Consider the following 144,179-nt stretch of genomic DNA (forward strand, 5'->3'; position numbering starts at 1 on the left):
TGGCCCCATGGTGGGCGCAAACTGTCGTGGAATAGTCACGTCAGATGTCCTCGTGAAAGGACTTAGTTGTGGAGCCATCGCAACTAGGAAGCTTGAAGGGGTTAAATCGGGACAAAGGACACGAGAGGGTTTATACTAGTTCGGCCCCTTACGGTGAAGGTAAGGCCTACGTCTAGTTGGGTTGGTATTGATGTTTCGATGACCAGGGAGCGAGACACGCTATGCCTGGTTCTCGATGAGTTGTTTCTTGCCCTAAGCCGCCAGCGGGTCGTCCCCTTATATACACGGGTGGATGCCCTGTGGCTTACAGAGTCCCGACCGGTTCATAAACAATGTCCGGCTCGGTGACTAGTTAAGTCTACCTTATGATACAAGTAATATCCTTACAACAGTTTACTACAACGGGCCTTGAGTCGCCAGCGGGCCTTAAGCCCATCTTGAACCGCTATCTTCATGCTTGGCCTTGGGCTTATCTCCGATGAGTCTCTTTGCGTAAACCGTCCCTTCCTGGGCGGCTTACACAAATAGCTATATTCCCAACAAGCTAGAAGAGGAACTCAAGGCTACATGCGGTGGATACGAGGAAGAGATTGCCGTACTACTAGAGAAGCATGAATACCTGAAGAGGAAGATGGGAATATCAATGGAGAATATCAAGCGAGCAACGGAGATCTGTTCCGAGGACTACATCATCCAGGATGACACCGACACGGATAGTGATGCTAATGATGACAGCGATGATGACTACGTTGATGAAGCTGGAGCAGATATCATGGAGTCTTCCTCTGATGAAAATTTCCAGATGACCACCATTGTAACTAGTAGTATTCCCTCCAAATAGTTAGCAATGATCGAGTTTGTAATCATAGGTTAGACCGATTGTGTAATCTTGTGTGCTATTGAATGAAGTGAATTGTTTGTGTTTGTCTCATTAGCATATGGGTAGTGAATTTACTCTTAGACCTCAACTCTATTCTGTTTTCTCACCCCTTCTAACCCATCAGATGCCTCCGAGACGTGACAAAGGATTTGCCTTCCCACCAAAGTTCACTTAGTTGATCCGGCAGTAGAATGCCCTGATGCAGATACTAGTTTAGAACCAGAACCAAGGCAACAACAACAATCCACCACCACCACCCCCTGTTGACCACGTAGCCCGCTTTCTAAGGTTGAATCTGCCAGTGTTCTCTAGTAGCACCGAGCCGATTGTTGCAGATGATTGGCTCCACAAGATTGGAAGAGAGCTAGCCACTACAGGATGCACAGATGCGGAGAGAGTGTGTTTTACCGTGCATCAGCTTGTTGGACCCGCAACATCTTGGTGGGAGAATTTCACCGCCACTTACCCCATTGACACTGTTACATGGGATCAATTTCAGCAGGCTTTCCGCAGTGCCCATGTTTCAGCAGGAGCTATGAGCATGAAGAAGCACGAGTTCCGCAACTTGCGCCAAGGAGGACGTACAGTGGGCCAGTATGTGGATGAGTTTAGCAAGTTAGCACGCTATGCCCCAAATGACGTAGCCACAGATGCCGCTAAGCAGGAGAAGTTTCTTGAGGGACTCAACGATGAGCTAAGCATGCAGTTGATGGTGGCAACATTAGACAACTACCAGGAGTTGGTAGACCGGGCTCTCATGATTGAAGGCAAGCAGCAACAGATTGATAATCGCAAGAAGAAGTATGGACAAGGGAGGTACACTTCAGGAGCTCAGTAGAAGCCCCGCTATTCCCGTACTCGGGAGGACATAACCACAACCATGGAGGCCATAACCATGGAGGACATACGCACAATGGAGCAAGTTCGCACAACCACAGTGGCCCTAAGAATGGCAATGGGAATGGAGGAAGCAGTAGCAAGAACCATTCCAACCCTTCAACACCAGCCAAGAGGGATCTGAGCCACATCACCTGTTTCAAGTGCCAGAAGACTAAACATTATGCCACTGAATGTCCTGAAGCAAAGAATGGAAATGGCAATGGAGGTTCTGCAAAGAAGCCCAACCCCTTCACCGAAGGTCAGGTGCACCATGTCAGCGTGGAGGAGATTGAGGATCAGCCCGACGCAGTTGTCGGTAAGTTTTTGATTAATGCATTTACCACACTTGTTCTTTTCGATACTGGTGCATCGCATTCATACATATCAAGAGGATTTGTGGATAAGTATAAATTGCCAACCGTAGCCCTTAACTCACCTATGTTAGTAAGTTCCCCAGGAGCGGAGTATATGGCTAGTAGGGGATGCTATCAGTTGCCACTAACCATAGGTAGACATGCTTTTCCCACCGACCTGATTGTTCTGGAGTCACAAGGATTGGATGTGATACTAGAAATGGATTGGCTATCCAAGTTTGAAGGAAACATCGACTGCGCCAGTAAATCAATTCTTCTCACCACCCCAGAAGGAAAGAGGATCAAGTATGTATCTCGGCATGCACCGAGGAGGACTCAGGTAAATTGCTTATCAGGAGTTGTACAGGAGGAAGTACCAGTGGTGAAGGATTACCCCGATGTATTTCCGGAAGAGTTACCAGGCATGCCACCGGATCGGGACATCGAGTTTTTGATTGAGCTATTTCCAGGCACCGGACCAATATCAAAGAGACCGTATCGGATGCCCACAAAGGATCTGGAGGAAATTAAGACACGGATAAAGGAGTTACTGGAGAAAGGTTACATTAGACCAAGTTCATCACCTTGGGGAGCCCCAGTGCTTCTAGTGGAGAAGAAGGATTGATCTTTGAGGATGGTTGTTGATTATCGTGCGCTGAATGAGGTGACGATCAAGAACAAATACCCTCTGCCGATGATCAATGGTTTGTTTGACCAGTTGCAAGGAGCTAAAGTTTTCTCCAAGATCGATCTTCGATCAGGTTATCACCAGTTGAAGATCCGAGAGCAGGATATACCTATGACAGCTTTTACCACAAGGTATGGGCTATATGAGTATACTATTATGTCATTTGGTCTGACTAACGCACCTGCCTATTTCATGAATATGATGAACAAGGTGTTTATGGAGTTTTTGGATAAGTTCGTCATGGTGTTCATTGATGATATATTGGTTTACTCGAAGAATGAAGAGGAGCATAAGGAGCATTTGCGTTTGGTTCTTGAGAAGCTCAGGGAACATCAGTTGTATGCCAAGTTTAGCAAATGTGAGTTTTGGTTAAAGGAAGTTGGATTTCTCGGACATGTTATATCCAGAGAAGGAATAGCAGTAGACCCTACCAAGGTTGCTTCTGTCACTAAGTGGTTGGCACCCACATCAGTTCGAGAGATCAGGAGTTTTCTTGGACTCACAGGATATTACCAAAGGTTTATTGAGAATTTCTCCAAGGTTGCAAAGCCCATGACGGAGTTATTCAAGAAGGACACCAAGTTTAAATGGACCAAGGAGTGTGAAGCTAGTTTTCAGGAGTTGAAGAAACGTTTGGTTACAGCCCTAGTGCTGATTCTCCCAGACCAACATAAGGATTACCAAGTATATTGCGACGCTTCACGTCGAGGACTTGGAGGTGTGCTTATGGAGGAAGGAAGAGTTGTTTCATATGCCTCAGGACAACTTCGACCTCATGAGTTGAATTATGCTACACATGATTTGGAGTTAGCAGCCGTAGTGCATGCACTGAAGACATGGAGGCATTTTCTCATCGGAAACCATTGTGATGTATACAAGGATCATAAGAGTTTGAAATACATCTTCATGCAGAAGGATTTGAACCTCATGCAAAGGAGATGGTTGGAGCTCATAAAGGATTATGATATGAAATTGCACTATCATCCCAGAAAGGCCAATGTAGTAGCAGATGCGTTGAGCCACAAGAGTTATGTTAACACGCTCATAACCGGAGGATTACCTAAGGAGTTAGCAGATGATCTTCGAGAGCTATGCTTGGAGATAGTTCCGAGAGGTTATGTTGCAGCATTGGAAATTCAGTCCACTCTCTTGGGTAAGATCGGAGAAGCCCAGAAGACTGGCGAGGAGATTGCCGTGATAAAGGAATGGATGAGTAAAGGAAAGGCTAAAGGATTTCGTGAGGATGAGCATGACACTTTATGGTTTGAGGATCGCATATATGTGCCTAACAATCCCGATATCAGGAAGTTGATTCTGCAGGAGGCACATGATTCGCCGTATTCGATTCACCGAGTCAACACAAAGATGTATCTAGATTTGAAGGAAAGTTTCTGGTGGACAAGAATGAAGAAGGATATTGCCGAGTATGTAGCAGTATGTGATGTATGTCAGAGAGTCAAGGCAGAGCATCAGAAGCCAGCTGGATTGCTACAGCCGTTGCCGATACCCGAATGGAAGTGGGATATGCTTGGCATGTATTTTATCACTGGATTACCCAGGACTCGTTCAGGCTATGACTCTATCTGGGTTGTAGTCGATCGTTTGACGAAAGTAGCTCATGTCATCCCGGTGAAGACAACATATACGAGTTCTAAGTTGGCAAAGATATACATGACCAGGATCGTATGTCTGCATGGAGTTCCGAGGACCATTGTATCAGATAGAGGAACCCAATTTAGTTCAAAGTTTTGGAATCAGTTGCATGAAACTTTGGGGACCAGGCAAGAGTTCAGTACAGCCTTTAATCCACAAATAGATTGACAGACCGAGAGAGTTAATCAGATTCTGGAGGACATGTTGAGAGCTTGTGCCCTAGATTATGGATCTAGTTGGGATGACAATTTTCCATATACAGAGTTCTCTTATAACAACAGTTATCAAGCCAGTTTGAAGATGGCCCCTTTCGAAGCTTTGTACGAAAGGAGGTGCAGGACACCATTATCGTGGGATGAAGTTGGAGATCGACAGTTGTTCGGACCAGAGTTAATCAAAGACTCATAAGAGAAGGTCAAGTTGATTCACGGCAGACTCAAGGTAGCCCAGTCCAGGCAGAAGAGTTATGCGGATACTAGACGCAAGGAGACAGTTTACGAAGTCGGAGACAGAGCATATCTTCGTGTGTCCCCACTTCGAGGAGTGAAACGTTTTGGATTCAAGGGAAAGCTAGCACCACGTTTTGTGGGACCATACAGAGTTTTGGAACGCATGGGAGAAGTTGCATACAAGCTGGAACTGCCAGAGGGATTGTCAGGAGTTCATGATGTGTTCCACGTTTCCTAGTTGAAGAAGTGCCACGCAGAGATGGCCGATATTCCTCTGAGAGATACAGTGCCACTGGAAGCAATTCAGTTAGACAGTGATTTGACCTATGAAGATAAGCCAGTCAAGGCTCGAGTTTTCCAGTCGAGTTACTCGCAGCAAGGTTATCAAGTTTTTCATAGTTCAGTGGAGCCACCATACCGAGGAGGAAGCCACTTGGGAGCGAGAAGAATATCTCTGCAGAGACCACCCAAACCTTTTTGCTAACCAACCCGAATCTCGAGGGCAAGATTCATCTTAAGGGGGGGTAGGTTTGTAACATCCCAATTTTCAATTTGGATGTTATACATAGATCATCATATGCATATCATATTTATTTCTGCATTTTGATGTGATCCTAGAAATCTTAAGCAACTCAAGGACCCAAGGAGATTGTTGAAGGTTTCACAAAATTCATATTTGAATTTATTTGAAATTTGAAGAAAGGATAAATTTGATTTTATTATTTTTCTCTTCAGTTATTTCTAATATTAAAAATATATGAGAGAAGATAATATGACTTCTTCAAACTAAGAGAAATATTGGAGAAAGAATTTTTAAATCAAATCATGAATTTATTGGTATTTTGTTTGCTATTTTATTTGAATTAGAAAAATACTACATTTTTGAAAATTGCATCTTAGTCCAGAAAACTGTTCATCTTGTCCTAAATATTAGGTTTGAATGGTGAAAATTGTTTCTGGAATTTTGGAATTTTTTTATATTTATTTAGGAATTTTCCTCGCGGTGAAATTGTTTTAAAAAAAGATTCCGGGCCACCGAACTGGGCCGAAGCCCAGCTGGACCAAGCCGCCGCCGCCTTCCCCGAGTCCGGCCAGGACACGGGAGGAGCCGTCGCCGCCCGGGACTCCGCCTCCCGAGGTTGAGCCCCCCCTTTATAAGCTGCACCCGGGGCCCCCCTGGACCCCGTCCGCCACCGCCTGTCGCCGCAACCCCGTTGCCCGAAGCCCGAAGCCCCATAGTCAGCGCCGCCGCCACTCGCCGCCGCCGCCACTGCCGCACGCCGCCGCCACTGCCCCACCACCCGCGCCGCCCCACGTTGCAGCTCCGCCGCCGCCGACGCCACCGCTCGCTGCCGCCGCCGCCGACCGGATTTGTTGATTAATCAATAAACCATTGTCGGATTTAGGGTTCCGGCAAAACCCTTGACGTTCAAACACTTGGGTGCGCATGAAGATTTCCCCCTACCAAATCTCGCCCTCAGCCTCGCCGCGACCTCTAAGCTTAGCTCGATGAACTCAAAACACAAGAGACACATGATTTATACTAGTTTGGGCCACCGTTGTGGTGTGATACCCTACTCCAGTGTGGTGGTGGTGAATTGCCTCTTGGGCTAATGATGAACAATACAAGGGAAGAACAGCCTCCTGAGGAAAGGTGTTCTTGTGCTTGGTGGGTGCGAGGATGAACTCAGTTCGTTCAGTCCTCTCTTGTCCCCTTTCTACTGTGGTGGCTAGTCCTATTTATAGAGGCCATGGTCCTCTCCCCAAATATTGAGCGGGAAGGGATCCAACAATGGCCAATTTGAAAGGGGACAGCTAGTACAAGCTATCCTGACTAAAGGTGGTCTTCACCTGTCAAAGGCGCTGGTGGTGACGCCATCTTGGGCTCCATGATGACCTTCATCCTGCCGTCCTGCTGGTCTTGGTCTTGTTGCACCAATATGGAAACATTTGCCTGACGCCTTGATACTTCGCGCCTGCGCTTGCCCCCTTAGCACCAAAGGGGAAACAAGGACACTGCGCGCGCTGGCGCCTGCCTGGCCTTGGTCGTCATGGATTGCGTCACGGGAACCTCACAAGGTACCCCTTGCCTTGATATCTCCGCCCCCTCGCGAGCCTGCCTGGTGAGGCCGTTCCTGAGGAGCCCTTGTGTCGTCCGCCTCGCGAGGCTTGGCCCCTCGCGAGGGTCTTGAGTGTTGGTTGACGAAGACGGGCCGTACTAGGCCACTGGTGGAGCCATGCCGCGGGCCATAGGTAGGCAAGTCTGGGGACCCCCGTTCTCAGAACGCCGACAGTAGCCCCCGGGCCCAAGGCGCGCTCGGACTTGGATTAGCGGCGAAGCCAAAGGGCAAGTGCGGAGCGCCGCGGGCCCCAACAGCCTGCGGCCTTGGTCGACATGTGGCGACTAATTGGACGTGGGCGTCTTCGCTTCCCCATGCTGCCTCGGCAACTGCCCGTCTGACAAAAGGTTGGCGCGGGCAAGGCTTGCCTTCATTGCTTTCCTTTGTCTTGCTCCAGATCCCCTTTCTCACTCCTTGCTTCCGAAATCTCCAAATCCGCTTCGATCCTTTCCCTTTCAGCGACCGATGGCGCCCCACAAGGTCAAGGTTGATGTGCCGCCAGCTTGGTACGAGCCGGGCCTGGACGCGCTCACTATCCCGGAGAAGAGTCTCGCTGCCACGCGCATGCTGACAGCAGGGGAGAGCAATGAAACGGGGAAGACCGATGAGGGAGTCCTGGATTAGGGGGTGTCCGGATAGCCGAACTATTACCTTTGGCCGGACTCCTGGACTATGAAGATACAAGATTGAAGACTTCGTCCCGTGTCCGGATGGGACTTTCCTTGGCGTGGAAGGCAAGCTTGGCGATACGGATATGTAGATCTCCTACCATTGTAACCGACTCTATGTAACCCTAACCCTCTTCGGTGCCTATATAAACCGGAGGGTTTTAGTCCGTAGGACGAACAACAATCATACCATAGGCTAGCTTCTAGGGTTTAGCCTCTCTGATCTCATGGTAGATCTACTCTTGTACTACCCATATCATCAATATTAATCAAGCAGGAGTAGGGTTTTACCTCCATCTAGAGGGCCCGAACCTGGGTAAAAACATCATGTCCCTTGTCTCCTGTTACCATCCGCCTAGACGCACAGTTCGGGACCCCCTACCCGAGATCCGCCGGTTTTGACACCGACATTGGTGCTTTCATTGAGAGTTCCTCTATGTCGTCATCTTTAGGCCCGATGGCTCCTCCGATCATCAACAACGATGCGGTCCAGGGTGAGACTTTTCTCCCCGGACAGATCTTCATATTCGGCGGCTTTGCACTGCGGGCCAATTCGCTTGGCCATCTGGAGCAGATTGAAAGCTACGCCCCTGGCCATCAGGTCAGATTTGGAAGTTTGAACTATACGGCTGACGTCCGCGGAGACTTGATCTTCGACGAGTTCGAGCCACAGCCAAGCGCGCCGCACTGTCACGATGGGCATGATCTAGCTCTGCCGCCGGACAGTGCCCTGGAGGCCGCACCAGTGTCCGCTCTGACCCTTAGCTCGGAGCCGACTGTGCCGATCGAGGATGGGTGGCTGGACACCGCCTCGGGGGCTGCTATCTCTATGGCGATTGAGCTAAACACCAACCCTGTCCTTTGCGAAGCTCGTGACTCCAAGGTGCCGGACTCCTCTCCGGACTCCGAACCTTCCGCGCCCCTACCAATCGAATCCGATTGGGCGCCGATCATGGAGTTCACTGCCGCGGACATCTTTCAGCACTCGCCCTTTGGCGACATCCTGAATTCGCTAAAGTCTCTCTCTTTATCAGGAGAGCCCTGGCCGGATTATGGTCAGGAAGGTTGGGATACGGACGACGAAGAAATTCAAAGCCCACCCACCACCCACTTCGTAGCCAATGTTGATGATTTAACTGACATGCTTGACTTCGACTCCGAAGACATCGACAGTATGGACAACGATGCAGGAGACGACCAAGAACCAGCGCCTACAGGGCACTGGAAGGCCACCTCATCATACGACATATACATGGTGGACATCCCAAAAGATGGGAATGGTGATGGAACAACGGAGGATGACCCCTCCAAGAAACAGCCTAAGCGCCGGCGTCAGTGGCGTCGCTCTAAATCCCGCCACAGCAAAAATGGTGATTCCGGCACAGGAGACAATAACACCCCGGACAGTGCCGAAGACAACCCCCTCCAGCAGGATTCAGCGCAGGAGGATGGAGAAGCCAGCCCTCATGAGAGAGCGGCAGACAGAGAGGTAGAGGACAATAATTACATGCCTCCCTCCGAAGACAAGGTAAGCCTTGATGACGACAAATTTGTCGCGCCTGAGGATCCCGTCGAACTGGAGTGTTTCAAACGCAGGCTTATGGCCACGGCAAGCAGCCTCAAGAAAAAGCAGCAACAACTTAGAGCTGAACAAGATTTGCTAGCCGACAGATGGACTAAAGTCCTGGCGGCCGAAGAGTACGAACTCGAACGCCCCTCCAAGAGCTACCCAAAACGCAGGCTGCTACCCTGATTAGAGGAGGAAGCACCTAAACCTACATCACCAGCGCATGATACGGCCGACCAGCCACCTCATGGCCGCGACAGAGAGGCCTCTCGGCCCTCGACTCAAGCCGCACCCCATCGCCGCTCAAAAAATACCAAGGCACGGGGAAATGCGCCAGACCTGCGAGATATATTGGAGGACAGGGCAAGGCAAACAAGATCGATCTACGGATCACGTGGGCGCCCCACTACACGTGACGATAACCGTCACGCCGGATATGGAAATTCCGGCCGGGCCAAACACAGTAGACAAAGCTCATTTGAGCTGCGTCGTGATATAGTCCAATACAGAGGCGCCACACACCCACTATGCTTCACAGATGAAGTGATGGATCATCAAATCCCTGAGGGTTTCAAACCCGTAAACATTGAATCATACGATGGCACAACAGATCCTGCGGTCTGGATCGAGGACTATCTCCTTCACATCCACATGGCCCGCGGTGATGACCTACACGCCATCAAATACCTCCCACTCAAGCTTAAAGGACCAGCTCGGCATTGGCTTAACAGCTTGCCAGCAGAGTCAATTGGTTGTTGGGAAGACCTAGAAGCCGCATTCCTCGACAATTTCCAGGGCACTTATGTGCGACCACCAGACGCCGATGACCTAAGCCACATAATTCAGCAGCCAGAGGAATCGGCCAGACAATTCTGGACACAATTCCTAACCAAGAAAAATCAAATCGTCGACTGTCCGGTTGCAGAGGCCCTTGCAGCCTTCAAACATAACATCTGCAGCGAGTGGCTTGCCCGGCACCTAGGACAGGAAAAGCCAAAATCCATGGCAGCCCTCACAACACTCATGACCCGCTTTTGCACGGGAGAGGACAGTCGGCTAGCTCGTAGTAACAACATGACCAAGAGCCCTGGTAATTCGGATACCAAGGACAGCAACGGCAGGTCGCGTCGCAACAAGCACAAGCGCCGCATTAATGGCGATAATGCTGAGGATACGGCAGTCAATGCCGGATTCAGAGGCTCTAAACTCGGTCAGCGGAAAAAGCCATTCAAAAGAAATACTCCAGGCCCGTCCAATTTGGACCGAATACTCGATCGCTCGTGCAGATACACGGCACCCCCGAAAAACCAGCCAACCACACCAACAGGGATTGTTGGGTGTTCAAGCAGGTAGGCAAGTTAAATGCCGAAAACAGTGAAAAGGGGCTGCATAGCGACGACGAGGAGGAGCCCCGGCCGCCGAACAATAGAGGACAGAAGGGCTTCCCCCTACAAGTGCGGACGGTGAACATGATATACGCAACCCACATACCCAAAAGGGAGCGGAAGCGTGCACTAAGGGATGTATATGCGATGGAGCCAGTCGCCCCAAAGTTCAATCCGTGGTCCTCCTACCCGATCACTTTTGATCGAAGGGACCACCCCACTAGCATCCGCCATGGCGGATTCGCCGCATTGGTTCTAGACCCAATCATTGACGGATTTCACCTCACTAGAGTCCTGATGGACGGCGGCAGCAGCCTGAACCTGCTTTATCAGGATACAGTGCACAAAATGGGCATAGACCCCTCAAGGATTAAACCCACAAAGACGACCTTCAAAGGCGTCATACCAGGTGTAGAGGCCAACTGTACAGGCTCAGTTACACTTGAAGTGGTCTTCGGATCCCCGGATAACTTCCGAAGCGAGGAGTTAATCTTTGACATAGTCCCGTTCCGCAGCGGCTATCACACACTGCTCGGACGAACCACATTTGCAAAGTTCAATGCGGTGCCGCACTACGCATACCTCAAGCTCAAGATGCCAGGCCCTCGAGGAGTCATTACGGTCAACGGAAACACCGAACGCTCTCTCCGAACGGAGGAGCATACGGCAGCCCTCGCGGCGGAAGTACAAAGCAGCCTCTCAAGGCAATTCTCGAGTCCGGCTATTAAACGTCCGGACACCGTCAAGCGCGCCCAGAGTAACCTACAACAAGACCGCCTGGCACGTCCCGAGCACGCGTAACAATGCGGCCCCAACCCCAGCCCTCGCGAAATTGCGAAACCAGTACTACGCGTACATAATTACGCTCTGGAAATACCATGGGCATATGGGGAGGGGCACGACCACGTCAGGCCTAGAATGCGGCTCAATCGCACCAGGGGCTCCCAATTGTGTCATTCTTTTTTCTCTTACTTTCAGGACTCCTTTCTCAAGAAGCTCTGTCCGGCAGTAGAATCACCGAACACACGATGGAACAGCCAGGGAAGCAGAAAGCTACGTCGAGTGTCCAGGTGGTCTCTATAACGATCAGTATACTTGTTTCACATATCATCCCACAGCTCGCCCCTGGAGGGGGACATGTCAAATAGTCCTGTCCATTGCTTATCGCACTATTTGTATCATTCTGCTTTTACCGCAGCCTTTTTGAATAAACAATACATAGCTTCTGCCTATTATTGCATTCCTTTTTATCTATATATGTTCACTTATGACATGTTGCACCCGTACACTTTGGTACGACCAAATACACCAGGGGCTTAAGTACCCCAAAATATGGTGTGATAAGTCCGAACGCTTCCACAAGTGCGGCACCCCAAACTTATAGCATTATATGCATCGGCTCTGAATCATGTCTTGGGTCAATAGTTGGGTTTGCCCGGCTCCCATGTTTTGGTACCTTACGTTCCGTTATATCGGCTAAGGTAGCGCTGGGAGAACCACTGCGATTGTGCCCCGGTTGAGCTGGGTTAAGCACCTCAGTGGAGAAAGCTAAAACTGACCATCATGATAGGGCGAGAGCCGATCGCTGTTCGAGAGGTTTTCGAGTCCCTAAAGACTTATGCCGCTTAGAGCGAGGAGTCCGCTTTGTCCGGCCCAGGCGTGGATAGCGCCCCGAACTCGGTCTTCCGAATACTAGGGGCTTCGCCGAAATTTAAAGTTATAGAATTCTATGGCTAAGTGAGAGTGTTCAAGCATTATAGTCTGGTTGCCTCGTTCGTTGCGTTGAGCGCCTCCCTCGAAGGACCCAAGAATGGAAAAAGAGCACTCAAGTTTATCCCGAACACCCCAGCACTCGTGGCATGGGGGCAGAAGCCGACGAATCGCCATCTCTCAAATTTAATAAACGTCCACACAGAAGGTAATATTTTAAATTCACAAGCATAGCTTAGCGCATATGAACAAGTTTTCAGCGTACAGGATAACAAATGCGAGTTTACTCAAAAATTACATCTTTGGAGCATTCACCCGCTATAAGGCGGGCACCCTTCAGGACGCCCTCATAATAAATCTCGGGCTTGCGATACTTCCTGCCCGGCGGTGGTCCGTCCGTCACAAGCTTCTCAGCATCCATCTTGCCCCAGTGCACTTTAGCACGGGCAAGGGCCCTACGGGCACCTTCAATGCAGACGGAGCGCTTGACGACTTCAATCCATGGACAGGCGTCCACCAGCCGCCTCACCAGCCCAAAGTAGCTCCCAGGCATGGCTTCCTTTGGCCACAGCCGAACTATGTGGCCCTTCATGGCCTGTTCGGCCACCTTATGGAGCTCGACCAGCTGCTTCAGCTGGTCGCTCAAGGGCACCGGGTGTCCGGCCTCAGCATACTGAGACCAGAACACCTTCTCCGTCGAGCTCCCCTCCTCGGCCCGGTAGAATGCGGCAGCATCGGACACACTGCAGGGCAGATTTGCGAATGCTCCTGGAGAGCTCCGGATTCGGGTAAGTAATAAGTAATTCACTTTCACGTGCTTGCTTTGCATAAATAATGTCTTACCCGCCGCTATCTTCTTCATTGCCTCAATTTCCTAGAGGGCTTTTTGGGCTTCGGCCTTAGCGGCTTTGGTGCTCTCAAGGGCCGAGGCGAGCTCGGACTCTCGAGTCTTTGAGTCACGCTCCAAACTCTCGTGTTTTTCCATGAGAGCCTGGAGCTCTTGCCGCACCTCCGCCACCCACGCCTCCTGCTTCTCTCGCTCGGTGCGCTCCGTGGCCGCATTGCTTTCGGCCTTGGACACCGCTTCCTTCAGGGTCGCCACCTCGTTCGTGGCCCCTGCAATACTCACGTTGTTCCTGTCATTTTTTGCAACCACATCTTTTATATACTTCCATAAGGTATTACTTACCTTCCTTGTCCTCGAGCTGCTTTTTGGCAAGGCCGAGCTCGTTCTCAGACCGCTCGAGGCTCTGCTTCAATGCATTGACCTCAACAGTCAGTGCGGCAGAGGTCAGCAGCGCAGCCTGCATTCCCATATTGACATACTTATGTTAGACTCATGCGTACATCTTTTTAGATCCTCAGTTCGGCTTTTCTTTCCGAACACCAAACTGAGCATCAGGGGCTATTGTCTATGCGATAATATTTTTACATATTTTAAATACATACCTCAAAGCCTGTTAGAAGGCTGGCACAGGCTTTAGTCAGCCCGCTCTTGGCGGACTGAACTTTCTGGATCACCACACTCATAACAATGCGGTGCTCCTCGTCGATGGAGGCGCCGTTAAGCGCCTCCAGCAAATTATTCGGTGCCTCCGGTTGGACGAACGTCACCGGTGTCGCAGTCTTGCCCTTCTTACGAAGGGGCCGCCTGCCGGACTCTGGAACCACTGGAGGTTGCAGTGCGGAGTCTGGCCCAGGGCCGGACTTAGAGCCCTTTGGGGTTTTATCCCCCTTGCGCCTGGAGTCCAGGAGGTTGCCTTGCGGCGCCTCCTGGACCACCTCCTCCTGGCTGGGCCCCTTTTGGGACCCTACCTCGGCGTCATCTACAGCGGAGGAGAGGAGGCAGCCGGAAGTGAGGTGCTATTCACGTCCGACGAATCCAGGGAGCCTCTTGTTGAAGTGTCGAGCTCGTCCTTGGGCGGGCTGCAGGGTTATATTCGGCGTTAGGAGATACTGTGCGACAAATGAAACACCATGAGTTATTCTGGTATCCGGACACTTATGATTTCGCCAAGGGCTTAGCCCTCGGTGGTCACTCCTTTTCGCCATCGTCGGCGTTGGTGGAGTAGTCCAGAGGGAGGGTCCTTCCCTTCTTGGACCCTCCGGCCTCCCCAGTTGGGGTGGCCTTCCTTTTCTTCTCTCCGCCGCTAGGGGAGAGGCCTCTTTTTCCTCCTCCTCGTCTTCGCGGGAGGAGTCCGCCTCGGAGTCATCGGATGATGAGTCCGACAACACCTGGCGCCGGGAACTCCTTCGAGTTCCCGTGGCCTTCTTCTTGGCCTTCTTCTCCGGCACCACGTGAGGTGCCGGAACCAGCAGCCCCGCCAATCGGGCGTCCGCTGGGTCTTCTGGCAAGGGAGCCGGACAGTTAACCTGCCCAGACGTCTCCTGCCAATCCTGTCAAAGGTAAGGGAGTTTAGATCCCGCATAGAGTCAAACTATGGGAAACGAGAGTCCCGTAAAGGGTTAAATAGCTTACCTCGCTGGCTTGATGCTGCGAGCTGAATCCATGATCTTCGGTAGCGAATGCGGGAGCCTCGGTGCCCTTGAACAACACCTTCCAGGCATCTTCGTACGTAGTGTCGAAGAGCCTGCTTAGGGTTTGGTGCTGTGCCGGATCAAACTCCCACAAGTTGAAGGCCCGTTGTTGGCATGGGAGGATCCGGCGGATGAGCATGACCTGGACTATGTTGACAAGCTTGAGCTTCTTGTTCACCAGGTTCTGGACGCAGGTCTGCAGTCCGGTCAGCTCTTCCGAATTACCCCACGTCAGGCCCGTCTCCTTCCAGGAGGTGAGCCGTGTAGGGAAGGCAGATTGGAATTCGGGGGCCGCCACCCATTTAGGGTCACGCGACTCAGTGATGTAGAACCACCCCGATTGCCATCCCTTTATGGTCTCCACGAAGGAGCCCTCGAGCCATAGGACGTTGGCCATCTTGCCCACCATGGCACCTCCGCACTCCGCTTGGCGGCCGCCCACTACCTTCGGCTTGACATTGAAGGTCTTCATGTTGGAAATATGCCCTAGAGGCAATAATAAAAGTATTATTATTATATTTCCTTGTTCATGATAATTGTCTTTTATTCATGCTATAACTGTATTATCCGGAAATCGTAATACATGTGTGAATACATAGACCACAATATGTCCCTAGTGAGCCTCTAGTTGACTAGCTCGTTGTGATCAACAAATAGTCATGGTTTCCTGGCTATGGACATTGGATGTCGTTGATAACAGGATCACATCATTAGGAGAATGATGTGATGGACAAGACCCAATCCTAAGACTAGCACAAAAGATCGTGTAGTTCATTTGCTAGAGCTTTGCCAATGTCAAGTATCTCTTCCTTCGACCATGAGAGCGTGTAACTCCTGGATACCGTAGGAGTGCTTTGGGTGTATCAAACGTCACAATGTAACTGGGTGACTATAAAGGTGCACTACATGTATCTCCGAAAGTATCTATTGTTTTATGCGGATCGAGACTGGGATTTGTCACTCCGTGTAAACGGAGAGGTATCTCTGGGCCCACTCGGTAGGACATCATCATATGCGCAATGTGACCAAGGAGTTGATCACGGGATGATGTGTTACGGAACGAGTAAAGTGACTTGCCGGTAACGAGATTGAACAAGGTATTGGATACCGACGATCGAATCTCGGGCAAGTAACATACCGATAGACAAAGGGAATTGAATACGGGATTGATTAAGTCCTTGACATCGTGGTTCATCCGATGAGATCATCGTGGAACATGTGGGAGCCATCATGGGTATCCAGATCCCGCTGTTGGTTATTGACCGGAGAACGTCTCGGTCATGTCTGCATGTCTCCCGAACCCGTAGGGTCTACACACTTAAGGTTCGATGACGCTAGGGTTATAAAGGAAGTTTGTATGTGGTTACCGAATGTTGTTCGGAGTCCCGGATGAGATCCCGGACGTCACGAGGAGTTCCGGAATGGTCCGGAGGTAAAGATTTATATATGGGAAGTCCTATTTTGGCCACCGGAAAATGTTCGGGATTTTTCGGTATTGTACCGGGAAGGTTCTAGAAGGTTCCGGAGTGGGGCCCACCTGCATGGGGGGACCCACATGAACGTGGGTAGTGGGGGCAAGGCCCCACACCCCTGGTCAAGGCGCACCAAGATCCCCCCTTAGAAGGAATAAGATCATATCCCGAAGGGATAAGATCAAGATCCCTAAAAAGGGGGGATAACAATCGGTGGGGAAGGAAATGATGGGATTTCTTTCCTCCCACCTTGGCCAACGCCCCAATGGACTTGGAGGGCAAGAAACCAGCCCCTCCACCCCTATATATAGTGGGGAGACGCATGGGAGCTACAGACGAAGTTCTGGCGCAGCCCTCCCCCTCTCCCAAGTCGTCCTCCTCTCCCGTGGTGCTTGGCGAAGCCCTGCTGGATTGCCACGCTCCTCCATCACCACCACACCATTGTGCTGCTGTTGGATGGAGTCTTCCTCAACCTCTCCCTCTCTCCTTGCTGGATCAAGGCGTGGGAGACGTCACCGGGCTGTACGTGTGTTGAACGCGGAGGTGCCGTGCGTTCGGCACTTGATCATCGATGATTTGAATCACGACGAGTACGACTCCTTCAACCCCGTTCTCTTGAATGCTTCCGCTTAGCGATCTACAAGGGTATGTAGATGCACTCTCCTTCTACTCGTAGCTGGTTTCTCCATAGATAGATCTTGGTGACACGTAGGAATTTTTTGAATTTCTGCTACGTCCCCCAACAGTGGCATCATGAGCTAGGTCTATTGCGTAAATTCTTTGCACGAGTAGATCACAAAGTAGTTGTGGGCGTTGATGTTGTTCAATATGCTTACCGTTACTAGTCCAATCTTGTTTCGACGGTATTGTGGGATGAAGCGGCCCGAACCGACCTTACACGTACTCTTACGTGAGACAGGTTCCACCGATTGACATGCACTTGGTGCATAAGGTGGCTAGCGGGTGCCAGTCTCTCCCACTTTAGTCGGAACGGATTCGATGAAAAGGGTCCTTATGAAGGGTAAATAGCAATTGGCATATCACGTTGTGGTTCTGTGTAGGTAAGAAACGTTCTTGCTAGAAACCCATAGCAGCCACGTAAAACATGCAAACAACAATTAGAGGACGTCTAACTTGTTTTTGCAGGGTATGCTATGTGATGTGATATGGCCAAGAGGAATGTGATGAATGATATGTGATGTATGAGATTGATCATGTTCTTGTAATAGGAATCACGACTTGCATGTCGATGAGTATGACAACCGGCAGGAGCCATAGGAGTTGTCTTTATTTATTGTATGACCTGCGTGTCATTGAAGAACGCCATGTAAATTACTTTACTTTATTGCTAAATGCGTTAGCCATAGAAGTAGAAGTAGTCGTTGGCGTGACAACCTCATGAAGACACGATGATGGAGATCATGATGATGGAGATCATGGTGTCATGCCGGTGACGATGATGATCATGGAGCCCCGAAGATGAAGATCAAAAGGAGCAAAATGATATTGGCCATATCATGTCACTATTTGATTGCATGTGATGTTTATCATGTTTATGCATCTTGTTTACTTAGGACGACGGTAGTAAATAAGATGATCCCTTACAAAATTTCAAGAAGTGTTCTCCCCTAACTGTGCACCGTTGCTACAGTTCGTCGCTTCTAAGCACCACGTGATGATCGGGTGTGATGGATTCTTACGTTCACATACAACGGGTGTAAGACAGTTTTACACAGCGAAAACACTTAGGGTTAACTTGACGAGCCTAGCATGTGCAGACATGGCCTCGGAACACGGAGACCGAAAGGTCGAGCATGAGTCGTATAGTAGATACGATCAACATGAAGATGTTCACCGATGATGACTAGTCCGTCTCACGTGATGATCGGACACGGCCTAGTTGACTCGGATCATGTGATCACTTAGATGACCAGAGGGATGTCTATCTAAGTGGGAGTTCATAAGGTGAACTTAATTATCCTGAACATAGTCAAAAGACCTTTTGCAAATTATGTCGTAGTTCACGCTATAGTTCTACTGTTTTAGTTATGTTCCTAGAGAAAATATAGTTGAAAGTTGACAGTAGCGATTATGCGGACACTAGAACGCTTATGTCCTTAATGCACTGCTTAGTGTGCTGAACCCCAAACGTCGTTTGTGGATTTTTCGAACATCGAACATACACGTTTTGATAACTACGTGATAGTTCAGTTAAATGGTTTAAGTAGAGGCACCAAAGACGTTTTCGAAACGTCGCAGAACATATGAGATGTTTCGAGGGCTGAAATTGGGATTTCAGGCTCGTGCCCACGTCAAGAGGTATGAGACCTCCGACAATTTTCTTAGCCTACAAACTAAGGGAGAAAAGCTCAATTGTTGAGCTTGTGCTCAGATTGTCTGAGTGCAACAATCACTTGAATCGAGTGGGAGTTGATCTTCCAAATGAGATAGTGATGTTTCTCCAAAGTCATTGCCACCAAGCTGCTAGAGCTTCGTGATGAACTATAACATATCAGGGATAGATATGGTGATCCTTGAAATATTCATGATGTTTGACACCGCGAAAGTAGAAATCAAGAAGGAGCATCAATTGTTGATGGTTGGTGAAACCACTAGTTTCAAGAAGGGCAAGGGAACAAAGGGATACTTCATGAAACGGCAATTCAGCTGCTGCTCAAGTGAAGAAACCCAAGGTTGAACCCAAACCCGAGACTAAGTGCTTCTGTAATAAGGGGAACAACCACTGGAGCAGCATTACCCTAGATACTTGGTAGATGAGAAGGCTGGCAAGGTCGATAGAAGTATATTGGATATACATTATGTTAATGTGTACTTTACTAGTACTCCTAGTAGCACCAGGGTATTGGATACCGGTTCGGTTGCTAAGTGTTAGTAACTCGAAATAAAAGCTACGGAATAAAAGGAGACTAGCTAAAGGTGAGCTGACGATATATGTTGGAAGTGTTTCCAAGGTTGATATGATCAAGCATCGCACGCTCCCTCTACCACCGAGATTGGTGTTTGCGTTGAGCATAGACATGATTGGATTATGTCTATCGCAATACGGTTATTCATTTAAGGAGAATAATGGTTACTCTATTTTTTGAATAATACCTTCAATGGTCTTGCACCTAAAGGAATGGTTTATTGAATCTCGGTCGTAGTGATACACATTTTCATGCCAAAAGATATAAGATAGTAATGATAGTACCACTTACTTGTGGCACTGCCATGTAAGTCATAATGGTATAAAACGCATGAAGAAGCTCCATGTTGATGGATCTTTGGACTCACTCGTTTTTGAAAAGTTTGAGACATGCGAACCATGTCTATTGGTGTATATGCATGAAGAAACTCCATGCAAATGGACCGTTCGGACTCACTTGATTTTGAATCACTTGAGATATGCAAATCATACCACATAGGCAAGATGACTGAAAAGCCTCGGTTTCAATAAGATGGAACAAGATAGCAACTTGTTGGAAGTAACACATTTTGATGTGTGCAGTCCAATAAATGCTGAGGCATGCAGTGAATATCGTTATGTTCTTACTTCACAGATGATTCGAGTAGATGTTGAGAATATTTACTTGATGAAACACAAGTCTGAATTATTGAATGGTTCAAGTAATTTCAGAGTGAAGTAGAAGATCATTGTGACAAGAGGATAAAATGTCTATGATACGATCATAGAGATGAATATCTGAGTTACGAGTTTTGGCACACAATTAAGACATTGTGGAAATTGTTTCATAATTAATACCGCCTGGAACACCATAGTGTGATGGTGTGTCCGAACATCATAGTTGCACCCTATTGGATATGGTGCGTACCATGATGTCTCTTATCGAATTACCACTATCGTTCATGGGTTAGGCATTAGAGACAACCACATTCACTTTAAATAGGGCACCACGTAATTCCGATGAGATGACACCGTATGAATTATGGTTTAGAGAAACCTAAGTTGTCGTTTCTTAAAGGTTTGGGGCTGCGACGCTTATGTGAAAAAGTTTCAGGATTAAGCTCGAACCCAAAGCGGATAAAATACATCTTCATAGGACACCCAAAACAGTTGGGTATACCTCCTAATTCAGATCCGAAAGCAATATGAATTGTTTCTAGAATCGGGTCCTTTCTCGAGGAAAGGTTTCTCTCGAAAGAGTTGAGTGGGAGGATGGTGGAGACTTGATGAGGTTATTGAACCGTCTCTTCAACTAGTGTGTGGCAGGGCACAGGAAGTTGTTCCTGTGGCACCTACACCAATTGAAGTGGAAGCTTATGATATTGATCATGAAACTTCGGATCAAGTCACTACCAAACCTCGTGGGATGACAAGGATGCGTACTACTTCAGAGTGGTACGTAATCCTGTCTTGGAAGTCATGTTGCTGGACAACAATGAACCTACGAGCTATGGAGAAGCGATGGTGGGCCCGGATTTCGATAAATGGCTCGAGGCCATAAAATCCGAGAACGGATCCATGGACTTTGGTGGACTTGCCCGATGATCGGCAAGCCATTAAGATAAATGGATCTTTAAGAAGAAGACGGACGTGGATGGTAATGTCACCGTCCATGAAGCTCGACTTGTGGCGAAAAGTTTTTCACAAGTTCAAGGAGTTGACTACGATGAGATTTTCTCATCCGTAGCGATGCTTAAAGTCCGTCGGATTCATGTTAGCATTAGCTGTATTTATGAAATCTGGCAGATGGATATCAAAACGAGTTTCCTTACCAGTTTTCGTGAGGAAAGGTTGTATGTAATACAATCAGAAAGTTTTTGTCGATCCTAAGGATGCTAAAAGGTATGCTAGCTCCAGCGATCCTTCTAAGGACTGGAGTGAGCATCTCGGAGTTGGAATGTATGCTTTGATGATGATCAAAGATTTTGGGTTTGTACAAAGTTTATGAGAAACTTGTATTTCCAAAGAAGTGAGTGGGAGCACTATAGAATTTCTGATGAATACATGTTGATCAGAAATGATGTAGAATTTCTGGAAAGCATATACGGTTATTTTGAAAGTGTTTTTCAATAGAAAGCCTGGATTAAGCTACTTGAACATTGAGCATCAAGATCTATAAGGATAGATCAAAATGCTTAATAATACTTTCAAATGAGCACATACCTTGACATGATCTTGAAGGTGTTCAAGATGGACCAGTCAAAGAAGGAGTTCTTGCCTGAGTTGTAAGGTACGAAGTTAAGACTTAAAGCTCGACCACGGCAGAATAGAGAGAAAGGACGAAGGTTGTCCCCTATGCTTAAGACATAGGCTCTTCAGTATGCTATGCTGTGTACCGCACCTAAAGTGTGCCTTGCCATGAGTCAGTCAAGGGGTACAAGAGTGATCCAAGAATGGCTCACAGGACAGTGGTCAAAGTTATCCTTAGTAACTAGTGGACTAAGGAATTTTCTCGATTATGGAGGTGGTAAAAGAGTTCGTCGTAAAGGTTACGTCGATGCAAGCTTAACACCTATCCGGATAGCTCTGAGTAGAGAGACCGGATACATATAATGGAGCAATAATTTAGAATAGCTCAAAGTAGAACAGTTATTTGGAATAGCTCCAAATAGAGCGTGGTAGCTGCATCTAGGAGATGACATAGAGATTTGTAAAGCACACACGGATCTGAAAGGTTCAGACCCATTGACTAAAACCTCTCTCACAAGCAACATGATCAAACATAAAACTCATTGAGTGTTAATCAGGACTACTGACTCTAGTAAACTCTTGGGTATTAGTCACATGGCGATGTGACCTGTGAGTGTTAATCACATGGCGATGTGAACTGGATTATTGACTCTAGTGCAAGTGGGAGACTGTTGGAAATATGCCCTAGAGGCAATAATAAAAGTATTATTATTATATTTCCTTGTTCATGATAATTGTCTTTCATTCATGCTATAACTGTATTATCCGGAAATCGTAATACACGTGTGAATACATAGACCACAATATGTCCCTAGTGAGCCTCTAGTTGACTAGCTCGTTGTGATCAACAGATAGTCATGGTTTCCTGGCTATGGACATTGGATGTCGTTGATAACGGGATCACATCATTAGGAGAATGATGTGATGGACAAGACCCAATCCTAAGACTAGCACAAAAGATCGTGTAGTTCATTTGCTAGAGCTTTGCCAATGTCAAGTATCTCTTCCTTCAACCATGAGAGCATGTAACTCCTGGATACCGTAGGAGTGCTTTGGGTGTATCAAACGTCACAACGTAACTGGGTGCCTATAAAGGTGCACTACAGGTATCTCCAAAAGTATCTATTGTTTTATGCGGATCGAGACTGGGATTTGTCACTCCGTGTAAACGGAGAGGTATCTCTGGGCCCACTCGGTAGGACATCATCATATGCGCAATGTGACCAAGGAGTTGATCACGGGATGATGTGTTACGGAACGAGTAAAGTGACTTGCCGGTAACGAGATTGAACAAGGTATTGGATACCGACGATCGAATCTCGGGCAAGTAACATACCGATAGACAAAGGGAATTGAATACGGGATTGATTAAGTCTTTGACATCGTGGTTCATCCGATGAGATCATCGTGGAACATGTGGGAGCCATCATGGGTATCCAGATCCCGCTGTTGGTTATTGACCGGAGAACGTCTCGGTCATGTCTGCATGTCTCCCGAACCCGTAGGGTCTACACACTTAAGGTTCGATGACGCTAGGGTTATAAAGGAAGTTTGTATGTGGTTACCGAATGTTGTTCGGAGTCCCGGATGAGATCCCGGACGTCACGAGGAGTTCCGGAATGGTCCGGAGGTAAAGATTTATATATGGGAAGTCCTATTTTGGCCACCGGAAAATGTTCGGGATTTTTCGGTATTGTACCGGGAAGGTTCTAGAAGGTTCCGGAGTGGGGCCCACCTGCATGGGGGGACCCACATGAACGTGGGTAGTGGGGGCAAGGCCCCACACCCCTGGTCAAGGCGCACCAAGATCCCCCCTTAGAAGGAATAAGATCATATCCCGAAGGGATAAGATCAAGATCCCTAAAAAGGGGGGATAACAATCGGTGGGGAAGGAAATGATGGGATTTCTTTCCTCCCACCTTGGCCAACGCCCCAATGGACTTGGAGGGCAAGAAACCAGCCCCTCCACCCCTATATATAGTGGGGAGACGCATGGGAGCTACAGACGAAGTTCTGGCGCAGCCCTCCCCCTCTCCCAAGTCGTCCTCCTCTCCCGTGGTGCTTGGCGAAGCCCTGCTGGATTGCCACGCTCCTCCATCACCACCACGCCGTTGTGCTGCTGTTGGATGGAGTCTTCCTCAACCTCTCCCTCTCTCCTTGCTAGATCAAGGCGTGGGAGACGTCACCGGGCTGTACGTGTGTTGAACGCGGAGGGGCCGTGCGTTCGGCACTTGATCATCGATGATTTGAATCACGACGAGTACGACTCCTTCAACCCCGTTCTCTTGAACGCTTCCGCTTAGCAATCTACAAGGGTATGTAGATGCACTCTCCTTCTACTCGTAGCTGGTTTCTCCATAGATAGATCTTGGTGACACGTAGGAAATTTTTTGAATTTCTGCTACGTTCCCCAACACTTCAGCCATAAGCCGAAGTGGTGCTGGATGAAAAGGAAGGCCTCGCACACGATGATGAACGCCGAGATGTTGAGGATGAAATTTGGGGCCAGATCGTGGAAATCCAGGCCATAGTAGAACATGAGCCCCCCGGACAAATGGGTGAAGTGGAAAACCTAGTCCGTGGAGGAAGTGGGTGAGGAACACCACCCTCTCATGGGTCCTGGGGGTGGGGATAAGCTGCCCCTTGTTGGGGAGCCGATGCGCGACGTTGCTGGACAAGTATCCAGCCTCCCGCAGCTTTTTGATGTGCCCCTCCGTGACGGAGGAGACCATCCACTTGCCTCCCGCTCCAGACATGGCTGGGGAAGGTTGAGGCGAGATGTGCGGACTTGGGCGCTGGAGCTCGAGTCCGCGGAAATGGATGAGCAAAGGAGGAAGAAGGCGTGTGTGAAAAAGTGGATCCTTATCCCCTTATATGGACGGACGAAGCTATGCGTCCCCATCAGCCTGGTAAAACTCGCTTATCTCCCAAGCGCCGTAATCAATGGCGCGGTTAGGTTACCCACACCCGTATTGATTAGAATCCCGGAATAAGGGGACACGATCTCTGCTTTGACAAGACGTGCCAAGGAAACCGCCTCGCTAAACGCGCTGAGGTGGGACAGTAAAAATGATTCGAATAAAGGCTTGGCCGTGGTGTGATGTCACGCCACGGAATACGTCAGCAGATTGAATTTGTGTAAATATTATTCTCTCTACGGTGGTATGTGGAACTTATTTTGCAGAGCCGGGCACTATCCTTGTGTTCAAAATCTTCTATGAAGTATTCGGAGGAGGAACCCGCCTTGCAATGCCGAAGACAATATGCACGCCGGACTCGTCGTCATTGAAGCTTGGTTCAGGGGCTACTGAGGGAGTCCTGGATTAGGGGGTGTCCGGATAGCCGAACTATCACCTTTGGCCGGACTCCTGGACTATAAAGATACAAGATTGAAGACTTCGTCCCGTGTCCGGATGGGACTTTCCTTGGCGTGGAAGGCAAGTTGGCGATACGGATATGTAGATCTCCTACCATTGTAACCGACTCTAAGTAACCCTAACCCTCTTCGGTGCCTATATAAACCGAAGGGTTTTAGTCCGTAGGATGAACAACAATCATACCATAGGCTAGCTTCTAGGGTTTAGCCTCTCTGATCTCGTGGTAGATCTACTCTTGTACTACCCATATCATCAATATTAATCAAGCAGGAGTAGGATTTTACCTCCATCGAGAGGGCCCGAACCTAGGTAAAAACATCGTGTCCCTTGTCTCCTGTTACCATTCGCCTAGACGCACAGTTCGGGACCCCCTACCCGAGATCCGCCTGTTTTGACACCGACAACCGAACTCCGGGCTGGCTCCGCCGTGCCGGAGGATCAAGGGAGCACTTTCTATCCCTTCTTCATGAGCACCGTCATCGCAGGCCTAGTTCCCCCTTCTCCGACTTCTTGTACGCCATCCTCCGCCATTACAGGTTGCAGGCCCTTCATCTCCATCCCAACTCCATTCTTCTCTTGTCGATTTTCGCCTACTAATGTGAGGGATATGTCGGGGTGATGCCTTCCGTGGCTCTGCTGCGCCACTTCTTCTTCCTCCGAAACAACGGTGACCACACCTCGTGGTGCACCAATTTCGTCGCGTACGGCAAGGCCAACGTGATTTTGAAGGCTGGGAAGAGGGTCCACGGCTTCCGGAGCAAGTGGGTCATGATGGATGCCAAGTGTGTCCACCCCCGGTTGGCGCTGCCAACGGAGATGCCCCAGTCTGACGAAGGGTGGTCTTGCATGAAGATCACTGATGATCGGGCGACGTTGGTGCTGGAGAGGATGAACGCCGACCTGACGCCGGGCAACACGAAGGCGGCGAAGCTGACGGGGGTTGCGCTCCTGAGGGAGTTGTTGATGCAGTGGGTGGAGCAACTTCAGGCGCGCTCGCGCCCCTTATGGATGCTTGGGGGTGCAGACAATAAGCTTCGCCTGAATCTGGTGGCTTTGACTGATGAGGAGCTGGCTGCAGCTATCCGCCTCTTGGTTGGGGATGACCAGGAGTATCCGTCGAGTGCCACTGTCCCCTTGTTCCTCCGCAAGGACAGGGCGCAGGTGGTGGCTGCTATGCCCACCTTTGATGGGCGCGGCCTGGTGCCGCCGGCACCCCTTGTGGTCGGGGGGCGACGGCGCCGGCGGACGTGTCTTCGGGTGACTCCCGCAGAGGAGGAGGAGAGGAGGAAGATGAGGAGCGTGACTCAGAGGCGACCCCCGAGGGGACGGGGAGACATCCCCCTTGCGCAAGGCTGACATCCTCCGCACCTTGCCAGACGACGCCACCCAAGAGAAGGAGGATCCGCCCGTGATCCCGACGAGGGGCAGGTCGGTGCTAATCTCCCAAGAGGCCGCTTCTGCCCGGACGCCGCCCGGAGCCGCTTCCAGCCCTTCTGCCGCACCTTCTTCTGCTCCTGGAGCCCTTGTGGCTGCGCCCCAGGCCGCGAGGCTCTCGGGCTTCAAGCTCAGCAAGAGGAAGGTGGACTACATCGCGGTAGACTAGTAAGTGTCCGTGCTCCATCTTGTTCTTGATTATGCTGTTGGTCCTTGACGTTCACCATCGATTGGCTAGGCTGCCGCCTGCGGGGAAGAAGAGGAAGGAGGACGCGGTGACACCGTCTGGGGCCGATCCATCTGCCTTGGCCGCACCTTCTTCTGTGGGGAGGCAAGGCGACGGCATTCACACCTCCCCTGCCCGGTCATCCTCGCGAGGCCCGGGAGGGCATCCTCGTGAAGAGTCAGCCCCCATGGCCCTGTTGGCTCCGGAGGTGCTGTTACCCGACGCTGCTGCTGAGGTACCCAAGGCTCAGGAGCCCCGAGTCTCCCAAGCCATGGCTACACTACTGCCTCCTCCTTCTGCTACGCCGCTGGTTCCAGGTCCTTCTGCCTCCCCCGATATCTTGGAACATGCCCTTTCCGATATGGCCCGGCTGCGAGAAGACCTCCAAGGCACCGACTCCCATCTGGTAGCCGGGTGTCTGGAGCTGGTTTCTGGCTGGCTTCACTCTGACGCCTCTGTCCGAGCGGTGCTAAGGCGGGTCGCGGCGGCCTCTGAGAAGGAGAAGCAGGCCGCCACCCAAGCCGCAGCCACTCACGAGGTGGCGCTGAAGGATGCTGCGGCCGCCCAGGACTGCTGCAGGGCACTGTAGGCTGAGCTAAAGGATTTGTGCGACAAGCGCGCCGAAGAATCTCATGACCGCCAGGCAGAGGAGGAGAGGATGAAGGCTCGGGAGGACGCCGTCAGGGGCTGTGACACCGAGCTAGTGTGGTCGGCGGAGGCGCAGGCCACTGAGCGCGGCCGGCTGGAAAAGTTGGAGCAGAAGGTGAGGGCGGAGAAGGCCGAACTTGACGCCAAGGCGAAAGTCCCGGCCGAGGACCGCGCGGCCTTCACACTCCTCGAGGAGAGGTCTCGCGTGGTGCTGAAGGCACTCTATGAGAAGGGCCTGGAGAAGCCGCTGACTACCGATGAGGACGGCCCCGCCCACCTGCTTCCTTACTTGGTCGAGGCGCTTGAAGAAGTCGTGAGCGGCATCGGCCCCATGGCAGAGGAAGAAGCTCGCGCCCTTTCTTCGGCTGCACTGACACGCGTCTTCAACCACCTCCACCTCCGCGACCCTGACGCCAATCTTGACGAGCTGCTGGAGCTTGTGGACGGTTTGAGTGCTACGCCGCTGCTGCTGAAGCCGTGAAGGGCCGGGTGGAGGCCTTATTGGAGAAGTTCCACGCCTTCGATCCTGCGCCCATGGCAGGCAGTGCTGCTGATCCTGTGGCCTCGGGTGGTGGGGCAGGTGAAGGTGACGCCACCATGGGAGTGGAGTCCCTGGCGGGCGACGGTGGTGTCCAAGGATGACTTACTTACGGCTTCTTTCCTGCTTAATTCCTGCAATGTGCACCATGCCTCGTGGAGGCGTTTAAACTTGCATCTGGTATTGTGATGACAATTATGGTTTGTAATATTTGCTTCGAGATTTTGCAGTTTTCTTCCTATTTGCTTTACGTTCTACGTCGGCAGGGCCCGGCCCCGCGCATATCTCAGCCGCCGCTGGCCCCGACCGGATCACCAGGACGGGACCAAGGAGTGAGGGGCTACGTGACCAGTTAGGCTCCTGAGTCGCGATGCTCAGGAGTCCCCCTTGACGCGCAAATAGCTTATAGGAAGGGAAAATAGGGGTAGATCTAGCATTCTACGTCAGCAGAGCCCGGCCCCGCGCATACCTCAACCGCCGTTGGCCCCGACCGGATCACCAGGACGGGACCAAGGAGTGAGGGGCTACGTGACCAGTTAGGCTCCTGAGTCGCGATGCTCAGGAGTCCCCCTTGACGTTCAAACGACCTTCATACCTTGGCTCCGCTCAGGAGGGGGGGTGGTGGTGCGATGACCAGGTTCGGAGGACTTGGCTAGGTGGCGTACGCTCGGGCTTGACCTGTGCCCAGCCCCCTCGCGCGACGCTCCCGAGGGGAGGTGTTGCGATGAGGCCAGACACTGAGCTCTGGGGCTCCCTGAGGTTGATACGGCCATGGGGCCGCCCTCAGTTGTTTATCACCATCGCGGAGCATAGTGCTTCCGTATGTGTACGGGCATAGCCGCTCCTCGGCAGTGTCATCGACCAGCATGGAACATGGTGCTTCCACTGGTGCTTGGGAGGGGGACTCCCTGCTACGGAGAGCCCCCAGGGCATGTACAGCCCCACCCTGACACGTGGCTTGCACGGCAGGGCTAGATGAGGTGTGTCTGCGCACTCGTGAGCCAGCGCCAGACTCACGAGGCCCTACCTCAAGGCGGGTTGCGCCTGGTCTTGGGTCTTTGACAACTGTGTGTTCCTGTAAGACGGTTAGGTATAAATGCTCTGCATCTTCATGTCCCGGCCCTCGAGCGAGCTCAGCCGCCACTGGTATGCCAGGTCGCGATCCCGTGGTCAAGGCCAGGGGGTGAGGGCTGGAGAGCCAGTAAGAGCTCCTGAGTTGCGATGCTCAGGAGCCCCCCTTTTAACACGCAAGCGAATTGCATGAGAGAGGGAGGGACCCGTGGTAGCGGGCAATCGAGCAGGTAATAATCACAAGTAGATTAGGCATGAAAGGCAACCAACTTAGGTAAATGCAGAATGGATACATGCCACTGGGTCAGACCCAATCGGCTTGGGGATGATGCAGCCCGAGGGGCGCCCCCCAGCAAGGTAAGCCAAAGACATAAAGAGAGATACACGCCGCAGGGACGGACCCACGCCGCCTGGGAATGATGTAGCCCTGAGGGCGCTCCCAGCTGAAATGAACTCGGGAGATGCCACCTTGTTCCGTTGTAGAGGGGGTGATGGGGCAGCTTAAGAAGCGCGGTGAAGGGGCCGACCCTCACGGGCTACCGTGGCCCTGAGCCTCAGGAGGCTCTGGGGGGCAGGTGGTTCTTTGAGGACAGTCTCCATCTCTGCTAGGATCGCGTGGTGCCTGGCCTCCTGAGCCACCAGGATGCTCCGTAGGTGACGCTGGTAGGTGGCAGCCGCGTTCGGCAGGACGAAAGGCATGCAAACATAGCTGTGTGGCGGACCCTCGCGGCGTCCCTCGCGCGAAGGCCAGAAGTGCTCCTGAGATGCGGCTCGGTTGAGCCCTGGCACGTCGATGCAGACGTGTAGCCCACCATCCTCGCCTGGATGGGGAGCCACGCCAGGCAAGCGGCAGTCGCCCCGCATGGCCCTCGCTTCCTGAAGCTCGTGCGTGGTCTTGGCAATGAACTCCTGAACGTTGGGCTTTCCATGCCCTATGTCTTCCTGAGGGAAACATGCCGCGAAGCACGCCTCAAAGTAGTGCCCGAGCGCCTCCCTCATGATGTTGGCGAGGTCTGAGGCCCTCCAAAAGAGAGCCTCCGAGCCCTGCCCGAGAAGGGCACCGGGCGCGCCTTCCTATGTGACGGAAGGAGCCCCCCCAAGCACGGGCGCTGATCCTGACATGGCACCACCTGAGGTGCCGACCTCTTGAGGCCCTATGCGGAGCGGTTGCTTCTTCTTATTGGGGATGGCCTCAGGAGGGTTCTCTCCCTTGCTATCCGGTTCTCGATTGCTGCATCTTGGAAGGCATGCTCGAGGGAGCACATCGCATCTCTCTCTTCGCAGGGGACCGTGATGATTCCGCCGCTTCCTGGCATCTTGAGGACGTTGTAGCCGTGGTGGGTCACTGCCATGAACTTAGCCAGGGATGGATACCTGAGGATGGCATTGTACGGTAGGTGGATGTGGGCGACGTCAAAGTCAATGAGCTCGATGCAGTAGTTGTCGTGCTGTCCGAAGGTGACAGGGAGGCGGACCTGCCCTATCGGGGTGGTGGAACCGTCGGTAACTCCTGAGAATGGCTTGGTGGGCTGAAGCTGACTGTATGGCACTTGAAGGTTGTCGAACATCTCAACAGACAGGACGTAAGCCCTGCGCCGCCATCGATGAGGGTCTTGGTGACTTGCACGTTACTAATGACGGGTGAACAGAGCATCGGGAGAACGCCAGCAGTAGCCGCACACTTGAGTTGCTCTGCCGAGCTGAAGGTGATGGCGCACTTGGACCACCTGAGCAGGCGCATGGCCTCGAGCCTGGGGAGGGCTGCGTTCACCTCGCGAGCAAACTGCTTGAAGATACGCTGAGAGGCTGGGGCCTGAGCTCCGCCCAAGATGCAAGCGATAGCACGTGGCTCCTGGAAGCCCCCAGCCCCCTTGTCCTGATGATGGTCGTCATTCCTTCTTGGTGGCGGTGGAAGTGGAGGAAGGCCTGCGTTCCCCTGGGGGCGGTCCTCGCGAGGCTGATCCCTCCAGGCGCCCTCGCGAGGCTGGTCCTGCCAGCGATCCTCACGAGATCGGTCATGCCACTCCTGGCGAGGGCCACAGTCGTTCCATCGTCCTCCGCCACGTCCTCCTCCTCGTCCGTAGCCCCTTTCGTTGCGCTCGGGGCGTCGACCAAAGCTTCCTTCTCGAACGGCCCTAAGCTCCTGGCTAACATTGGTGTTGTGGGTGTGGAGGTTGTGGTAGGCGCAGAACGGTCGGCTTCGCTGGGATGACTCCGGCTGGTCCCTGCTGCGCTTCGTGTCTGGTTCCGCCGTGAGCACGACCACTCCTTTGCGCTTCACGTCCTTGGCCTTGGTCTTCTTTTCTTCCGGGTCGACAGCTGGGAGCTCGAGGAGGGAGAGGCGTTCCTCCTCAGATCTTGCGCACTTGGTCGCCAGGTTGAACAGCTCTAGGGATGTGCACAACTCCTCGTGGATGGCGAGCTCCTCCTTCATCTTGATGTCATAGACGCCATCAGAGAACACTGAGATGATGGCCTCATCCGTCACCTTGGGGATCTTGAGGCGGACGCTGTTGAAGCGCTGAATGTATTTCTACAGGGTCTCCCCGGGCTGCTGCTTGATGCGGCGCAGGTCACTAGCGGCCGGAGGGTGGTCGCGAGTGCCCTGGAAGTTGGCGATGAAGCGGCCGCGCATCTCGTCCAAGGAGGAGATCAAGCCGGGAGACAGGTTCAGGAGCCACGAGAGGGTGATACATCTCCAACGTATCTATAATTTTTGATTTTTCCATGCTATTATATTACCCGTTTTGGATGTTTATGGGCTTTACTTTACACATTTATATCATTTTTGGGACTAACCTACTAACCAGAGGCCCAGCCCGTATTGCTGTTTTTTTGCCTATTTCAGTGTTTCGAAGAAAAGGAATATCAAACGGAGTCCAAACGGAATGAAACCTTCAGGAGCGTGATTTTTGGAACGAACGTGATCCAGAGGACTTGGAGTGCAAGTCAAGAAGCAGTCGAGGCGGCCACGAGGGTGGAGGGCGCCCCCCTACTAGGCGCGCCCCACTATCTCGTGGGCCCCTCATGCGTCCACCGACCTACTTCTTCCTCCTATATATACCCACGTACCCCGAGAACATCAGAATAAGTCACGAAGAACTATTTCCACCGCTGTAAGCTTCTATATCCGCGAGATCCCATCTTGGAGCCTTCGCCGGCGCTCCGTTGGAGGGGGAATCGACCACGGAGGGCTTCTACATCAACACCATAGCCCCTCCGATGAGTTGTGAGTAGTTTACCACAGACCTTCGGGTCCATAGTTATTAGCTAGATGGCTTCTTCTCTCTTTTTGGATCTCAATACCATGTTCTCCTCAATCTTATTGGAGATCTATTCGATGTAACTCTTTTTGCGGTGTGTTTGTCGAGATCCGATGAATTGTGGGTTTATGATCAAGTTTATCTATGAGAAATATTTGAATCTCATCTGAATTATTTTATGTATGATTAAGTTATCTTTGCATGTCTCTTCGAATTATCAATTTGGTTTGGCCTACGAGATTGATCTTTCTTGCAATGGGAGAAGTGCTTAGCTTTGGGTTCAATCTTACGGTGTCCTTTCCTAGTGACAGCAGGGGCAGCAAGGCACGTATTGTATTGTTGCCATCGAGGATAAAAGATGGGGTCTATATCATATTGCATGAGTTTATCCCTCTACATCATGTCATCTTTCTTAATGCGTTACTCTGTTCTTTATGAACTTAATACTCTAGATGCATGCTGGATAGTGGTCGATGTGTGGAGTAATAGTAGTAGATGCAGGCAGGAGTCGGTCTACTTGTCACGGACGTGATGCCTATATACATGATCATGCCTAGATTCTCATAATTATTCGCTTTTCTATCAATTGCTCGACAGTAATTTGTTCACCCATCGTAATACTTATGCTATCTTGAGAGAAGCCACTAGTGAAACCTATGGCCCCCGGGTCTATCTTTTATCTTATAAGCTTTCAATCTACTTTTATTTGCATCTTTACTTTTCCAATCTATATCATAAAAATACCAAAAATATTTATCTTATCATATTATCTCTATCAGATCTCACTTCCGCAAGTGGCCGTGAAGGGATTGACAACCCCTTTATTGCGTTGGTTGCGAGTTCTTTGTTTGTTTGTGTAGGTGCGTGGGACTTTTGAGGAGCCTCCTACTGGATTGATACCTTGGTTCTCAAAACCTGAGGGAAATACTTATGCTACTATTGCTCCATCATCCTTTCCTCTTCAAGGAAAACCAACGCAAGCTCAAGACGTAGCAAGAAGGATTTCTGGCGCCGTTGCCGGGGAGGTCTTCGCTCAAGTCAAGACATACCTAGTACCCATCACAAACTCATCTCCCTCGCATTTACATTATTTGCCATTTGCCTCTCGTTTTCCTCTCCCCCACTTCACCCTTGCCGTTTTATTCGCCCTCTCTTTCCCAATATCCTCTCTCTTTCGCTTGCCTTTTTGTTTGCTTGTGTGTTGGATTACTTGTCGCCATGGCGCAAGATAATACCAAATTGTGTGATTTCTCCAGTACCAATAATAATAATTTCCTTAGTACTCCGATTGCTACTCTTAATCATGTTGAGTCTTGTGAAATCAATACTGCTTTGCTGAATCTTGTTATGAAATATCAATTCACCGGCCATCCTAGTGAGGATGCCGCTACCCATCTAAACAACTTTGTTAATTTGTGTGATATGCAAAAGAAGAAAGATACGGATAGTGATATTGTTAACTTGAAGTTATTTCCGTTTTCACTTAGAGATCGTGCTAAAGTTTGGTTTTCGTCTTTGCCTAAGAATAGTATTGATTCATGGTACAAGTGCAAAGATGCTTTTATCTCTAAGTATTTTCCTCCCGCTAAGATCATCACTCTTAGGAACGATATTATGAATTTTAAACAACTTGATCATGAGCATGTTGCCCAATCTTGGGAAATAATGAAATTGATGATTCGCAATTGCCCTACTCATGGTTTGAATTTATGGATGATCATACAAAATTTTATGCCGGATTGAATTTTGCTTCTAGAAATCTTTTAGATTCGGCCGCGGGAGGCACGTTTATGGAAATCACCTTAGGAGAAGCTACAAAACTCCTTAATAATATTATGGCTAATTATTCTCAATGGCACACCGAAAGATCTACTAGTAAAAAAGTGCATGCTATAGAAGAAATTAATGTATTGAGTGGAAAGATGGATGAACTTATGAAGTTGTTTGCTACTAAGAATGCTCCTCTTGATCCTAATGATCTTCCTTTGTCTACTTTGATTGAGAATAATAATAAATCTATGGATGTGAACTTTGTTGGTAGGAATAGTTTTGGAAACAATGCTTATAGAGGAGACTTTAATCCTAGACCGTTCCCTAGTAATTCCTCTAATAATTATGGAAATTCCTACAATAATTCTTATGGTAATTTTAATAAGATACCCTCTAATTTTGAGAATAGTGTGAAAGAATTTATGACTCTCAAAAGAATTTTAATGCCTTGCTTGAAGAAAAGTTGCTCAAAGTTGATGATTTGGCTAGGAACGTTGATAGAATTTCGCCTGATGTTGATTCTTTGAAACTTAGATCTACTCCTACTAAGCATGATATCAATGAGTCTCTCAAAGCTATAAGAATTTCCATTGATGAGTGCAAAGAAAGAACCGCTAGATTGCGTGCTAAGAAAGATTGCTTCGTAAAGGCGTGTTCTTCTAGTTTCCATGAAAATAATGATGAAGATCTTAAAGTTATTGATGTGTCCCCTATTAGATCTTTGTTTTTCAATATGAATCTTAATAATGATGGGACTGGAGATGAGTCAAGTTTAGTTAAAAGGCGTCCCAATGATTTGGAGTTTGTAGATCTTGATGCTAAATTTGGTAAAAGTGGGACTGGAGAGGTCAAGACTTTAAATAGCATTGAACCCACTATCTTGGATTTCAAGGAATTTAATTATGATAATTGTTCTTTAGAAAGTTGTATTTCCTTGTTGCAATCCGTTGTGAATTCTCCTCATGCTTATAGTCAAAATAAAGCTTTTACCAAACATATTGTTGATGCCTTGATGCAATCTTATGATGAAAAACTTAATTTGGAAGTTTCTATACCTAGAAAACTTAATGATGAGTGGGAACCTACTATAAATATTAAAATTAAAGATCAAGAGTGTTATGCTTTGTGTGATTTGGGTGCTAGTGTTTCCACGATTCCGAAAACTTTATGTGATATTCTAGGTTTCCATGATCTTGATGATTGCTCTTTAAATTTGCACCCTGTGGATTCCACCATTAAAAAGCCAATGGGAAGGATCAATGATGTTCTCATTGTTGCAAATAGAAATTTGGTGCTCATCGATTTTATCGTTCTTGATATAGATTGTAATCTTTCTTGCCCTATTATTCTTGGTAGACCTTTCCTTAGAACGATTGGTGCGATTATTGATATGAAGGAAGGGAATATTAGATTCCAATTTCCATTAAGGAAAGGCATGGAGCACTTTCCAAGAAATAAAGTTAAATTACCTTATGAATCTATCATGCGGACTACTTATGAATTGAGTGCCAAAGATGGTACTACTTAGATCTATCCTCGCTTTTATGCCTAGCTGTAGCGCTAGTTGGGAGGCAACCCAGTTTTATTTGTGTTGTTTGTTTTTGTTTTTGTTTAGTAATAAATTTTTCATATACCTTCTGTTTAGATGTGTTTTTATGTTTTAATTAGTGTTTGTGCCAAGTAGAACCTATAGGATAACCTATGGTGATAGTTAATTTGATTCTGCTGAAAAACAGAAACTTTGCGCGCACAAAAATAATTTTAGTAATTGACAAAAACGTGCTTTTGCGTTGATTCTTTTTTCTATAGATCAATAGATAAATTTCCGAGGGATTCCTATTTTGGTAGGAGTTTTAGAGTTCCATAAGTATTCGAGGGTTTCAGATTGCTACAGACTGTTTTGTTTTTGACAGATTCTGTTTTTCGTGTGTTGTTTGCTTATTTTGATGTATCTATGGCTAGTATTAAGTGGTATGAACCATAGAGAACTTGGAATACAATAGGTTTAAAACCAATATAAATAAAGAATGATTTCATTACAGTACCTTATGTGGTGGTTTTGCTTTCTTTTACTAACGGAGCTTATGAGATTTCCTGTTGAGTTTTGTGTTGTGAAGTTTTCAAGTTTTGGGTAAAGATTTGATGGACTATAGAATAAGGAGTGGAAAAAGCCTAAGTTTGGGGATGCCCATGGCACCCCAAGATATTCAATAATAGCCAAAAGCCTAAGGTTGGGGATGCCCCCGGAAGGCATCCCCTCTTTCGTCTTCGTTTATCGGTAACTTTACTTGGAGCTATATTTTTATTCGCCACATGATATGTGTTTTGCTTGGAGCGTCTTGTATGATATTAGTATTTGATTTTTAGTTTACCACAATCATCCTTGCTGTACACACCTTTTGGGAGAAGCCCACTTGATTGGACTTTATTAGAATACTCTATGTGCTTCACTTATATATTTTGAGCTAGATAGTTTTTGCTCTAGTGCTTCACTTATATCTTTTAGAGCACGGCGGTGGCTTAATTTTGTAGAAATTGCTAGTCTCGCATGCTTCACTTATATTATTTTGAGAGTATTTTAGAAAAGCATGGTATTTGCTTTGGTTATAAAATTGGTCCTAGAATGGTGGGCATCCAAGTTGGGTATAATAAAAAGTATCATAGGAAGTGAATTGGATGCTATGATCTATTTGATACTTGATAATTGTTTTGAGATATGGAGGTAGTGATATTAAAGTCATGCTAGTTGGGTGATTATGAATTTAAAGAATGCTTGTGTTGAAGTTAGCAAGTCCCGTAGCATGCACGTATGGTTAAAGTTGTGTAACAAATTTGAAACATGAGGTGTTCTTAGGTTGTGCATCCTTATGAGTGGCGGTCGGGGACGAGCGATGGTCTTTTCCTACCAATCTATCCCTCTAGGAGCATGCGCATAGTGCTTGGTTTTTTATGACTTGTAGATTTTTGAAATAAGTATGTGAGTTCTTTTGACTAGTGTTGAGTCCATGGATTATACACACTCTTACCTTTCCATCATTGCTAGCCTCTTCGGTACCGTGCATTGCCCTTTCTCACCTTGAGAGTTAGTGCAAACTTTGCCGGTGCATCCAAACCCCGTGATACGATACGCTCTATCACACATAAACCTCCTTATATCTTCCTCAAAACAGCCACCATACCTACCTATTATGGCATTTCCATAGCCATTCCGAGATATATTTCCATGCAACTTTCCACCATTCCGTTCATGATCATGACACACATTATGATTGTCATATTGCCTTCCATGATCATGTAGTTGACATCGTATTTGTGGCAAAGCCACCATGCATAAATTTTCATACATGTCACTCTTGATTCATTGCCCATCCCGGTACACCGCCGGAGGCATTCATATAGAGTCATATCTTGTTCTAGTTTTGAGTTGTAATTCATGAGTTGTAAATAAATAGAAGTGTGATGATCATCATTATTAGAGCATTGTCCCTAAATAAAAAAAGTAAAGTCCAAAAAAAGAAAGGCCAAAGAAAAAAAAAGAAAAAAAAGAAAGGCCAAAAGAAAAAAGGAAAGGCCCAAAGAAAAAAAAGAACAAAAAGAAGAAAATAAAAATGAAAGGGGGAATGTTACTATCTCTTTTTCCACACTTGTGCTTCAAAGTAGCACCATGTTCTTCATATAGTGAGTATCATATGTTGTCACTTTCATATACTAGTGGGAATTTTTCATTATAGAACTTGGCCTATATATTCCTACGATGGGCTTCCTCAAAATGCCCTAGGTCTTTGTGATCAAGCAAGTTGGATGCACACCCACTAGTTTCTTTTGTTGAGCTTTCATACATTTATAGCTCTAGTGCATCCGTTGCATGGCAATCCCTACTCCTCATGTTGACATCAATTGATGGGCATCTCCATAGCCCGTTGATTATCCTTGTCAATGTGAGACTTTCTCCTTTTTTGTCTTCTCCACACAATCCCCATCATCATATTCTATTCCACCCATAGTGCTATATCCATGGCTCACGCTCATGTATTGCGTGAAAGTTGAAAAAGTTTGAGATTATTGAAGTACGAAATAATTGCTTGGCTTGTCATCGGGGGTGTATAATTTGGGAGCATTTTTGTGTGACGAAAATGAAGCATAGCCTAACTATATGATTTTGTAGGGATGAATTTTCTCTAGCCATGTTATTTTGTGAAGACATGATTGCTTTGATTAGTATGCTTGAAGTATTACTATTTCTTATTTCAATATGAACTTTTATTTTCAATCATTTTGATCTGGACATTCATGCCACAACAAAGAAAATTACATTGAGAATTATGCTAGGTAGCATTCCACATCAAAAATTCTGTTTTTATCATTTACCTACTCGAGAACGAGCAGGAATTAAGCTTGGGGATGCTTGATACGTCTCCAACGTATCTATAATTTTTGATTGTTTCATGCTATTATATTACCCGTTTTGGATGTTTATGGGCTTTACTTTACACATTTATAATCATTTTTGGGACTAACCTACTAACCGGAGGCCCAGCCCGTATTGCTGTTTTCTTGCCTATTTCAGTGTTTCGAAGAAAAGGAATATCAAACGGAGTCCAAACGGAATGAAACCTTCGGGAGCGTGATTTTTGGAACAAATGTGATCCAGAGGACTTGGAGTGCAAGTCAAGAAGCAGTCAAGGTGGCCACGAGGGTGGAGGGCGCGCCCCCCTACTGGGCGCGCCCCCTATCTCGTGGGCCCCTCGGGCGTCCACCGACCTATTTCTTCCTCCTATATATACCCACATACCCCGAGAACATCAGAACAAGTCACGAAGAACTATCTCCACCACCGTAACCTTCTGTATCCATGAGATCCCATATTGGAGCCTTCGCCGGCGCTCCTCCGGAGGGGGAATCGACCATGGAGGGCTTCTACATCAACACCATAGCCCCTCCGATGAGTTGTGAGTAGTTTACCACAGACCTCCGGGTCCATATTTATTAGCTAGATGGCTTCTTCTCTCTTTTTGGATCTCAATACCATGTTCTCCTCGATCTTCTTGGAGATCTATTTGATGTAACTCTTTTTGCGGTGTGTTTGTAAAGATTCGATGAATTGTGGGTTTATGATCAAGTTTATCTATGAGAAATATTTGAATCTCCTCTGAATTATTTTATTTATGATTAAGTTATCTTTGCAAGTCTCTTCGAATTATCAGTTTGGTTTGGCCTACTAGATTGATCTTTCTTGCAATGGGAGAAGTGCTTATCTTTGGGTTCAATCTTGCGGTGTCCTTTCCCAGTGATAGCAGGGGCAGCAGGGCACGTATTGTATTGTTGCCATCAAGTATAAAAAGATGGGGTTTATATCATATTGCATGAGTTTATCCCTCTACATCATGTCATATTTCTTAATGCATTACTCTGTTCTTTATGAACTTAATACTCTAGATGCATGCTGGATAGCGGTCGATGTGTGGAGTAATAGTAGTAGATGCAGGCAGGAGTCGGTCTACTTGTCACAGACGTGATGCCTATATACATGATCATGCCTAGATAATCTCATCATTATTCACTTTTCTATCAATTGCTCGACAGTAATTTGTTCACCCATCGTAATACTTATGCTATCTTGAGAGAAGCCACTAGTGAAACCTATGCCCCTCGGGTCTATCTTCTATCTTCTAAGCTTTCAATCTACTTTTATTTTCATCTTTACTTTTCCAATCTATATCATAAAAATACCAAAAATATTTATCTTATCATATTATCTCTATCAGATCTCACTTTCTGAAGTGGCCGTGAAGGGATTGACAACCCCTTAATTTGGTTGGTTGCAAGTTCTTTCTTTGTTTGTGTAGGTGCGTGGGACTTTTGAGGAGCCTCGTACTGGATTGATACCTTGGTTCTCAAAAACTGAGGGAAATACTTATGCTACTATTGCTACATCACCCTTTCCTCTTCAAGGCAAACCAACGCAAGCTCAAGACATAGCAGCGGGCACCATCCTTGAGTGCCATGGGAAACCAATTCGCCATGACTTTCTTGTCAATGATGGCTGCCTTGATGCTCAGCTCGTAGAGCTGCAAGGTCTCTGCGGGGTCGGGGGTGCCGTCATAGTGGGTAGGCAGGTCCAGCTTGAACTTGCCTGACCAGGCGACGCTACGCAGCTCGAACGTGAAGGCGCGGCAGCCTGCTGTGGTCATCGGGGCCCTTTCCTGACGCAAAGCTTGCCCTTGATGGTACCCGCGCACCACTGCCATAGGCAGTACGCGGTCTAGTCGCGCCGGTGCAGGGAGCACGGGGTTGCCTTCTTGAGGCCGAGGGGTTTCTTGACAGCTTTCTTCTTCTCGCGTGGGCGCCGGACGCGGCGGGTCACGCCCAGGAGCCGCGCGCCTTGGCGCCAGGGCGCCCTCTTGGGGCAGAGGTGGTGGAGGCGCTCCATGAGCCACGTCGTCCGTATCTGGCAGAGCGCGAGGCAACAAGAGGGACGACACGGGAGAGCCCCCTGCGGCGCTGACGAGCTCGGTGATGCGAGCGAGCCATTCCTCGTAGAGGTCGTCGACGGGGCGGTAACGCAGGAGCTCGCGCGCCATAAGCAGCACGGCCTGCGCGTTCGTGGGGGCGCAACGAGCATGGGACGATGAACCAGCTAGGGTTAGCGACGGAGTGGCAGTGCGGCTATCTCGCCGCACCGAGGGGTGCCACGAGGATGCTTGCTGCTCGTTCCCTGCCGGGCCGGTGGCGACATTGGCGGCAGGCAATGGAGAACGACGGGGAGGTCCACCTACATGAGCCGTCTGGGCGACGCGCACGGCGAGAGCGGACCGGCGCTCAGCATGGGCTCAGCAGGCGTCGGACATGGATGGGACGAAGCGATGGGATGAGGATACGCGGAAGGAAGACTTTGGCGCACCCCTACCTGGCGCGCCAAATGTCGGATTTAGGGTTCCGGCAAAACCCTTGAGGTTTGAACACAGGGGTGTGCATGAAGATTTCCCCCAACCAAATCTCGCCCCCAGCCTCGCCGCGATCTCTAAGGTTAGCTCGATGAACTCACAACACAAGAGACACAAGATTTATACTAGTTCAGGCCACCGTCGTGGTGTAATACCCTACTCCAGTGTGGTGGTGGTGGATTGCCTCTTGGGCTGATGATGAACAATACAAGGGAAGAACAGCCTCCTGAGGAGAGGTGTTCTTGTGCTTGGTGGGTGCGAGGATGAATTGAGTTTGTTCCGTCCTCTCTTGTCCCCTTTCTACTGTGGTGGCTAGTCCTATTTATAGAGGCCCTGGTCCTCTCCCCAAATATTGAGCGGGAAGGGATCCAACAACGGCCAATTTGAAAGGGAACAGCTAGTACAAGCTATCCTGACTAAAGGTGGTGTTCGCGTGTCAAAGGCGCTGGTGGTGACGCTGTCTTGGGCTCCATGATGACCTCCATGCTGCCGTCCTGCTGGTCTTGGTCTTGTTGCACCGATATGGAAACCTTTGCCTGATGCCTCGGTACTCCGCGCTTGCGCTTGCCCCCTTAGCACCAAAGGGGAAACGAGGACATTGCGTGCACTGGCGCCCGCCTGGTGCCCACCTGGCCTTGGTCATCATGGCTTGCATAACGAGAACCTCACGAGGTACCCCTTGCCTTGATCTCTCCGCCCCCTCGCGAGCCTGCCTGGTGAGGCCGCTCCTAAGGAGGCCTTGTGTCGTCTGCCTCGCGAGGCTTGGCCCCTCGCGAGGGTCTTGAGTGTTGGTTGACGAAGACGGGCCATACTGGGCCACTGGTGGAGCCACGCCGCGGGCCACAGGCAGGCAAGTCTGGGGAGCCCCGTTTAATTCCGGTTTATTTTCTTCAGTTCGATTTAGATCAGTTTTTCATTAGGGTTTTCTTATTTAACGAAAGTCCGTTCATTTGTTCGTTCGTTTTAACGAACAATGTTCATTAGATTGGTTCTGTTAGTGAACGTTCGCGTCGTAGGTTTTTCTTTTTAGTTTATTTTCTGGCCAAGGACCTATCCGCGAATAGTTTTCTCGCAATTTAGCCCCTGATCTTAAAATTAGCATAACTTTTTACTTCTTTATCCAAATTAGATGAAACCAGCGCCTAAATCTTTGTATCGTTCTGTTATTTCCAGTTAACCAACTTGAACATGAGTTTGGTACTGTAAAAATTGAGTTTAGTCCATATTAGTAAACGATCTTGTTTCATTCGTTTTTTGAGTTTTGTTTCTCCGTTTGAGTTGATTCTTTTTGCAAATCGTAGCTAATCACTTGTACCTACTGCTAAGGTATAATCCACATGATAATATTGCTGTTAGGTTTGACTTTTGTTAGTTTAAGCCGTTTGCTTGTTTCGTGTTTGATTTGGATCTTTTCTCGGTTTTCTCGTTGTTTTCGTTTGAGTGATTGCTTATGTATGCTACTGTTTGTCTATGCTAGATTACCCGGAGTGCGAAGTTGTTACTACAAATCCCTAGAGTTTGTAGATCGTCAGCAAGGCAAGTTCACACTTTGATCATATTTTTCAATACCCAGTTTTTTTGCTATGTATTAGTTTCACCCTTAAAGATTTGCATGAGTAGGATTGGGAATTGGCATTGCTATGTAGTTCATGAGGTAGGAACCTATGATCCTTGAAACACCCCGGGTTTATACGTTATGCTCATATATTGCTTAGCCATGCTTGTAGACGGGGATTGGTATGTGTGATTCATGCAAGTTGCGAGAGATAATAATTTTGGACAACATAAGGTGGCAACTTTAACACACATCTGGGTCGAATGGTTGGGGCACCCTGGAGAACCCAGTGGCTTGCCCGGGCACCTGGAGAAACCAGTGCTTGCCCAAGGGAATCTGGAGTACCCGTGTGATTATCCTACGGAATGCCACCCAGACTCAAAGGGATCATATGATATTTCATGTCTAGAAACTTCAGTGTTTAGCCACAAGCCATTATGGGCTCTGGCATAGTTGAGTAAGTTGTGTGAGCTCTTGAAGAGGTGGACTAGCAGATGTAGGGGGGTTGTAGCTGTACCGGTCCACCCGGAGTAGAGAGTAAATGCTTCAGAAAGACTGTGTCTCAGTCATCCCGTTCTCAAACACCAGCCAGTGCGAGGACTTCAAGGGAGGCGATCTAGTCTTGTGGGGAAAAGTGTGCAAACCTCTGTAGAGTGTATAAACTAATCATGGTTAGCCGTGTCCCCGGTTATGGATATCTTAAGTATCTAGTACTTGATTCTATTGATGTGATCTCATCGCGTTACTTTAATTAAGTTGGTTGGTTAATGATGATACTTTTAATTGGGATTTGAGTTGGGGTTACCTTCTCAAATAAAGGGAAACTTGGGAGTAGTTAAGTAAATTTATTCCTTTGTTGTAGGGAAAAAAATTAGCTTTATGCAAAACCATAAACTTATAGCCTCCACCAGCCAAATATTTCATGTAGATATAGTTCTTGCATTTCATTGCTTTACAATGTAACTCTGCCAGCATATTCAATGTGCTGACCTACATGGCTGCAACGTCTCATGTTGCAGACTACTCAGACGACGAATAAGGTGCAATAGGTCGTTGTTTTGCACTCAGCTATGCCGTTGGAGTTGATGGACTCATTTACCTTCGAAGCTTCCGTAGTTATTTAGTTTAGATGGCCTTCCGCCATGATATTTTTGTGTAATCATACTCTTTATGAGGACTCGATGTAATAAGTGTGTCATTGAAACTCTTTATAATTCCTCGAGTACTGTGCATGTCAGCATTACCGATCCAGGGATGACACTAATGCACAGAGACTTGACCGTTTGAGGTTTGGTCGCTACAGATAGTCCAGGAACAATACATTTATTGCAAAATAGGGCATAATTCCAAATAAAACAAATACTACAGAAGCAAAGTAGTAAATGAGTCCAACTCCACGAGCAAGGTTGAGTGTAGAACATCGGCCTATCGCACCTTAATCCTCATCGGATAAATCTGCAACGTGATAAGTTGCAGCCATATAGGTCAGTACATTGAATGTACTAGCAAGTCACATCATAAGTATAATGAACCTATTTGTACATGCAATTTGGCTGGTGGTAAGCTCTAAGTTTAGTTTTGCATGAAGCTAGTTTTTCGCTAGAATAGAAGATATTATTCTACTACTACAAAAATAGCACAGGATGAGTTAGGCAACCCCAACTCAATCCATTCCCAAAGTTTCATTTCAACCCAACTGATTTAATTAAGGGTGATGAAATCTCCCGGCATTACCACTACCAGATGCTCAAGTCGTCCTTAACTGGGGACACGGCTAATCGATTAGGTTGACAGTGTGCAGAGGTTGCACACTTTGCCCCACAAGACTCGACCACCTCCATGATCGGAAGATCGAGACATAGTCTTTCGAAAGCATTCCCTCTTAACCCACGAATAGGCCGGTACACCTACTCATTCTACATTTGCGCTAGCCCATCCCGAAAGAGGTCACACTAAATACTCAACTAAGCCAGAGCCCATATTGGCTTGTGGCTACACACCTAAGCTTCTAGACATGAAAATATGTTTGATTCCTTTGATCCTGAGCGGACAGACCACTAGTGGTGCACCACCATGGATTTCCCATGCATGCCCCACTGTACTTCGCCACCATTCAAACCAATTTCCGCCTAGGTAGTTCATTAATTATCTTAGATCCTGTTTACTACATTGTCACTCATACTTCATAATGATCACTCCCCAATCCACGTCTACTTTAGTGAAGCATTATAATGTAAAAATAGTGGCGACAATGCTGTAAGGTTCAGACCTACCTGAGTGAACTACTAGGTGTAAAGCATAGCCATCCGACCTAACTTCCTAGCATGCAATCCTACCGCAAAGGACTAAGTGCATAATAAAAACATAGGTAATGAAAACATGATCAAGATGTAACTTGCCTTGGTACTACTGGTTCGACTCTAGAGACTAATAGTATTCTGCTTCACACTCCGGACAATCTATCGCAAAGTAAATAAACATACATAAATTTAATCTGAGCTACGGTTTAGGAGATATGGCCAAATGAAGATTGAATTCAAATATGAATAACTTTCATATTTGAATCTGACAAAAGTTTACAAATATGATACGACTGGATAGATCTAATCATGGTGAAGAATTTGCTGCTGGTTTCATCTAATTTGGACTTACAGTTAAAAAGTTGTGGCTAATCTAAAACCAGGGACTAATCTGCAAATTATAGGTACTAAACAAAGAAAATAACTACGAATAGGTCCCTGGCCACGTCGCAGATTCCTACTGGTGCATACCCGTTCGCTTCGGTGCTTATAGAGCAAAAAGACGCTAAAATAGAAAAAGCTACCACGGCTAAATAAAAAAAACAAGATCGGTTTAACTAAACCGATCAGTTTACTAAAACCGCGGTTAACCGATCTAACCCAAATAAAAAAACTAAACTAAATGAATGGGAGGGGCGATCGTCTTACAGAAGCGACGATGAAGAACAGGGGACGACGGCGCTGGCGTTGAGCGGTGATGGGGCGGCGGCTACGGCGGTCCTCGGCAGTGGGGAAGAAAACAAAGGGGGCTGGCACGTTGAGGGTTCTCCGGTGGTGGAGGCGGCACACGTCGGGGTGGCTGGGACGGGCAGAGCAAAGGGGGGGGGGGTGGCCCGGTGCTCTGGAGAGGGCGCGGGTCATCAGGGCAGCATCTCCAACGAACCTAGGGCAAAAAGGAAAGTGTCAACAAGATGCGCCTCAGCGAGTTAAGAAGATTGACAGGAAAGTTGGTGGCCAGGGTGGCCTACTGGTGACGGAAAGGATGGCGAGATGCTCCGGCTCTGGAGAGATCCAGAGCGGCAGGGTCTCGGCTATGAGTGGCGAGAGGATGAGCGGATTGGCAGAACGAAGAGAGGGGAGCGAGGGGCTTTTATAGGCACGAGCAGTAGTGATAACCCACAAGTATAGGTGGTCACAATAGTTTTCAAGGGTAGAGTATTCAACGCAAATTTATAGATTCGACACAAGGGGAGCCAAAGAATATTTATAAGTATTAGCAGTTGAGTTTTCAATTCAACCACACATGGAGATTATGTCTACGAATTTTCCACATATTGTTCTTGCTAAGTTACTACTGCTGCTGTTACTGGTACACCTGCTACAAAATCATTGCTATCACTGTTACCGTTACTACTACTATTATCACTACTATCAAAACTATCATATTACTGTGCTACTGATCATATTGCTGCAGATATTGGATCAGTAGATTCGTTGGATGATATTCATCATATAACAGTCATAACCTAGGGCGATACAAAACTAGGTCTACTTCATAAATATAATGTAGGCATGTATTTTGTCAATAGTCATACGTGCTTATGGAAAGAACTTGTATGACTTGTCCTATCCTCCCTGTGGTAGCGGGGTCCATAAGGAAATTAAGGGATATTAAGGCCTCCTTTTAATAGAGAACTGGAACAAAGAATTAACACATAGTGAATACATTAACTCCTCAAACTACGGTCATCACCGGAAAGTATCCCGATTATTGTCACCCCGGGGTTTATGGATCATAACACATAATAGGTGATCTAGAACATAGATATAATGGTGAAAACATAAATGGTTCAGATATGAAATCATGGCACCCAGGCCCAAAGTGACAAGCAGTAAGCATGGCAAAATCATAACAACATCAATCTCAGAACATAATGGATACTAGGATCAAGCCCTAACAAAACTAAACTCGATTACATGATGAATCTCACCCAACTCCTCACCGACCAGCGAGCCTATGAAGAAATTACTCACTCCCGGTGGGCAGCATCATGGAATTGACGATGAAGGAGGGTTGGTGTCTATGAAGATCGAACATCCCCCTCTTCGGAGCCCCGAATGGACTCCAGATCTGGCCTCCCGATGAAGAACGGGAGGTGGCGGCGGCTCCGTATCGTGAAAGGCGATGAAACATCCTCCTCCATTTTTCTCCAAATATGGGTACTTATAGAGTCGGAATCAGGGTCTATGGGGCCACCAGGTGGGCACAACCCACCTGGGCACGCTTGGAGGGGGGCGCCCTGGTGGGTTATGCTCACCCAGGGGGCCCCTCCAGTGGTTCTTGGCTCCAGTATTTTTTATATATTCTGAAATAAATCTCCAAAAAGTTTCATTCCATTCCGAGAACTTTTATTTCTGCACAAAAACAACACCATGGTAGTTCTGCTGAAAACAGCATTAGTCTGGGTTAGTTTCATTCAAATCATGCAAATTGGAGTCCAAAACAAGAGGGAAAGCGTTAGGAAAAGTAGATACGATGGAGATGTATCAACTTCCCCAAGCTTAAACGTTTGCTTGTCCTCAAGCAATTTAGTTGATAAACTATAAGTGAAAGAGAAAAACTTTTACGAACTCTTTTGCTCTCTTTTACATAAATAAGGTTAAGTAGCACCCAGATTTTCAGCAAAGATTATGACTAACCATGTCAACAATAACTCTTAGAAATTATATTAACTCATATCAATTGCATAATCAACTAGTGAGCAATAATAAAATATCTCAAGTGAAAACACTTTGTCAAAACAACCATAATATAATATGACAATGGTGGTATCTCGCTAGCCCTTTCTGAGACCACAAAACATGAATGCAGAGCACCTCCAAAGTTCAAGCAGCAACTAAACATTGTAACTCATGGTAGAAAAGATCCACTCATGATGCATCCAACATTAATTATACACAATGCATGAGGATGACAATAGTGCTCTCAGATCTGGCGCTTATTTGAGAAGGTGATGACTCAACATAAAATTTAATAGATAGTCCCTTCGCAGAGGGAAGCAGGGATTTGCAGAGGTGCCAGAGCTCAAAGTTTTTAAAATAAGATACATGAAATTTTGGGAAATGCACCCTTCCTATTTACGTCATGACCGAAAGTTATCAATATCTTCCATGCTAAACACATTAGTGGTTGTTCCCAAGCGACAAAAGTAAAGGTTTACTCCCCCTCCACCAACAAACACATTCCATGGCTAGTACAATCCACGGGTACCGTCCATACCAACAACAATCCTGGGGGAGTTTTGTTTAATTATTTGCAATTTTTGATTTCGGGACTGGGAATCTCTATTACCGCCCCTCTCGTGCAAGGACGAGTGAATAAACACTCATCATGAGAATAACCCGCTTAGCATGGAAGATACCGACTACCCCCTGTCGCTCTATGAACAACCCAGGCACACAAAAACAAATGTTTATTTGAAGTTTTTAGAGGTGGCACATGCAAATTTACTTGGAACGGTAGGGTAATACCGCATATAGGTAGATATGGTGGACTCATCTGGAATAACTTCGATTTTAGGATTTTGATGCACAAGCAGTATTTCCGCTTAGTACAGGCGAAGGCTAGCAAGTAGGTTGAGAAGTGGCCAGCTAGAGAGCGAAAACGGTCATGGACATGCATTATGAATAATGAACATTGGATACTAGCATGAGTAGGATATGGGCACCATGAGCATAAATATCATGGAGGCTATGTTGGTTTTGATTCAATTACATGCGTGAACATGTGCCAAGTCAAGCCACTTGAAACAATCATAGGAGGATACCATATCATCATACTACATCACTATCATTTTAATGCAATGTTGACATTCAAGATAAATCATTATCCACTCCTAGCTACTTAAGCATGGCATGAGAAACTATAATGTCTAATTGTCATTGCAAACATGTTTGATCATAATATGCTGAATCACGGATACTTAAACATATTTACATAAACAGGACAAGTTGAGTTCATACCCATTTCTCTCTGCCACAGTCAATTCATCAAAGATCGTCATTATTGCCTTTCACTTGCATGACCAAATGATATGAAAATAATAATAGTGCAAGAGTGTTATTGATGTGGGCACAGATACCATAGATATTTCTACAAATATTACATGAGACATTTTTCAGGTAATTTCTATTGATAATTCTAAAATATTATATTTTATTATCAGGGCCAGAAATACTACACATTTTTGTGCTTTATGCAGAATTATTGGAAACACGTATATGCTACGTATTAAAAAGCAAGATTATACTGAAGATTTTGAGGCACACAAGCATGTAAATATTAGACTCCAATGCGTGTGGTCAAGCCAAGTAGAAGAAGCTCATGTACGTGCATCAAAGGGACCAGTACTAAGTCAATTATACGTGCATGTGCACACATGGGCTGGCCCAAGAGCATTACGTGCGTGTGCACGTACAGGCCAGCACATCCCAATACAAAGGCTGTTTCCTGATTGCTTTCGTCAACGACAAGAAATCCGAAGACAACATGAGACGTCTGCGGCCGTAGGCTTCTTTAATAAATAGCTAGTCTACGTTAGGGTTTAGGCTTTGGTTTTGTTTACAGAAGTTTAACTATATTGCTACTTTTATTTGTTTTCGCTCGTAGCGGTTAGTGCGACCGTCAAGACATCCTATCGAAACCCCATCTTGTGAGATTAATTCCATCTAGCATATTCGCAATTTTGAGATTGCTTGGCTATTATTTTCTTACATGTTCTTCGATTTGCTTGCAGGAAAGATCCTTTGTGGATATGTCGATCGCGCCGTTGGCTTGGTCGATAACGCCGTGGGGTTGATTCAGCGGTTGTTGTGGGTATCAGTCGTGTACGGTTCTCCCTGTACGGTTGGTAGCCGGATCGTCAGGGTCAAGTCCCACCAAAATCCTAATTATCTCTCTCTCATCGAAAGATCGGGCCCCAGTTCACATCAAGTGGTATCAGTTTTCAGGTTCATTGGTGAGAGATTTATAGTTTTATGAGTTTAGATCTTTTTCTGTCCTATAACCCACAAAAAACCAAAAAAAAACATTAGATTAGTTCATCTGCTGCACCTACCTTCTTAGCCTTTAGCAATTTTTGCATCTAGTTTTTGCCTTGTTGAATTTTTGGTTGCATTCATCCTACAGTTAGTGCTGGTCTAGATTAGTCCGAGAGAAAATCATCTACTAGATTGAACTTTGTTTTGTCCACCATATTTTTTCGCCGCAAGTTCGTTCATGATCTGGAAAGAGAAACATAAGACGAAAAAAATAGAGACGAAAAAATAGCAAAAAAAAAAAACAGAGACGAAAAGAAAAGAAAAAAAAGAGAAAAAAAGTGCATAGTTCAGGCCGGCAAGCATATGTTTTCAGCCGTTTTGTTCGGTTTGTTTTTCAGGACAAAGACTTCTGTACCTACGTGATCACCACTCCATATATCATCTATTTTTGAGCTTTTTATACACTGCGTTTATACTTCACTTATATATATCTATTTGGAGCTATCATATTTTCATCGGTTTTCACTCCCTTGATTCAGTATCTGGACTTAGATTGTTTTATCTCTTACTAGTCGACTGCCAGCACTAGTTAGGAGTTTGAGCAATTATTCAACTTGCATTGCTTTTTACTAAATTGTGCCACTAATATTGTGAGTTGAGAAGCCTTTGCCAAGCTACACTTTTTCTACCAATAAGTACAGGTTCCGGCTCTACTGATTCCTGGTTATTGCTTTATCCAATCTTCATCGGTAGTTTGAAGCCAACACCAACGTGCCGATCACCACCTGTTGCATTGGTAAGAACAAGTAAGAATTTGATACTAAGTTTGAGTGTGGGCGAATCCACCATATCCTGTTAGTTGATAGGGATTATACCGGGCCTCAGCGCGGATGTGAAAGTCACCAGCAAGCGTCTCGTCCAACTTGAGGGTGCTCAAATTATGGCCCAAGAGAGGCTCAAGGCCATTGAGGATGCACATGGTGTTGCGAACACACAGCTAAAGGACATCTTGTCACGTCTGGACGAATTACAGACTGCACCCCCGTAAACAACAACGTTGATCCTCGCAATGGCGCCGCTATTTCGCGCGCTCGGCGTGTACCCATGGGTCATTCACAACACCCAGCTACTGCCACTGATGCTGCCACCATAAACCAGCACCAACAAATTACTCCCCGCGTCACTAACGAACAATGGGACAATTACGAGGATTATTCTGGTGACACCGAGGTCGACCACCACAATGACCGTGCTCAGCAGCAACTGCGTTTCAACCGTCAAGGTATGGCACGAGGTCCACATAGGTATGACGTTCGAGAGTACGACCACTCAAGTGCTAAAATTAAATATACTATGCCTGCTTTCAATGGTAAATATAATCCAGATGTTTATCTTGACTGGGAACCTTCCGTTGAACAAAAATTTGCATGTCATGATATTCCTGAGAACCAAAGAGTTAGGGCAGCCACTAGTGAATTTACAAACTTTGCTTCTATGTGGTGGAGTGAATATTGTCGTATTAATGCGAATAATATACCTGCTACTTGGGATGCTTTAAAACGAGCTATGCAACAACGTTATGTTCCTTCATATTATGCTCGTGATAAGCTAAATGAATTGCGACGTTTAAAACAAGGTAGTAGTTCTGTAGAGGATTATTATCAATAATTGCAAATTGGGTTAGTACGATGTGGATTAGTTGAAACCGAAGATGTTATGATGACTAGATTTTTAGGTGGTTTGAATCATGATATTCAGGACATATTGGACTATAAGGAGTACAATTCTATTACTCGTTTGTTTCATTTTGCTTGTAAAGCTGAAAGGGAAGTACATGGACGACACAACAAGGGACGAGGTAATTTTTTTGCAGGTTGCTGCTCATCATGGACACCCTCGCCTATTTTCTGTCCACTACTGAGTCAGCACCATCTATCTTGAACAATGGTGCACACCCATCAAGTTCAAAATCAGCTCCACAATCATCCGAGGCTTCAAAAATAATTTCTCTAGCACCCACCACTTTGTCTGGACGCACAAGGGACATGAAGTGTCATATATGCAAAGGTGCCGGGCACTTAATGAAGGACTGCCCAAATAAAACGTACTTTCATTGTGCGAGAAGATGGTGAGTACTCCTCAGCTAGTGATTTGAATGACGATACATTTGCTATGCTTGCCACTCATAATGCAGGTGACACTAAGGAGCATGATACGGAGGAGATACATATTAATGCTGAGATGGCCGATCAGTACCCAAGCCTTGTAACCATGCGAGTACTTAGTGCCCAGGTGGGGCATGATGAGATGCCTCACCGCCATAATCTTTTTCAAACGAAGTTTGTTGTCAAAGGGCATTCCGTTTGTGTGATCATTGATGGTGGAAGCTATAATAATTTGGCGAGTATAGAGATGGTAGAGAAGCTTTCCCTCACCACTAAGAGATACCCCTATCCATATTACATCCAATGGTTCAACGACTGTGGTAAGTTGAAGGTAACGCATCGTGTGAGAGTCCATTTTACACTTGGTTCGTATCATGATTATGTTGACTGTGATGTCGTTCCTATGCAAGCATGTTATTTATTGTTAGGTCGACCTTGGCAATATGATAATAGTGTTGTCCATCATGGTAGAACAAATTCGTATATTCTCGTGTTTGAAGGAAAAACCATTAACTTGCTTCCCATGACCCCCGACGAAATAATAAATGATGAGAAAGCTAAATCATCGGATCGTACTACCCACACTATGCTTGCCATCAATTCTGAAAATTTTCCATTAAATGTCCCAACTTGTGCTCTGGATATACCGTGTCCCCAAATATTTAATTTGCATCCATATCATTCATATATAGATTCTGTGTGGGATAATTTTTTTCATGATATTCATAATGGCACTATTACAAAATTATCACACCCTCATGCGCTAATACCTTTGGAACGGACTATATGTGTTGCATTTATTTTTGCTTTGCTCTATGATGTGTTTCAGATAGATGAAAGCCAAGGACGACTTTGTTTTCAAGAAAGGGAGGATGATGTGGGCATAGATACCATAGATATTTCTACAAATATTACATGAGACATTTTTCAGGTAATTTCTATTGATAATTCTAAAATATTATATTTTATTATCAGGGGCAGAAATACTACACATTTTTTTGCTTTATGCAAAATTATTGGAAACACGTATATGCTACATACTAAAAAGCGAGATTATACTGATTAGTTTGAGCACACAAGCATGTATATATTAGACGCCAATGCGTGTGGTCAAGCCAAGTAGAATAAGCTCATGTACGTGCATCAAAGGGACCAGTACTAAGTCAATTATATGTGCTTGTGCGTGTCCACACATGGGCTGGCCCAAGAGCATTACGTGCATGTGCATGCGCAGGCCAGCACATCCCAATACGAAGGTTTTTTCCTGATTGCTTTGGTCAACGACAAGAAATCCGAAGACAACATGAGACGTCCGCGGCCGTACACTTCTTTAATAAATATCTAGTCTACGTTAGGGTTTAGGCTCGGGTTTTGTTTAAAGAAGTTTAGCTATATTGTTACTTTTATTTGTCTTCGCTCGTAGCAGCTAGTGCGACCGTCAAGACATCCTATCGGAACCCCATCTTGTGAGATTAATCCCGTCTAGCATATTCACAATTTTGTGATGGCTTGACTATTATTTTCTTGCATGTTCTTCGATTTGCTTGCAGGAAAATTCCTTCGTGGATAGGTCGATCGCGCCGTTGGCTCGGTCGATAACGCCGTGGCGTTGGTTTGGCGATTGCCGTGGATATCAGTCGTGTACGGTTCTCCCTGTACGGTTGATAGCCGGATCGTGAGGGTCAAGTCCCACCAAAATTGTAATTATCTCTCTCTCTCATCGAAAGATCGGGCCCCAGTTCACAGCAGTTGTGGACTAAGCTAGAATCGGCAAACATTTCATTCAAAAGGAGAAGACAAGGTAATATGGTCTCTTTATTAGATCAATATAAATGCATATGAGAGCCACTCAACATTTTCATCGTGGTCTTCTCCTTGGTATGTCTCAATATAAAGAAAAGAAATTTAGAGAAACACACTGAAATATTTTTGGAGTTTTTAGTCTTTCTTGAAGAAAGCAAAATTAAAGAAAGAAAAACAAAAAGAGAAAAACTATTTACACGGGAAAGCTCCCAACAAGTAAGAAGAAGAACAAGGAAATCTTTTTGGTTTTCTTTTTAATACTACAATTAACTAAACTAGAAAGAAAAACCGAAAATAAACAAGAGACATTTTTTGGATTTTCTCGAAGTCTTTTTTTGAACACACAAGAAGAAAGCGAGAAAATAAACCTAGCATGGATAATACAATGAAAAAGTGTGAACACCGACAACTCGAATAAAATGTGTGAGCATGAATATAATGTCGGTGGAAACACATAGTCCCCCAAGCTTGGGATTTTGGCCTAGCTTGGTAATCACCATCCGCGGCCTTCATAATAGTCAGAGTGGTAGCTCACAGAGGCTCTTGGTGCAACTACCTCAACCCGCCAAGCAGTCACGAACTCCGTGTTGTGCGCGAGGGCCACGCTCTCAGAAACATAACATCTTCTTTTGCTATCAAAATCAAAGAGAGCGGGCGCATGCAAATCAATACGCACAATGTCTTTCTTATTGAACCTCAGGTTATAAGTACAATCAGTGATTTTGCCCTTAAGGAACTTATGGCGCTTCATGGCCTCAAAGTCTAAGTACTGAGTAGGTAAGATGGGGTCATAAGGCAGAGGTGTAACACCCAACTCTTTAGCAAACCGAGAAGCATAAATCCCACCGTAAAATAACCATTACCGACGTTGTGCTGCAACCTACGTGCAATAATCGCTCCAATATTATAACTTTTAATTCCGGTCTGGGCAGTGTGTATAAGGTTCAAGTCAGGAGCACATAGTGTGCTACAATCTTGCTTCCCCATGATGCATTTGCCATTAAAGAGTGTAAAGTATTGAATGGATGGGAAATTAATACTTTTTATTCTACCTTGTGTCAGTCCTCTATCTTCACCGTAGCAAAGACTAGTCAAAAATGACTCATATTCAGATCTCGGTGGCTCGTCTAGCGATCCCCAGAATGGAATTTTACAAATGCCACAGAACACTTCTAGAGGCATGGTAAATGGACGATCATAAAGTTTAAACAAAATTCTAGACTCACGAGGATGAAAGTAAATGTTTCTGTGAGGCTAAGATGCTGGTTGCACTTATCTTCAATGTAGGTATCGAGATCGGTGTTTTGAACATATTGCCCAAATTCTTCTTTAATACCTTCTCACCATAAAATCTTTGCACAACCATAGGCAGGATTTGATAGTTGCATCCCATATTGAACTTGTGCTTGGTTCAATATAAGACCGACGCACCGATCCACTACTTGATGATGCCTCCAAAGACTTATTCTTCGAAGAACTCCTAAAGAATTGCATTTTTATTTGCGAACAATTTCTGAAAAAATTTGGGACTCAAAATTTTTACCGACAAAACTTCACAAGATTGATAGCAACTACTCATAAGGAGGCATATAGGCTATATTGAGCATTCAAACTACTTATAACTCTAAGAATTCAACATGCAAGCTCATCTACAACAGCACAAAGAGTAGCTAATTATTCAAAATATAATCCACTAGAGCGAAAAACTAATTGGAGCAATGGAGGAGTCACATACCAAGTAGCAATCCCCCAAAACAGTTTTTGGAAATGGAGCTTCGAGCAAAGAGATCAAAATTCACAGGTTTGAGAGCAAGAACACGAGAGAGAGAGAGAGAGAGAGCAATGGTGACTTTTTTGGAGGTAGGAGATGACATGGGCTAAATAGATAAGTGAGGGGGCCCACGTGGGGACCACAACCCACCAGGGTGTGCCTGGGGCTACTAGTGCGCCCAGGTGGGTTGTGCCCACCTGGTGCACCCCCCTCTGATGTTATTTGCATCAAAAATTCAGAAATATCCATAAAAGAAATCGTGTTAAATTTTCAGGGCAATCTCAGGACTTTTATTTTTGGGTCATTTTTTTGTTGGACAGGAAATCCAGAAAAACAGGATAAACATGGCATTTTATTTTATTTAACTAAGAAAAACAGAAAACAAAAGGTAAGGACAGAAGGTAGTGCCTACTAAATTCACCAACTTCATACCTCTAAAAAATGATCCATTAATAAGGTTGATCAAGTCTTATTAACAACCACCTTCGATTAGCATGAAACCGAAGAACTTTTGTAAAACGCTAAGTTACCTCAACGGGGATATGCATGTTTCCAACAATAAGTATATTTATTTTTGTTATTGGCAGTAGGTAGAGGTAATTGAAAACTTCCAATAGTGAGTGTCGGAGATTTTTCAATAACATTAATGCCATTCACTTGGAATTATTTCTCCGGAAAGTGCACCGTATGCTCATTACCATTGATATGAAAAGTGACCTTGATTTTATTGCAATAAATAACAGCCCTTGCAGTATTCAAAAAGGGTCTACCAAGGATAATCGACATGTTGTCGTCCTCAGGCATCTCAAGTATAACAATGTCTGTTAAGATAGTAACATTTGCAACAACAATGGGCACATCCTCACAAATACCGATAGGTATGGCAGTTGATTTATCAGCCATTTGCAAAGATATTTCAGTAGGTGTGATTTTATTCAAATCAAGTCTTTTATATAAGGAGAAAGGCATAACACTAACACCAGCTCCTAAATCACACAAAGCAGTTTTAACATAATTTCTTTTGATGGAGCAAGGTATAGTTGGTATTCCTGGATCTCCAAATTTTTTAGGTACTCCATCCTTAAAAGAGTAATTAGGAAGCATGGTGGAGATTTCAGCTTTCGGTATTTTTATCTTATTAGTGATGATGCCTTTCATGTATTTTGCATAAGGGGCCATCTTTAAAATATCAGTCAAGTGAGTGTGCAAAAAGACTAGCCTAAGCATTTCAGCAAAGCGTTCAAATTCTTCATCATCTTTCTTCTTAGTTGGTGTAGGTGGAAAGGGCATTGGTTTCTAAACCCATAGTTCTCTTTATTTACCATGTTTTCTAGCCACAAAGTCTTTTTTATCATATCTTTTATTTTTAGGTTGTGGGTTATCAAGATCAACAGCAGGTTCTATCTCAACATCATTATATGGTTGTTTCTCAACGTCTGGTTGAGTGTCTTCATGAACATCATCATTATCTTTTTCATTATCACTAGATGAATGTTCATTACCGGATTGAGTTTCAGCATCAGAGATAGAAATGTCATTATTATTATCAGGAGGTTTTTCTATTTCAAGATCACTAGAGGTATGCAGAGTCCTATCATTGTTCTTTTTCTTCTTATTTTTAGAAGGACTAGGTGCATTAGTGTTAATTCTTTGAGAGTCTTGTTCAGTTCTTTTACGGTGTCCCTCAGGATAAAGTGGTTCCTCAATCATTCTACCTCCTCTAGTTACTACTCTAATAGCATGGCCCTTCATATTATTATTCATTATCAAGCAATTCCTTTTGAGATTTAGCAACCTGTTCTATCTGAGTGTGAACCATAGAGGCATGTTTTCCTACACCTCTAACATCATTTGAGATTCTAAATAATAAGTCACTCAGATGAGCAATCATATCAGAGTTGTATGTCAATTGTTTCATAACATTTTCATTGAAGTGATCTTGTTTTCTAATGTAGTTATCAAACTCATAAAGGCATTGACTAGGATGCTTATTATAACGATTGTCATTGTCATTGAATTTTATTAAAGAATTTACCTCTACCACCTTAGGTGGTGGTGGTGTATCAAGCCCATGTATTTCTTCAATAGGAGGTAAATTTTTGACATCCTCAGCTTTAATACCTTTTTCTTTCATACTTTTCTTTGCCTCTTGCATATCTTCAGGACTGAGATATAAGATACCCCTCTTCATTGGAGTGGGTTTAAGCGGTGGTTCGGGAAGAGTCCAATCATCATAAGTTTTCGATATGTTATTCAATAATTCCTCAGCTTGTTCAACAGTTCGTTACCTGAAAACACAACCAGCACAACTATCTAGGAAGTCCCTAGAAGCATCAGTTAGTCCATTATAGAAGATATCAAGTATTTCATTTTTCTTAAGTGGATGATCAGGCAAAGCATTTAGCAATTGGAGAAGCCTCTCCCAAGCTTTGGGAGATTCTCTTCTTCAATTTGCACAAAGTTAAATATTTCCTATAAGGCGGCTTATTTCTTATGAGCAGAAAAATATTTTTCAAAGAAGTAACAAATCATATCCTAGGGACTACGCAGACAACCAGGAGCAAGAGTATTGTACCATATCTTAGCATCACCCTTTAATGAGAACATAAATATTTTTAGAATATAATAGTAGTGAATTTTATCATCATGAGCAAAAAGGATGGCAAGATCATTTCATTTGGTAAGCTGTGCCACAACAGTTTCAGTTTCATAGTGATGGAAAGAATCAGATTCAACCAAAGTAATTAACTCTGGGTCGACGGAGAATTCATAATCCTTATCATTAATTCAGATAGGTGAAGTAGCAAACTTAGGATCAAATTTCATTTTAGCATTCAAAGATTTTTCTTTCAGTTTGCTTAATAATTTCTTAAGATCATCTCTATCATTGCAGGCAAGAAAATCTCTAGTTGTCTGCTCATCCATAACATAACCTTCAGGTATCTTAGGTAATTCATATCTAGGAGAGCTAGTGCTATTAGGTGTTTCAAGATTTTCAGTTTCAAGTAGTTTATCAGTTTCAATAATTTCATCGGTTTCAGCATTCTCAACATCTTTAGCTCTAGCAATTGTTCAACAAGAAATTCATGTAGTGGCATATTTATTGGGGAACATTGCATGGAAACAAAAAAATTCCTACACTCACTAAGATCCAATCTAGGAGATGACCATCTATGAGAGGGGAGATTGGATTTACATACCCTTGTAGATCGCTAAGCGGAAGTGTTAAGAAATGCGGTTGATGTAGTCAAACGTCTTTGCGATCCAATCATGATCTGTCCCATGAACTCCCGATCCAAGTGCCGATCGGACGGCACCTCCGCATTCAACACACGCACGGCTTGATGATGCCTTCACCTCCTCAATCCAGCGAGTGATGGTGAAGTATGAAGGGAATATGCCCTAGAGGCAATAATAAAGTTATTATTTATTTCCTCATATCATGATAAATGTTTATTATTCATGCCAGAATAGTATTAACCGGAAACATAATACATGTGTGAATACATAGACAAACATAGTGTCACTAGTATGCCTCTACTTGACTAGCTCGTTGATCAAAGATGGTTGAGTTTCCTAGCCATAGACATGAGTTTTCATTTGATCAACGAGATCACATCATTAGGAGAATGATGTGATTGACTTGACCCATTCCGTTAGCTTAGCACTTGATCATTTAGTATGTTGCTATTGCTTTCTTCATGACTTATACATGTTCCTATGACTATGAGATTATGCAACTCCCGTTTACCGAGGAACACTTTGTGTGCTACCAAACGTCACAACGTACTGGGTGATTATAAAGGTGCTCTACAGGTGTCTTCGAAGGTACTTGTTGAGTTGGCGTATTTCGAGATTAGGATTTGTCACTCCGATTGTCGGAGAGGTATCTCTGGGCCCTCTCGGTAATGCACATCACTATAAGCCTTGCAAGCAATGTGACTAATGAGTTAGTTGCGGGATGATGCATTACATAACGAGTAAAGAGACTTGCCGGTAATGAGATTGAACTAGGTATTGAGATACCGATGATCGAATCTTGGGCAAGTAACATACCGATGACAAAGGGAACAACGTATGTTGTTATGCGGTTTGACCGATAAAGATCTTCGTAGAATATGTGGGAACCAATATGAGCATCCAGGTTCCGCTATTGGTTATTGATCGGAAACGTGTCTCGGTCATGTATACATAGTTCTCGAACCTGTAGGGTCCGCACGCTTAAAGTTTGGTGACGATCGGTATTACGAGTTTTTGTGTTTTGATGTACCGAAGGTAGTTTGGAGTCTCAGATATGATCACGGACATGACGAGGAGTCTCGAAATGGTCGAGACATAAAGATCGATATATTGGATGACTATGTTCGGACACCAGAAGTGTTTCGGGAGGTTTCGGACATTTACCAGAGTACCGGGGGGTTATCGGAACCCCCGGGGAGTATATTGGGCCTAATGGGCCTTAGTGGGAGAAGAGAAGGGGCGGCCAGGGCAGCCGCACGCCCCCTCCCCCTCTAGTCCGAATTGGACAAGGAGGGGGCTGCGCCCCCCTTTTTCCTTCTCCTCCTCTCTCCCTTCGTTCCCTTCTCCTACTCCAACAAGGAAAGGATGAGTCCTACTCCTGGTGGGAGTAGGACTCCCCCCTTGGCGCGCCCTCCTTGGCCGGCTGCCTCTCCCCCTTGCTCCGTTATATACGGGGGCAGGGGGCACCTCTAGACACACAAGTTGATCTGTTGATCTCTCCAAGTCGTGTGCGGTGCTCCCCTCCACCATATTCCACCTCGATCATATCGTAGCGGTGCTTAGGCGAAGCCCTCACTACAAAAAAAAAGACAGATCCATGACATTTTGGGCCGAACGGATTTTTTTCCTGTCATACATATAACACTTCTATGACGATAATTGTGACAAAACCCGGTATCATCATAGATGTGGTGGGCTCCTACTTCTATGACAAAAAATCGTGACAAAAAATGGGCTTTTCGTCCTGGGCGGGCCGGAGACGCAGCTGCATGACATTCTTTGGGCCGTCCATGAAGGAAAAAACCGTGGTAGAAGCGAGGGCGAGGAAAAATTCGAGGAGTTCCCGGTTACGGTGGGAGGTCGGGGGCCGAGCGATGCGCGTTTCTCTCGTACACGTACGCACGTGTGTGCGAGGCGTTGGCTCTAACTGAACCCGATCGAGGCGTTGGGCTCTAACTAAACCCGAGCAATTGCACTGCAGGCTATGCATTACTGAACCCGAGCGATCGATCGATGGCTGTTAACTGAACCCGATCGAGCGATTCCTTCGCTACTGCTGCTAACTGAAGCCGATCGATTGGATGAACAGTGAGCGTTCCGCGGGGGGGGGGGGGGGTGGATGAACAGTGAGTGGTGGCGTTGCCTCTAGATGAACAGGACCCCGTGGTGTGGAGGGCTGGATGAACATTAGACAGTGGAGGGGTGCCCGTGGAGGGGTGGTTGAACAGTAGCCGGTGGAGTAGTGCACGGTGGAGGCTGGATGAACAGGAGCCCGTGGAGGCTGGAGGAGGTCGACGGTAGCCCGTGGAGGCTGGAGGAGGTCGACGGTGGAGATGAACAGTAACGTTTTGCGGTATGCCACACCCCTCCCGATGAACAGGACCCCCGTTTCGACCGTAGCGCTCCAACACAAGTCTGTTTCGTCCGTTTTGCGGTATGCCACACCCTCCCGATCAACAGGACCCCCGTTTCGACGGTAGGAGGTCTGTTTCCTCTGTTTTGTGGTATGCCACACCCCTCCCGATCAACAGGACCCCCCATTTCGACCGTAGGAGGTCTATTTCCTCCGTTTTGCGGTACGCCACACCCCTCCCGATCAACAGGACCCCTATTTCGAATGTGGCCGGTCGAACACAAGGCCGTTTCCTCCGTTCTGTGGTACGCCAAGCCTCGTTTCCATCGCCTGTTCCGTCCAAGCCCTTCCGATGAACACGACCACACATTCCGTTCCGACCCAGCCGGTTGGCTCCCACGTGTTCCGTTGCCTCCCGATGAACACGACGCATTCTGTTGCCTCCCCATGAACACGACTCATTCCGTTGCCTCCCCATGAATAGGACAACAACGTTGTTTATCCGTTCCGACCCAGCCATGTACACGAGCCCTGGCCGTACGTATGCACGAGTAGGCGTTTGAGACCCCGCCCGTATGTACACATACGCGGCCATATTTTCTTTCTTGTACCCTGGCCGCTGTACGTATGTGTACATGCTACATGCCCGCCTCTACTACGACATGTGTGCGCCTCTACATCGACCAGTATATATGTACGTACACATTCGCGACCAGAATGACAATGGTACGAACGCTTCGACTAGGTGGGTCCCGACTGTCAGGCACTTCCTTGCGTGCGAAGATGTAGCTGGTGGGTCCCAGTAGTCAGGGGGCGAATCTTTTTTTGCCCGGACGCACTTCCTTGTGTGCGAAGGTGTAGCTGGTGGGTCCTAGTAGTCAGGGGGAAACGTATTTTTCGCAAAATACGGTGGCCCGTCCGGTGGGTCCCTGTTGTCAGGTGGAGGAATCATTATTTTCGGCATAATAAGGAGGCACTTCCTTGCTGCGGCCGTGGACCCAGCTGTCAGCCTCTCCACGTATTGTCCACGTCTGATGGAAGTTGTTCCTTGACCATGTTGACCACGCCGCGCCGAGAGCACCGGGGCAGTGGACGACGGCGAGGCCTAGGAAGGGGATGAAGCGGAGCCGGTGAAAACACGGCAGTGGATGCCCACGCGGAGAGGAGTATGAGGGTTCACTCGTTCAGCTGTGGTGTGAGGCTGCCGTCGCCGCAGGGACTGGCCAGCGGTGGGAATAGTAGGGGGCAGTGAGGCCTCCACGGCATCACAGTCGGCCACGGGAGGCAGGAGCAGGCGGCACGACTGGCGCTGCTTTGGGCGGCTGGAGCAAGAAGACCAGAGGTTGAAGAAGCACTACGGCCGTTGGATGGACATTGTATGGTCACTGGAGCTAGAATCGTTCATATTGACAAAGTTGACAAAGCCCTCTGTCCCCGTCAACTTAGTAGGCCCACAAGTCAGCCTCCCACCAAGGTGGGTCCCAGCTAGCAGGGGGAGTATTCATTTTTTTGTGCGTAATAAGGAGGCACTTCCGGTGGGTCCGAGCTGACAGCGGGGGGAATGTTTTTTCGTGAAATACGGTGGCCCGTACGGTCCCAGCAGTCAGGGGGGAAACATTTTTTTTCGCAAAATAAGGTGGCCCGTCCGGTGGGTCCCTGCTGTCAGGTGGAGGAATAATTATTTTGTGCGTAATAAGGAGGAACTTCCTTGCAGCCGCCGTGGACCCAGCTGTCAGCCTCTCCACGTACAGTACTCTTCCGATGGAAGTCGGTTGTTGACCACGTTAACCACGCCATGCCGAGAGCACCAGGGCGGTGGACGACGATGAGGCCTAGGAAGGGGATGACGCGGAGCCGGGGAAGACGCATAAGTGGAAGCCCGCGCGGAGAGGAGTACGAGGGTTCACTGGTTCGGCTGCGGTGTGAGGCTACCATCACCGCAGAATAACTGGGGGTGTGGGTGAGTGGAGGGATGGCCTGGCCAACGGTGGGAGTAGTATGGGGGCGGTGAGGCCTCCGCGGCAGCACAGCCGGCCACGGGAGGTAGGAGCAGGAGGCACGACCGGCGGTGCTTTGGGCGGCTGGAGCAAGAAGATCAGAGGTTGAAGAAGCACTACGGCCGTTGGATGGACATCGTACGGTCACTAAAGCTAGAATCGTTTATATTGACTAAGTTGACAAAGCCCTTGGTACGCTCCAACTTAGTAGGCCCATAGGTCAGCCTCCGAAATGGTGCGCCCCAGATGTCAGGGGAAGGAATCATTTTTTGGGCGGCCGAAGCTAAGAATATCCGAGATTGAAGAAGAAGCACGACATCCCTTGGATAGACATCCAACGGCCACTGCTGCTAGAACCGTGTGTTGACTATAATAAGTTGACAAAGCCATGCATATGCGTCAACTTTTTTTAGGGTACGCGTCACTTAGTAGGCCCACAAGTGTGTGGCAGAGAACTTATAGCCCATTTGCGTTTTGTAAGAATGTACAACCCATTTTTGAATTCTAATGGAATTTACAACAGCCCATTTACAGTTTGTTAAAAGTACAACCCATTTTCTAGCTAGGAAAACGATTAATAATTTCAACCAACCATTGAAGACAGAATTCAAAAAAATTTCCCACATTTTGATGGGATCCGAAATATTTTTATCCCGAAATTTCTAGTAAGATAAATATAAATTTGTATTACGTAAAAATCCAACGAAACATTGCGCGCGCAACAATGAAAATTTAAGATTTTCAAAATCCATAAATAATATTTTATAAACTAATTTCGTGTTTGGTGCATTTTTTTATAGTTACTGCCCAGTTTTTATAATTACATCCCATTTATTATTTTTTAAAGCCCATTTTCCTGTTAAGCCTAATGCATCCCTCCTAGGAAAGATTTGCAGCCCAGCGGGGCGGAGAATAACAAGTTGACCTTGCCTGGGTATTCCTCAAAAAACGTATAGCTGGGCTAGCCATTTTCATCTTGAAAAAATTAGTATCTGGGCTGGATATCTGGCCTGGGCTAGACGGGCCACAGCCCGCCCAGTTAATACCCTGCTCTCCTCTGAACAACAACGAAATCATCGCCAAGAAAAACTCTGCAGTGCTCACGCCTCAAAAACACAAATACTGCTCGAGCTGCTTGGTCCCAGCTGTCGGCCGCACCTTGTGCAATTCTCTCATTTATATTGACTACATAGGTTGACAATGGTGTGGGACCGTGATGTCAGGAAACCAGGAGAAAGCAAAAAAAATATAGTTGTACATAATAAGGAGGCACTTGCGTACGTACGGCTATGGCCCTAGTGGGTCCCTAGTGTCATCCAGTCAAAATAAAGTCATCTCCTGAATCCTCATGTTCGTTGACGATGTTAACAATGCTCGGCGCCACGGCGAGCGCAACAACTCGAAGGACAACGGAGAGGGCCTCGCGGGCCCTACGGATGGTCTGATACAGCGCCCGCTGCTCATTCAGGAAGCCAGGATCATCGGACACCTATGAGCACCTTCGAGAAACTGAGACGGCATGAAACGGTAAGGCCGCGCTTGGGAGCTCTGGTTTATTTCAAACCTGTATTAACATACAAGTGTAATTTACTCGTCATCGGAAACAACGCGTAAAATACAGGCGTAATGAAACCGAGGGCCCGAGGTCTGTAAGTAAAACCGGCGGGTTACGCGTGTAATTTGAGAGACCAGTGTATATTTTACGAGCACTGCTATATGGACGACATTACCAGACGATACATGCACGACGTGCGTATCATGCCATCCATGGGCAAGGCTGAAACAGCAGCTAACGCTGGATTAGCAATCGTCCGAGTGTCGTTCAGCGTTTTTATCGTGTGTGAAGTACTTCCGATATTTTACTAGTCGAAATCGACCAACCAAGCGCCTTCGCCCGAGACCATCTGCTTTTATTTACAAGCGTCAGTTTTACAAGCGGTTTTGGTTGGAAAACGACGATCCAATCACGGCCTAATATCATGAGTTGGTCGGAAGATCATATGGTTTCACGTCTAACCTACCCGACTTGTCGTATAGGCTATGAATGAAACATCAGACGATGAACTTCTTAAGCACGGAAACAACAGAAGAGGATGATCTTCTTAACAAGCAAATCACTGGCATTAGATCGACATGCAAAACAATACGAAGCATTATTCTCAGGAGGCACGGTGAACAGCTCGTGATGCCGCATGCCACAACATTCCAAGCTCAACTTTGCAATCAAACACAAGGCCTGGCATTACATAGACAATATTCAGAACAAACTCTTAACACAGGAATATCTCAGCAGAGTAACTATTTACTTCTAAACTGAACACAGGAATAGGAAAAAACACTCGACGCTGCTCACAGCAAGGGCGTCCCACTCAAAAATATCAAATGCATGTCTTCTGGCTAACATCAATGAGCAAATTTTGACAAGGTTTTCCAATTCCAATATATTAAACTAACGTCTTCTTGCTAACATCAATGATTAAACTTTGACAAGCTTTTCCCATTCAAAATATGTAATGCCTATGATCGTGGAGTCCTGTCGTAGCTTCTTGTACTTGTTTGGGCACTTTTTGCCCAGGGCACTCCACGTGTTGTTAAATTGCCAATGCTCTCTGCAGACTAGTCATGTCACCAGTGTCTAATAATACTCTGTAAAGCTTCTCGGTCATTCCTTCTGTAATGTAGCGCAAACAGTGACTGCTTCTTTCTGCAAAGTGGAACGACCAACTGGACCCAGTAATGCAGCAGTTTGCCTTGGACACATTGGCTCCTTTTGTGCAGTTCAACTAAAATCGAAGTCGGAATAAAACCGAGCTTTAATTTTGATATCCCTGTAAGCAACAATAGGTATAAGGGAAACAATTACTGAGAAATAACGGTTGATGACTTGTACTCCCAGAAGAAAAGCATCTACTGATCTACTTTATCTTAATGGGAAACAAAGCAGGAGAGTAGCAATTCTCCATCAGTGTGATTCATTCATATTGACTGAGACATTATCTTAACAATGCCTTGTTTCAACATGTATAAAGAACGACAAAGCAGAAAAGTACCATTCCTAAAACAATGCAACTGATTCATTTTAACAGAGACATTATCTTAACAATACCTTGGTTAAACATGTAGAAAGAACTACAAAGCAGGATAGTACCATTCCTAACAAGTGTTGCAGTTTTGAACTAAGATTCAGTAGTTAATTAATTCTGAGAGTGGCATTGCTTAATTTTACCAGCGGCATTAGATTAACGAAAAGCATAAACAGTTCCAGGGGAGAGTGGGCGCAACAACAGTATGTGCTTCCATCTACTTATAAAGGGGGTGATGCAGAGTTTGTTGTAACAAAGCAACAAGCATCATGTCTGGGTTGGTCCCATTTTTGTTCACTACTTAATGGGAAAAGACAGCAATACAATAGCTTCAATTCAACATTTATTTAAAACAGTACCAATACAAGTAGCACAACATCTCAAAGCACACTGCACAATCATGTGGATGAAGGCCTGTACTGACCTTTCATGAGACGACCATGATAAAATACGAATCTGCCAACACGAATAGGAAATCCAATCTCGTTTTGTGCAGTTGCACTGAAATCAAGCAAAGTGTTTCGCGTAGCGAAGCAAAATGTCGCAATAGCAACAAGTTGAATAGATATCCCTGTTTAAACAGAGGCAAAAAGGAATCAATTACTGGCTAATAAAGGAGGATGAAACATGCGGCCACAAAAATGGTAATCCCGCCAATCCCTAACAAGTGTTGCAGTTTTGAAATAAGATTCAGTAGTTAATTCTGAGAGTGGCATCAATTACTGGCTTATAAAGGGGGTGATGCTGAATTTGTTGTAACAAAGCAACAAGCATCATGTCTGGGTTGGTCCCATTTTTGTTCACTACTTAATGGGAAAAGACAGCAATACAATAGCTTCAATTCAACATTTATTTAAAACAGTACCAAAACAAGTAGCACAACATCTCAAAGCACACTGCACATCATGTGGATGAGACCAAGATTTGAAACAACTCGCCACGAAGACTGGAAACAAATCTCGATCTCCTTTTGTGCAGTTCCACCAAAATTAAGCAAAGTCACCGGTGTGACATTCAAGTTGAACTGCACAAAACACTCTTAAAACATAAGTGTTTCGAGTAGCGAAGCAAAATGTCGCAATAGCAACAAGTTGAATCGATACCCCTGTTTTAACAGAGGCAAAAAAGGAAACAATTACTTGCCGATAAAGGAGGATGAAACAAACGGTGACAGAAAGAAGCATCTAACTTATCTTGGATGGAAAACAAAGTAGGATAGTAGCATTTCTAAAACGGTTGCATTGATTCATATTAACAGAGACATTCTCTTGAAACAACATTCATTAGAAAATGTAATTTACTTTTAATAGTGGCATTGCTTCAATTTTCCGGCGGCATTCTTAGATTAACAACAGCAAAATAGTTGTATGGGACATGCCAGCACCATGTGCGTCCACACGTATAAATGGGTGATGCAGAGTATGTAGCCAAGCAGCATATATGCGTTGGTCCCATATTTGTTCTCTTTGAACCTTTTTCCTATGTGAGGGCAGCAAATCTAGTCCTGCATAAACTACCCGATCCCCCAGTTTCTTTCCTTTTTCAACGAAGAGATCGGTTCCTTATAGATGTGTGTACTGGGTTACCCCCCTTTTCCCTTTTCGACCAATAAAGCGGCTGGATAGCCAGTCTATACTACTTTCCGCCCCTCCTTTCCTCATTGAACCACGTCCTAGATTCTTGCTCCAGCCCACCGCACCCTTCTTTCCTCTTTGAACCAAGACCTAGATTCGACTACAGATCGAAAAAGATCCACATGCAGCTAGAGCAACGACGGTTTCAAAGAAACTTATACCTTAGGGTCGTCGGGATGTGGCAAGGTGTGCGGCAGGAGGCCGGATCTGCCCACACTACGTATGGCAGCGAGGAAGAAGGGGTCAATGTCCCTCCTGCACAGGCACTGGGTGAAAGAGAACATCGCAGCCGGCAATGGATTGCCTCCCTCGCCGAAGGCGATAGAGTGAACGCTACACCTCCTCCCCTTCCCGGTGCGACGGGATATGAACGCCTCCTTCACCAGCTGTGAGGGGGGAGAGAGAGACAAGAGGCCAACACGATCTTGTTTAGATCTGGTGAAGAGAGGGTGAGAGACTGTGAATATAGCAAACCATAGCGAATGAACGTTGAACCTCTAGCGTGTATACATATATGTAGTGCAGCGACAGAGTGGAGAGTGCAAACCCTAGCGAACCAGCGATGAGGCTCCAGCTTATATATATATACTACTGTAGTACGGACTGAGCTCTGGTGCCTTCACTGCACCTGCTTTTGGCCGTATGACATGTGAGCCAGCCACATTTTGGGCCCACCTGTCATAAACCCAAAGCCAGGTGCACTAAGTCAATGAAGTTGCGTCCATATAGTACTCTCGTGTATACGACTAATATATAGTGGAGTGGTTTTCTTATTCTCTCCATAACAATCGTTTTAAATTGTGTAAGTACGAAATGAAACTCTTTATTTAATGTACAGTGAAGAAAACTACTACTACTTCCGATGAACTAACGATCCACGCCCACGCGTCCTGGTCGCACTTCCTGTCCTTCACATGTGGTACACTACCCTCCCTTAAGTGAACAACCACACATGCGCCAAATTATCGGAAACGTGTGAGAGTGTGTACAAATAAAGAATTTTAATTTCAATTATCGGAAAGGTTTGAGAGTATTACAAAGTTTGACTTCAGTCAAATCTAATATGCGGAGTAAATAAAAATGGAGGGCAACTATGTCCATCCGGGTTTTTAGTCCACACCATTTTTTAAATCAAAGTTAATAGCTGGACAAATAAAATTACAGGGGAGCTGGAGACAAAGTTGTGAGAAGGCTTAGAAATCAATACAAAACTTATGCTCTTAGTACCAACGTCGATCCTTCTTCGAGGAAACATTTGGTTCATAGCCAATTGTGTGATAAAATTGCACCAACGTGAAAGACGACTGCGTCTCCAACGCAACCAAGGTGAACTGACGAAGGATATCATCTTTGTGCGTAACAAGCAAAGAGCACTGATGGAAGACAACTTGTTTTTCATTGAAAATCGATCAGCTTCACCAGCCGACGCAACCATGAGGCGCAACCATGAGCATCGATAGGTCATCGTGGTGATGCATCATCCATTTGGCATCAAGTTTGGGTGAGGCACCTATGAAGTTCGACAAATCCTCACTGTGGTCTGTTTCTTCTCAGTAATCAAGCTCGAGGAAGGAAGAACCACGTGGCAGAGGACAGTGAGGCGGAACAACAATGGCCATCCAATTTTGTGCAGTTCCACTAAAATTGAGGAAGACATGCCCGGGTATGGAGACACGCATCGCTGTTTCCAAAAATATAAAAAAGGGTTAGCAACGACATCTCAATTGTCAATAAGAATTAATGAAAAGTACACCAACAAACAGAAGCATCATAATTATCTTGATGGGAACTAAACCAGGATACCCGAGAAAAAAAGCATTTCTTCATTTAACCAGTGATAGTACTACCACCATATGGACAATGACCGCACAACCACCATGTACTTTTTGTCGAAACAACATGTATACCTCCACCTAGGCATAAATCAGGACAACTTTTCAAGTGGCATTTCCTCTATAATAGTACTAGTAGGTGATGTTGGACCAGCCGACGAACCCTAGCTACTATGCATGGGGAGCTGGGGAGTAGTTGCATAGAAGAAAACCCGCACGCAGCGACCTGGGGAGCTGGACCAGTACAAGAAGTTATACCTCAGGTGGGCGAGATGTCGTTTAGGCGGGATCTGCCCACACGACGGGAGGGAACAAGGGCACGGGGGATCTTCGTCTATGCCAACGCTGGCTCCAAGAGGATGGTGCGCATCGGTTTCCTCCGTCACCGACAGCGACAACGTCAACGCTGCACCTCCTTACCTCCCGCAGCGGACGGGATTCGGCCGGATCTGTGACCACCGGTGAGGAGAGAGATAGAGTGGACACTGTCATCTTGTTTTGATATGGAGAGGGTGAGAGAGCGAGACGCGAGAAACTCTATCAAACAAGAGGCTATAATGGAGTAAAAATTCTCTCCATAGCAGTGGTTTTAAATAGAATACGCACATTCCCAAAAAAAAGAAACGAAAACTAGCGGACACTTTTTTAAGGGTCTGTCTAGGACACATCTAGATGTGACATAGTTATGTCACATCTAAGTTGATGTCCACTCTGTTTGTGGTCTATTTTTTGTCCTAGTTTTTTTGTTTCTTGTTGCTACATTATATACTTGTGGGAGCTTAGATGTGATATAAATAACATCTAGATGTGAATTAGACAAACTGATTTTCTAACGTACCAAGAAAGAAAACTCGATCAAAAACACGCCCCCGCTTCTAGGTCGCGAGGGTCGTCGTGCACACACACATAGACATAGACATGCATATCCATGTTTACATAAAATTCCATTTCCATCTCCATCTCCAATCATATTTGTCCAACTGGCACATTATTTACGTTGTTAATTATATACGCAGCAATATTAACGTACATCTTCTCTTGTTTGCGGACGTCCGGACCGCTGCCACGGCCGGTCCTGACCAACCCGAACCCTCTTCATCACCCGCGCGTGCTTCCCGCCCGAAACGGTCAGTGCCGCATTCATGCCCGGCCAGATCGGACGCGACCTCTCACTGGCGCCGGCATTGAAGCGGCGCGCCGGCCGAGAGAGCGTCGCCCGCGCCGCTTCCGGGTGCACGCGGCTGCTCCGCGTTCAAAGGTCGCAATAGCCGGCTACAACATGCATGTAAAAAGTTCTTGGGAGTCCGTGCTACAGCTAGCTGTCCTCCCCCAACTCGTCAATCTCTTCCAGTAGTGCTAGTACTCCATGGCGCGATCCATCGACAAGCAGGCGGGAAAGTTATCGTATACTCGGTTTGCGGTGAGTGGCATGCCGAGCGACCGTGTGGGGTCGAGCCGTGGAGGAGGGTGAGACACGAACACGACAGACGTGATTTAAACGTTGGTTTTGCTCGATGGCGCGATCCAACGAAACGAAACGTTGGTTTCTCTCCGTTTCCATTTTTTCTCCGGAAAAACGGAAACTTTCCACTCCATTTTCATTCCTATTCCAAGGTTGCCCCGTTACAACATTCCATCAAATACAAAGGAAAACTAACACGCATGCTGATGCATCTCAATGATTCACAGATCATAGCCAATATTTACTTCACAACTAAAGAAAAAAGTTGTGAGAGCGTGTACGAAAGAAAAACTACTGATGGGGTCACTACGACTTAAACCCTAAACCCTAAACATGATTTAATTTCCTGGCCAGGTAGAACCTGTCGAAGGAAAGACGGCTGGCACCCTCGGATCATACGATGCTTTTGTGCAGTTCCACTAAAATCGACCTGAGCATCCCTGATGGCAAAGATATTGAAGAAGTGTGATTAGAATAATAGTACTGGCACTAGTTCATGAGACATAAACTCATCACAAGTAGAAGCCGGTAGAAGTAGAGAAAGATCGACATGGAGATGGAGCTACGGCAGTGGAGCAAGCCGGCTCCAAAAGGAAGATGGACTACCTGGGACGTCGGGCTGTAGCTAGAAGGGCGGTTGGGACGCGGCATCGGCCCATACCGCGGTGACCCCCGATTGGGACGCACCGACTGTGGGTTTTCTCCCTCGCCGATGTCGACCGCGTCTACGCAGAACATTGTTCCCTTCCCCCAGCTGCGGGATCAGGCCCGTCGTTCTATGCTTGTGAAGAGAGCAACCTAAGCAAGCAGGCTTGTAGCTTAGGCTCCTGCTAGTGTATATATAGTGGTTTTCTTTTTCTCTCCATATCAACCATTTTATATTGCGTACGTGTCATTCAAGAGTGAAATGATGGTTGCTTCTTCCGACTAACTTACTGTGTGATTTGACTGCTCCTTAGTGGCCCCTACACGTACTCCCCCTACGTGTATGCAACAGTCACACGTACACATGGACGCAAAAACGCGCGCGACGCCCTAATGCATGCATGTCCGAGCACACGACGGAACACACACGGTCACGCTCAAGTGCTCAACCTACACGTGCATGCACACACATACTCAGTCAGGGTGAGCTAGTGACCGTATAAACACCGGAAAATATATATATTGAGCGAATTGAGCATATTATGAAGTCCACTGATCGTATTTTTACAAATATACAGTGACAGACAGTGTATTTATCTCGTTTGAAATTAAGCCATATTAACCGGAGAGGAGGCAGTATGGACTAGCATTACTTTGTTGTGTCCCGTCAACTTGCCGAACGAGGAGAAGGTTGCAGGACGGGAGAAGCTTGCGCACGGTGGCTCACAGGACAAGGAGAAACTTTTGACTAATGCAAGCTCTCCCTCGCTCAGGCGGTGGACGTGCAACAGTTAATTCGGTGTCAGATTGCCAGAAGCATACACTATACTACTAGTGCTATTATTGTTCGACTTCCCGAATAGGCGAACAGCCAAGCGCAAAGTTTACTAGTACTAGTACTACTACTATAGTCTATAAAGGTATGTACTATACTAGTACTAGGAACCGGATGGAGGAGCGTCTGCACTCTTATTATAATTTTAAAATGTGATAAAAGCAATCTTCAACACATTTGGTTCTCTTCGAGGGTTCTCGCATGTGATAATGGAAGTTGATTGCATGGAACACTCGCCACAATTCTCGCTTAATTCTGGCTCATATCCTGTTACAAATAGTAGCGCTCGGTAATATTTCCTCTTTTTTTGTTATTCAGCATGTAAACAGGTCAGCAAACCTTGCGGCGCATCTTCGTGCGAACCGTGCTTGCTGCACTTTGAATGTGGCCGAGAGCTGGCTTGATGAAACACCTCGCTTCCTACTTCTTTTTTGCGGGGTACCTCGCTTCCTAGTGACCAGTGTCTTGGCTGATCGTCCTAAGAATGCTTATATATGAATAAAGCTCTCTCATTTACCCGCAAAAAAGATTAAGCCATATTAACCGGAAAGGAGGGAGTATGGACTAGCACTACTTTTTGGTGTGTCCCGTCAACTCGCAGAACGAGGAGAAGCTTGCAGGACAAGGTGAAGCTCGCTTACGCCTTTTGACTAATGCAACCTACCCTCGGTGGACATGCATCAGTCCATTCGGTGTCAGATTGTCAGAGGCATACACTGTAGTACCCAACATGCGGAGTACCATCATTGTTCGACTTCACGAAGAGGCGAAGAGCCAAGCGCAGTAGTACGAGTAGTACTACTACTAGAACCGCATGGTGGAGCGTCTGTACTCTTATTTTTTTATCTCTAATAAAGTACACGTTTATTCCGGAGAAGGGCGGAAAATGGCAGCCCAACATGTAATGAATGATATCGATCAACCAACCATGCTCGAATATATCTTGGCCTCCGTGCGAGCCCGTCTGTGTTCTCGCTCCTCGTCTCTCTCAAGGAACGGCGGGTTGGCTCTTTGCCGTCAATTGAGATCGGTTTGCTCACACTCCTGTCCCACATGTCAGTGATATGCCAAGAGGAGGTGCGTTGACCGACTGGCCATACGCGTACTTGGTTTTGCACCTTCATACTACTCCTCCCTCCGTCACAGTTTACAGGGCACGCTTCATTATGATGCATTTCTCTCAATGCATTTCCACCACCAGAGAGACTTTAGACGCATTTGGTTTAATGCTCAATTAATTAGGGCGTGGTAACCGCAATCAAGTCCACAATTTTCTCTCCATGTACTGTACTACTACGGAGTGGAGTAAGTGCATGCATGTGTGTACCCGGGGTGGAAGCACTGCATGCATGTGTGTACGCATTATTCCCTCTAGTAATAGATGCCGTGCTATAACTACCAATGCTATTTTTCAGGCCGATCGCTAGTCGCCTTGGTCCCACAATTTTTTTTTCTTTTTTCTGAAGTGCGCTCCATAAACAGTGACGGATGGAGTAGTATGAGCGGATTCAAAGAAGAGCGTATTGATGGTTGCTTCTTCCGAGCAACTTACAGTGGGAAAGGTGGGGCTTATGATTTGACTGCTCATTACTCACTATTAATGCGGCGCAACGACCGGGCTGAGTCTCCCATGCGGTTGTGCACTACCCCCTCGGTTCTTAAATATACTCCGGAGTATTTGTCTTTCTATAGATTTCAACAAGTGACTACTCAAATATTTGTCTTTTTAGAGATTTGAAATGGATTGGCACATACGGATGTATATAGACATATTTTAGAGTGTATATTCACTCATTTTGCTCCGTATGTAGTCACTTGTTGAAATCTCTAGATAGACGAATAGAATATTTAGGAACGGAGGGAGTACACATATGAAGCAAAATGAGTGAATCTACACTCTAAAATATGCCTGTTTGAAATTTGTAAAAAGACAAATATTTAGGAATGAAGGAGTATAATTTTGTGCATGGAACATGGACCCGGATGATGAAGAGGCTTCTGGCAATGCTATCAAGCTTCCATCATTTGTTTACATAATTGACGTACTATACAAATAAGTTTCCAGCGACATGAAAATGTACAATGGTGTAAGCTTTCAGCTTTTGTTTCGTGTGTCTTGCCATCGATGCTCTTTCGGAAACTATAAAAAACTAACTTCCTTGCTAATGCATGTCAATTATTAGCAGATCAGAGCTAATAATTACATCACAACTAAAGACAGATTGTGAGAAGGTGTTAAATCAAAAATGATCCATGCTTTCATTGGCAGCAACATCCCCCCAGCTCTGTCTAAATCAACAAGGCATGTTGGAAAAAAAGTAGCTATCTGGAGCATGCAACATTCCGATCATTTTGTGCAGTTCCACTAAAATAGAGTTGAGCGTCCCTGTTCCAAAGATATTAAGTGTGATTACGATAATAGAGGACTGCTGATGAAACAATAAACACACAAATAGAAGCCGGTCACCTTTGTAGTCTCTCTTAAGACTAACTAGTTGGAGAAGATTAGGCTCGGAGTTGGATGAGGAGGATAGAGCAAAACCAATCTCCCTTTGTGTAGTCGCACTGAAATGTAGAGATGTTGCCCATGTGACATTTTAGTACAACTGCACAAAACACTCTTAAGAAAAAAGTTATTTGTGCAGTTCATCAAAAGGTCGCAATAGCAACGAGGTGAAATGGATAACCCTGTTTGCAAAAAAGAGGTAGAAAGGAAACAATTACTGGCCAATAACAGTTGACGACACATGCGGCGAGAAAAAAGAAGCATATTCCTTGTCCTAAGGGAAGATAACAACACGGTTGTGTTTGTCTAAAACAGTGTGAGGACGAGAATGCAATATGGAAAGTACGACGGTCGAGCGACGTTTTGGGCAAAGAACTATGGAAGATCCACATGCAGCGACATGGGAAGACGGACAGTGGAGCAAGGCCGGAGGGGATATCTGGAGGTCGTCGGGATGTGACTGGGTGAGCGGCGGCGGGCGGAATCTGCGAGCAGGTGGCGTTGGCCCTGCCGCGCCGGAGCTTGGTCAGAGAGAACGACATGTACCGTAGATCGGGACGTGCTGCCTCGGCACTGTCGAACAGAGAAACGATGCACTTCCTCCCTTTCCCCCAACAGACAGGATGCGGCCAGATCAGTGACCAATGGTGAGAGAGAGAGGCCACCACACTCCCTTTCCCCCGGCGGACAGGATGCAGCCGGATCAGTGACCAACAGTGAGAGAGAGAGAGGCCACCGCAGCCTTGTGTGAGATACTCTGAAGAGCGACAAACCAGGCAGGCATGCTCCATTGTATATAGTGAGTGGACTACCTTTTTCTCCATAAAAATCGTTTTATATTCTGTGTACGTGCCATTGAGCGCTATAACTTTATTTTAAAATAACGTGGCAACGCGTCAAGTTGAACTTTGTTTCGTGCTCGCGCGGTACACGACCTCCCTAGGTAAACAACCGCTACAGGCGTTCAAATTAGCACATGGGCTACCATTTCGTAAAGAAATGAGCTCCACCATGTACCCGCACGGGTGTGGTTGGGCACGAAGCATGAGTACGTGCACGATGCACCTATTCTCCTCTTGTATACATACACCACCTACGTGGGGTTGTGTGTGAGAGATACAACCTAGAGAGATATAGTGTGTGGGTTCTTGAGAGTTTTTTTGGGGGGGGGTCAATCAAAAAATGTAACATATGCAATGTGTGTGAAATAGAGTCCTGGATATAACATATATATAGAGGGGGCGATCCACGAGAAGAGAGTGGAGGTATCATCGGCTTGAGGTGTCCATAGAATCAAAGAGATGGATGATGTGTGTGTGTGTGTGTGTGCGCGCGCGATCGATAAAGAGTGCTGAGGGAGTCCTGGATTAGGGGGTGTCCGGATAGCCGAACTATCACCGTTGGCCGAACTCCCAGACTATGAAGATACAAGATTGAAGACTTCGTCCCGTGTCCGGATGGGACTTTCCTTGGCGTGGAAGGCAAGCTTGGCAATACGGATATGTAGATCTCCTACCATTGTAACCGACTCTGTGTAACCCTAACCCTCTTTGGTGTCTATATAAACCGGAGGGTTTTAGTCCGTAGGACGAAGAACAATCATACCATAGGCTAGCTTCTAGGGTTTAGCCTCTCTGATCTCGTGGTAGATCTACTCTTGTACTACCCATATCATCAATATTAATCAAGCAGGAGTAGGGTTCTACCTCCACTGAGAGGGCTCGAACCTGGGTAAAAACATCGTGTCCCTTGTCTCCTGTTACCATCCGCCTAGACACACAGTTCGGGAACCCCTACCCGAGATCCGTCGGTTTTGACACCGACATTGGTGCTTTCATTGAGAGTTCCTCTGTGTTGTCACCTTTAGGCCCGATGGCTCCTTCGATCATCAACAACAACGCGGTCCAGGGTGAGACTTTTCTCCCCGGAAAGATCTTCGTATTCGGCGGCTTCGCGCTGCGGGCCAATTCACTTGGCCATCTGGAGCAGATCGAAGCTACGCCCCTGGCCATCAGGTCAGATTTGGGAGTTTGAACTACACGGCTGACATCCGCGGAGACTTGATCTTCGACGGATTCGATCCACAGCCAAGCGCGCCGCACTGTCTCGATGGGTATGATCTAGCTCTGCCGCCGAACAGCGTCCTGGAGGCCGCACCAGCGTCCACTCCGACCCTTAGCTCGGAGCTGACTTCGCCGATCGAGGACGAGTGGTTGGACACCGCCTCGGGGGCTACAATCTCTATGGCGATTAAGCCGAACACCATCCCTGTCCTTTGCAAAGCCCGTGACTCTGAGGTGCCGGACTCCTCTCCGGACTCCGAACCTCCCGCACCCCTGCCAATCAAATCCGATTGGGCGCCGGTTATGGAGTTCACTGCCACGGACATCTTTCAGCACTCGCCCTTTGGTGACATCCTGAATTTGCTAAAGTCTCTCACCTTATCAGGAGAGCCCTGGCCGGATTGTGGCCAGGAAGGTTGGGATGCGGACGATGAAGAAATTCAACGCCCACCCACCACCCATTTTGTAGCCACTGTCGATGATTTAACCGACATGCTCGACTTCGACTCTAAGACATCGACGGTATGGACGACGATGCAGGAGACATCCAAGAACCAGCGCCTACAGGGCACTGGAAGGCCACCTCATCATACGACATATACATGGTGGACACCCCAAAAGATGGGAATGTCAATGGAACAGCGGAGGATGACCCCTCCAAGAAACAACCGAAGCGCCGGCATCAGTGGCGCCGCTCTAAAACCCGACACAGCAAAAACGGTGATTCCGGCACGGGAGATAATAACACCCCGGACAGTGCCGAAGACAACCCCCTCCAGCAGGATTCAGCACAGGAGGAGGGAGAAGCCAGCCCTCATGATAGAGCGACAGACGGAGAGGTAGAGGACGATAATTATATGCCTCCCTCCGAAGATGAAGCAAGCCTCAACGACAACGAATTTGTCGTGCCCGAGGAACCCGTCGAACCAGAACGTTTCAAACGCATGCTTATGGCCACGGCAAGCAGCCTCAAGAAAAAGCAGCAGCAACTTAGAGCTGACCAAGACCTGCTAGCTGATAGATGGACCGAAGTCCTTGTAGCCGAAGAGTATAAACTCGATCGCCCCTCCAAGAGCTACCCAAAACGCAGGCTGCTACCCAATTAGAGGAGGAAGCACCCAAACCTACATCACCAGCGCATGACGCGGCCGACCGGCCACCTCGTGGCCGCGACAGAGAGGCCTCTTGGCCCTCCACTAAAGCCGCACCCCGGCGTCGCTCGAAAAGTACAAAGCCGCGGGGACACGCACCGGACTTGCGAGACATATTGGAGGATAAGGCAAGGCAAATAAGATCGATGTACAGATCGCGTGGGCGCTCCACAACACGTGATGACAACCGTCACGCCGGATACAGCAATTCCGGCTGGGCCGAACACAGTAGACAAAGCTCATTTGAGCTACGTCGTGATATAGCCCAATATAGAGGTGCCGCACACCCACTATGCTTCACAGACGAAGTAATGGATCATCAAATCCCTGAGGGTTTCAAACCCGTAAACATTGAATCATACGATGGCACAACAGATCCTGCGGTTTGGATCGAGGACTATCTCCTTCACATCCATATGGCCCGCGGTGATGATCTACACGCCATCAAATACCTCGCACTCAAGCTTAATGGACCAGCTCGGCATTGGGTCAACAGCCTGCCAGCAGAGTCGATTGGTTGTTGGGAAGACCTGGAAGCCGCGTTCCTTGATAACTTCCAAGGCACATATGTGCGACCACCAGACGCAGATGACCTAAGCCACATAATTCAGCAGCCAGACGAATCGGCCAGACAATTCTGGACACGGTTCTTAACCAAGAAAAATCAAATTGTTGACTGTCTGGATGTAGAGGCCCTTGCAGCCTTCAAACATAACATTCGCGACGAGTGGCTTGCCCGAAACCTAGGACAGGAAAAGCCGAAATCCATGGCAGCCCTCACATCACTCATGACCCGCTTCTGCACGGGAGAGGACAGCTGGCTAGCTCGCAGTAATAACCTGACCAAAAACCCTGGTAGTTCGGATACCAAGGGCAGCAATGGCAGGTCGCGTCGCAACAAGCACAAGCGCCGCATTAACAGCGATAATACTGAAGATACGGCAGTCAACACCGGATTCAGAGGCTCCAAACCCGGTCAGCGGAAGAAGCCGTTCAAAAGAAATACTCAGGGCCCGTCCAATTTGGACCGCATACTTGATCGCTTATGCCAGATACATGGCACCCCTGAAAAACCAGCCAACCACACCTACAGGGATTGTTGGGTATTCAAGCAGGAAGGCAAGTTAAGTGCCGACCACAACGACAAGGGGCTACATAGCGATGACGAGGAGGATCCCTGGCCGCCGAACAATAGAGGACAGAAGGGCTTTCCCCCACAAGTGCGGACGGTGAACATGATATACGCAACCCACATACCCAAAAAGGAGCAGAAGCGTGCACTAAGGTACGTATACGCGATGGAGCCAGTCGCCCCAAAGTTCAACCCATGGTCCTCCTGCCCGATCACCTCTGATCGAAGGGACCACCCCACTAGCATCCGCCACAGTGGATTCGCCGCATTGGTTCTTGACCCAATCACCGACGGATTTCACCTCACTAGAGTCCTAATGGATGGCGGGAGCATCCTGAACCAGCTTTACCAGGATACAGTGCGCAAAATGGGCATAGATCCCTCAAGGATTAAACCCACAAAAATGACCTTTAAAGGCGTCATACCAGGTGTAGAGGCCAATTGTACAGGCTCAATTACACTTGAAGTGGTCTTCGGATCCCCGGATAACTTCCGAAGCGAGGAATTAATCTTCGACATAGTCCCGTTCCGCAGCGGCTACCACGCACTGCTCGGACAAACCGCATTTGCAAAGTTCAATGCGATGCCGCACTACGCATACCTCAAGCTCAAGATGCCAGGCCCTCAAGGAGTAATCACGGTCAATGGAAACACCGAACGCTCCCTCCAGACGGAGGAGCACACGGCAGCCCTCGCGGCGGAAGTACAAAGCAGCCTATTAAGGCAATTCTCGAGTCCGACTACTAAATGTCCGGACACCGTCAAGCGCGCCCGGAGTAACCTACAACAAGACCGTCTGGCACGTTCCGAGCATGCGTAGCAATGCGGCCCCAACCCCAGCCCTCGCGAAATCGCGAGACCAGTACCACACGTACATAACTACGCTCTGGAGATACCATGGGCATAGGGGAAGGGGCACAACCACGGCATGCCTAGAATGCGGCTCAACCGCACAAGGGGCTCCCAATGGTGCCTTCCTTTTTTTTTCTCTTCTTATTCATAGGACTCCGTTTTCCAGAAGCCCTGACTGGCAGTAGAAATGCCGAACTCACGATGCAACAACCAGGGAAGCAGAAAAACTACGTCGAGTGTCCAGGTGGTCTCTATCACGAGCAGTATACCTGTTTTACATACCATCCCATAGCTTACCCCTGGAGGGGGACATGTTAAATAGTCCCATCCCTTGCTTATCGCAGTATTTGTATCGTTCTGCTTTTATAATAAACAATACATAGCTTCTGCTCATTATTGCTTTTCCTTTTTCCTTATAAATGTTCATCTATGACATGTTGCACCTATACAATCCGGTACGGATAATACACCAGGGGCTTAAGTACCCCAAAACATGGTGTGATAAGTCCGAACACTTTCACAAGTGCGGCACTCCGAACTTATAGCATTATATGAATCAGCTCCGAATCATGTCTTGGGTCAATAGTTGGGTTTTCCCGGCTCCCATGTTTTGGTACCTTACGTTCCGCTATATCGGCTAAGGTAGCGCTGGGAGAACCACTGCGATTGTGCCCCGGTTGAGCTGGTTTGAGCACCTCAGTGGAGAAAGCTAAAACTGACCATCATGATAGGGCGAGAGCCGGTCGCTGTTCCAGAGGTTTTTCGGGTCCCTAAAGACTCATGCCGCTTAGAGCGAGGAGTCGGCATTGTTCGGCCAAAGGCATGGATAGCGCCCCGAATTCGGTCTTCCGAATACCCGGGGCTTCGCCAAAATTTTAAATTATAGAATTCTATGGCTAAGTGAGAGTGTTCAAGCATTATAGTCCGGTTGCCTCGTTCGTTGTGTTGAACGCCTCCCTCCAAAGGACCCAAGAATGGGAACAAGAGCGCTCAAGTTTATCCCGAACACCCCAGCACTCGTGGCATGGGGGCTGAAGCCAACGACTCACCATCTCTCAAATTTGATAAACGGCCGCACAGAAGGTAATATTTTAAATTAACAAGCGTTGCTTAGCGCATATGAACAAAGTTTTCAGCATACAGGATAACAAATGCGAGTCTACTCAAAAATTACATCTTTAGAGCATTCATCCGCTATAATGCGGGCACCCTTCAGGACGCCCTTATAATACATCTCGAGCTTGCGATACTTCTTGCCCGACGGCGGCGGGTCCGTTACAAGCTTCTCAGCGTCCATCTTGGCCCATTGCACTTTAGCATGGGCAAGGGCCCGACGGGCACCTTCAATGCAGGCGGAGTGCTTGATGACCTCAATCCATGGACAGACGTCCACCAGCCGCCGCACCAGACCGAAGTAACTCCCAGGCACGGCTTCCTTAGGCCATAGCCGAACTATGAGGCCCTTCATGGCCTGTTCGACCGCCTTTGGAGCTCGACCAGCTGCTTCAGCTGGTCGCTCAGGGGCACTGGATGTCCGGCCTCAGCATATTGAGACCAGAACACCTTTTCCGTCGAGCTCCCCTCCTCGGCTCGGTAGAACGCGACAGCATCAGACACACTACGGGGCAGACCGGCGAACGCTCCTGGAGAGCTCCGGATCCAGGTAAGTAACAGATAATTCACTTTTATATGCTTGCTTTGCACAAAGAATGCCTTACCCGCCGCTATCTTCTTCATCGCCTTGATCTCCTGGAGGTCCTTCTGGGCTTCGGCCTTAGCAGCTTTGGCACTCTCAAGAGCCAAGGCAAGCTCGGACTCTCGAGTCTTCGAGTCACGCTCCAAACCCTCGTGTTTTTCCACGAGAGCCTGGAGCTCTTGCCGCACCTCTGCCACCCGCGCCTCCTGCTTCTCTCGCTCGGTGTGCTCCAAGGCCGCACTGTTTTCGGCCTTGGACACCGCTTCCTTCAAGGTCGCCACCTCGTTCATGGCACTTGCAATACCAATGTTATTCCTGTCATTTTTTGCAACCAAATCCTTTTTTATAAGGTATTGCTTTAATGAGGTATTACTTACCTTCCTTGTCCTCGAGCTGCTTCTTGGCAAGGCCGAGCTCGTTCTCGGACTGCTCGAGGCTCTGCTTCTATGCATTGACCTCCGCAATTAGCGCGGCAGAGGTCAGAAGCACATCCTGCATTCCCATATTGACTCCTGCGTATATCTTTTTAGATCCTCAGCTTGGCTTTTCTTTCCGAACACCAAACTGAGCATCAGGGGCTACTGTCTATGCAGTAATATTCTTACATATCTTAAAAACTTACCTCAAAGCCTGTTAGAAGGCTGGTACAGGCTTCAGTCAGCCCGCTCTTGGTGGACTGAACTTTCTGGATCACCGCACTCATAATAGTGCGGTGCTCCTCGTCGATGGAGGCGCCGTTAAGCGCCTCCAGCAGATTATCCGGCGCCTCCAGTTGGACGGAGGCCACCGGCGTCGCAGTCTCGCCCTTCTTGCGAAGGGGCTGCCTGCCGGACTCCAGAACCACTGAAGGTTCCGGTACGGAGTCCGGCACAGGGCCGGACTTAGAGCCCTCTGGGGTTTTACCCCCTTTGCGCCCAGAATCCGGGAGGTCGCCTTGTGGCGCCTCCAGGACCACCTCCTCCTGGTTGGGCCCCTTTTGGGACTCCATCGCGGTGTCTTCTGCGTCGCGAGGGGAGGAGGCCGTTGGAAGAGAAGTGTTGTTCACATCCGACGAACCCAGCGAGCCACTCGACGAAGCAGGAAGCTCATCCTTGGGCGGGATACATGGTTGTATTCGGCGTTAGAAGGCATTATGCGACAAATAAAAAATCATGAACTATTCTGGAACCCGGACACTTACGATCTCGCCAGGGGCTTGGCCCTCAAAGGCCACTCCTCTTCGCCGCCGTCGGTGTTGGCAGAGTAGTCCGGAGGGAGGGTCCTTCCCTTCTTGCACCCTCCGGCCTCCCCAGTGGGGGAGGCCTTCCTTTTCTTCTCTCCCCCCGTTGGGGGAGAGGCCTCTTTCTTCTCCTCCTCTCCTTCGCGGGAGGAGTCCGCCTTAGAGTCATCGGACGATGAGTCCGATAACACCTGACGCCGGGAACTCTTTCAAGTTCCCGTGGCCTTCTTCTTGGCCTTCTTCTCCGGCACCACGTGGGGTGCCGGAACCAGCAGCCCCGCTAAGCGAGCGTCCGCTGGGTCTTCTGGCAAAGGAGCCGGACAGTTAGCCTGCTCAGCTTTCTTCAGCCAGTCCTGTCAAAGGTGAGGGAGTTCAGATCCCGCATAGTATCAAACTATGAAAAAGTGTCCTATAAAGGATAAAATAGCTTACCTCATCGGCTTTACGCCGTGAGCTGAATCCGCGATCTTCGGTAGCGGATGCAGGAGCCTCGGCGCCCTTGAACAACACCTTCCAAGCATCTTCGTACGTAGTGTCAAAGAGCCTGCTCAAGGTTTGGTGCTGTGCCGGATCAAACTCCCACAATTTGAAAGCACGTTGTTGGCACGGGAGGATCCGGCGTATGAGGATGACCTGGACCACGCTGACAAGCTTGAGATTCTTGTTCACCAGCTTTTGGACGCAGGCTTGGAGTCCGGTCAGCTCTTCCGAATTTCCCCATGTTAGGCCCGTCTCTTTCCAGGAGGTAAGCCGTGTGGGGAAACCAGATCGGAATTTGGGGGCCGCCGCCCATTTGGGGTCTCGCGGCTCGGTGATGTAGAACCACCCCGATTACCACCCCTTTATTGTCTCCACAAAGGAGCCCTCGAGCCATAGGACGTTGGCCATCCGGCCCGCCATGGCACCTCCGCACTCCGCTTGGCGGCCGCCCACTACCTTCGGCTTGACATTAAAAATCTTCAGCCATAAGCCGAAGTGGGGCTGGATGCAGAGGAAGGCCTCGAACACGACGATGAACACCGAGATGTTGAGGATGAAATTCAGGGCCAGATCGTGGAAATCTAGGCCATAGTAGAACATGAGCCCACGGACAAATGGGTGAAGTGGAAAACCTAGTCCGCGGAGGAAGTGGGTGAGGAACACCACCCTCTCATGGGGCCTTGGGGTAGGAAGGAGCTGCCCCTTGTCGGGGAGCCGATGTGCAATGTCGCTGGACAAGTATCCGACCTTCTGCAGCTTTTTGACTTGTTCCTCCGTTACGGAGGAAACCATCCACTTGCCTCCCGCTCCGGACATGGCTGGGGAAGGTTGAGGCGGGATGTATGGACTTGGGCGCTGGAGCTCTAGTGCGCGGAAATGGATAAGAAAAGGAGGAAGAAGGCGTAGGTAAAAAGGTGGATCCTTATCCCCTTATATGGACGGACGAAACTATGCGTCCCCACCAGCCTGATAAAACTCGCTTATCTCCCAAGCGCCGTAATCAATGGCGCGGTTGGGTTACCCACACCCGTATTGATGAGAATCCCGGAATAAGGGGACACGATCTCTGCTTTGACAAGACGTGCCAAAGAAACGGCCTCGCTAAACGCGCTGAGGTGGGACAGTAAAGACAATTCCAGTAAAGGCTTGGCCATGATGTGACGTCACGCCACAAAATACGTCAGCAGATTAAATTTGTGTAAGGATTATTCTCTCTGCAGTGGTATGTGGAACTTATTTTGCAGAGCCGGACACTATCCTTGTAATGCCGAAGACAATATGCGCGCCGGACTGGTCGTCATTGAAGCCTGGTTCAGGGGCTACTGAGGGAGTTCTGGATTAGGGGGTGTCCGGATAGCTGAACTATCACCGTTGGCCGGACTCCTAGACTATGAAGATACAAGATTGAAGACTTCGTCCCGTGTCCGGATGGGACTTTCCTTGGCGTGGAAGGCAAGCTTGGCAATACGGATATGTAGATCTCCTACCATTGTAACCGACTCTGTGTAACCCTAACCCTTTCCGGTGTCTATATAAACCGGAGGGTTTTAGTCCGTAGGACGAAGAACAATCATACCATAGGCTAGCTTCTAGGCTTTAGCCTCTCTGATCTCGTGGTAGATCTACTCTTGTACTACCCATATCATCAATATTAATCAAGCAAGAGTAGGGTTTTACCTCCATTGAGAGGGCCCGAACCTGGGTAAAAACATCGTGTCCCTTGTCTCCTGTTACCATCCGCCTAGACGCACAGTTCGGGAACCCCTACCTGAGATCCGCCGGTTTTGACACCAACAAGTGCCATCGAATTTGTGTGTGCCCACGTCAAAGATATAGAGTGGCTGGCCTACTGGAATGTGAGAGGGGACATTTGTAGTTTGTCTCTGTGGCATGGATACCTACTTGCAGCGCTCGACTGTCGGTGTGTGGTGGGGGAAGAGGGAGGCCCAATTAACTATAGAGGTACAATGGCTGGTATATCTGTGGAGGAGGAGAGAGGCCTACCTCATGTATTAAGGAGATCGATCTGCCTCATGTATTGAGGGAGATCGATCGGCATCCATGCATATGTGCAGAAGAGGAATAAGGTTGGGAGAGACAGAGCTAGAGTGTTGGAGGGGGTGGTAGTGGAGTTGCTTCTAACAAATGGTGGGATAGGCTTGCTAGACAAACGGAGGGCACGCCCGCAACATTAATAAGAGAGGAGATGGCTGCTTATTGTCTGTGCACGTGCATGTGAGAGACGGGTCAGGAGGCATGCACGAATGATGAGGGGGGACGCTGTGGCTGTGGTAAGCAGACGTAACTACATAGGAAGATCAATCGCCCTTTGTTAGAGAAAGGAGAGAGATAACTTGTGAGGTACATCGATCGATGGGGGGGGTAGTTAAAGTCGATCTAGGTATATGTTGGGAGATCGATCGGTATACATGCATGTGTGTGTTAGAAGCAAATGAGGCACGAGGAGAAGGACAGAGATAGAGGGATGCATCTAGGAGGTGGTACGAGAGGCATACTATATCGAGGGGGAAGGAGTGTGCGAGTACGAGAACAATGAAAAGAGTGGTGGGAGTGAGGCATGGACGGTGACAAGAGAAGAGGGGAAGCTTGTATTTTTGCTAGGCACACCTGGCTAGAGAGGCATATCGATCGATGTGTGCCGTAAAGAAGGAGCTGGGGGCCTACACACACCGTGGGTGAACGACCTAAAGTGAAAATACGAATTTGCGCGATGGAGCTAGAGAATGCTGAGGGAGGGTGAGAGGGATGCGGCCGTGTGCATGCACAAGAGAAAGTTAGCGCTAGGTACAAAGATAAGAGGGTTATGTGGGTGTAAAAGACGAATAGAGATCATATATACTTCATTATAAAAAGAAAATTCGGATATTTGAAGAATTTATCATAGTGTTTTAAACCGACGCTTGTGTGAATATATATAACAGTGATACACATGGTGTGGTTATGAACATGTTATACTACATTTAATGTATTTTATCTCTACTCTTATAAAAAACGGAGTTGTTGATGATGATGTGCCTGCCATCCTGCATTATAGGCCGTCCGATTTATATCTGGCGGATAGCAAGGAAACTATGATGGTTGAAGTTGGCAACAATCATGATTGTAGATTCTTATTGAAATAGAGAAACGAATTCAAATTTAGTTCGAGTTGTAGTGGTAGTATAGACATTTGGAATGCACTAAAATGTTGGTATGAGTAGGTTACATGCATTATACAGCAAGCGAAAAAAATTAATCGGACATAACATGGATTCATACTCCCTCCTTCCATCTATATAGGGCGTAATGAGATTTTTAAGACCGCCTTTGACTATTGACAAGATTAATAGTACATGACATGCACAATGTGAAAATTATATCATGGAAAGAACCTTTCACAAACGAATTTAACGGTGTGCTTTCTGTAAGTTGCATGTCATATATCATTGCTCTAATATTTGGTCAAAGTTAGCATCAAAAACGCATTAGGCCCTATATAGATGGAAGGAGGGAGTAGCTTTGAATAGCATTTGTATAGTAAAACGGGGCAAGACTCTCTCTTTGTGTGGTGTGAATAGTTTTATTTTTTTCGTTTTCTTTTTGGTTGAGGGAAGTGCGAATTGATTTGGTACGTACAAGTACAATATTACTACACATTAGGCTTGTCCCTAAAATTCAACCCGCGTCTTGTTATATCCCGAAAATTCAGATATCGTGCTCCCAAAACGGGCGCCTTCACAACCCACGCCTTGCTATCCCGAAATTACAACGCATGCGAAAACTCCCTCCAGCTGCCAAATCCCGACGCGCGAAATCCCCCTTCTAACCCTGAGCCGAAAGGGTCGCTAGTTCAAATCGGTGGGGGGTACTTTTGTAACACACCCTACATTTCGGACAAGCGCGTCCCTAAGTCATGCTTCACCCCCTCCCATCGCCCCCTTTTCGCCGTTCCAAATCTCAGGCCGCCATAACCTCTCCGCTCTAGCCGCGAAACCCCAGCCTCCTCCGTCCGCCACGTCACCGCTGCCCAGCCGGAGCCTCTTCCCTGATGACGTCGTCCACCACAACAGCTCGACGTCACTCATCCACCTCCCCGGATGAGGATCCGTCGTCCATCTCGCTGTCCCGCTGGTTCAGCCGCCCCGTCCTCCACCTCCAAGGAGATGCTCCGACGATCGCCTCGTCTATCGCGGCTGCTCCATCCCCATAGCGCCGCCTTAACCTGCTCCACCGGAAGCACAGCATCCTCACTGACTCCTCGGACGAAGACAAGGCCTCCTCAGCGCCACCAAAGAGGTTGTACACTCATCACATCGCACCTTCTCCTTAACTCGACCTCCCGGCACCAACGGTGCTCCATCCCGCACCCCCATGGAGCGGCTACCTTGAAGCCGGCGCCGCGGGCGACATCTCTACGGCGGCTCTCCCCCAGTGCAAGGCCCCTTCGGTGGCGGCGTCCATACCAGCCGGATCTGCTGCTGCTGCTCTGGCTCTCGCTCGCTCGCTCGTGCTGCAGCTGCTACTTTGGCTCTCGCTTGATCGCTCGCTCGCCCAGCTGCTGCTGCTCTCCCCCTCGCTCGTGCTGTTGCTCTGCTCCGATTAAGCCACACTTCAGTCGACTGAATTGACTTTTGGGTCAGTCGATTTTCAGGGGTTGAGGGGGCTCGTCGGAGATAAGGAAGAAGCACCTGCAGTGGGGATGGGGGCTCCCTGGAGAGTTACCCCACTATCTATCTTAGGGTTCAGGGTGGGGGGGCTAGAGGGCTGGCCGGGGCGGCGGTGGTGAGTTGTTTCGGGGCAGCGAGGCGGTGCTGGGGCCGGCGGTTCGGCTGGTGTTGGCTGGCGGCTCAGGGGGGTGCAGGTTGAAGATGAACTGCAGGCCCTCCCTAAACTACATGTCAAGTGCCTCTATGCTACCATTGCGTTCAGTTTCGACAGTAGCATTCAGATTCCACAGTAAATTTCAGTTTCGACAGTTAAGTTCAAAGTCAATAGTTTTTACCTCATCCATTGTAGTCAGGTGGTGTTTGGTGATGTTAATTTTACATCCATTTTACATCATCTATTGGAGATGATATTAGAATCCCACTTGAGATTGACGTTGTCTATCTTGTGCTTCTTCAGCCTTGACGTCTTACGGCTCACCGGAGCTGCTCAAACGACAGAACAATCCATCACAACAGAGCAGTGCCCTGGACGCCGTCTACAGATTCCTCAGATCTTCCTCCACACCTCCGACAGCCACCTCTACCTCAACTGCTTCAGCGACCAACCCAATGATGCTGAGGTCGACATGGCTACGGCAAAGAGGTTGTACACTTGTTGCATCACTTATTACTATACATTCACGTCGATCCATTAGGGCTATTTTGGTTCAACGGAAAAACGTCGATCCACTGGTTGTTACCATCACTCTAAATTTCTGCATGCTCTCCTTACATAATCTCACCATACTTTTTTCGTATGCATGTCAGATATTGTACATAGTCATGATGAACATGTAGAGAAAAAGAGAAGAGTTTTGCGCGGCAATACAATGTCATGCAGACATCGCTCCATGGTGGGTTCAATGGCAAACCCTCCCCACCCCTCTCCAGATTGTAATCCAGAGGAAGATATCTGTTCTGAGGCGGATTCAGACGCCGTTGACCACTCCTATTTACCCCCAAGGTGTTTGCTCTACCTTGGCATGATGATGTTAGTCATATCATGCATATGTTGCCTTGTAGTGCCTACTTTTGACATCATATATGTCATCTGCTTAGTTTAGACATGTTCTGTAATGCCACCCGTTTAGTTTCTATATCATATATGGGAATTATGCAGTCTCATGTCTTTTAGCCAGCCATAATATATGTGAAATGTGCAATGCCATCCTGTTTAACCAGGCATCATATATTTGAATGATATCTTGCCCATCCTTTTCTTCATTACATTTCCATTTGTCGACAATGTTTGTACATTAAACTACTCTTCCTGTGAATCGGCTATTTGGGTGGGAGATGGAAAAATCTGGAGTGAAAACAAGGCCTTCAGAGCAGACAGTGCTACCTGTTGAAGCAGATCTCTTGTTGGGTCCCGATAGCTCCTCAAAGATGAATTCAGAGGCAGATGACCAGGCCTTCAAGGCACGGTTATACTGCTCATATCATGCATACGGTGTCTTGCATTGTATAGTCTAGACATCATATACACAATAATCAACACCATGTTCTTAGTTTAGACATCATATCGAATGCCCTCTGTTTAGCATATAAATCACATATGTGAATTAAATGATGCGATTCTGATTACTTAGATAACATGTAGGTGAATTATGTCATGCGATCCTGTTTAGTTATTCATCATATCTTTGAATTATGTTATGCTATGCTATCCAGTTTAGATAGACATCATATATGTGAAATTATGTCATGCTATCCGTTTTAGTTAAACAATATACATGCCAACTATTTCATGCCCTCTTTTTTCCAAACTATCTATTGCATCTGTCTCTCATACAATGTCTGTACATTCAACTATGTTTCCTGTTTATCAGCCATTTGAATTGGAGCGGGTGATGCTAGTATATAGCGGACTAAAAACACAGTCTTCAAATAAAACAGTGCTACCTCTTGGTGGAGATAGCACCCCGGTTGTACATGCACAAGAGCCAGCCCTACCACACATAACCCAAACTCTCGCAGATTGTACCCCTACTGTGATGGACAGAGAACCAGCTTCACCCAATCTAACCCCAACCCCAGCCGATAGTAACCCAGTTCCTATTGACACAGCACCATCTCCACCATAGAGCTCCCAAACAAGATCAGTTAGTAAGGCACCTCCAGTGCCCAAAGGGCCAGTACTATCACGGCGAACCCCAACTCCACCAGTTAGTACGCCTATTCCTGTGGAGGAAGCACAACCAGCTAGTCGTAGTTTAGCATCTATCGCATTTGATGTTGTTAAATCGTATGTGCGTATCTTCCCATCTTGGAAACATTATACTGAAGATGAAGGAAAATGCCAGCTGCAGGTGTTTGTCCAGGAGTTATGTGTAAGTAATGTTATTCATGGCAATTAATTTGCTTCATCCCATACATCCTACCTCCATGATGGTTATAATACATCAAATTTTCCCATTTTTCTCTATAGAGAAGGACCGATTTGGAAACTCAGGATGAGGTAACCTGTGCTAATACCTCTGCTATCTTCAAGAATGCTTGGTGGAAGTATCAGAATTACCTGAAGAAAACGTACTTCACCGGCAAAGAAACTCATCAAATTCCCTTACGTTCTCCTGAGACACATTTACTGGACGATGACTGGGAACGCCCTGTTCTGTACTGGTCCCGAACCAAGAATGTGGTAAGGTCTATGAGCTCATTTTCTATTTTAAGTATTATATTCTTGCATCTTACTGTACTCTGTTCACATAGAACAAGTGCCTAAACCTGAAGAACAAATGTTCTAATTTAAGATTCCATTGCTATCATAGTTCAAAAAAGCGCTAGGCGTTAATTGTGCGTTTTGCCACCGCCTTGCGCTTTACTGACCAAAGCGTATGCTTATGCATAGTTATGCACAGATTAAGCGTAGTTATGTGCAATGCATTTTGCCAACGCCTAGAGCCTAGGTGAGGGAGTCCTGGACTAGGGGGTGTCCGAATAGCCGAACTATCATCATCGTCCGGACTCCAAGACTATGAAGATACAAGATTGAAGACTTCGTCCCGTGTCCGGATGGGACTTTCCTTGGCGTGGAAGGAAAGCTTGGCGATACGGATATGTAGATCTCCTACCATTGTAACCGACTCTTTGTAACCCTAGCCCTCTCCGGTGTCTATATAAACCGGATGGTTTTAGTCCGTAGGACAACAACAATAACAACAATCATACCATAGGCTAGCTTCTAGGGTTTAGCCTCCTTGATCTCGTGGTAGATCTACTCTTGTAATACATACATCATCAATATCAATCAAGCAGGACGTAGGGTTTTACCTCCATCAAGAGGGCCCAAACCTGGGTAAAACATCGTGTCCCTTGTCTCCTGTTACCATCCGCCTAGACGCACAGTTCGGGACCCCCTACCCGAGATCCGCCTGTTTTGACACCGACATTGGTGCTTTCATTGAGAGTTCCTCTGTGTCGTCACCTATAGGCTCGATGGCTCCTTCGATCATCAACAACGACGAGGTCCAGGGTGAGACTTTTCTCCCCGGACAGATCTTCGTATTCGGCAGCTTTGCACTGCGGGCCAATTCGTCTGGCCATCTGGAGCAGATCGAAAGCTACGCCCCTGGCCGTTTGGTCAGATTTGGAAGTCTTAACTTCATGGCTGACATCCGCGGAGACTTGATCTTCAATGGATTCGAGCCACAGCCGAGCGCGCCGCACTGTCACGATGGGCATGATTTAGCTCTGCTACCGGACAGTGCCCTGGAGGCCGCACACGAGTCCGCTCCGACCCTCGATTTGGAGCCGGCTGCGCAGATCGAGGATGGGTGGTTAGACACCGCCTCGAGGGCTGCAACCTCTACGGCGATAGAGCCGAATACTGACTTTGTCCCTTCTGAAGCTCGTGACTCCAAGGTGTCGGACTCCTTGCCGGACTCCGAACCTCTCACGCCCCCTCCAATCGAATCCGATTGGGCGCCGATTATGGAGTTCACCGCTGCGGACATCTTTCAGCACTCACCTTTCGGCGACATCCTGAGTTCGCTAAAGTATCTCTCGTTATCAGGAGAGCCCTGGCCGGACTGCGGTCAGGACGGTTGGGATGCGGACGACGAAGAAATTCAAGACCCACCCACCACCCACTTAGTAGCCGCTATCGACGATCTAACCGACATGCTAGACTTCGACTCCGAAGACATCAACGGTATGGACGACGATGCCGGAGACGACCAAGAACCAGCGCCTACTGGGCACTGGAAAGCCACCTCGTCATACGACATATACATGGTGGATATCCCAAAGGATGGGAATGGCGAAGGAACAACGGAGGAAGACCCCTCCAAGTAACAGCCCAAGCGCCGGCGTCAGCGACGCCGCTCTAAATCCGGCCACAGCAAGAATGGCGATTCCGGCACCGGAGACAATAATACCCCAGACAGTGCCGAAGACAACCCCCTCCAGCAAGATTCAGCGTAGGAGGACGGAGATGCCAGCCCTCATGAGAGAGCGGCGGACGAAGAGGTAGAGGACGATAATTACATGCCTCCCTCCGGAGACGAGGCAAGCCTCGACGACGACGAATTTGTCATGCCCGAGGATCCCGTCGAACAAGAGCGTTTTAAACGCAGGCTTATGGCCACGGCAAACAGCCTCAAGAAAAAGCAGCAACAGCTTAGAGCTGATCAGGATCTGCTAGCCGACAGATGGACTGAAGTCCTTGCGGCCGAAGAGCATGAGCTCGAACGCCCCTCCAAAAGCTACCCCAAACGCAAGTTGCTCCCCCGATTAGGGGAGGAGGCATATAAACCCGCATCACCAGAGCACAATACGGCCGACCGGCCACCTCGTGCCCGCGACAGAGAGGCCTCTAGGACCTCCACTAGAACCGTACCCCGGCATCGCTCGAAAAGCACAAGGCCACAGGGGAATGCTCCAGACTTGTGAGATATATTGGAGGATAAAGCAAGACAATCAAGATCGATCTACGGATCGCGTGGGCGCCCCATGATACGTGACGACAACCGTCGCGCCGGACACAGTAAGTCTGGCCGGGCCGAGCACAATAGACAAAGCTCGTTGGAGCTTCGTCGCGATATAGCCCAATACAGAGGCGCCGCACACCCACTATGCTTCACAGATGAACTAATGGATCATCAAATCCCCGAAGGGTTTAAACCCGTGAATATTGAATCCTATGATGGCACAACAGACCCCATGGTTTGGATCGAAGACTATCTCCTTCATATCCACATGGCCCGCGGTGACGATCTTCACGCCATCAAATACCTCCCACTCAAGCTTAAAGGACCAGCTCGGCATTGGCTTAACAGCTTGCCAGCAGAATCAATTGGATGTTGGGAGGACCTGGAAGCCGCATTCCTTGATAACTTCCAGGGCACGTATGTGCGACCACCAGACGCTGACGACCTAAGCCACATAATTCAGCAGCCAGACGAATCGGCCAGACAATTCTGGACACGGTTCTTAACTAAGAAAAATCAAATCGTCGACTGTCCGGATGCGGAGGCCCTCGCGGCCTTCAAACATAACATCCGCGACGAGTGGCTTGCCCGGCACCTGGGACAGGAAAAGCCGAAATCCATGGCAGCCCTCACATCACTCATGACCCGCTTTTGCGCGGGAGAGGACAGCTGGCTAGCCCGCAGCAACAACCTCAGCAAAAATTCTGGCAGTCCGGATACCAAGGACCGCAATGGCAGGTCGCGTCGCAACAAGAACAAACGCCGCATTAACGGCGACAATAATGAGGATACGGCAGTCAACGCCGGATTCAGAGGCTCCAAACCCGGTCAGCGGAAGAAGCCATTCAAAAGAACTACTACGGGTCCGTCCAATTTGGACCGAATACTCGATCGCTCGTGCCAGATACACGGCACCCCCGAAAAGCCAGCCAACCACACCAACAGGGACTGTTGGGTATTCAAGCAGGCAGGCAAGCTAATTGCCGAAAACAATGGCAAGGGGCTGCATAGCGATGACGAAGAAGAGACCCGACCGCCGAACAATAGAGGACAGAAGGGTTTTCCCCCACAAGTGCGGACGGTGAATATGATATACGCAACCCACATACCCAAGAGGGAGCGGAAGCGTGCACTCAGGGACGTATACGCGATGGAGCCAGTCGCCCCGAAGTTCAACCCATGGTCCTCCTGCCCGATCACTTTTGATCGAAGGGACCACCCCACCAGCATCCGCCACGGCGGATTCGCCGCATTGGTTTTAGACCCAATCGTCGATGGATTTCACCTCACCAGAGTCCTGATGGACGGCGGCAGCAGCCTGAACCTGCTTTATCAGGACACAGTGTGCAAGATGGGCATAGATCCCTCAAGGATTAAACCCACAAAGACGACCTTCAAAGGCGTCATACCAGGTGTAGAGGCCAATTGTACGGGCTCAGTCACACTGGAAGTGGTCTTCGGATCCCCGGATAACTTCCGAAGCGAGGAGTTAATCTTCGACATAGTTCCGTTCCACAGCGGCTATCATGCTCTGCTCGGACGAACCGCGTTTGCAAAGTTCAACGCGGTGCCGCACTACGCATACCTCAAGCTCAAGATGCCAGGCCCTCGAGGAGTCATCACGGTCAACGGAAACACCGAACGCTCCCTCCGAACGGAGGAACATACAGCGGCTCTCGCGGCAGAAGTACAATGCAGCCTCTTAAGGCAATTCTCGAGTCCGGCCGTTAAGTGACCGGACATGGCTAAACGCGCCCGGAGTAACCTACAACAAGACCACCTGGCACGTTCCGAGCACGCGTAGCAATGCGGCCCCAACCCCAGCCCTTGCAAGACCGCAAGACTGGTCCTTTGCGTACATCATTACGCTCTGGAGATACCATGGGCATAGGGGAAGGGGCACGACCATGACAGGCCCAGAATGCGGCTCAACCACATCAGGGGCTCCCAAGTGTGTCATTTCTTTTTTTTCCTTTTTCTTTCTCACCCACAGGACTCCGTTCACCAGAGGCCCTGTCCGGCGGTAGACCGGCCGAACTCACGATGCAACAGCCAGGGAAGGAGAAAGGCTACGACGAATATCCAGGTGGTCTCCATTATGAGCACTAAATCTATTTTATACACCATTCCGCAGCCTACCCCTGGAGCGGGACACGTTTAATAGTCCCATCCCTTGCTTATCGCACTATTTGTATCGTCCTGCATTCATGGCAGTATTTCTTGAATAAACAATGCAGCACCTTTTTGCTTTTAATTGCATTCTTTCTTATACATATGTTCATTTATGACATGCCGCATCCGTACACTTTGGTACGGCTAAATACACCAGGGGCTTAAGTTCCCCACATTATGGTGTGATAAGTCCGAACACTTTCACAAGTGCGGCACCCCGAACTTATAGCATTATATGCATCGGCTCCGAATCATGTCTTGGGTCAATAGTTGGGTTTGCCCGGCTCCCATGTTTTGGTACCTTACGTTCCGTTCTATCGGCTAAGGTAGCACTGGGAGAACCACTGCGATTGCGCCCCGGTTGAGCTGGGCGAGCGCCTCAGTGGAGAAAGCTAAAACTGACCGACATGATGAGGCGAGAGCCGGTCGCTGTTCGAGAGGTTTTTTCGAGTCCCTAAAGACTTATGCCGCTTAGAGCGAGGAACCGGCTTTGTCCGGCCCAGGCGTGGATAGCGCCCCGAATTCGGCCTTCCGAACACTAGGGGCTTCGCCGAAATTTAAAATTATAGAATTCTATGGCTAAGTGAGAGTGTTCAAGCATTATAAGTCCGGTTGCCTAGTTCGTTGTGTTGAGCGCCTCCCTAGATGGACCCAAATATGGGAACAAGAGTGCTCAAATTTATCCCGAACACCCCAGCACTCGTGGCATGGGGGCTGAAGCCGACGACTTGCCATCTCTCAGATTTGATAAACAGCCGCACAGAAGGTAATATTTTAAATCAACAAGCGTTGCTTAGCGCATATGAACAAAGTTTTCAGCGCACAGGATAACAAAATGCGAGTCTACTCAAATATTACATTATTGGAGCACTCACCCGCAATAGTGCGGGCACCCTTCAGGACACTCTTGTAATACATCTCGGGCGTGCGATACTCCTTGCCCGGCGGTGGCGCGTCCGTCACAAGCTTCTCAGCATCCATCTTGCCCCAGTGCACCTTAGCACAGGCAAGGGCCCGACGGGCACCTTCAATACAGGAGGATCGCTTGATGACCTCAACCCATGGACAAGCATCCACCAGCCGCCGCACCAGGCCGAAGTAGCTCCCAGGCATGGCCTCATTGGGCCACAGCCGAACTATGAGGCCCTTCATGGCCTGTTCGGCCACCTTGTGGAGCTCGACCAGCTGCTTCAGCTGGTCGCTAAGGGGCACCGGATGTCCGGCCTCAGCATACTGAGACCAGAAGACCTTCTCCGTCGAGCTCCCCTCCTCGGCCCTGTAGAAAGCGGCAGCATCGGACACGCTGCGGGGCAGATCTGCGAACGCTCCTGGAGAGCTCCGAATTCGGGTAAGTAACAGGTAATTCACATTCACATGCTTGCTTTGCATGAAAAATGCCTTACCCGCCGCTATTTTCTTCAATGCCTCGATCTCCTGAAGGGCCTTGTGGGCTTCGGCCTTAGCGGCTTTGGCATTCTCAAGAGCCGATGCATGCTCGCACTCTCGAGTCTTCGAGTCGTGCTCCAAACTCTCATGCTTTTCCATGAGAGCCTAGAGCTCTTGCTGTACCTCCGCCACCCGCGCCTCCTGCTTCTCTCGCCCAGCACGCTCCACGGCCGCATTACGTTCGGCCGCGGACACCGCCTCCTTCAAGGTCGCCACCTCGTTCGTGGCCCCTGAAGTACCCACGTTATCCTTGTCATTTATCTTGCAACCAAATCCTTTTCTGTAAGGTACAACTTTAATAAGGTGTTACTCACCTTCCTTGTCCTCGAGCTGCTTCTTGGCACGGCCAAGCTCGTTCTCGGACCGCTCGAGGCTTTGCTTCAAAGCATTGACCTCCACAATCAATGCGGCAGAGGTCAGCAGCGCAGCCTGCAATCCCATATTGACATATTTATTAAGACTCCTGCGTATATCTTTTTAGATCCTCAGTCCGGCTTTTCTTTCCGAACACCGAACCGAGCATCAGGGGCTACTGTCTATGCGGTACTATTTTACATATATTAATATTCTTACCTCAAAGCCTGATAGAAGGCTGCTGCAGGCTTCGGTCAGCCCGCTTTTGGCGAGCTGGACCTTCTGAATCACCGCACTCATGACAGTGCGGTGCTCCTCCTCGATGGAAGCGCCGTTGAGCGCCTCCAGCAAGTTATCCGGCGCCTCCGGTTGGACGGAGGCCGCCGGCGCCACGGTCTTGCCCTTCTTACGAAGGGGCCGCCCGCCGGACTCCGGAACCACTGCAGGTTCCGGTGCGGAGTCCGGCACGAAGTCCGGGAGGTCGCCCTGTGGCACCTCCGGGTCCTCCTCCTCCGGGTGGGTCCCTCTCTGGGATCCCACCTCGGCGTCGTCAGCGTCACGGGGAGAGGAGGCGGTTGGAAGTGAAGTACTGTTCACATCCGACGAGCCCAAGGACCCGCTCGACGAAGCGGGAAGATCGTCCTTGGGCGGACTGCAGGGTTGTATGCGGCGTTAGAAAGACACCAAGTGGCAAAAAGAAAAATCATGAAGTCATTCGGGAGTCCGGATACTTACGATCTCGCCAGGGGCTTGGCCCTTGGAGGCCAATCCTCGTCGTCGTCACCGGCGTTGGCGGAACAGTCCGGGGGAAGAGTCCTTCCCTTCTTGGACCCTTCGGCCTCCCTCGCTGGGGAGGCCTTCCTTTTCTTCCCTCCCCCCGCTGGGGGAGAGGCCTTTTTCTTCTCCTCCTCGTCCTCGGGGGAGGAGTCCGCCTCGGAGTCATCGGACACCTGAAAACGGGAACTCTTTCGAGTGCCCGTAGCCTCCTTCTTGGCCTTCTTCTCCGGCACCACATGGGGTGCCGGAACCAGCAGCCCCGCTAAACGGGCATCCACTGGGTCTTCTGGCAAGGGGCCGGACAGTTAGTCTGCTCGGCCTTCTCCAGCCAGTCCTGTCAAAGGAGAGGGAGTTTAGATCCCGCATAGAGTCAAACTATGAAAAACAAGTGTCCCGTAAAGGGTAGAATCGCTTACCTCGCTAGCCTGGCGCTGCGAGCGGAATCCGCGATCTTCGGTAGCGGATGCGGGAGCTTCGGCGCCCTTAAACAGCACCTTCCAGGCATCTTCGTACCTAGTGTCGAAGAGCCCGCTCAAGGTTCGGTGCTGAGCCGGATCGAACTTCCACAATTTAAAGGCCCGTTGTTGGCACGGGAGGATCCGGCGGATGAGCATGACCTGGACTACGTTGACAAGCTTGAGCTTCTTGTCCACCAGCTTCTGGATGCAGGCTTGGAGTCCGGTCAGCTCCTCCGAATCGCCCCAAGTCAGGCCACTCTCTTTCCAAGAGGTGAGCCGTGTGGGGATGCCAGATCTGAATTCGGGGGCCGCTGCCCATTTAGGGTCACGCGGCTCGGTGATGTAGAACCACCCCGATTGCCACCCCTTGATGGTTTCCACGAAGGCGCCCTCGAGCCAAGTGACGTTGGGTATCCTGCCCACCATGGCGCCTCCGCACTCCGCTTGACTCCCCTTCACAACCTTCGGCTTGACATTGAAGGTCTTGAGCCACAAGCCGAAGTGGGGCTGGATGCAGAGGAAGGCCTCGCACACGACGATAAACGCCGAGATGTTGAGGATAAAATTCGGGGCCAGATCATGGAAATCCAGGCCGTAGTAGAACATGAGCCCCCGGACAAAGGGGTGAAGTGGGAAGCCCAGTCCGCGGAGGAAATGGGTAAGGAATACTACCCTCTCATGGGGCCTGGGGGTGGGGATGGGCTGCCCCTCGTCGGGGAGCCGGTGCGCGATGTCGCTGGACAGATATCCGGCGCCGCGCAGCTTCTTGATGTGCCCCTCCGTAACGGAGGAGGCCATCCACTTGCCTCCCGCTCCGGACATAGTTGGAGGAGGTTGAGGTGAGATGTGCGAACTTGGGCGCTGGAGCTCGAGTGCGCGGAGATGGATAAGCAAAGGAGGAAGAAGGCGTAGGTAAAAAGGTGGATCCTTATCCCCTTATATATGGGCGGACGAAACTATGCGTCCCCACCGGCCTGGTAAAACTCGCTTTTCTCCCAAGCGCCGCAATCAATGGCGCGGTTGGGTTACCCACGTCCGTATTGATGAGAATCCCGGAATAAGGGGAACACGATCTCTGCTTCGACAAGACGTGCCAAGGAAACCGCTTCGCTAAACGCGCTGAGGCGGTATAATAAAAACGATTCAAGTAAAGGCTTGGTTGTGGTGTGACGTCACGCCACGAAATACGTCAGCAGATTGAACTTGTGTAAATATTATTCTCTCTACGGTGGAATGTGGAATTTATTTTGCAGAGCCGGACACTATCCTGGTGTTCACAATCTTCTACAAACTATTCGGAGAAGGAACCCGCCTTGCAATGCCAAAGACAATATGCACGCTGGACTCGTCGTCATTGAAGCCTGGTTCAGGGGCTACTGAGGGAGTCTTGGACTAGGGGGTGTCCGGATAGCCAAACTATCATCATCGGCCGGACTCCAAGACTATGAAGATACAAGATTGAAGACTTCGTCCCGTGTCCGGATGGGACTTTCCTTGGCGTGGAAGGCAAGCTTGGCGATACGGATATGTAGATCTCCTACCATTGTAACCGACTCTGTGTAACCCTAGCCCTCTCCGGTGTCTATATAAACAGGATGGTTTTAGTCCATAAAACAACAACAATAACAACAATCATACCATAGGCTAGCTTCTAGGGTTTAGCCTCCTTGATCTCGTGGTAGATCTACTCTTGTAATACCCACATCATCAATATAAATCAAGCAGGACATAGGGTTTTACCTCCATCAAGAGGGCCCGAACCTGGGTAAAACATCGTGTCCCTTGTCTCCTGTTACCATCCGCCTAGACGCACAGTTCGGGACCCCCTACCCGAGATCCGCCGGTTTTGACACCGACACTAGGCGCGCTTAAGCACTCTCTTAGGCGCGCCTTTTTTAACTATGATTGCTTTGCTCTTGTATCACTGTATTTACTCATACAAACTTATTTTTAAATTGAAGGATCCAATCGAAACTCCAATGGCACAGTAGGTATGTTCACGCATGTTTCTTTAACATGTTTGTTGTTATCAATAGCTCTGTTGATTTCAATTTCAATTGTGTATACAGTTGACTTTCATATCATGCACATTACTAGCATCACAGCAGAGCCAATAGTGTTGTTGTACATGTGGACCCGTGGTACCCATCTGAAATCTTGTTGTGCCGTGTAGTTTCCCACGCTTTGTATTCTTTCACTTCTGCTTTGTGTTGAACTGATATGATTTGAACCGTGTCTCTATTTTGATTTGGCAAGACATGCAGTGCCTAAGGATGGCAATTTTATCCATGGACATGGATATCCATGGACATGGATATCCATGGATATCCGACCCGAATGGATAGGGTTTGGATATGCTTTTGTGTCCATGGGCGGCACCCGAACCCGACCCGATTGTTCGTGGGTAGGGCATGAATATAATCTTGTACCCATGGATATACCCAAACCCGACCCGATAGAATGACTTAATGGGAAAAAATCTGCTACCCCTGCCCCATGTTCACATCTCCCATGGCAATTTTACACTTTTTTATCTAAACCATGCATAAGAAATTACATCGTAACTTTTATTAGTTGACAATCAATCCCCTCCGAAACATACTCCAACACCCCTTCCCTTATTTTTATGTCCTTCTTAAATGACTCGTCATACTCATCTATTAGAAAAATACTAAATGATCTTAGGTTGTTACTGGATGTTGATTTACCACATGTGAAGCCTAGCCTGCCACGAGGTGAAGAATGGAAGAGTTTATGTTAATATTGTGTTAAGTCTTATTTATATGTCCCGAGAGGACCCAATGGATACCCATTGGATATGGATATCCATCGGATTTGGACATGGACATAATTTTTCACCCATGGATTTTTTCATGGGCGGGCAAAGACTATCTTCATGGATATGGATATGGATTTGATATTGTTCAACCCGATCCAAACCCGACCCATTGCCATCCTTAGCAGTGACCATAGGACATAGATATATGTTTGTTTGATGCATTTATTATGTACTAGTACTTGGCAATAGAAGACTTGGTAGTTTAATCCTTTCCACCTTACTAATGAACTGGTTCACCGAAATGAGTTTCATATACTAGTACATGCTAAACTTGTTATGTGTTTGCTTGTTTCTTCTTTTAGAATGCTGACAGAATATTGGGGAAGAGTGCCTTATTAAGCAATGGTAAAGGAAGTAATGCAGATAAGGTTCAGGATAGTGACACATCCTTTTTGGTCTCCAACAAAGCTGATAAAACAGCTAAGGAAGACTATCTTGAAGACAATGAGGCGACCCCAAAGTCCTGTCTTGGTTTAGTGTTCGAGTTACAGGCCACTATGGTTTGCACAAGCTATTCAAACTCACTGTCTGAATCAGTTCGGTTTCTTGAGTCTCAACTACAAGCTGAAAGACATCGATCAGTTGTGCTATGACAAGAAGTGGAAGGACTGCGGAAGTCCCTGGAGCATTCAGACGCATACTTTCTGGTGCAACAACAAGCGTTGGAGGATTTTAGCGCCAAACAGGACAAAGCTAATCAGCTTGCTAAGCTTATTGCCAGCATGGTGGATACCCAGAATAACGTTTCTTGAGCTCTTCTGAAGTTGTTTTAGTTATGCTCTTGTTTTGCTGCCGCGTTTATTTGCACTGGTGGCCAATTTTGACGGCCAATGTATGTAATGTGCTGCTTTGTTCCCTATATTTGCACTCGTGGTGAACTTTGATGCCCAGTGGATGTAATATGTGTAATAGCGGTAATAGGCTAGCGTTAATTGCTTGCTTATTTATTTCCTTATTGTCTTGTTTAGTTGTTTGCTTGTAGTCACTGCAGTTCTTTTTCTGTGTTTTTCTAGTGGCCACAATAGCCTATTTTTGGTAACTAGGCCAAAATAATCATGGCAACACATGGACTGTTGTAACCATGGGCCTCCTACAGGCCGTATGATCCATGGACCTTCTTCCGGCCGTAGGATCCATTGGCCTTCTATACGGCTATAGGATCCATTGGCCTTCTATACGGGCCTTAGGGTCCATGGGCCTTCTACGGGCCGTAGGGTCCATGGGCCTTCTATGGGCCGTACGATCCATGGGCCTTCTACGGGCCGTAGGGTCCATGGGCCTTCTATGGGACGTACGATCCATGGGCCTTCTACGGGCCGTACTATCCATGGGCCTCGTACGGTCCATAGGATCGATGGGCCTTCTACAGGGCGTATCATCATTTTGCCAATCATGGGCCATACTATTCATGGACCATAACGAGCCGTTAATAGGCCGTATTTGATAACTCTATGAAAGCAACCCAACGGGTTTTTTTGACATGAAAACGGCCCAACGTATTAATGGTCCACAAATGGGCCGACTATAACGACGGGCTGAATTTGGCCCACAGGCAGAAAATGACAATAGCAGGCCGTATGTAACCGAAGGCTGCAAATGAGCCCAAGAATCAATGGGCCCTGAGAAGGCCGAAAAATAACTTGGGCTGGAAATGGCCCAATGGAATAACGGGCCATTAATGGGTATGAAGTGATACACTATTCATTATGGGCCAGTTTCACCACGGGCCGTTAATGAGCCAAGAGTTACAAAGGGCCTCATATGGACCGAAAGAAGTCTTGGGCCACACATGGGCCGGAAGTTAAAATGGGCTAGAATCATATTGGACAACCCAGATGACGCTAATGGGCCTAATTCGGATAGGGCGTAACGGGCCCTGGTTTAGCGGGCTGTAAATGGGCTATATGCGAACAGGCCGTTAACAGGCTTTCTGTGGACCGGCCCGCCACCTTTTGACCAAGTCAAACGGGCCAGCCTTTTCATGGGAATGGGCTTCTATTGGGTCGTGCCACATGACGCCGTATCATAGGCGCCTTCGGTCCAATGAGCGGATGACATCTGTCCCAACGGTGAGCCGACATGTGTTTCCTCCAGCCAATGATGATTTTACACGTGGAAAATCCCCATTGGTCGGGGCTGTTAACGGGTTATCGGATCCAAAACCCGACCCGATAGCTTAACGGCATTCCGTTACGGTGGATGCCACGTGTCGGTCACCCTTGACGAAAGCACTTCTGTGACGCGCGATTTATCGTCATGGAAGTGGACACTTCCGTGATGATAATTTTGGTAATGTCATGGAACACTTCTACGACAGCACATGTATGACTATCTTGATTCTGTCATAAAATCGTCATGGATGTACATGCATGACAAAAACGCGACCTACTGTGGAAAACACGTATCATCACGGAAGTGTATTTTTTTTGTAGTGCCTGCGTCAGTAGCAACACCATCACCATCATCATGCCGTCGTGCTGACGAAACTCTCTTGTGAAGCTCTGCTGGATCGGAGTTCACGGGACGTCATCGAGCTGAACGTGTGCTGAACTCGGAGGTGCCGTATGTTCAGTAGTTGGATCGACCGGATCATGAAGACGTACAACTACATCAACAATGTTGTGCTAACGCTTCCTATTTTGGTCTACGAGGGTACGTGGACAACACTCTCCCCTCTCATTGCTATGCATCACCATGATCTTGCGTGTGCGTAGGATTTTTTTTGAAATTACTATGTTCTCCAATAGTGGCATCCGAGCCAGGTTTATGCATAGATGTTGTATGCACGAGTAGAACACAAGTGAGTTGTGGGCGATACAAGTCATACTGCTTACCAGCATGTCATACTTTGGTTCAGCGGTATTGTTGGATGAAGCGGCCCGGACCGACATTACGCGTATGCTTATGCGAGACTGGTTCTACCGACGTGCTTTGCACATAGGTGGCTGGCGGTTGTCAGTTTCTCCAACTTTAGTTGAACCGAGTGTGGCTACGCCCGGTCCTTGAGAAGGTTAAAACAGCACTAACTTGACAAAATATCGTTATGGTTTTGATGCGTAGGTAAGAACGGTTCTTGCTCAGCCCGTAGCAACGACATAAAAGTTATAACAACAAAGCAGAGGACGTCTAACTTGTTTTTGCAGGGCATGTTGTGATGTGATATGGTCAAGACATGATGCTAAATTTTATTGTATGAGATGATCATGTTTTGTAACAGAGTTATCGGCAACTGGCAGGAGCCATATGGTTGTCGCTTTATTATATGCAATGCAATCGCCCTGTAATTGCTTTACTTTATCACTAAGCGGTAGCGATAGTCGTAGAAGCAATAGTTGGGGAGACGACAACAATGCTATGATGGAGATCAAGGTGTCGCGCCGGTGATGATGGTGATCATGACGATGCTTCGGAGATGGAGATCACAAGCACAAGATGATGATGGCCATATCATATCACTTATATTGATTGCATGTGATGTTTATCCTTTATGCATCTTATTTTTCTTTGATTGACGGTAGCATTATAAGATGATCTCTCACTAAATTTCAAGATAAAAGTGTCCTCCCTGAGTATGCATCATTGCCAAAGTTCGTCGTGCCGAGATACCACGTGATGATCGGGTGTGATAAGCTCTACGTTCATCTACAACGGGTGCAAGCCAGTTTTGCACACGCAGAATACTCGGGTTAAACTTGACGAGCCTAGCATATGCAGATATGGCCTCGGAACACTGAGACCGAAAGGTCGAGTGTGAATCATATTGTAGATATGATCAACATAGTTATGTTCACCATTGAAAGCTACTCCATTTCACGTGATGATCGATTATGGTTTAGTTGATTTGGATCACGTGATCACTTAGATGATTAGAGAGATATCTATCTAAGTGGGAGTTCTTAAGTAATATGATTAATTGAACTTAAATTTATGATGAACTTAGTACATGATAGTATTTTGCTTGTCTATGTTGTTGTAGATAGATGGCCCGTACTGTTGTTCCGTTGAATTTTAATGCGTTCCTTGAGAAAGCAAAGTTGAAAGATGATGGTAGCAATTACACGGACTAGGTCCATAACTTGAGGATTATCCTCATTGCTGCACAGAAGAGTTACATCCTGGAAGCACCGCTAGGTTTACCACTTGCGCCAGCAACTGCAGACATTGTGAATGCCTGGTAGTTGCGTGTTGATGACTACTCGATAGTTCATTGTGCCATGCTTTATGGCTTAGAACCGGGACTTCAACGACGTTTTGAACGTCATGGAGCATATGAGATGTTCCAGGAGTTGAAGTTCATATTTCAAGCAAATGCCCGGATTGAGAGAAATGAAGTCCCCAATAAGTTCTACAGCTGCAAGATGGAGGAGAATAGTTCTGTCAGTGAACATATACTCAAAATGTCTGGGTATTGCAATCACTTGATTCAACTGGATGATAGTATCATTGACAGAATTCTTCAATCACTGCCACAAGCTACAAAAGCTTCGTGATGAACTATAATATGCAAGGGATGAACAAGACAATTCCCGAGCTCTTCGCAATGCTAAAGGCTGCGGAGGTAGAAATCAAGAAGGAGCATCAAGTGTTGATGGTCAACAAGACCACCAGTTTCAAGAAAAAGGGTAAAGGGAAGAAGAAGGGGAACTTCAAGAAGAACGACAAACAAGTTGCTTCTCAAGAGAAGAAACCCAAGTTTGGATCGAAGCCTGAGACTGAGTGCTTCTACTACAAGCAAACTGGTCACTGGAAGCGGAACTGCCCTAAGTATTTGGCGGATAAGAAGGATGGCAAGGTGAACAAAGGTATATGTGATATACATGTTATTGATGTGTACCTTACCAGAGCTCGCAGTAGCACCTGGGTACTTGATACTGGTTCTGTTGCTAAGATTTGCAACTCGAAACAGGGACTACGGATTAAGTGAAGACTGGCTAAGGACTAGGTGACGATGCGCGTGGGAAATGGTTCCAAAGTCGATGTGATTGCCGTCGGCATGCTACCTCTACATCTACCTTCGGGATTAGTTTTAGACCTAAATAATTGTTATTTGGTGCCAGCGTTGAGCATGAACATTATATCTGGATCTTGTTTGATGCGAGACGGTTATTCATTTAAATCTGAGAATAATGGTTGTTCTATTTATATGAGTAATATCTTTTATGGTCATGCACCCTTGAAGAGTGGTGTATTTTTGTTGAATCTCGATAGTAGTGATACACATATTCATAATTTTGAAGCCAAAAGATGCAGAGTTGATAATGATAGTGCAACTTATTTGTGGCACTGCCGTTTGGGTCATATTGGTGTAAAGCGCATGAAGAAACTCCATACTGATGGACTTTTGGAATCACTTGATTATGAATCACTTGGTACTTGCGAACCATGCCTTATGGGCAAGATGACTAAAACGCCGTTCTCCGAAACAATGGAGCGAGCAACAGATTTATTGGAAATCATACATACTGATGTATATGGTCTGATGAATATTGAGGCTCGCGGCGGGTATCATTATTTTCTCACCTTCACAGATGATTTGAGCAGATATGGGTATATCTACTTAATGAAACATAAGTCTGAAACATTTGAAAGTTCAAAGAATTTCAGAGTGAAGTGGAAAATCATCATAACAAGAAAATAAAGTTTCTACGATCTGATTGTGGAGGAGAATATTTAAGTTATGAGTTTGGTCTACATTTGAAACAATGCGGAATAGTTTCGCAACTCACGCCACCCGGAACACCACAACGTAATGGTGTGTCCGAACGTCGTAATCGTACTTTACTAGATATGGTGCGATCTATGATGTCTCGTACTGATTTACCGCTATCATTTCGGGGTGATGCTTTAGAGACGGCTACATTCACATTAAATAGGGCACCATCGAAATCCGTTGAGACGACGCCTTATGAACTATGGTTTGGCAAGAAACCAAAGTTGTCGTTTCTTAAAGTTTGGGGCTGCGATGCTTATGTGAAAAAGCTTCAACCTTATAAGCTCGAACCCAAATCGGAGAAATGTGTCTTCATAGGATACCCAAAGGAAACTGTTGGGTACACCTTCTATCACAGATCCGAAGGCAAGACATTCGTTGCTAAGAATGGATCCTTTCTAGAGAAGGAGTTTCTCTCGAAAGAAGTGAGTGGGAGGAAAGTAGAACTTGATGAGGTAACTATACCTACTCCCTTATTGGAAAGTAGTTCATCACAGAAACTGGTTCCTGTGACGCCTACACCAATTAGTGAGGAAGCTAATGATATTGATCATGAAACTTCAGATCAAGTTACTACCAAACCTCGTAGGTCAACCAGAGTAAGATCCGCACCAGAGTGGTACGGTAATCCTATTCTGGAGGTCATGTTACTTGACCATGGCGAACATACGAACTATGAGGAAGCGATGATGAGCCCAGATTCCGCAAAATGGCTTGAGGCCATGAAACCTGAGATGGGATCCATGTATGAGAACAAAGTATGGACTTTGGTTGACTTGCCCGATGATCGGCAAGCCATCGAGAATAAATGGATCTTTAAGAAGAAGACTGACGCTGATGGTAATGTTACTGTCTACAAAGCTCGACTTGTTGCGAAAGGTTTTACACAAGTTCTAGGGTTTGACTACGATGAGACTTTCTCACCCGTAGTGATGCTTAAGTCTGTCCGAATCATGTTAGCAATTGTCGCATTTTATGATTATGAAATTTGGCAAATGGATGTCAAAACTGCATTCCTGAATGGATTCCTGGAAGAAGAGTTGTATATGATGCAACCAGAAGGTTTTGTCGATCCGAAAGGTGCTAACAAAGTGTGCAAGCTCCAGTGATCCATTTATGGACTGGTGCAAGCCTCTCGGAGTTGGAATAAACACTTTGATAGTGTGATCACAACATATGGTTTTATACAGACTTTTGGAGAAGCCTATATTTACAAGAAAGTGAGTGGGAGCTCTGTAGCATTTCTAATATTATATGTGGATGACATATTGTTGATTGGAAATGATATAGAATTTCTAGATAGCATAAAAGGATACTTGAATAAAAGTTTTTCAATGAAAGACCTCGGTGAAGCTGCTTATATATTTGGGCATCAAGATCTGTAGAGATAGATCAAGACGCTTAATTGGACGTTCACAAAGCACATACCTTGATAAAGTTTTGAAAAAGTTCAAAATGGATCAAGCAAAGAAAGGGTTCTTACCTGTATTACAAGGTGTAAAGTTGAGTCAGACTCAATGCCCGAACACTGCAGAAGATAGAGAAAAAAATGAAAGATGTTCCATATGCTTCAGCCATAGGCTCTATCATGTATGCAATGCTGTGTACCAGACCTGATGTGTGCCTTGCTATTAGTTTAGCAGGGAGGTACCAAAGTAATCCAGGAGTGGATCACTGGCAGCGGTCAAGAACATAGTGAAGTACCTGAAATGGACTAAGGATATGTTTCTCGTTTACGGAGGTGACAAAGAGCTAGTCATAAATGGTTACGTCGATGCAAGCTTTGACACTGATCCGGACGATTCTAAATCGCAAACCGGATACGTGTTTATATTGAACGGTGGAGCTGTCAGTTGGTGCAGTTCTAAACAAAGTGTTGTGGCGGGATCTACGTGTGAAGCAGAGTACATAGCTGCTTCGGAAGCAGCAAATGAAGGAGTCCGGATGAAGAAGTTCATATCCGATCTCGGTGTCATACCTAGTGCATCGGGTCCAATGAAAATCTTTTGAGACAATACTGGTGCAATTGCCTTGGCAAAGGAATCCAGATTTCACAAGAGAACCAAGCACATCAAGAGACGCTTCAATTCCATCCGAGACCAAGTCCAGGTGGGAGACATAGAGATTTGTAAGATACATACGGATTTGAATGTTGCAGACCCGTTGACTAAGCCTCTTCCACAAGCAAAACATGATCAGCACAAAGACTTCATGGGTGTTAGAATCATAACTGTGTAATCTATATTATTGACTCTAGTGCAAGTGGGAGACTGAAGGAAATATGCCCTAGAGGCAATAATAAAGTTATTATCTATTTCCTCATATCATGATAAATGTTTATTATTCATGCTAGAATTTTGTTAAACGGAAACATAATACATGTGTGACATTATACATAGATAAACATAGTGTCACTAGTATGCCTCTACTTGACTAGCTCGTTGATCAAAGATGGTTGAGTTTCCTAGCCATAGACATGAGTTGTCATTTGATCAATGGGATCACATCATGTGACGCCCCCGATTCAATCGTACACTAATCATGCACGCAAACGTGTACGATCAAGATCAGGGACTCACGAGAAGATATCACAACACAACTCTAAAAGTAAAATAAGTCATACAAGCATCATATTACAAGCCAGGGGCCTCGAGGGCTCGCATACAAGTTCTCGAACATAAACGAGTCAGCGGAAGCAACAATATCTGAGTACAAACATAAGTTAAATAAGTTGCCATAAGAAGGCTAGCACAAACTGGGATACAGGTTGAAAGAGGCGCAGGCCTCCTACCTGGAATCGTCCTAAACTACTCCTGGTCATCGTCAGCAGCTTGCACGTAGTAGTAGGCACCTCCAGTGTAGTAGGAGTTGTCATCGACGGTGGCATCTGGCTCCTGGGATCCAACGTCTGGTTGCGGCATCCAAGAAGAAGAGGGAAAAGGGGGAGCAAAGCAAGCGTGAGTACTCATCCAAAGTACTCGCAAGCAAGGATCTACACTACATATGCATGTGTATATGTGTAAAGAGGCAATATCGGTGGACTGAACTGCAGAATGCCAGAATAAGAGGGGGATAGCTAGTCCTATCGAAGACTACACTTCTGGCAACCTCCATCTTGCAGCATGTAGAAGAGAGTAGATTGAAGTCCTCCAAGTAGCATCGCATAGCATAATCCTACCCGGCGATCCTCCCCTCGTCGCCCTGTGGGAAAGCTATCACCGGGTTGTTTGTGGAACTTGCCTGGGTGTGTTTTATTAAGTATCCGGTTCTAGTTGTCATAAGGTCAAGGTATAACTCCGGGTCGTCCTTTTACCGAGGGACACGGCTATTCGAATAGATCAACTTCCCTGCAGGAGTGCACCACATAGCCCAACACGCTCGATCCCCTTTGGCCGGACACACTTTCCTGGGTCATGCCCGGCCTCGGAAGATCAACACGTCGCAGCCCCACCTAGGCACAACAGAGAGGTCAGCACGCCAGTCTGAATCCTATGCGTGCAGGGGTCTGGGCCCATCGCCCATTGCACACCTGCACGTTCCGTGGGCGGTCGGAAGCAGACCTAGCCCCCTTAATACAAGAGCAGGCTTACGGTCGAATCCGGCGCGCGCCGCTTAGTCGTTGATGTCAAGAAGGCTTTGGCTGATACCACAATGTCGAGTGCCCATAACTGTTCCCACGTAGTTGGTTAGTTAGTATAGGCCAGTGGCCAGACTCAGATCAAATACCAAGATCTCGTTAAGCGCGTTATTATGAAGTATCCGCAAACGCCGACCAAGGCCAGGCCCACCTCTTGCCTAGGTGGTCTCAACCTTCCCTGTCGCTCCGCCTCAAAGTAACAGTCGGGGGCCGTCGGGAACCCAGGCCCACCTCTACCGGGATGGAGCCACCTGTCCTTTCAGCCCCCATATCCGAATCACTTGCGGGTACTCAATGAGCCGACCAGACTTTAGTCACCTTCTGTATAGTATGTATATATGTATAGTATATACCCGTGATCACCTCCCGAGTGATCACGGACCGATAGTATAGCAAGGCAGACTGACAAGAATGTAGGGCCACTAATGGTAAACTAGCATCCTATACTAAGCATTTAGGATTGCAGGTAAGGTATCAACAGATGTAGCAACAATGACAGGCTATGCAACAGAATAGGATTAATCAAAACAGTAACATGCTACACTACTCTAATGCAAGTAGTAGAGGGAAGAATAGGCGATATCTGGTGATCGGGAGGGGGGCTTGCCTGGTTGCTCTGGCAAGAAGGAGGGGTCGTCAACACCGTAGTCGTACTGGGTAGCAGAAGCGTCGGTCTCAAGTGTCTAACAAGAGAAGTGGGGGAAGAAACAATAAATATAATGCAAACATAAACATGACGATGCACGACATGACAACGAGGCGGCAGAGAACACCAGCAGGCGAGCAGTGGTAGGAAGTGGGGGAGGCACAACGATGCGGGGGCGTGCGCGCGTGACACAGCAGCACGGCGCAGGCACGGGTCCGTGTGCGTGCGGACGGCGCGTGCACGGGAAGAGGGAGCAACGAGGGAGAGGGCGCAGACGGCTCATTCGGGGCACGGCCTCGCGCGTAGAGGCGCGTCCAAGGGCGCGGCCGGCATAGGCAGAGGAAGGCAAGGGCGCGGCGAGTGTAGGACGAGACGTGGGTCGCCGACGACAAATGGGGAGAAGGGGAGAGGGAGGCTGTGGCCTCACCGGTGATGTAGGGCACGGGGCAGCGGGGCTCGTGGAGGGGGTCGGGGACAACGGTGCCGGAGAGGAAGCAGTCCGGCGGGGGAGGTCTGGCGAGGTGGCTCCAACGACTGGCGGTGTTCTGGGCAGCAGCGGCTGGCGAAGGGCGGGCGCGGGGCGGCGAGATCGGGGCCGATCCCGATCCAAATCGAGCAGGGAGTGAGATGAGCGAGAGAGGCGGAGGGCATCGGGGATCAATCCCGATCCGGGAGGGAGAGTGTGGACGCGAGTGGGGGGAGTGGGGGTGTCAGTGCCTAGGGTTTCGGCACCAGGGGGTTAAGGGAGTGAGGGGGGTCGGCCGGTTGGGCCAGGCGCCCGGTCGGCTAGGCCGTGGCCCAGGAGGGCGCGGCGGGGGGGGGGGGGTTACCTTGTTTTCTTTTGATTTGTTTTATTTTTTGTTTTGCCTTTTTCTTTTTATTTATATTACCTTTTTCTGTTTTAGTTTTGTTTTCTATTAATTTAAGTTTTAGTAAAATATACACGTAGCATCTAAATTAGTATTTCAACTTAGTCCATAGTCACAAAAAGTCTAGTCCTCAAATAAATTAGTTTGACATTTTATTAATTAAAAAGGTATTTAAATAATTGTTTTTATGGCTGTTTTGTTCATCTTATAGTATTTAAACATTTTATAAAGGTGTGGCTTCCTCACCATAATTACCTATGCAATATTTGGTTCATTCCGAACATTTTAGTTTTAATATTTGAAAACTTTTATTGTTTGCTTGATTTTGAATTTGAATTCAAACCGGTTTCGAACTAACGGGAAATTAGCAACAGTAATCGTGGTGACGTGGCATCATTAGCAAAGGTTTACTGTAGCTTGATTATCCGGGCATCACAATTCTCCTCCACTACAAGAAATCTCATCCCGAGTTTTAAGCGATGGAGTAAGGGGGGAAGGTGCCGGTAGCGAAAAACCTAATGAGTCTTCTCGGTCTTGGCTGCCCTTTCGAAGAGGTTGATCCCTTTCGTTGATGTCTTCATTTCTCTGCTTCAAGTCACCATGATCAAGTCGTCATCCTTTCTTCGGGATCTCCATCGTCCCACGAACGCGACCAAAGGGAAAAACTCCGGAAGAACGCATCTCCACAAAGCTGGGCATCTGACGGTGAACTCAATGGGAAATACACAAGGCACCCCACGAGTTGTATTTTAGTGAATTTGTTGAGTGCAATATAGGATGGTACCAAAGTTTCAAACGAGTAGGCAATCATTCGATGACTAGACAGAAGCTGGAATGGGGGTTTGAACAACAAGAATAACATGGTATTTGATTCCAGGATGAATAATGGTATAGCATTTAGCTCGTGAATCACATAAGAAGCCAGGGGCAAATGATACATTAGAATCCGGGTTGTAAAGAAGAGTCAGGTTTCGATCCAGTGGACCTGTGGGTTATGGGCCCACCATGTGGGTTTAAAAGTAGAAAGGGTGGTGACATCTTGCACAGCCGCAACAGGGAGGCATGTCTGTGAATAGCTTGTCAGCTATGCCGGCAGCAATGTAGGTACCAAGGACGGGGAACGAAGAGAGCAATTTTCCTGCTTGTTGAACAATGCGAACCAATTGGCAAAGTTATCACCCATCGGTGGTTACCGAAATGTCATCAACAATAGTAACAGGATCTTACAGACAGAATGGTACAACAAGGTGCCTATGTAAGCAAGGAATTATCTCTGCTTAGTTAAGTCAGATTTGGAAAAGGTTAAACAAAAGAATGGAAAGGAAAACATGATTATTAGATTAAACAAAACAATGGAAAGGAAAAATGTGATTGCACACAATTATTGGGAGTATATCCTTCCCATGTACAAGCAAAACATGGCATACAGGGTAGGAGAGGAAGTACCCAACCATTCAGATAAGGGAAAGGATTAATCAAGATGTTACCCATACAATGGTGTTTGGGTAACTGACCAAGAAACATTTAGTATCGGGCCTCCAATGTTCTTGTTGAAGAGCGGGGTATCATAGCCATGCTTCGAGGTAGCAATGATATGGTGTTTCAATCAAGGGCCAGACTTTGGATACGCAAATGATTCATCAGGAGCAACTTATAAAATAAGTCCTACAATTTCCTCCAGGAAGAAAGGTTATCCTTGCAAAAGAAATTATAATGATAGGTCCTCCAGCCAGGGTGCTAGGCATGACATCATATTACCGGGTCATCAAAGGACCAACATCATAACTCCTGGAAAGTTATCCCAACCATCATATCTAACCGAGATTCAGATCCGATTGGTGTCATGATACCTCAGACTCAAGATGTCCGAGAAGAAAAGGTGCAACACAAATTGATGAAATGACATTGCAAGATTCTTGGGAAATGAACTATGGGAGCAGGTTCCTGAAACAATAGTTCGTCATTAAACCAAGGAGGGGATGAGGAGGTGGCTGATGGGCTCAGCGACAATTCATCGAGAATTCCAAACGGATGGATTTCCACAATAATGTGAAAAAGAAGATGACACTTGTCAATTCAAATGATATAATGTTGTATGCTCGAGGAAAACATACACCATCAATCATTAGTTGAAAGGTGTGCCCGAAATATGACCTTAGGCAACAAGATAAATGTTAGAGTGACGATTCAATAACCAACAATCTAAGAACAAACTGTCGATTGTTAACTTCAAAGCAATAGGGTTGCCAGAAGTACAGAACTCAAACAGCAGCGTTAGCATATTGGTATCCTGGTTAAAAACAACATGGGGACCAAGGAAGAATGGTGATGGTGAGAAGTATCATCATATCGAGAATTTCTAAGAGGTGGAGCAATCCCCACAACATTCTCGACAGAAAAGACAGTAATAGTTCAAGGCAGAACACAACACTAGCTGGAGAGCAAGTTGAATTCATAATGTGGACAAGTTCGCGATGAAAGGAAGTCAAGGGTGTTTTGATGATAATAAAAATCATTGAGGGCAAGGAGGGTATTTCTCATCATGAACACAGTTGACATATTGGAAGAAGTCAAAGTGTTGAAGGTGATCCGACACATTTCCCGGGAGGTTTAGAGAGGATGCAATCAAACAACAACGGCAACAAGCAAGGGAATGACGAAGTGGCAAGTTATAGGATCAATATATAAGATGCAAGCTCGAAGCCAAAGTTGTCTTTCAAGACAAGCAACATGATGTTGAAAGCTCAACGTAAGTCATGCTCACATACTGAAGAATTTGTGCACCAAAGAAGGACGAGGTAGCATAGTCAAAGAAAGCAAGACCAGGATGCAGCCGATAGTCTAGGAATGACCAGATTGAGTTCAGAATTTCCTAGTAAAAATACTAGGGGTATTTGATTTGTAGTGCAGAATAATTTCACTAGTCGGTGTCCTTGGTTGACAAAAACCCAGAACCCGTAGAGTGATTACTACAAGGAAAGACATTACTTCGACAAAGTTAGTAAGATGTAGTGCAATGGCAAGACATCTTCGAGATACCGGGGGTAATACTCAAAGATAGAACATGATAGAAGTAGAACCGGGTCATTGACCTATGATATTAGATACTTCAACCTTGCCAAAAATAGATGAGGCACTCTAATGAATTCCCACCAGGTATATTAGATCAGGTCAGCATGGTCGGAACAAGGAATCAATTTCAAGAATACCGAAAGAATCATACAGCTGGATAATCATTTTGCAAGAAGCTTCCGAGACGGTCTACATCATTTTCATGGGCATGAACACAAAGTTCAAGGTCGACTCCCACTTCTTTAATGCATATCATTTCATTCACCTCTCGCTTTGATAAAACTGTAGTGTTGGAATTATATCTGGTAGAACACCAGAAGAGTATGACTCGTGAAAACTTTCCGGTCCTCATGGATTAGGGGAAGGCATAGGTTCAACCTATCGGGCATCTTAGTAACATATACCACAAGTTTCAAAAGTAAACACACAAGCTCAAAAGCAGAGCATGGTTTACCAAGTAGAGGATATAATTTACCAAAGGCACTGTGTATCAGGGGAAGAACTCACAGGGTGATTGAATATGACGGACACTGTCGGATAGCAATCCAACAATGGATCGGGCGACCCACTACGGAGTGGATATGAGTATCGGTACTCACTCAGAGGAAGAAAGAATGCAGAGGCATCAGATTCAAGAATCACCTAATTAGTCTGATGCTTAAATAGAAAGAAATTATGGTTTTCCAAATGAAGGATCAGAAGCAGACGCTCTGATCAAGGATGATAAGTTGAAAACACTTAGTTGGACAAGCAATAAAGGTTTAAATTGCTGAGAACGAACTCATGTCCGGAATGACGTCTGAGTCAGAAAGATAATTTTAAAAAGGATAACCTGATGAATGCGTGCATGCGCACATATTGAATCGATAGGCTCAAAATGACTAAGACAAGGGATGTTATCGAGGACTACTAGTCATATGGAATTAACCATAATGCAAGCAAGCAAGAATTTCAAGAATAACAGGCTGCAGAGGATTTTTGAAAGATCGAAAAGTATTCCGAAGAATTTTGTGAGACACATGAATAATTGAGAAGAACGGATCCTCGATAAATGTGAGGAAAAAACCGTAAGGGTTTTCATGCGAAATAAAAGTGCAAGACAGTAAACTCAAAGGATTCTCGGGACAACGAAGAATAGGTTGAGGCATCTTGTAATAACAAGAGCGACGAGAAATGATCATGAGAATGACAAGCACATGCAGATATCAATAGGGATATATCGGTGGCAGTGAATTGCAAAGGCGATGAGCACAGGGGTCTCGGGAAAATACCGAGGGATATCCTCAGAATCTTCTGACGAAGCAGGTGATCTTCCATAAAGAGGGCTCTCCAGGAGAAATAGTTACGAGAACCTAGAGTTAGAGTTAGCAAAATCATTTAACCCAAATAGAAGAGAGATCAGAGTCCCAGAGTATAGGCCGAGGAGTAAAAGATCCTAATACCACCCAATGGCGACGTGGGCCCGTAAGCCGCACAACCAAGTTAGTAAAAACTTTTTCAATTACTAGACTCAACTTCGGCCATGGAGTTTGGAAGGGGGATTCCTACAGGCAGTCGGCTCTGATACCAACTTGTGATGCCCCCGATTCAATCGTACACTAATCATGCATGCAAACGTGTGCGATCAAGATCACGGACTCACGAGAAGATATCACAACACAACTCTAAAAGTAAAATAAGTCATACAAGCATCATATTACAAGCCAGGGGCCTCGAGGGCTCGAATACAAGTGCTCGAACATAAACGAGTCGGCGGAAGCTACAATTTCTGAGTACAGAAATAAGTTAAACAAATTTCCATAAGATGGCTAGCAAAAACTGGGATACATATTGAAAGAGGCGCATGCCTCCTGCGTGGGATCCTCCTAAACTACTCCTGGTCATCGTCAGCGGCCTGCACGTAGTAGTAGGCACCTCCAGTGTAGTAGGATTTGTCATCGACGGTGGCATCTGGCTCCCGGGCTCCAACGTCTGGTTGCGGCATCCAAGAAGAAGAGGGAAAAGGGGGAGCAAAGGAACCGTGAGTACTCATCCAAAGTACTCACAAGCAAGTATCTACACTACATATGCATGGGTATATGTGTAAAGAGGCAATATCGGTGGACTGAACTGCAGAATGCCAGAATAAGAGGGGGTAGCTAGTCCTATCGAAGACTATGCTTCTGGCAGCCTCCATCTTGCAACATGTAGAAGAGAGTCGATTGAAGTCCTCCAAGTAGCATCGCATAGCATAATCCTACCCGGCGATCCTCCCCTCGTCGCCCTGTGGGAAAGCGATCACCGGGTTGTCTGTGGAACTTGCCTGGGTATGTTTCATTAATTATCCGGTTCTAGTTGTCATAAGGTCAAGGTACAACTCCGGGTCATCCTTTTATCGAGGGACACAGCTATTCGAATAGATCAACTTCCCTGCAGGGGTGCACCACATAACCCAACACGCTCAATCCCCTTTGGCCGAACACAGTTTCCTGGGTCATGCCCGGCCTCGGAAGATCAACACGTCGCAGCCCCACCTAGGCACAACAGAGAGGTCAGCACACCGGTCTAAATCCTATGCGCGCAGGGGTCTGGGCCCATCGCCCATTGCACACATGCATGTTGCATGGGCGGCCGGAAGCAGACCTAGCCCCCTTATACAAGAGTAGGCTTACGGTCCAATTCGACGCACGCCTCTCAGTCACTGACGTCAAGAAGGCTTCGGCTGATACGATGACATCGAGTGCCCATAACTATTCCCGCATAGTTGGTTAGTGCGTATAGGCCAGTGGCCAGACTCAGATCAAATACCAAGATCTCGTTAAGCATGTTATTATGAAGTAACCGCGAACGCCCACCAAGGCTAGACCCACCTCTCGCCTAGGTGGTCTTAACCTGCCCTGTTGCTCCGCCTCAAAGTAACAGTTGGGGGCCGTCTGGAACCCAGGCCCACCTCTACCGGGATGGAACCACTTGTCCTTTCAGCCCCCATATCCGAATCACTTGCGGGTACTCAACGAGCCGACCCGACTTTAGTCACCATCTGTATAGTATGTATATATGTATAGTATATACTCATGATCACCTCCCGAGTGATCATGGCCCGATAGTATAGCAAGGCAGACTGACAAGAATTTAGGGCCACTAATGGTAAACTAGCATCCTATACTAAGCATTTAGGAATGCAGGTAAGGTGTCAACAGATGTACCAACAATGGCAGGCTATGCAACAGAATAGGATTAATCAAAACAGTAACATGCTACACTCCTCTAATGCAAGTAGTAGAGGGAAGAATAGGCAATATCTGGTGATCAGGGGGGGCCTTGCCTGGTTGCTCTGGCAAGAAGGAGGGGTCATCAACACCGTAGTCATACTAGGTAGCAGCGGCATCGGTCTCGTTGTCTAACGAGAGAAGTGGGGGAAGAAACAATAAATATAATGCAAAAATAAACATGATGATGCACGACATGACAACGAGCGGTGCTAGGTGTGCCCTAATGCGGCAGTAGGTGGTACCGGTAAAAGGGGGAAACATCCAGGAAAGTATCCCCGGTGTTTCGCGTTTTTGGACAGATGAACCGGAGGTGAAATGTTGCAGGTTCGCTATGCTAGGGACGCGTGGCAGGCGGATTCATCTCGTCGTTCTGAGCAACTTTCATGTACAAAGTTTTTCCATCTGAGCTACGGTTTATTTTATATTAATTTTAAAAGATTTAATTATTTTTAGAATTTACTTATTTATTTTAAATCAACATTATCCAGAATAGTGTATGTTGACGTCATCATGACGACAACAGTCAACAGGGCATTGACTGGGTCAAACTGACGTGCGGATCCCACCTGTCATACTCTGTTTAGGTTAATTAGGATTTAGCTAATCTAATTACTGTTTAATTAAACTAACTAGTTCATTAGATTAATTAAATATGATTAATTAACTTAATTAATTCACTAATTAATTATTAATTGTATTAATTCATTTTTTTATTTTCTTTTTTTAAACGTTCTGGGGCTGGGCCCCGGATGTCATTGGGCTAGGGCCTTAGCGGGCGCGCGGGGTTACGGGCGCGGGCGCAGCCCCGCATGGCCGACAGGGGTGCACCCGACTCGGGCAAGCCCAGGCACTGGGACTCGGGCGAGGCCATCGGCTCTGTCACCGGCTCCCACGGCACCGGTCAGCAGAGGCGGCGGAGAACACCGGCAGGCGAGTAGTGGTAGGCGGCAGGGGAGGCGTGGTGATGCGGGGGCGTGCGCGCGGCACGGCAGCACGACGCAGGAACGGGTTCCGTGTGCGTGCAGACGGCGCGTGCACGGGACGAGGGAGCAATGATGGATTTGGCGCGGGCGGCTCGTTCAGGGCGCGGCCTCACGCGCAGAGGCGTGCCCAAGGGCGCGGCCGACACATGCAGAGGAAGGCAAGGGCGCGACGAGTGCAAGACGAGATGCGAGTCGCCGGCGACAGATGGGGAGAAGGGGAGAGGGAGGCCGTGGCTTCACCGGTGATGTAGGGCATGGGGCAGCGAGGCTCGTGGAGGGGGTCGGGGACGACGCTGCCGGAGAGGAAGCAGTCCGGCGAGGGAGGTCTGACGAGGTGGCTCCAATGATGGGTGGCGTTCCGGGCAGTAGCGGATGGCGAAGGGCGGGTGCAGGGCGTCGGGGTGATAGGATCAGGGCCGATCCCGATCCAGATCGAGCAGGGAGAGAGACGAGGGAGCGAGGTGGAGGGCGTCGGGGATCGATCCCGATCCAGCAGGGGATCGTGGGGGAGGGAGAGTGGGGGCGCGAGTGGGGGGAGTGGAGGTGTTGGTGCCTAGGGTTTCGGCACCAGGGGGTTAAGGGAGTGAGGGGGGCGGGCGGTTGGGCCAGCTGGGCCGGCCGGCTAGGCCGTGGCCCAGGAGGGGGGTTTCCTTGTTTTCTTTTGATTTGTTTTATTTTTTGTTTTGCCTTTTTCTATTTATTTATATTACCTTTTTTCTGTTTTAGTTTTGTTTCCTATTAATTTAAGTTTTAGTAAAATATACACGTAGCATCTAAATTAGTATTTCAACTTAGTCCATAGTCACAAAAAGTCCAGTCCTCAAATAAATTAGTTTGACATTTTATTAATTAAAAAGGTATTTAAATAATTGTTTTTACTACTGTTTTATTCATCTTATAGTATTTAAACATTTTGTAAAGGTGTGGCTTCCCCACCATAATTACCTATGCAATATTTGGTTCATTCTGAACATTTTAGTTTTAATATTTGAAAACTTTTATTGTTTGCTTGATTTTGAATTTTAATTCAAACCGGTTTCGAACTAACGGGAGATTAGCAACAGTAATCAAGGTGACGTGGCATCATTAGCAGAGGTTTACTGTAGCTTGATTATCCGCCGTCACACATCATTAGGAGAATGATGTGATTGACTTGACCCATTCCATTAGCTTAGCACTTGATCGTTTAGTATGTTGCTATTACTTTCTTCATGACTTATATATGTTCCTATGACTATGAGATTATGCAACTCCCGTTTACCGGAGGAACACTTTGTGTGCTACCAAATGTCACAACGTAATTGGGTGATTATAAAGGTGCTCTACAGGTGTCTCCGAAGGTACTTGTTGAGTTGGCGTATTTCGAGATTAGTATTTGTCACTCCGATTGTCGGAGAGGTATCTTTGGGCCCTCTTGGTAATGCACATCACTATAAGCCTTGCAAGCAATGTGACTAATGAGTTAGTTGCATGATGATGCATTACATAACGAGTAAAGAGACTTGCCGGTGACGAGATTGAACTAGGTATTGAGATACCGACGATCGAATCTCGGGCAAGTAACATACCGATGACAAAGGGAAAAATGTATGTTGTTATGCGGTTTGACCGATAAAGATCTTCGTAGAATATGTGGGAACCAATATGAGAATCCAGGTTCCGCTATTGGTTATTGACCAGAAATGTGTCTTGGTCATGTATACATAATTCTCGAACCCGTAGGGTCCACACGCTTAAAGTTTGGTGACGATCGGTATTATGAGTTTTTGTGTTTTGATGCACCAAAGGTAGTTCGGAGTCTCGGATATGATCACGGACATGACAAGGAGTCTCAAAATGGTCGAGACATAAAGATCGATATATTGGATGACTATGTTCGGACACCGTAAGTGTTTCGGGAGGTTTCGGACATTTACCGGAGTACCTAGTGGTTATCGGAACCCCTCGGGGAGTATATTGGGCCTAATGGGCCTTAGTGGGAGAAGAGGAGGGGCGGCCAGGGCAGCCGCTCTCCTCCTCCTCCTCTAGTCCGAATTGGACAAGGAGGGGGCGGCGCCCCCCCTTTTCCTTCTCCTCCTCTCTCCCTTCCTTCCCTTCTCCTACTCCAACAAGGAAAGGAGGAGTCCTACTCCCGGTGGGAGTAGGACTCCCCCCCTTGGCGCACCCTCCTTGGCCGGCCGCCTCTCCCCCCTTGCTCCTTTATATACGGGGCAGGGTGCACCTCTAGACACACAAGTTGATCTGTTGATCTCTCCCAGCCGTGTGTGGTGCCCCCTCCATCGTATTCCACCTCGGTCATATCATAGTGGTGCTTAGGTGAAGCCCTGCGTCGGTAGCAACATCATCACCGTCATCACGCCATCGTGCTGACGAAACTCTCTCATGAAGCTCTGCTGGATCGGAGTCCGCGGCACGTCATCGAGCTGAACGTGTGCTGAACTCGGAGGTGTTGTACATTCAGTACTTGGATCGGTCGGATCGTGAAGATGTACGACTACATCAACCGTGTTGTGCTAACGCTTCCGCTTTCGGTCTACGAGGGTACGTGGACAACACTCTCCCCTCTTGTTGCTATGCATCACCATGATCTTGCGTGTGCGTAGGATTTTTTTTGAAATTACTATGTTCCCCAACAAAGTAGTAGCTCGAGTCCTCTGGCAGCACAATGGCATGGTGGCGGTGGTGGTGGAAGAATCTCAGCAGAGCTTTGCTAAGCGCTACAGAGAGGAAGATGGATGCGAGGGAGAGGAGAAGCAGCGCCGTGGCACGAATAGATCTGTATATGGGTGTGCCTGCCCTCTCTCTTCCTCTCTATATATAGATGGGAGGAGGGGGTGGCGCCCTTAGGGTTTCCCCTGGGGGGGGGGGGGCTACCATGGCAGATGGGATCTCCCCTAGGAAAACCCTAGGGTGACTTGCCCCCCAAGCCAGGTGGAGGCTTGCCTCCTGCTACGTCTTGAGCTTGTGTTGGTTTTCCTTGAAGAGGAAAGGGTGATGCAGAAAAGTAGTGCAAGTATTTCCCTCAGTTTTTTAGAACCAAGGTATCAATCTAGTAGGAGGATCCTCAAAAGTCCCACGCACCTACACAAACAAACAAGAACATCGCAACCAACGCAATAAAGGGGTTGTCAATCCCTTCACGTCCACTTGCGAAAGTGAGATCTGATAGAGATAATGAGATAAGATAAATATTTTTGGTATTTTTATGATATAGATTGGAAAATAAAAGATGCAAATAAAAGTAGATCAAAAACTTATATGATAAAAGATAGACCCGGGGGCCATAGGTTTCACTAGTGGCTTCTCCCAAGATAGCATAAGTATTACGGTGGGTGAACAAATTACAGTCGAGCAATTGATAGAAAAGCGCATAGTTATGAGATTATCTAGGCATGATCATATATATAGGCATCACATCCGTGACAAGTAGATCGAAACGATTCTGCGTCTACTACTATTACTCCACACATCGACCAACTCCTGTCTGCATCTAGAGTATTAAGTTCATGAAGAACAGAGTAACGCATTAAGAAAGATGACATGATGTAGAGGGATAAACTCATGCAATATGACATAAACTCCATCCTTTTATCCTCGATGGCAACAATACAATACGTGCCTTGCTGCCCCTGCTGTCACTGGGAAAGGACGCCGCAAGATTGAACCCAAAGCTAAGCACTTCTCCCATTGCAAGAAAGATCAATCTAGTAGGCCAAACCAAACAGATAATTCGAAGAGACTTGCAAAGATAACTTAATCACACATAAAAGAATTCAGAGGAGATTCAAATATTTCTCATAGATAAACTTGATCATAAACCCACAATTCATCGGATCTCGACAAACACACCGCAAAAAGAGTTACATCGAATAGATCTCCAAGAAGATAGAGGAGAACTTTGTATTGAGATTAAAAGACAGAGAAGAAGCCTCTAGCTAATAACTATGGACCCGAAGGTCTGTGGTAAAGTACTCACAACTCATCAGAGAGGCCTTGGAGATGATGTAGAGGCCCTCCATGGTCGATTCCCCCTCCGGCGGAGCACCGACGAAGGCTCTAAGATGGGATCTCACGGATACAGAAGGTTGCGGTGGTGGAATTAGGTTTTCGTGGTGCTCCTCGATGGTTTCAGGGTACGGGAGTATATATAGGAGGAAGAAGTAGGTCGGTTGATGCTCGAGGGGCCCACGAGGGTGGGGGCGCGCCCACCCCCAGGGGGTGCATCGGGCACCCTCTTGGCCGCCTCGTTTGTTGCTTGACGTCCACTCCAAGTCTCCTGGTTTGCATTTGTTCCAAAAAGATCGCTCCCGAAGGTTTCATCCCGTTTGGAATCCGTTTGATATTCCTTTTCTTCGGAACACTGAAATAGGAAAAAAACAGCAATTCGGGCTGGACCTCCGGTTAGTAGGTTAGTCCGAAAAATGACATAGAAGTGTACAGTAAATCCCATAAACATCCAAAACAGGTAATATAATAGGATGGAACAATCAAAAATTATAGATACATTGGAGACGTATCAAGCATACCCAAGCTTAATTCCTGCTCGTCCTCGAGTAGGTAAATGATAAAAAAATAATTTTTGATGTGGAATGCTACCTAGCATAATTCTCAATGTAATTTTCTTTATTGTGGCATGAATGTTCAGATCCAAATGATTCAAAATAAAAGTTCATATTGACATAAGAAATAATAATACTTCAAGCATACTAACAAGGCAATCATGTCTTCTCAAAATAACATGGCTAAAGAGAGCTATCCCTACAAAATCATATAGTCTGGCTATGCTCTATCTTCATCACACAAAGTATTTAATCATGCACAACCCCGATGACAAGCCAATAATTGTTTCGTACTTTACTAATCTCAAACTTTTTCAACTTTCACGCAATACATGAGCGTGAGCCATGGACATAGCACTATATGTGGAATAGAATGGTGGTTGTGGAGAAGACAAAAAAGGGAGAAGATAGTCTCACATCAACTAGGCGTATCAAGGGGCTATGGAGATGCCCATTAATAGATATCAATGTGAGTGAGTAGGGATTGCCATGCAACAGATGCACTAGAGCTATAAATGTGTGAAAGCTCAATAAAAGAAACTAAGTGGGTGTGCATCCAACTTGCTTGCTCATGAAGACCTAGGGCATTTTGACGAAGCCCGTCATTGGAATATAGAAGCCAAGTTCTATAATAAAAAATTCCCACTAGTACATGAAAGTTACAACATAGGAGACTCTCTATCATGAAGGTCATGGTGCTACTTTGAAGCACAAGTGTGGTAAACAGGATAGTAACATTGTCCCTTCTCTCTTTTTCTCTCATTTTTTATTTGGCCTTTCTTTTTTTAATTGGCCTTTCTCTTTTTTTGTAAAGTTCGAAGTCTCATCCCGACTTGTCGGGGAATCATAGTGTCCATCATCCTTTCCTCACTTGGGACAATGCTCTAATAATGAAGATCATGACACTTTTATTTACTTACAACTCAAGATTACAACTCGATACTTAGAACAAGATATGACTCTATATGAATGCCTCCGGCAGTGTACCGAGATATGCAATGAATCAAGAGTGACATGTATGTAAGAATTATGAAGGTGGCCTTGCCACAAATACGATGTCAACTACATGATCATGCAAAAGCAATATGACAATGATGATGTGTGTCATAATAACAGAACAGTGGAAAGTTGCATGGCAATATATCTCGGAATGGCTATGGAAATGGCATAATAGGTAGGTATGGTGGCTGTTTTGAGGAAGGTATAAGGTGGGTGTATGGTATCGGCGAAAGTTGCGCGGCACAAGAGAGGCTAGCATTGTGGAAGGCTGAGAGTGCGTATAATCCATGGACTCAACATTAGTTATATAGAACTCATATACTTATTGCAAAAATCTACAAGCCATTGAAAACAAAGTAGTACGTGCATGCTCCTAGGGGGATAGATTGGTAGGAAAAGACCATCGCTCGTCCCCGACAGCCACTCATAAGGAAGACAATCAATAAATAAATTATGCTCCAACTTCATCACAAAGCGGTTCACCATACGTGCATGCTACGGGAATCACAAACTTCAGCACAAGTATTCTTTAAATTCATAATTACCCCACTAGCACGACTCTAATATCACCATCCTCATATCTCAAAACAATTATCAAGCATCAAATTGATCATAGCATCCAATTCACTTTCTATGATAGTTTTTATTATACCCAACTTGGATGACCATCATTCTAGGACCAATTTTATAACCATAGAAAATACCATGCTGTTATCTCTAAAAATAATATAAGTGAAGCATGAGAGATCAACAATTTCTACAAAATCAAGCCACCGCCGTGCTCTAAAAGAAATAAGTGAAACACATAGAGCAAAACTATCTAGCTCAAAAGATATAAGTGAAGCACATAGAGTATTCTAATAAATTCAAATCAAATGGGTCTATCCCAAAAGGTGTGTACAGAAAGGATGATTGTGGTAATCTAAAAAGCAAAGACTAATATCATACAAGACGCTCCAAGCAAAACACATATCATGTGGCGAATAAAAATATAGCTCCAAGTAAAATTACCGATAGACGAAGACGAAAGAGGGGATGCCTTCCGGGGCATCCCCAAGCTTATGCTTTTGGTTATCCTTGAATATCTTGGGGTGCCATGGGAATCCCCAAGATTAGGCTCTTGCCACTCTTTATTCGATAGTACATCAAATCTTTACCCAAAACTTGAAAACTTCACAACACAAAACTCAACAGGAAATCTCATAAGCTCCGTTAGTGCAAGAAAGAAAAACCACCACATAAGTTACTGTAGTGAACTCATTATTTATTTATATTGGTGTTAAACCTAATTTATTACAACTTATCTATGGTTCATACCCCCCCCCAATACTAGCCATAAATGCATCAAAATAAGCAAACAACACACGAAAAACAGAATCTGTCAAAAACAGAACAGTCTGTAGCAATCTGTAACTCTAGAATACTTATGGAACTCTAAAACTCCTACCAAAATAGGAAGTCCTGGTAAATTTGTCTATTGATCTACATCAAAAGGAATAAACACAAAATCACGTTTCTGTGAATTACTAAAATTAGTTTCGTGTGTGCAAAGTTTCTGTTTTTCAGCAGAATCAAATTAACTATCACCATCGATTATCCTATAGGTTCTACTTGGCACAAACACTAATTAAAACATAAAACCACATCTAAACATAAGATAGATGAAAATTTTATTACTAAACAGAAGCAAAAAGCAAGAAACAAAAATAAAATTGGGTTTCCTCCCAACTAGCACTATCGTTTAACGCCCCTAGCTAGGCATACAAGCGAGGATAGATCTAAGTAGTGCCATCTTTGGCATTCAATTCATAAGTAGCTCACATGATAGATTCATAAGGTAATTTAAATTTATTTCTAGGGAAGTGTTCCATGCCTTTCCTTAATGGAAATTGGAATCTAATATTCCCTTCCTTCGTATCAATAATTACACCAATCATTCTACGGAAAGGTCTACCAAGAATAATAGGACATGAAAGATTGCAATCTATATCTAGAACGATAAAGTCTACGGGCACATAATTCCTATTTGCAACAATAAGAACATCATTGATCCTTCCCATAGGTTTCTTAATGGTGGAATCCACAAGGTGCAAATTTAAAGAGCAATCATCAAAATCATGGAAACCTAGCACATCACATAAAGTTTTTGGAATCGTGGAAACACTGGCACCAAAATCACACAAAGCATAGCATTCATGATCTTTAATTTTAATTTTTATAGTAGGTTCCCACTCATCATAAAGTTTTCTAGGTATAGAAACTTCCAACTTAAGTTTTTCCTCATAAGATTGCATCAAGGCATCAACGATATGTTTGGTAAAAGCTTTATTTTGACTATAAGCATGAGGAGAATTCAACACGGATTGCAACAAGGAAATACAATCTATTAAAAAACAATTATCATAATTAAATTCCTTGAAATCCAAGATAGTGGGTTCAATGCTATTTAAAGTCTTGACCTCTCCAATCCCACTTTTACCAAATCATTGGGAAGCCTTTTAACTAAAGTTGACTCATCTCCAGTCCCATCATTATCAAGATTCATATTGCAAAACAAAGATCTAATAGGGGACACATCAATAACTTTTAGATCTTCATCATTATTTTCATGGAAACTAGAAGAACACGCTTTTACAAAGCAATCTTTCTTAGCACGCAACCTAGCGGTTCTTTCTTTGCACTCATCAATGGAAATTCTCATGGCTTTGAGAGACTCATTGATATCATGCTTAAGAGGAATAGGTATAAGTTTCAAAGAATCAACATCAAGCGAAAGCCTATCAACGTTCCTAGCGAAATCATCAACTATAAGCAATTTTTCTTCAAGCAAAGCATTAAAATTCTTTTGAGAGGTCATAAATTCTTTAACACCATTCTCAAAATCAGAGGGCATCTTATTAAAATTTCCATAAGAATTGTTGTAGTAATTACCATAATTATTAGAGGAATTACTAGGGAATGGTCTAGGATTGAAGTTTCCTCTATAAGCATTGTTACCAAAATTATTCCTACCAACAAAATTCACATACATAGATTCATTATTATTCTGAATCAAAGTAGACAAAGGCATATCATTAAGATCAATAGGAGCACTCTTAGTAGCAAAAAAATTCATAAGCTCATCCATCTTTCCACTCAAAACATTAATTTCTTCTATAGTATGCACTTTTTTACTAGTAGATCTTTCGGTGTGCCATTGAGAATAATTAGCCATAATGTTATCAAGGAGTTTAGTAGCTTCTCCTAAGGTGATTTCCATAAAAGTGCCTCCCGCGGCCGAATCTAAAAGATTTCTAGAAGCAAAATTCAATCTGGCATAAAAGTTTTGTATGGTCATCCATAAATTCAAACCATGAGTAGGGCAATTGTGAATCACTAATTTCATTCTTTCCCAAGATTGGGCAACATGCTCATGATCAAGTTGTTTAAAATTCATAATATCTTTTCTAAGAGAGATAATCTTAGCGGGAGGAAAATACTTAGAGATAAAAGCATCTTTGCACTTATTCCATGAATCAATACTATTTTTAGGCAAAGACGAAAACCAAGTTTTAGCATGATCTCTATGTGAAAATGGAAATAACTTCAATTTAACAATATCATTATCTGTATCTTTCTCATTTTGCATATCACACAAATCAACAAAGTTGTTTAGATGAGTAGCGGCATCTTCGCTAGGAAGGCCAAAGAATTGATCTTTCATAACAAGATTCAACAAAGTAGCATTGATTTCACAAGATTCAACATCATTAAGAGGAGCAATCGGAGTGCTAAGGAAATCATTATTATTGGTATTGGAAAAGTCACACAATTTGGTATTATCTTGCGCCATCTTGACAAGCAATCCAACACACAAGCAAACAAAAAGGCAAGCGAAAGAGGGAGGAGATTGGGAAAGAGAGGCCAAATAAAATGGCAAGGCTAAAGTGGGGGAGAGGAAAACGAGAGGCAAATGGCAAATAATGTAATGCGAGGGAGATGAGTTTGTGATGGGTACTTGGTATGTCTTGACTTGAGCGAAGACCTCCCCGGCAATGGTGCCAGAATTCTTCTTGCTATGTCTTGAGCTTGCCTTGGTTTTCCTTGAAGAGGAAAGGGTGATGCAGCAAAGTAGCGTAAGTATTTCCCTCGGTTTTTGAGAACCAAGGTATCAATCCAGTAGGAGGCTCCTCAAAAGTCCCACGCACCTACACAAACAAACAAGAACCTCGCAACCAACACAATAAAGGGGTTGTCAATCCCTTCACGGCCACTTGCGAAAGTGAGATCTGATAGAAATAATAAGATAAGATAAATATTTTTGGTACTTTTATGATATAGATTGGAAAATAAAAGATGCAAATAAAAGTAGATGAAAAACTTATATGATAAAAGATAGACCCAGAGGCCATAGGTTTCACTAGTGGCTTCTCTCAAGATAGCATAAGTATTACGGTGGGTGAACAAATTACTGTCGAGCAATTGATAGAAAAGCGCATAGTTATGAGATTATCTAGGCATGATCATGTACATAGGCATCACGTCAATGACAAGTAGATCGAAACGATTCTGCATCTACTACTATTACTCCACACATTGACCGACTCCTGCCTGCATATAGAGTATTAAGTTCATGAAGAACAGAGTAACACATCAAGAAAGATGATATGATGTAGAGGGATAAAATCATGCAATATGACATAAACCCCATCTTTTTATCCTCGATGGCAACAATACAATACATGCCTTGCTGCCCCTGCTGTCACTGGGAAAGGACACAGCAAGATTGAACCCAAAGCTAAGCACTTCTCCCATTGCAAGAAAGAACAATCTAGTAGGCCAAACCAAACTGATAATTCGAAGAGACTTGCAAAGATAACTTAATCACACATAAAAGAATTCAGAGGAGATTAAAATATTTCTCATAGATAAACTTGATCATAAACCCACAATTCATTGGATCTCGACAAACACACCGCAAAAAGAGTTACATCAAATAGATCTCCAAGAAGATCGAAGAGAACTTTGTATTGAGCTTCAAAGAGAGAGAAGAAGCCATCTAGCTAATAACTATGGACCCGAAGGTCTGTGGTAAACTACTCACAACTCATCGGAGAGGCCTTGGAGATGATGTAGAGGCCCTCCATGGTCGATTCCCCCTTCGGCGGAGCGCCGACGAAGGCTCCAAGATGGGATCTCGCGATACAGAAGGTTTCGGCGGTGGAATTAGGTTTTTGTGGTGCTCCTTGATGGTTTCAGGGTACGGGAGAATATATAGGAGGAAGAAGTAGGACAGTTGACGCTCGAGGGGCCCACGGGGGTGGGGGCGCACCCATCCCCAGGGGGCGCGCCGGGCACCCTCGTGGCCGCCTCGTTTGTTTCTTGACGTCCACTCCAAGTCTCCTGGTTTGCATTTGTCTGAAAAGATCGCTCCCAAAGGTTTCATCCCATTTGGACTCCGTTTGATATTCCTTTTCTTCGAAACACTGAAATAGGCAAGAAAATAGCAATTCGGGCTGGGAAATGATATAAAAGCGTAAAGTAAAGCCCATAAACAGCCAAAATGGGTAAAATAATAGCATGGAACAATAAAAAATTATAGATACATTGGAGATGTATCACCTCCCAAGCCAAATGGAGGCTTTCCTCCTAGCCAGCAGGCGCCCCACCTTCCTTGGTCACGTCAGATGGGGTAAGAGGGGCGCTCAGCCCCTTAGTGGGCTGGTTTGCCCCCTCCCCTTAGCCCATGAGGCCCCCAACACTTGTCGGTGTTGGAAATATGCCCTAGAGGCAATAATAAAAGCATTATTATTATATTTCCTTGTTCATGATAATTGTCTTTATTCATGCTATAATTGTGTTATCCGGAAATCGTAATACAAGTGTGAATAACAGACATCAACATGTCCCTAGTGAGCCTCTAGTTGACTAGCTCGTTGATCAACAGATAGTCATGGTTTCCTGACTATGGACACTGGATGTCATTGATAATGAGATCACATCATTAGGAGAATGATGTGATGGACAAGACCCAATCCTAAACATAGCACAAGATCGTATAAGTTTGTTTGCTAGAGTTTTCCAATGTCAAGTATCTTTTCCTTAGACCATGAGATCGTGTAACTCCCGGATACCGTAGGAGTGCTTTGGGTATGCCAAATGTCACAACGTAACTGGGTGACTATAAAGGTAGACTACGGGTATCTCCGAAAGTGTCTGTTGGGTGACATGGATGAAGACTGGGATTTGTCACTCCGTATGACGGAGAGGTATCACTAGGCCCACTCGGTAATGCATCATCATAATGAGCTCAGAGTGACCAAGTGTCTGGTCACGGGATCATGCATTACGGTACGAGTAAAGTGACTTGCTGGTAACGAGATTGAACGAGGTATTGGGATACCGACGATCGAATCTCGGGCAAGTAACGTATCGATAGACAAAGGGAATAGCGTACGGGGTTGATTGAATCCTCGACATCGTGGTTCATCCGATGAGATCATCGTGGAGCATGTGGGAGCCAACATGGGTATCCAGATCCCGCTGTTGGTTATTGACCGGAGAGTCGTCTCGGTCATGTCTGCTTGTCTCCCGAACCCGTAGGGTCTACACACTTAAGGTTCGGTTACGCTAGGGTTGTAGGGATATGTATATGCAGTAGCCCGAATGTTGTTCGGAGTCCCGGATGAGATCCCGGACATCACGAGGAGTTCCGGAATGGTCCGGAGGTAAAGATTTATATATGGGAAGTCCTGTTTCGGGCATCGGGACAAGTTTCGGGGTTATCGGTATTGTACCGGGACCACCGGAAGGGTCCCGGGGGTCCACCGGGTGGGTCCACCTGTCCCGGGGGGGCACATGGGCTGTAGGGGGTGTGCCTTGGCCTAATGGGCCAAGGGCACCAGCCCCACATAGGCCCATGCGCCTAGGTTTAAGGGGGAAAGAGTCCTAGGAGGGGAAGGCACCTCCTAGGTGCCTTGGGGGGGAGGGAAACCCCCCTTGGCCGCCGCACCCCCTAGGAGATTGGATCTCCTAGGGCCGGCCACCCCCCCTTGGCCCTCCTATATATAGTGGGGGAGAGGAGGGACTTCATACCTGAACGCCTTGGCCTTTGGTTGCCTCCTTCTCCCTCCCCAACACCTCCTCCACCTCCATAGTGCTTAGCGAAGCTCTGCCGGAGTACTGCAGCTCCATCAACACCACGCCGTCGTGCTGCTGCTGGTGCCATCTCCCTCAACCTCTCCTCCCTCCCTTGCTGGATCAAGAAGGAGGAGACGTGGCTGTTCCGTACGTGTGTTGAACGCGGAGGTGCCGTCCGTTCGGCGCTGGTCATCGGTGATTTGGATCACGTCGAGTACGACTACATCATCACCGTTCTTTTGAACGCTTCCGTGCGCGATCTACAAAGGTATGTAGATGCATCTAATCACTCGTTGCTAGATGAACTCCTAGATGATCTTGGTGAAACGAGTAGGAAAATTTTTGTTTTCTGCAACGTTCCCCAACAGTGGCATCATGAGCTAGGTCTATGCGTAGTTCTTCTTGCGCGAGTAGAACACAATTTGTTGTGGGCGTAGATTTGTCAACTTTCTTGCCGTTACTAGTCCTTTCTTGCTTCAGCGGTATTGTGGGATGAAGCGGCCCGGACCAACCTTACACGTACGCTTACGTGAGACCGGTTCCACCGACTAACATGCACTAGTTGCATAAGGTGGCTGGCGGGTGTCTGTCTCTCCTACTTTAGTTGGAGCGGAATCGATGAACAGGGTCCTTATGAAGGGTAAATAGAAGTTGACAAATCACGTTGTGGCTTTAACGTAGGTAAGAAAACGTTCTTGCTAGAACCCTAATTCAGCCACGTAAAAACTTGCAACAACAATTAGAGGACGTCTAACTTGTTTTTGCAGCAAGTGGTTTGTGATATGATATGGCCAAAGTTGTGATGAATGATGAATGATCTATATGTGATGTATGAGATGTTCATGCTATTGTAATAGGAATCACGACTTGCATGTCGATGAGTATGACAACCGGCAGGAGCCATAGGAGTTGTCTTTATTCTTTTATATGACCTGCGTGTCATCAAGAAACGCCATGTAAATTACTTTACTTTATTGCTAAACGCGTTAGCCATAGTAGTAGAAGTAATAGTTGGCGAGCAACTTCATGGAGACACGATGATGGAGATCATGATGATGGAGATCATGGTGTCAAGCCGGTGACAAGATGATCATGGAGCCCCAAGATGGAGATCAAAGGAGCTATGTGATATTGGCCATATCATGTCACGTTTATTATTTGATTGCATGTGATGTTTATCATGTTTTGCATCTTGTTTACTTAGAACGACGGTAGTAAATAAGATGATCCCTCACAATAAATTCAAGAAGTGTTCCCCCTAACTGTGCACCGTTGCGACAGTTCGCTGTTTCAAAACACCACGTGATGATCGGGTGTTTTATTCAGACGTTCACATACAACGGGTGTAAGACAGATTTACACATGCAAACACTTAGGTTGACTTGACGAGCCTAGCATGTACAGACATGGCCTCGGAACACAGAAGACCGAAAGGTCGAGCATGAGTCGTATAGAAGATACGATCAACATGAAGATGTTCACCGATGTTGACTAGTCCGTCTCACGTGATGATCGGACACGGTCTAGTTTAACTCGGATCATGTAATACTTAGATGACTAGAGGGATGTCTAATCTAAGTGGGAGTTCACTAATAATTTGATTAGTTGAACTTAATTATCATGAACTTAGTCTAAAATCTTTGCAATATGTCTTGTAGATCAAATGGCCAACGTAGTCCTCAACTTCAACGCGTTCCTAGAGAAAACTAAGCTGAAAGACGATGGCAGCAACTATACGGACTGGGTCCGGAACCTGAGGATCATCCTCATAGCTGCCAAGAAAGATTATGTCCTACAAGCACCGCTTGGTGACGCACCCGTTCTCCCTGCAGAACAAGATGTTATGAACGCTTGGCAGGCACGTTCGATGACTACTCCCTCGTTCAGTGCGGCATGCTTTACAGCCTAGAGCCGGGGCTCCAAAAGCGTTTTGAGAGACATGGAGCATATGAGATGTTCGAAGAGCTGAAAATGGTTTTCCAAGCTCATGCCCGGGTCGAGAGATATGAAGTCTCCGACAAATTCTTCAGCTGTAAGATGGAGGAAAACAGTTCTGTCAGTGAGCACATACTCACTATGTCTGGGTTGCATAACCGCTTGACTCAGCTGGGAGTTAATCTCCCGGATGATGCGGTCATTGACAGAATCCTCCAGTCGCTTCCACCAAGCTACAAGAGCTTTGTGATGAACTTCAATATGCAGGGGATGGAAAAGACCATTCCTGAAGTATTTGCTATGCTGAAATCAGCAGAGGTAGAAGTCAGGAAGGAACATCAAGTGTTGATGGTCAATAAAACCACTAAGTTCAAGAAAGGCAAGGGTAAAAAGAACTTCAAGAAGGACGGCAAGGAGGTTGCCGCGCCCGGCAAGCAAGCTGCCGGGAAGAAGCCAAAGAATGGACCCAAGCCCGAGACTGAGTGCTTTTATTGCAAGGGAAGCGGTCACTGGAAGCGGAACTGCCCTAAGTACTTAGCGGATAAGAAGGCCGGCAAAACCAAAGGTATATGTGATATACATGTAATTGATGTGTACCTTACTAGTGCCCGTAGTGGCTCCTGGGTATTTGATACCGGTGCAGTTGCTCACATTTGTAACTCAAAGCAGGGGCTGCGGAATAAGCGGAAACTGGCAAAGGACGAGGTGACGATGCGCGTCGGGAATGGTTCCAAGGTCAATGTGATCGCCGTCGGCACGCTACCTCTGCATCTCCCTTCGGGATTAGTTTTAAACCTTAATAATTGTTATTTAGTGCCAGCTTTGAGCATGAACATTGTATCGGGATCTCGTTTAATTCGAGATGGCTACTCTTTTAAATCTGAGAATAATGGTTGTTCCATTTTTATGAGAGATATGTTTTATGGTCATGCTCCTATGGTGAATGGTTTATTCTTTATGAATCTCGAACGTGATGCTACACATGTTCATAATGTGAGTACCAAAAGAAGTAAGGTTGATAATGATAGTCCCACATACTTGTGGCACTGCCGCCTTGGTCACATAGGTGTCAAACGCATGAAGAAGCTCCATGCTGATGGACTTTTAGAGTCTCTTGATTATGAATCATTTGACACGTGCGAACCATGCCTTATGGGTAAAATGACCAAGACTCCGTTCTCAGGAACAATGGAGCGAGCAACCGACTTATTGGAAATCATACATACTGATGTGTGCGGTCCGATGAGTGTTGAGGCTCGCGGTGGCTATCGTTATGTTCTCACTCTCACTGATGATTTAAGTAGGTATGGGTATATCTACTTAATGAAACACAAGTCTGAAACCTTTGAAAAGTTCAAGGAATTTCAGAGTGAGGTTGAAAATCAACGTGACAGGAAAATCAAGTTTCTGCGATCAGATCGTGGAGGAGAATACTTGAGTCACGAGTTTGGGGCACACTTAAGAAAATGTGGAATAGTTTCACAACTCACGCCGCCTGGAACACCTCAGCGTAATGGTGTGTCCGAACGTCGTAATCGCACTCTGTTAGATATGGTGCGATCTATGATGTCTCTTACCGATTTACCGCTTTCTTTTTGGGGCTATGCTTTAGAGACTGCCGCATTCACTTTAAATAGGGCTCCGTCGAAATCCGTTGAGACGACACCGTATGAATTATGGTTTGGGAAGAAACCTAAGCTGTCGTTTCTAAAAGTTTGGGGATGCGATGCTTATGTCAAGAAACTTCAACCTGAAAAGCTCGAACCCAAGTCGGAAAAATGCGTCTTCATAGGATACCCAAAAGAAACTATTGGGTACACCTTCTACCTCAGATCCGAAGGCAAGATCTTTGTTGCCAAGAATGGGTCCTTTCTGGAGAAAGAGTTTCTCTCGAAAGAAGTAAGTGGGAGGAAAGTAGAGCTTGATGAAGTATTACCTCTTGAACCGGAAAATGGCGCAACTCAAGAAAATGTTCCTGAGGTGCCAGCACCGACTAGAGAGGAAGTTAATGATAATGATCAAGATACTTCTGATCAAGCCCTACTGAAATTCGAAGGTCCACAAGGACACGTTCCGCACCAGAGTGGTACGGCAACCCTGTCTTGGAAATCATGCTGTTAGACAACGGTGAACCTTCGAACTATGAAGAAGCGATGGCGGGCCCGGATTCCGACAAATGGCTGGAAGCCATGAAATCCGAGATAGGATCCATGTATGAAAACAAGTATGGACTTTGACTGACTTGCCCGTTGAACGGCGAGCCATAGAAAATAAATGGATCTTTAAGAGGAAGACAGACGCGGATGGTAATGTGACCATCTATAAAGCTCGGCTTGTCGCTAAGGGTTATCGACAAGTTCAAGGGGTTGACTACGATGAGACTTTCTCACCGGTAGCGAAGCTGAAGTCCGTCCGAATCATGTTAGCAATTGCCGCATTCTATGATTACGAAATATGGCAAATGGACGTCAAAACGGCATTCCTTAATGGTTTCCTTAAGGAAGAATTGTATATGATGCAGCCGGAAGGTTTTGTCGATCCTAAGAATGCTGACAAAGTGTGCAAGCTCCAACGCTCGATTTATGGGCTGGTGCAAGCATCTCGGAGTTGGAACATTCGCTTTGATGAGATGATCAAAGCGTTTGGGTTTACACAGACTTATGGAGAAGCCTGCGTTTACAAGAAAGTGAGTGGGAGCTCTGTAGCATTTCTCATATTATATGTAGATGACATACTTTTGATGGGAAATGATATAGAACTCTTGGACAGCATCAAGGCCTACTTGAATAAAAGTTTTTCAATGAAGGACCTTGGAGAAGCTGCTTATATATTAGGCATCAAAATCTATAGAGATAGATCGAGACGCCTCATAGGTCTTTCACAAAGCACATACCTTGATAAGATATTGAAGAAGTTCAATATGGATCAATCCAAGAAGGGGTTCTTGCCTGTGTTGCAAGGTATGAAATTGAGCTCAGCTCAATGTCCGACCACGGCAGAAGATATAGAAGAGATGAGCGTCATCCCCTATGCCTCAGCCATAGGTTCTATTATGTATGCCATGCTGTGTACCAGACCTGATGTAAACCTTGCCGTCAGTTTGGTAGGAAGGTACCAAAGTAATCCCGGCAAGGAACACTGGACAGCGGTCAAGAATATCCTGAAGTACCTGAAAAGGACTAAGGAAATGTTTCTCGTTTATGGAGGTGACGAAGAGCTCGTCGTAAAGGGTTACGTCGACGCTAGCTTCGACACAGATCTGGATGACTCTAAGTCACAAACCGGATACGTGTATATTTTGAATGGTGGGGCAGTAAGCTGGTGCAGTTGCAAGCAAAGCGTCGTGGCGGGATCTACATGTGAAGCGGAGTACATGGCAGCCTCGGAGGCAGCACATGAAGCAATATGGGTGAAGGAGTTCATCACCGACCTAGGAGTCATACCCAATGCGTCGGGGCCGATCAAGCTCTTCTGTGACAACACTGGAGCTATTGCACTTGCCAAGGAGCCCAGGTTTCACAAGAAGACAAGGCACATCAAGCGTCGCTTCAACTCCATTCGTGAAAATGTTCAAGATGGAGACATAGAGATTTGTAAAGTACATACGGACCTGAATGTAGCAGATCCGTTGACTAAACCTCTCCCTAGAGCAAAACATGATCAACACCAGAATTCCATGGGTGTTCGATTCATCACAATGTAACTAGATTATTGACTCTAGTGCAAGTGGGAGACTGTTGGAAATATGCCCTAGAGGCAATAATAAAAGCATTATTATTATATTTCCTTGTTCATGATAATTGTCTTTATTCATGCTATAATTGTGTTATCCGGAAATCGTAATACATGTGTGAATAACAGACATCAACATGTCCCTAGTGAGCCTCTAGTTGACTAGCTCGTTGATCAACAGATAGTCATGGTTTCCTGACTATGGACACTGGATGTCATTGATAACGAGATCACATCATTAGGAGAATGATGTGATGGACAAGACCCAATCCTAAACATAGCACAAGATCGTATAGTTCGTTTGCTAGAGTTTTCCAATGTCAAGTATCTTTTCCTTAGACCATGAGATCGTGTAACTCCCGGATACCGTAGGAGTGCTTTGGGTATGCCAAACGTCACAACGTAACTGGGTGACTATAAAGGTAGACTACGGGTATCTCCGAAAGTGTCTGTTGGGTGACATGGATCAAGACTGGGATTTGTCACTCCGTATGACGGAGAGGTATCACTGGGCCCACTCGGTAATGCATCATCATAATGAGCTCAGAGTGACCAAGTGTCTGGTCACGGGATCATGCATTACGGTACGAGTAAAGTGACTTGCCGGTAACGAGATTGAACGAGGTATTGGGATACCGACGATCGAATCTCGGGCAAGTAACATATCGATAGACAAAGGGAATAGCGTACGGGGTTGATTGAATCCTCGACATCGTGGTTCATCCGATGAGATCATCGTGGAGCATGTGGGAGCCAACATGGGTATCCAGATCCCGCTGTTGGTTATTGACCGGAGAGTCGTCTCGGTCATGTCTGCTTGTCTCCCGAACCCGTAGGGTCTACACACTTAAGGTTCGGTTACGCTAGGGTTGTAGGGATATGTATATGCAGTAACCCGAATGTTGTTCGGAGTCCCGGATGAGATCCCGGACGTCACGAGGAGTTCCAGAATGGTCCGGGGGTAAAGATTTATATATGGGAAGTCCTGTTTCGGGCATCGGGACAAGTTTCGGGGTTATCGGTATTGTACCGGGACCACCGGAAGGGTCCCGGGGGTCCACCGGGTGGGTCCACCTGTCCCGGGGGGCCACATGGGCTGTAGGGGGTGCGCCTTGGCCTAATGGGCCAAGGGCACCAGCCCCACATAGGCCCATGCGCCTAGGGTTTAAGGGGGAAAGAGTCCTAGGAGGGGAAGGCACCTCCTAGGTGCCTTGGGGGGGAGGGAAACCCCCCTTGGCCGCCGCACCCCTAGGAGATTGGATCTCCTAGGGCCGGCCACCCCCCCTTGGCCCTCCTATATATAGTGGGGGAGAGGAGGGACTTCATACCTGAACGCCTTGGCCTTTGGTTGCCTCCTTCTCCCTCCCCAACACCTCCTCCACCTCCATAGTGCTTAGCGAAGCTCTGCCGGAGTACTGCAGCTCCATCAACACCACGCCGTCGTGCTGCTGCTGGTGCCATCTCCCTCAACCTCTCCTCCCTCCCTTGCTGGATCAAGAAGGAGGAGACGTGGCTGTTCCGTACGTGTGTTGAACGCGGAGGTGCCGTCCGTTCGGCGCTGGTCATCGGTGATTTGGATCACGTCGAGTACGACTACATCATCATCGTTCTTTTGAACGCTTCCGTGCGCGATCTACAAAGGTATGTAGATGCATCTAATCACTCGTTGCTAGATGAACTCCTAGATGATCTTGGTGAAACGAGTAGGAAATTTTTTGTTTTCTGCAACGTTCCCCAACAGTCGGGACCCCCATGAAACCCCTTTCGGTCATGCTAGTCATCACCAGGTACCCTCAGAACTATTTTGGACTCCAATACCCTTCGTCTAATAAATCTATATTCACATCCGAACCATTCTAGAGCTCTTCGTCATGTTCGTGATCTCATCCGGGACTCCGAACAACCTTCGGTAACCACCATAATGACTCAACTATACTCATATCGTCACCAAATGTTAAGTGTGTAGACCCTGCGGGTTCGAGAACTATGGAGACATGACCGAGACACCTTATGGTCAATAAACAATAGCGGGACTTGGATGCCCATATTGGTTCCTACATATTCTACGAAGATCTTATCGGTCGAACCTCAATGTCAAGGATTCTACTAATCCCGTATGTAGTTCCCTTTGTCCATCGGTATGTTACTTGCCCGAGATTCGATCGTCGGTATCTCCATACCTAGTTCAATGTCGTTACCGGCAAGTCTCTTTACTCGTTCCGTAATACAAGATCCCGTGGCTAACTCATTAGTCACATTGGTTGCAAGCTCATTGTGATACTGTATTACCGAGTGGGCCCCAAGATACCTCTCCATCATATGGAGTGACAAATCCCACTTGATCCATTCCAACTCAACAGACACCCTCGGAGATACCTGTAGAGAACCTTTATAGTCACCCAGTTACGTTGCGACGTTTGTTACACACAAGGTACTCCTCCAGTGTTAGTGAGTTGCATGACCCCATGGTCATAGGAACATATACTTGACATGTAGAAAACAATAACAATAAAATTGACACCATCATATGCTACGTTTATAGTTTGGGTCTTGTCCATCTATGGCACCCCGGCTCAAAGCAACCGGTTTACCTTGCATTGCCAGCCCAGAGACCATGTCTTCTGGCAACACATAACATCTTGGTACAGAATACAACCGCTTTATTGATGCTAGCGGAACAGAGTTCATATTACAACAAGTTAGGAGGCCAAGCGGCACACACGGTGTGGCTGAACAATATGTACATTATTTAATGAACATAAGGGGGCCTCGATCATGATGACTACGCGGCAGCGGAACAACGACGAAGCGGGACTCCATAGCACAGGGACACCGATGTGAAAACACAATCTAGACTCGAAAAGCACTCCGTTCCAACGAGCCTTTGCTGAAATCTGGCATGACACGCCAGATCAGTACATTGAATGTACTTGCAAACTCACAACAAGCATAAACATAATGACAACCAATATCATGATATTAACCAATTTAATCATCAATGCAAGATCATGCTATGAATGCACTGAATCAAATCTCATGCCTCAAGTCCCACAGACTTGCTTACCAACGGGTTACCACGTAACCAAATGGTGATCTTTCTCGGATCACAAATGGACCAACATCTTGGTCATCAACATCAACATGGTTTATCAACCATCATCTTTTCAACAGTGCCATGTTATTTTAGTGTGCAATATTTATTTAAAACGTTGACCCATGGTGTGACATACTTTCGAGCGTGTCCGTAACCGTGGACTCGGCTACCGATAGGTTTAATACACTCTGCAGAGGTAGCGCACTATACCCACACCAAGGAACCCATGGCCTCGCACTCCCATTCGGGTGGACCAATGGCATTCCAACAAAACCCCTTCATTGCCACGACACTCTCCCGGCCACTCCGACTAACTCCCCATTGGGCTAAGTCATGGGTGGCCCCGTGTCTACCCGAGACACCAACTGCCACCGTCGTGGCAAAACAGTCCCAAACGGGGACAAGGTACCATAACAACATTAACGGCCACACAAGGTTATGTCTGCTTACCGGGCCAGGGTACCGCACGCCCATAACCTTCCCTCGTTGGAGGTACCGACCAGAGGCATGACAACGAACCGAATAAAGGCCTTCCCATAAAGGCAAATGTGGTTGCGCTGGGAAAAACTCGATTCAGTGGTACCATGTCCCAATCAACGATATGTTCAAGTTGATTTGTTATCAGGTTCCACTTAAGATAAAAATGACCGGTGTCATGACATGCCATGCAAAGCACTCATATAACATGCTTTACTAGTCATCAGAATCATACCGGGTCAACTTATATAAAGCACTAAACAGTTCAAAACCTCATAGCACTTTTCTGGTCATGTTTATGCAGCAACTAATCATGTCAAAAACTTAGCATAATCATTTTCTTTACTCAAGAAAATATTCTTTAAACTAGTCCCCTTATAAGCATTTTATTTCTCCATATTGCAATGACACCATGAAAATGTTGCTCTGGCTTGCCTTAGTGCAGATGAGGGTCACACTCTCCCTGGTGATCCTCAAGACAAGCTCCACCTTCTGAAAACAATTATAAACACAAAAAGAAAACATCATGAACCCTTCTAAAATTTACCAGAATATCTAGGCAGTAGGGAAAAATCCCATCTTTGGTGTGCTGCTAGAGATTTTCATACAGAACCCAATGCAAAAAGAATCAATTCATTCGGACTTATGGTTAAAAAGTTGTGGCTGTTTGAAGTGTTTTGGAATTATTTAAATTTTGAATTAAAAAAACAGAACTAGGGGGGATGACGTCGAAGGCGTAAACCCCGAGGGGCGCCTCCACTCGTACCGCTTCAGGCGCATACAGAGTGGCTGACTAGCGGGCCCCGCTAGTCAGGTGAGAGGGAGGGGGAGAAAGAGACAGAGGCCGGCGGGGATCCACCAGAGCACACGCCGACGAGGAGGGCTCCTTGGACAAAACTGGAGGGAGGGGTCGAAAGAGGGGACGGAGGCACACCTGCCCGTACCAGTAGGTTAGCTAGGGGTGGTCGATCGGCGTCAGAAATGGCCTCTGTAGCGGCGACAGGAGGCAGAGGTCGCCGGAGTTGAAGACGACGACTATAGGCAGCACTAGGGGCTCCAACCGGGCGGAACGACACCACCGAGGCACAACGGAGGCCCTGGAAGGGTTGCCTGAGCTTGGGAGGGGCTGGAGTGGTGCGGACGGATAGAGGGGATCACCAGCGAGCTCGAACTCGGGGATGGTGGCCCGAGGCCTGCCCGCCCGGGCCATGGCTTTATACAGGTTTGTGGAGTGTGTGTGACGAGTGGATGATGCTTGAGGAGGCTGGGGAGAGCTCTATTTATAGACGAGTGACAAGAGGTGCTCGAGCTTCGCCGGAGGACACCTGGACGCCGTGCCCGACGACGAGCAACGTCAGTGAGAGAGGGGGAAGGTGACACAACTCACGCGGGAACTGTGGGCACGCGAAGACAAGGACAGGAGCGAGGAGAAGGCGACAAACACAGTGTGCAACGCATTGTTTGGTTGGCCGGACCGCGCCCATGCTCGCTGCGGTGAGCTCCGGCGTCTCCGAGCACCAGGGTGAAGTTAATGGCGTCGGGATGGTGATGGTGGCAGGGTTTGGCAGGTGGGGAAGCGATCACGCGAGCAACAGAGGCTCGGGCGCGATGCAGAGCGCGTCGGTTGCATGCCAACACGCTTGGTCGAACGCAGTCACCACGTGAACTATGACCTCAGGCTGAGCTAAGCCTAAACTTCATGTCTGGCATGTTTTCCGTGGTAGATTTAGAGGTTACCACACTTTGGTTTGAGCTTAGACGCAGTGAACATGATTTTTACTTCACTGCAAGTTACTGGACAATAACTTTGAGAGCTTGCTGTGGTTAAACGGCTGGGAGTTGGGATCTGTGCTTTGGTGGTTAGCAATGAGCTAGGAGGGTAGTGATGCACAAGAAAGTGCAGCACCAATGGAGCAAGTAAAATGGTAGTTGCTGTAGAAACTACCATTTCTGTCCAAAACAGAAAATAATTTCTGTAGCAAAAATATTCCAAAAAGTGGTGAGATATTTTTGCTCAGGGAGGTGCCCTAGGGTTCAAAGGATTTTTGTGAATTTTCTTAGATTTTTGTGGGCAAGAAAAATAGGGGTGGCTTTGGAGCACAAGTTTCTGTTTAGGGTTTTTGAGAGGAAAATGAATATTTTTCATTAAAGAAAAATATCCATGACATTATTTTGAGGTAGAACAGAGAGGAAATGATGGGTTGGAGGAGGAGTGAGCCACTTGGGTGAAATCCAAGGTGATGCCCAAGTGTTTTAAGTCCAACTGAAATGATTCAAACTCAAAATTCAAATCAAAACTCAACTGAAAACCAGAAGAGGAAAGAGGGCAAAAACCAGGCTGTCACAAACCTTCCCCACTTAGGATGAATCTCGTCCTCGAGATTCGGTTGCTCGGGAAAACAATTCTGTATAATTTGCCTTTAAAAATTCTTTGTGCTCCCAGGTTGCTTCTGCCTCTGTATGATGCTCCCACTGGACCTTGTAAATTTTCTCGTCTTGCTTCGAGTGACCCTTTCCATCTCATCCAAAAAATTTAATGGTCTCTCTTCATATGTTAAATCCTTAGCCAGTTCTATTTCTGTCATGGCAGTCCTTTTCTCGGGTGGTGATATACATCGTCTCAACTGGGAGACATGGAACACGTTGTGCACTTCTGACAATTCTGGCGGCAGCTCTAACTGATATGCAACAGTACCCACTCTGGAAATAACCGGGAATGGACCAATAAACCTGGGTGCCAATTTTCCGTGATTCTGAAACCTTTTTATTTCCTTAATAGGAGTGACTCTGAGGTACACTTGTTCTCCGGGCTCGAAACTGACATGTCGGTGCTTTGCATCATAATAGCGCTTTTGTCGGGTTTTGGCC

This window comes from Triticum aestivum, chromosome 3B, assembly GCF_018294505.1.
Source record: "Triticum aestivum cultivar Chinese Spring chromosome 3B, IWGSC CS RefSeq v2.1, whole genome shotgun sequence".
Taxonomy (NCBI): Eukaryota; Viridiplantae; Streptophyta; class Magnoliopsida; order Poales; family Poaceae; genus Triticum; species Triticum aestivum.